Below are 143,683 nucleotides of genomic sequence, written 5' to 3'. Positions count from 1 at the left end.
CTAACTACTCGCTGGATAATGAAGGTTCTCCTGAATTCCCTACTGGGTTTATTAGTGACTTGTCTTATGTTTGTGGCTTCCCCTACAAGTGTGGGACCATCCTCTCCATGTTGACCCCCTTCAATAGCAGGTGAGGATTGATAAAGGACAGAAAACAGAGTCGGAATAGAGAGGTCAGCAGGCTGGTACTGGCGGGCGCCGAAGGGTCCATTGCTGGAGCCGCGGCTCTTTATAATTTACGTCAATAACGTAGATGAAGGGCTCGGTGTGTTACATGCAGGTTAGATACCAAGTGAAAGCCAGCACGACCCGATGGGCCGAATAGCCTCCTCCTCTGCTGTACTCTTCTCCGATCGCAAGGCCTCTATCAGGTTGCCCACCATCTTCTCTGTCCTGGAGAAATGGGGCCCAACCCATGCAGCCTTTGCTGATTGTTGTAGCCCAGCGCTTCCCAAACTTTTCCCCGGTGTGACCCCACCCCCCACCTCCCCCATTTTGACTTGTGTGACCCCCAGAGTGAAAACTGGGGCTCGGTTGGGGGGGTTGGGCAGGGCAGTGGGGGAGGTGGTGGTGGAGGTTAGAAAGCTGCTGAGCGGTGGGGTGTTGGGTGTGGATTGGGGAGTGGAGAGTTGTTCGGGGTGGGGGGTTGGGGGTGAGAAATGGAGGGGCGGAGTGGGGGGAGGTTAAAAACTGTTGGGTGTGCCCTGAAAAGGAGGAAGGCCCACCTATTTTGTTTTAAATGGGCTGTGGTTGTAGTGGCAATCGGGCCTCAGACGATTGAGCCACACCCACCGACAGAAAGAAAACACGAGCATTTGAAGGCGCCCTCGCAGCTATCAAACTTGGCCTCAGCTCCACAGCCACCATTGCTGCCTCATCGGAGCTCGTGACCCCAAAATCACACCCTGCAAATCACGCCCTGCGACCCCACCGGGGGTCACGACCCCCAGTTGGGAAACCCCCTTGTTGTAAGCTCTCGGTTCTGGTTTCATCTTTTTTTTGCACCTTCACCAATGCCTCCATGACCTTTTTTTTTTATAATGCGGAGACCAACATGGGAACAATAGTTGGAAGATTATCTTTATGTATTGCTGCTGCCTGTAGCTACACCTACCAGGGGATCTCCTGCCTTGGTATGTCGTGCTCTCCTGTCTTGTGCCCTCCTCTCACGTTGACTGTAGTTTGTCTTGAACGACTCTGTGATGCCCATCGTCCAACTACGCCTAGGTTGACCCCTCTTTCTGCTGCCCTCCACTTTGCCCTCGAGAAGAGAGCTTTGTAGCTTTTCAGCTCCCATCAAATAGACCAAAATGCTGACATTTTGGGCGGGATTTTCCGATCCCTCCCGTCGCAGGACTGGAAATTCCTGCCCTGAGTCAACGGACCTTTAGCTGGTCTGTCCAATTGTTCGTCCTGCTCGTGCCGATTCCCACGGTGGGCAACCTGGAAAATTCAAGCCTTAATTTTCTGGATGTCGCCTTTTCGAGTTGTTTTTGTTGTTATGATCCCAGGGGCTGAAGTTAGCCCTGGACAAACCGGATCCCAGAGTGGAATCCTTGATGGATCCCAACTTTTTTATGTTTGTTTAGATACTTGGAGAGTAGCTACTGACCAGAGTCACAGGAGTCAGCTGATAGGTTTTTAACAAAAGAATGAAATATTTATTCAACAACAAAAGATGAACTATATTACAATGCTCCTTCACCCACGACTACACCTTTACAAATATATACAGATTTGTAAGGATAACACAAGTTACAAAAGCTATCTTATACTCTAATGCCAACAGCAAATACTGAGTCCATGTAAACCAATAGGCGACACCACACTCTGAAACCAAGTGACAGATGCCACCTCAACCTGATGCTATGGATCTCTCCTCAACTTCCCCCCCAGACACTTGTCACACCGTGAGCCAACTGGCCTGACTGACTCAGTCTTTCACACGAGGGTTTCCAATCTCCACTCTCCAAGAACTCGCCTTGAGCTCTTCTCCAAACTGATGCTTTCTCTCAGATGCCCTCCGCGAGGGTTCACCTCCAGGGTTTCGAACTCTCCTGATGTTCCTCTTCCCTGGGTCACCACATGCATTCAAGCTGTCTTCCACGCACTCTCTCTCACCGACTCAGTGTTAACCGTACACCACTGCTTCACATGCCAATAGCAAAGAGTAATAGATCTTCAGTTGTCTCTTTGAACCTTCATGCCTCTTGCAAGCTGTTCTCACTTTAAATCTGAAGCTTGGGGCCTTTCTCTCTGCCCCTTACTCTTAACTTCACCTAACAGGATCTTTTCCAGGTTCCTGTCCTTCCTTTGACTAGAAGATCTGCTTGGGACTTCCCCCTGTTCTACTCCTCTGTATTTTGGGGTCTTTTATTTAGCTTGCGACTGGTTATCCGTCCCCTTTTAGGTTGCTTCTGCTTCACAGCTGTTTTCAAACCAATTGAGCTCCAACAGCTTCCAAAACAAACTGCTGTTTTTATTCTTCTGTGTGTCTGTGGGAGGGACCTGCGTCTCTGGCTCCCTCTTGCTAGGCAACAGCCCAATTCTTCTACTCTTATTTGCTTAACTTAGCTTACGGTCGTAAAACTCTTATTAGAAATGCAAGCACTTTTAAAATGAAACTAAAACTCAATTTGATCTTTCTTAACACGCAGACACAGAAATACAAATCAAACATAAACTTTAAAGCTAAAACTCATGCCTAACACTCAGAAGTGCAAATATAACTTACTTAAACTATCTCTATCTCCTAACATTGTTCTTACAATTTCAAGGACCTCTTCATTTACTCTTATGGACTGTATATGGAATTTTGAGCATACATCTTAGCATTCACATTTCAAAGGCCTCTATTTTCTTCTACAGGTCTTTATTTATTGTACAGGTGTCCGAGGCAGGTGGAAAAATGGATAGAATATAGCATCTTGTGAGTTTCTTTCTTGTTACAAGCTTGAGTCTTCTTCTTGTTAACACATCCTTCACCTTGACAAGGTTATTTCTGGCTATCTCTATCCTTGTTCTGACTTTGGTGTTGCATCCCCCATTTTGTGAAGAGAGGTTACCAAGAATGGCACTGGGACCGAGGAATGTCAGTTATGTGGGGACATTGAAGAAACTACTGTAGATGATAATGTGGTGATGATGCTCCTACCTGGTGGGACGTTCCGGAGCTCTGTCAGGCTGCCGAGGCATGTGCTGATCCCTGTTCCAGGACATAGCCAGAGAGTAGGCCATTCGGCCCCCCGAGCCTATCCCGCTATTCAGTTAGATCGTGGCTGACCTGTGCCTTAACTCCAACCAACTGCCTTGGAACCATGTCCCTTAATGCCCTTACCCAACAAAAATCAATCGCTCTCGGTTTTGAAATTTTCAATTGACACCTCCGCCACCCCCCTCCCCACCCCCACAACCCCTCCAGCCTCAACAGCTTTTTGGGGGAGAGAGTTCCAGGTTTCCACTCCCCATTGCGTGAAAGAGCGCTCCCTGACATCACCCCAAAATGGTTTTGCACTAATTTTAGGCGACATAGGAAATAGGAGCAGGAGAAGGCCATTTGGCCCCTCGAGCCCGATCTGCCATGTAACGAGATCACAACTGATTTTCTACCTCAACATCATTTTCCTGCACTATCCCCATATCCTTTGATACCTAGAAATCTATTGATTGATCTCGGCCTTGACTCAATGACTGAGCCTCTCTCCATCCCTCAGGGGTGGAGAATTTCAGGAGGTGGGGGTGGGGGCTGTCTTCACCTTGATTCTGTACCAGAGGAAATTTTTTTTTTAATAACTACCCTATCAACTCGTTCAATTATCTTAGTCACCTCCATTAGATCACCTCTCAATCTTCTATACTCAAAGGAATGTGAAGCCTGTCTTCATATTTGAAGATGTGATAATTGAGCAGATGACCCTGTTTGTTTGATAGCCATGTGTTCTTCAGGCAGATTTTCTATTCGTCCAACATGGAGTGGACACTGCTTCCCAGTAAGGTCACACTAAAGCCCCAGGGTCATGGGTCCGCGTGAGGCAGGTAGGGTCAGAGGTTCGTGTGAGGCAGGTAGGGTCACGGGTCCACATGAGGCAGGTAGGGTCAGATATCCGCGTGCGTCAGGTAGGCTCAGAGGTCCACATGAGGCAGGTAGGGTCAGAGGTTCACATGAGGCAGGTAGGGTCAGATATCCGCGTGAGTCAGGTAGGCTCAGATGTCCACATGAGGCAGGTAGGTTCAGAGGTCCGTGTGAGGCAGGTAGGGTCAGAGGTCCGTGTGAGGCAGGTAGGGTCAGAGGTCCGTGTGAGGCAGATAGGGTCAGAGGTCCGTGTGAGGAAAGTAGGGTCAGAGGGCCGTGTGAGGCAGGTAGGGTCAGAGGTCCACGTGAGACAGGTAGGGTCAGAGGTCCATGTGAGGAAGGTAGGGTCAGAGGTCCGTGTGAGGAAGGTAGGGTCAGAGGTCCGCGCAAGGCAGGGTCACCCTGACTCAGCAACAATGAGGCCTGGGCCATTTTAATTCCAACCCTACTCCTGGCAAGACTGGGACCCGTCCGCAAAAATGCAACTGAGAGATCAGAATGGCATTGGGGGGCTTGAATGGACCTCATCATGACGCTCGCGTTTTATTGAGGCCTGAGCAAGTGGAAAATCTAGGCTTGTTTCGCAAGTAAAAACCGAAAATGCTGGAAATGCTCAGCAGGCCAGGGAGCATCTGTGACAGGAGAAACAGAGCTAACGTTTCAGCTCAGTGACCTTTCATCAGAACTGGGCAGATGTTGGATATGAACAGTTTTTATCCAGACAGGGAGGCAGAGAAAGGGAGTGGGAAAATGACAAAAGGGAGAGGTCCTGAGAGAGTGTGGAAGGCAGGAGAGATTAAATGCCAATTAGGATGATGTTGCAAGGCCAAAGGAGATGGCGATGGGACAATAAAGAAAAGAAAGTTGGGTCTAGAGGAACCATTGTCATTACTTACTGTCAGAGAAAATGAAAGCAGTGATTATGATCAGAAATTGTTGAACTGAATAACCTGGATTTTGTGATTAAAAATAACGATGAAGCTAATGGATACTCTCTGTTCAACTTCTGGTGACTAGTTAAACATGATAATCTGGAAGATAAAGCCTTGAAGAAGTTTTGTTCTACTCTCCGTCAGGATTTTTGAATCTCTCTCTTGCCTTGTTCACCTTCATTGCTTTCCATTTCTCTCCTGGTGTTTGACAAGGTGTTTACTAAAACCCGCTTTCTTAATTAGCACATTCTTTTAGATAATATCACCACCTTCAACACCTCTTTGTTCTTTTGTCTGTGACATCTTTTGGTTATCTGCTCCTATCACAGCTTGCCACCCCACCCCTTCTACCCCCACACCCCCCCCACTTCCCTCCTTAAACCAGCTTATATTTCACCCCTCTCCTATTTTTACTTAGTTCTGTTGAAGGGTCATGAGGACTCGAAACGTCAACTGTACTCTTCTCCGCCGATGCTGCCAGACCTGCTGAGTTTTTCCAGGTAATTCTGTTTTTGTTTTGATAATCTGGAAGGCTTGCCCTGGTCTGTCCTGAGTTGCTCTGCTCCTCCAGAAACTGTGCTAAACTAGCATGCTGCCAAGAGATTCTACATTGAAAAACTTGAACAGCGTGAAGTTACAGTACTTACTTGATAAATGCCAAATAAATTTGCCAGAAAATGTTAGCGTTTATGTATTCCAGTGTAAGTAAATTTTTGACAGCATGCTAAGTCTTAATTGTAGCCAAACACCCTCCCTGGCACTGAAAGTCATCTTTTAAAGTGTGGTGTCTCATTCCTTTAGATTTTAATTATTGATGGAGATTTAAAATAATTTAATGCCTTTTAAAAAAAATTCTTTCTATCTCTCATCTCTCTCTCCCCCTCACCCCCCTTCCCCTCTCAATATTTTCCTTTCTATACATAATTTTATGTTGAATCAACTATTTTAACTGACTATTTTTAAAAAAGGACAAGGATGGGCTAAAAATTAAGAGTTTTAAATTGGGGGAAGGCCAATTTTAATAAGATCAGATATGATTTGGCCAGAATGGACTGGAAGCAGCTACTTTTAGGTAAATCTGTGTCAGAGCACTGGAACTCATTCAAGAAGGAAATAGGGAGAGTACAGGGCCAACATATTCCAGCATAGACAAAGGGTGGGACCAATAAATCCAGGGAACCCTGGATGTCGAGGGATATACAGCATTGGATAAAGAGAGAAAGGGAGACTTAAGGCAGATAACGAGGGATCGAAACAGCAGAAACCCTCGAGGAATATAGAATGTGTAGGGGAAACCTAAAAAGGAAATTAGGAGAGCAAAAAGGGGCTTGAAAAAACATTGGCAGGTAAAATAAAGGAAAATCCAAAGTTATTTTACAAGTACATTAAGAGTAAGAGGATAACTAGAGAAAGAGTAGGGCCCATTAAGGACCAAAGAGGTAATTTGCGTGTGGAGCCAGAAGACATAGGTAGGGTTCTAAATGAATACTTTGTGTCGGTGTTCACAAGTGAGAAGGATGACGTGGGAATGGAAATCAGGCAGAAGGACTGTGATATAATTAAAGAAATTAGCATAGAGAGGGAGGAGGCTCTAAGTGGGCTGGCAGGCTTAAATGTAGATAAATCTCCAGGCCTGGGTGAAATGTATCCCAGGCTGTTGAGTTAGGCAAGGGAGGAGATAGCAGGGGCGCTGGCAATAATTTTCAATACCTCTCTGGCCACAGGAGAGGTACCAGAGGACTGGAGGACAGCCAATGTGGTACCGTTATTCAAGGAAGGAAGGGATAAACCAGGAAACTACAGACCAGTCAGCCTAACATCAGTGGTGGGGAAACTATTGGAAGCAATTCTGAGGGGCAGAATTAATCTACACTTGGAGAGGCAGGGGTTAATCAAGGACAGTCAGCATGGTTTTGTTAAGGGGAAGTCATGTCTGACCAATTTGATTGAATTTTTCAAAGAGGTGACCAGGTGTGTAGATGAGGGCAATGCATTTGACGTAGTCTACTTGGACTTCAGCAAGGCTTTTGATAAGGTCCTGCATGGGAGTCAGATAACAAAGGTAAGAGCCCATGGGATCCAAGGCAATTTGGCAAATTAAATCCAGAATTGACTGAGTGGCAGCAAGTAGAGGGTGATGGTTGAGGGGTGTTTTTGTGATTGGATGCCTGTGTCCAGTGGGGCTCCACAGGGATCGGTGTTGGGTCCCTTGCTGTTTGTGATATATATAAACGATTTAGACTTGAATGTAGGAGAGTTGATCAGTAAGTTCGCGGATGACACGAGAATTGGTGGGGTGGTAAATAGTGAGGAGGATAGCCTTAGATTACAGGAGGTTACAGATGGGCTGGTCAGATGGGCTGATCAGTGGTAAATGGAATTTAATCCGGATAAGTGTGAGGTGATGCACTTGGGCAGGACAAACAAAGCACGGGAATACACAATGAATGGTAGGACCCTGGGAAGTACCAAGGGTCAGAGGTGTGCATGTCCACCGGTCCCTTAAGGTAGATAAGGTGGATAAAAAGGCATATGGGATACTTGCCTTTATTAGCTGAGGCATAGAATATAAGAGCAAGGAGGTTATGCTGGAACTGTATAAAACGCTGGTTAGGCCACAGCTAGAGTATTGCGTGCAGTTCTGGAATATGCATTATAGGAAGGATGTGATTGCACTCGAGAGAGAGTGCAGAGGAGATTTACCAGGATGTTTCCTGGACTGGAGAGTTTGTTATGAGGAGAGATTGGATAGACTGGGGTTATTTTCCTTGGAGCAGAGGAGATTGAGGGGGGACATGATTGAGGTGTATAAAATTATGAGGGGCGTTGATAGGGTAGACAGGAAGGAGCTTTTCCCCTTGGCGGAGGGATCAATAACCAGGGGGCATAGATTTAAGGTAAGGGGCAGGAGGTTTAGAGGGGATGTGAGGAAGAATTTTTTCACCCAGAGGGTGGTGGGAATCTGGAACTCACTGCCTGAAAGGGTGGTAGAGGCAGAAACCCTCATAACATTTAAGAAGTATTTGGATGTGCACTTGCGATGCCATGGCATACAAGGCTGTGGGCCTAGTGCTGGAAAATGGGATTAGAATAGTTGGGTACTTGTTGGACCGGTGCAGACTCGATGGGCCGAAGGGCCTTTTTCTGTGCTGTAGGCCTCTATGACTCTATGGCATTTCCTGTTCCAGATTCTGTGCCCCAGTAAGGACTCTTCAGTCTGATTGGGTTAAGATGATACATGCTCGCTTGTTTTGTTGACTTTTCTCTCAGATCCCCAGTGCGCTGAAATGAGTCTCTAATTGTAGCAAGCTCCAGTGAAAACGCCCATAGAAACTTAGTGGGCGAGTGCAAGGAAAATGGACGGTTAATGCCATCCATTCACCACTGCTGGCAAAATCTGAGCCAATATTGAGGCCGGAAGGCTGTAAGTGCCAAAGTGAAAGGTGCGGTGCTCGTTATTGAGTGTCACTGGAACAGAGTTGGAAGCTGAGGACAGAGATATCAGAATGGGAACGGGGTGGAGAATTAAAATGCTAACTGAAATGTGTTTCCCAAAGTGGATTTAGACTGGTTGCACTTGGCAAAAACCTGTGTATAAACAGGCAACTTGCATTTATATAACACCTTTAACGTAATAAATTGTCCCAAGGTGCTTTGCGGCTGGGTTGACGGACAGAATTTGACACTGGGCCACATAAGGAGATACTAGGGCAAACACTTGGTCGAAGAGGTAGGGTTTTGAGGAGCATCTTGGAAGGGAGGTAAATGTATGACAGAGCATAGCCCATTGTACCAATAGACAGCGCATAATCACCCTCGAAAGATGGTAGATCCTCCATGTATTATACAATTGTGGAGATCTATTGAGTGTCCTCACTGCATGTCGTCATCATCCTCCACAAATCTAGCAGCTATGAGGGCCTCCCGAGCACGCCTGCTTCTTCTGGCCAGCGTGAGGGCCTCATCCTCGTCATCTCCCCCTTTGAGGGCCTCCTCACCATCAACCCCGTCGGCATCCTCCTCATTGGAGGGGACGTCCAGCCCCTCCATCTCCTCCTCAGCCAGCTCCTCTCCCCGATGCAGCGCCAGGTTGTAAAGGGTGCAGCAGACGATGACAATGCGTGACACCCTCCGCGGACTGTATTGCAGGGCTCCACCAGACCGGTCCAGGCACTGGAACCGCATCTTCAGCATCCCGATGGTTTGCTCCACCAAGTTGCGAGTTGCAGCATGAGCCTCATGATACCGTCGCTCTGCTGCAGTCTGAGGCCGCCACATGTGTGTCATCAGCCCTGGCCTCTGTGGGTAGCCCTTGTCCCCGAGGAGCCAACCCTGCAGCCTCTGTGGACCCTGGAATACGTCAGGGATCTGTGACTGACTGAGGATGTAGGAGTTGTGCACACTCCCTGGAAACCATGCACAGACCTGCAGGATGTGTTTGTGGTGGTCGCACACCAGCTGCACGTTCAGCGAGTGGAATCCCTTGTGGTTGATGTAGTTCACCGTGTGTTGTGATGGAGATCTGAGCGCCAGGTGAGTGCAGTCGATCTCACCCTGACCCTGTGGGGAACCCGAGATCTGGCGGAATCCAATCGCTCTGGCATCCTGGCAGCACTGGCCCCGGGTGAAATGCACAAAGTTTTGTGCCCTCGTGAAGATGGCATCGGTGACCTCATGGATGCATTTGTGGGTGGAGGCTTGTGATATCCCACAGAGGTCGCCTGTGGAGCCCTGAAAGGAGCCACTGATGTAGAAATTGAGCGCTGCTGTCACTTTCACGGCCACTGGCAGCAGATACCCACCGTGTCCCCGTGGTGCCAAATCCTGCAGCAGGTGGCAGATGTGAGCGACCAGTTCCCTAGACATGCGCTGTCTTCAGCGACACTGGTTCTCAGTCTTCTACAGGAATGAAAGGCGGCGTCTATAGACCCTGGGTGTCACTCGGCACTGACCAGCAAGGGCTCACTGTGGCTCTTCAGCAGCGTTTACAGGAGCCCCGACTGCCCCTTCTTCCTGAGGTTGCTGCTCCTGCCTCTGTGCAGCCAGGATCCTCAGTCACTCTTCACCAAGAGGCATACAGCTAGATCACCAGGCTCCATATTCCTGATGTACTCCTCCTGCAGGATGATAGAGAGAGACACGTGTGTTAACATGGGTGTACTATGGGCCTGCCCTGGTTAAGTGTGAAGGGCCCTTAACGCTTCCTGGAGAGTGTTGGCCAACACTTTGATGGCCAGAGGTTAGTGCGCTGCATGGCTGCCCGAGACCCCACCTACCTCCACCTGACCAATTGGCAGCAGCTTTGCCCATTGGACTGCACGCTGTGCTCTCAGCTCAGGCACAGGCATTCTCCTAACCCGCACTGCAAGGCTGCCCTGTTAGCTTGATGCTCATCACTTTGCAGTCTGTGCCCGAGGGGTGAAAAGCTCTGGAGCGCTTGGTGGCACTTTCATGCCTCTGTGTTGCTTGAGTGGGCAGAGAAGCTAGAGGCCCAACTCGAATCATATCAATGTGGCTGCGTCTGAACTGTCTCAGCTGCAGAGGAATGGTCACTTTATACAAGATGTCCCTAATGTGTGGCTGCTTCCCTTGCCCATCCTACCCGCCCCCCCCCCCAACCCTGGGTGCTTGTGCGCCACATTCAACCGCAGGGCTGCCCTTGCCCCCACCCCCACCCCCACCCCCACCCCCACCCAACACGTCTCAACCTTGAAGTCCAACAGGCGACCCTGGTGAGCTCTGCACAAGGTTACTGTGCACTCACCTCCGACTTCCCTCAAAATGCAGCCCGCCAAGTGCACGCCTTTTACATGCTGTTGTGAAACACGTCAGCGCGCTTTCCCGCCAACATGGACAGGCGATCCAGCGGTGGGGGGATGATTCCAGCGGGCTGGCCTAATAATGATATGCAGATGTATTACAATGAGGTTCCCGACGTCCGATGGTGGGAAACACATCCTGCCATCAGCGGGCTGACCGGACGATCGCAAACTGGTCTCACCCCCTGGTGAAACCGATCGCGCCATACTGTCCGCTCACGCCACCGAACACGCCCAACGTCGGCGGGCACGGAAAATTCCGGCCATAGCCACTGTTGTAATGTAGAAAGCATGGAAGCCAATTTGTGCACAGCAAGCTCCCGCAAACAGCAACGTGTTAATGACCAGATAGAACATAGAACACTTCTGCCCATGAGCTTTTGGGATAAACACCAACACCCCCAACCCCGGTCCTTCACGAGATCCAATCCTGGCAGTGTTGATGTGTAGCGTCCTCTGGCACGTCCCACAGCTCGCTTTGGGATTGGTCAGTAGCTAACTCTCCTTACTGCCTGAATTTCCTCATTATTGAGCAATGCCATATTTCTGTCACATCTCACCTACCACCGCAAAGAGTTAGAAACGGCCAGTTCCAAGACGGAATATGCTTGAACAGTGCACTTTTTGATTGTAAAGGGGTCACGATGGCTCTCTTACGAAGGGTGAAGGAAGCAAGTAATGATGGCAAGGGTTAACCAATAAAGCCCCAACCTCTTACCAATGGCAAAACCAACATCCAAAATGGCAGCTGAGTTGTTCCTCTCACTCAAAATGCTGCATAAATAACGCTTAACTCGGGTTGCCAACTGTGATTAAATGGATTCCTGGAGGTTTCCTCACATGACTTAATGACATAATGGCTCCAGCCATTAGTCGGCCAACACACCCGTCCTCGTGACGCACGGCCTTCCTACGCCAATCGGGAAGCACAAAGACTCATTACCCCATTGGGTGATGCTTGACTGTCAGCCAAATAGCCTTTTCTCCCTCATTTTCAATAGTTTTATATCTGGTAAAGAGAAATGTTCAAATAAAATGACAAAAAAGAAACCCCAATCTTTTTTAATACCCATACGATTTTCTCCCAGGTTGCACACAGCGGTGTCCTGGAGATTGACATTCAGTTCAGTTCCTGGGGACTCCAGGCCAATCCTGGAGGGTTGGCAACCCCAAGCATATCCTTTTTTCTCAGTGCAGTCAATATTTTTTTTCAAAACGTGGGCAAGTGGGGTGGTTGTGCTGAGCATTTATAAGTTAAAGAGCTTGAAATTATGAAGGCTTTTGATTGAGGTATATAAGGGGAAATTGTTCAGGCTGAGGAACCAGAGAACACAGGTTTAGCCTCATTGCCAAAAAGAACGAGAGGAGCAGAAGTCCCTATTTTAACACAGCAAGTTGTTGTGATCCGGAACGCACTGCCCAAAAGGGTGGTGGAAGCAGATTCAGTAGTAACTTCCCTCAGAGGACTGGGTAAGTACTTGAAAAGGAAGGAATTTGGAGGGGAGTGGGACTAATTGGATAGCTCCTTCAAAGAGCCAGCACAGACATGATGGACCAAATGGCCTCCTTCTGTGCTGTGAGATTCCATGAAAGGTTGATGTGCTGCTAAGTGTTTGACAGCACAAAGACATCCGGTTCCTCCCTTGGCCTGTGCCATGTTGGCCGATTGCTGGTTGGGCCGAGAGGGAAGGGTTTATTGGAATTGGTCTTGTCGAGCTGGTGGTAAAGAGGGAGAGCAGTATCACCTGGGGTTCCTTGTCCTGGCCAGTGTCTCCTGGATCCGGCTGGGAAGTGCGGGTGTGTGGACAACGGGTGAAGATTGGTCCAGGCGTATGTGTGACGCACCTCACAGCGGAATAGTCAAGGTTTCGGCCATCGACCATCACAGGAGGAGTGGGACTTCACAGACTGCACTAAGGCAAGGGTTGGCATTGGGAGATGGAGACACTTTGGAAGTAGGGCAACAGAGGGCTATTTGGGGATGGTGTGTGTGTGTCTTTGTGGGGTGGGGGAAGGTGTTGGCAATGGTGGGGTTGTGTAAACTTTGGTGCCTCACACAGGTTCCGGCAGAGGGGTGGGGGAGAATTTTCTGTATGTCGGACGGGCCGGTCGGGAGCGAGTGCGGAGCCGATTGCTGCCCGCGATTGGCTGCGCGCTGCGAAAGAGCGCAGAAATCTCCCTGAGGCACGGAGCTGCCTCAGGGACATTCAACACATCATAAAAGGTCAGAAATAATAAAGCTAAAAATTATTTAGACATTTCCCCTCGTGTGACAGTGTCACATGAGCTGGGACGTGTTAACAAATTGTGCAAATAAAACGTATTTATTTAATAAAACCTTCGGGGAAACCTCATCCCGCCCGTGGATGAGGTTTCCTGAAAAACGTGAAGGCCGCTTGGGTTCTCCGCCTGCCCCCCCCCCCGACCTTAAGGCTGGACGGCCAGTGTTGATGAGCACTTTAGTTGGTTTCTTTCAATGGCCTTAACAGTCCTTTAACAGTTCAGCCAGCGCGCGCCCACCGAACGGAAGATCTGAATGACGCGCGGTGACGTGGGGACGCGCGCCTGACATCACTGCGCGTCATCGTACGCGTCGGCAAAACGTGCCCTGCCCCCGCTCACCGACGCCAAAATCCTGTCCCTTGTGAACCCGTGCGGCTTCGCTGGGCAGGAGTTCCTGTGCAATAATTGGCAGGGTTGGTGTGAAGATCAGGGAGATTATTAACCAGCTGATGCGCTGTGAAAACCACGGAATGAGAATTGCCAAGCCTGAGTCAGCTTAGAGATAAAACCCATCGAAATAGGGTCAGGATCAAAGGTCCTATTCTTGACCTATCCTCCACTTTGGATAGAATGGATGTTATTCTACTTCTAAACAAACAGTAGCCTCTGTGTGACTGCCTCAAGTCATTCAAACAATCGCCACCCATTCTACATTCACCAGCAAACCGAAAAGCTCATCCAAACATCTTGTCTGATGTTTATTCTTCCTCTTTCTCTCTGCTCTGTAAGCCCTTCGTCACTGAACGTGCTGCCTCAGAGTCAGCTGTCAGTGGGCTGGACTCTCAGCTCGGAATCAGTAGATGATAAGCTCAAGGTCCTATACCAGAAGCTGGAACACATAACCTGGGCCCTCCCAGGAAGGTTACAGCTGCAAGGCAAAGATCCACACTAAAGGGACGTCTCCTGACTGTACCCGTGTTGCACTACCCTTCCTTGACCTGTTAGCTGCCTTTGATAGAGTTAACCACACCATTCTCCAGCCACACTCTCTCTCTTGTGACGCATAATAGCCCTCGTCCGATTCCACTCTTTTTATCCAGCCGTCTCCAGAAATGGCTTTGCGATTCCTTTCTCCCCTACATCGTAGCCTCAGTGGGGGAAAGTGGCGGGGGGGGCGGTGGTGGGAGGGGTCCAACAGTAGCCCTCCCTCTTCCTCAGAATTGGAGATCAGCTTCACCATCCACGTGAACAACACCCAGGATGACCTCTCCGACGCTTCTCTCAATCCACTGGTATTGTCAGACTGCCTCCCCCAACACCCAGGGCTGGATTCTCGCTACCGAGGCGGGTAGCTCAAGTCAGGAAATTTCTCTCTCTCTCGCGATTTTCGCTTCGGGTCTGGGACAGAGTCGGGCCCGTTGACCCTGGAGGCAGGCCCTAGGCGGCCGTGGGGGCAAGTGCCAAGGTGGGCTGGTTAGAAGATCCTTCTCGCTTCTCTGGGATTTTGTCCCAGATGTAATAAAAGCAGTTAGGCCCTCTACCCCTCATGCCACCTCACCCCTCACACCGCCTCACCCCTCCCCCCTACCCACTCCCCATGGCCCCTCATACTCTCCATGGCAATTCCTACTCCTCCATGTCCATTCACCCAATATGCACCGTCTACATAACCATGTGATAACAATGGCAAGTGTGGAACTGCTAAGGAAAAAAGAAACCCATTCAGCAATTTTCTTCAGAAAAAAAATTGCTGTTCCTACAACCCTACAAAAGTGTCAATGAGACAGACCATTAAAGTGTCAACGACAGAGGCTTCAAACACTTCAAATTTGGACAAGGTTAAGGCATGTGACATTCCGTGAGATTTGGGTGTGCTGGTACAAGGAACGCAGAAAGTTAGCCTGTAGGTGCAGCGACCAATTAGGAAGGCAAATGGCATGTTGGCCTTTCGTCTTGTACTCCAATCCCCTTGAATAAAGAAGTCTTGCTGGAGTTGTACAGGGTTTTGGTGAGACTACAGCGGGGGTACTGTGTACAGTTTTGGTCTCCACATTTAAGAAAGGTGTTGGAGGCAGTACAGCGAAGGTTCACTAAATTGGTCCCTGGGATGAGGGGGTTGTCCTATGATGAGAGGCTGGGCAAATTGAGTCCATTTTTCTCTGGAGTTTAGGAGAATGAGAAGCGATCTCATTGGAAGGTACGAGATTCTGAGTGCGCTGGATGGGGTGGACGCTGAGAGATTGTTTCTGCTGGTCAGGGAGTCTAAAACACGGGGACTCAGTCTCAGGGTAAGGTGCCGATCATTTAGGACTGAGATGAGGGGAAATTACTTCACTCAAAGGGTTGTGAATGTTTGGAATTTTCTTCTCCAGAGGGGCGTGGATTCTCCATCATTGAATACATTTAAGGTTGGGATAGACAGATTATTGGCCTTTCGGGGAATCAAGGGATATGGGGAGTGGGCGGGAAAGTGGAGTTGAAGCCCAAGATCAGCCGGGATTGTATTGAACAGCGGAGCAGGCTCGATGGGCTGTGTGGTTGTCTCCTGCTCCTATTTTTTGTGGTCAAATAAACATTGTGACATTGATAAAAGAGATCACAGAAAAACGCAGCTTATTATAACCACGTAAAGATGTCAATCATGCAAAGTCAACAATTCACTTCACTTGGCAAAACCGATTCCCCGCTGAGCTAATGTTTTAGTTCACAAAATCACAGGGTCGTTACAGTACAGAGGGAGGCCATGTGGCCCATCGAGTCTTACTGGTCTGGCCTATCAGCCCTGCATGTATAATGAGGACAGGTAGAATCCCAGATGTCCCTGCCCTCACTGACACTTGCATGGAAGGGCATGAGTTGGCATGAAGCGTACGAAAGCCCATGGGGAGCGGGTGGGAGCATGGGCAGGCTGTTTGAATTTACCTACCAAAGGGTTCCCAAATCGAGACTATGCTTCCCAATATCACTGAGAGGCCATGAATCGTGAGTCACAGAGAAGGAGGCCCAACTCCATGAAAATTGCGGGGGGGCTGGAAGATACCTACACCCGCAATAGGGCCGTCCAGGTCGGCGGGGGTGCTATTTGTTTTAGCGAAATTAGCTGGAGCTGGGAATGGGGGCGGGAATCCCGGAATCTGGATCCCACCCGCCATTTTTAAATGGCTCTGGAATGGTCCTTACTCTGCGAAAATCCGGCCGCTTGCCTCGCTTGAAGGACGATTCCCTCCGGTGAAGCATTGCCAGGACTGACGTTGTTGCCTTTAGCCCCCACATCATAAATGCCCCCATCCATGACCTCCGACTCCATCCCCACCATCTCGAGCTGAAGCAGGCTGTTCAGAACCTCAGCGCCCTATCTGACCAAGGGCCAGCTTCCAACCACAAACACCCTCCACCACACGGACTGTCGTCCGCCCCTGTAACGTTGCCCTTCTCTACCCCCGCCCCCCCGCCTCAACTCGACTGCTGCTAAAACCCTCCTCCACCCTCTCATCACCTGTGGGCCAACGTCCTTCCGGCTGGCTTCCCCCATCCATACGCTGGAGCTCATCCAACACTCTGTGTGTACCTAGACCCCCGCCTCTGCAGTCCCGTTCACCCAACCCCCTTCCTGTCCTCACTGACCCCCCACTGGCTCCTGTACGTCCCAGTTATATAATCCCAGTTGAAAATACTCCTCCTCCACTGCTGTGTTCATCCCCTCCTATCTCTACAACCTCCTTCAGCCCGACACACGAACTCCCGAGTTACCTTCCCACCTGACGTCCCGTCGTGCCTTCAGCAGACTAGTCCCTGAGCTCTGGAAACCCATCCCCAATGCCCTCTGCCTCTCTCCCTTTAACAGCCCCCTCAAAAACCCGCCTCTTTGACAAAGCTTTTTTTCCCCCCTCACCCAGTCTAACAGCTCCTCCCACATCCGGGTTCTCCCTTTGGGGCTTTGTGAATCACCTTGGGACTAGTTTTTATGCTGCTGGGCTATATCAATGCAGGCCGGGGTTTTGAAAGCACTATCCAGAGAGAGTACAGCAGGGAAACTGTTGAGTCAGAAAATTGTTAAGTCGCGAGCGGTGATTTAGGGAAGTGCGTTTGAGTTCACAGTTTCAAATCAATGAGATAAAGGACTGGTGTAACCTTCACAGCTGCTAAAAGGCCAATTATAAAAGTCCAAAGAGTGAAACGTGATTGTAGATGCACAAACACAGTAGCGAGCCGGTGAGGTTTGAGAGAGGTGCAGGGGGGGGTGCTGCCTTATTTAACATTGCAAGTTCACGTCCTTGCGTTCGAATCCCTCCAGGGGCTGCCCACCTCCCAGTCTCTGTAACCTGCCCCGAGATCTCTGTGCCCCTCCAACTCTAGCCTCTTGGCGCGTCTCCAGCTGCCTTCGCTGGCAGCCGTGTCCTCATGGGCCAAGGCCTGGAGCTCTGGGACTCCCTTCCTGACCCTCACTGCCTCCCTCTCTCTCTCTCTCTCTCCGACCCCCCCAACTAAGAACCTAGGTCACCTCCGGTCACCATGTTGGGCACCTGCCCCGATTGCCTCCTTGTGTACATCGGTGTCAGGGGCCCCCCTCGCTGCAAAAACGCCCCAAAATGCAGAGCCCCGGGAGGCTGTTGTTGCGCCAAAAGGCGCTATACAAATGCGAGTTGTTGTGGCGGATCCTTCTAAACTCTTTTTTTTTTTCCCTCCCTCCCGGCATCCCTCTGCCCAGGTCACCAACGAGATCACGCCGGTCCTGTCCTACTCCTACATGTCGGTGCTGGTGCCCGTCTTCCTGCTGACAGACTACCTCTGCTACAAGCCGGTCCTCATCCTGCAGAGCCTCAGCCACGTCGCCATCTGGCTCCTGCTGCTCTTCGGGACCACCGTGCTCCAGATGCAGTTCATGGAGTTCTTCTACGGGATCACCATGGCCGCCCGAGTGGCCTATTCTTCCTACATCTTCACCCTGGTCAGCCCCCAGTCGTACCAGAAGGTGGCCAGCTACTCCCGCTCCTCGGTGCTCATGGGGGTCTTTGTTAGCTCGGTGCTGGGCCAGCTCTTCGTCACCCTGGGCGACGTGCCCTTCTGCACCTTGAACTACATCTCCCTGGGCTTCGTGACCTTTGCCTTCACCCTGACCCTCTTCCTCAAGTGGCCCAAGCGGACCATGTTTTTCAACAGGCAGGCCCTGGCTGCCAACGGGGTGCTGCGGGATGGGGCGGGCACCACCCTCGTCACCTCTGCCAAGCAACTGAACGAGAAGCAGAGGGCACCTCGTGGCTGGCGCTGGAGGGAGACGGCGTTGGTGAAGATGATCCTGGAGCTCAAAAGTTAGTGCGCCCACCCCCCCCACCACCCCCCCACCCCCCCCAGCCTTGTTTCGCGTTCGCCCGCGCTCGCCCCACCCGGCCTGAAGGAGGCGGGCTTGAGTTCCACCCCCCCCCCCACAAAGAGCTTCGCACACCATCTAATCCAGCGCTCCCCCTGTGCCGTGCCCTGGGAGTGCCGCACTGCCGGAGGCGCTGTCTTTTTGGATGAGACCTGTCTGCCCTCAGTCCGAGCAGATGTTAAAGATCCCGTGGCAGTTGTTTTGAAGGAGAGCAGGGGCGCTCTCCCCGGAGTCCCGGCCAATAGTTATCCCTCAGCCAACATCACAAAAAACAGGTTATCTGGTCCATTAGCTCATTGCTGTTTGTGGGAGCTTGCTGTGCACAAATTGGTTGCCATGTTTCCCACATTACAACAGTAGCTCCACTTAAAGAGTGCTTCATTGGCTATAAAGTACTTTGGGACATCCTGAGGTCATGAAAGGCGCTATATAAATGCAAGCTTGTCCTCTCCTTTCTTTGTATGCCCATCACTCGGAGCCGGTGTTGATGTCGAGGGTCCCTTGGGTTAGCGATAGCTCGGGGAGGGCAGAGATGGCTTGTCCGCTGCTGAAGTTGCAGTTGCTGTAAAAGTCAAGTGGGAGGAAACTGTTAGTGTGTGTCCCGACTCCCCCCGCGTCCCCCTCCATTTCGAACCAGATCGAGACTGCATCGACTTCTCACGTTGGGTCCTACAGCTTGCCTCTACTGTACTGTAATAATGGCACATGACACTTTCTCACAGCACACCATAGGAACCAGGGAACTGGAGAAGGCCATTCAGTCCCTCCAGCCTCCTCTGCAATCCAGTTAGGTCAGCACCAATCTGTATCTTAGCTTCTTCTATCCACCATGGCTCCATATCCCTTGATATCCTTAACCAACTAAAAAACCCTATTGATCTGAATTTTGATTTGACTTTCAGCATCCAGATTTCCCCACCCCACTGTGTGTGAAGGAGCCCCTCTTGACATCACCCCTGGACAGCCTGGCTCGAATTTTAAGGTTCTGCCCCCTTGTTACTCTCTCTATTCTATCGAATCCTTTAATCATTTCAATTAAATCACCCATTAATCTTCTACGCTCGAGGGAATACAAGCCTAGACTATGCAACCTTTCCTTGTAATTTAACCCTTTCAGTCCTGGTAACATTCGGGGGACTCTATGCTGCACCCCCTCAAAGGCCAATATATCCTTCTTGAGGTGTTGTGTTTGAAGTTGAAATATTACATTTAACTACCAACATCCTGGGGTTACCATTGACCAGAACCTGAACTGGACTAGCCATATAAATACTGTGGCTACAAGAGCAGGTCAGAGGCTGGGAATCCTGCAGCGAGTAACTCACCCCCTGATGCCCCGAAACCTGTCCACCATCTACAAGGCACAAGTCAGGAGTGTGATGGAATACTCCCCACTTGCCTGGATGAGTGTAGCTCCAACAACACTCAAGAAGCTTGACACTGTCCAGGACAAAGCAGCCCCGCTTGATCGGCACCCCGTCCATAAACATTCACTCCCTCCACCACCAATGTACAGTAGCGGCAGTGTGTACCATCTACAAGATGCACTGCAGGAATTCACCAAGGCTCCTTCGACAGCATCTTCCAAACCCACAACCTCTACCATCTAGAAGGACAAGGGCAGCAGATACATGGGAATACCACCACCTGGAAGTTCCCCTCCAAGCCACTCAACATCCTGACTTGGAAATATATCACTGTTCTTTCACTGTCACTGGGTCAAAATCCTGGGACTCCCTCCCTAACAGCACGGTGGGTGTACCTACACCACAGAGACTGCAGCGGTTCAAGAAGGCAGCTCACCACCACCTTCTCAAGGGGCAATTAGGGATGGGCAATAAATGCTGGCCTAGTCAGCCCACATCCCATGAATGAATAAAAAAATCACTATTGATGATCGGATTTCGAGGTCGGGCTGTCCTTCTCTCCTCATTGCCAGTAGTTCTCAAGACCATGGCCGAACCTGATATACTCACTCACACTTCCCTCTGTGGGCTTTCTCCCTGACTGACTCTGTCCTAAGAGGCTCTTCCTCCCACTCCACACCCTGAGACCCCAGTCACCTCGGCTCATAACTCGTTCTCCCAGGGTTCTCCGGTCCCATCGCAAGACCACCAACCGCCCCGCCATCGGGCGTCCGGCACCTACACCCTGGCCAGCTCACCAGCTGCTTCCAACCATTTGGAAAGCGAGTGAACTCTTGGATACCCGCGATTGGATGATTCTCACCATCTGCCTTTCTCCCTGCCCCTCCCGCCAATATTTTGTCAACAAATCGATAGAAGTGCTCAAAACAAACGAAGAAGAGAATTTAAAAAAAATTTCCCTTTGATTTCACTCCAGGAATAGCGGGGAGCAGTGTCCCGGGGGGGTTAATTACTGGAGGGTTGGCAATCCTAATTCTTTCCCAGGTGGGTCTCCTCATCTCCCTCAGTCTTTCCCTTCTTTTAGCACTCCGGGTCCTGCGCCTCCGAATCGCTGACCGATTTACCTCGCCCTCCCCCCTCTCCTACCCTTTGCATGTTGGCAGCGCCCTTCACCCCGAACTTTGACCCTTCACCTTGGCACCTCGAACTGGGGAAAAGGGGGAGCTGCCGCTCCTAGGGTCGCACTGCAGGTGGCGCCCGTGAGCTGCCGGGGCTTAGAAGAGCGGGAGCTGTTGCTATGGCGTTTGTGGCCTAGAGGAGAGAGAAACACGGAGTTCGAGAGGTCACGGGCCTGAGACGTAAACTCTGTTTTTCTCTCTCTCTCTCTCTCCGCAGATGCTGCCAGGCCTGCTGAGCCATTCCAGCATTTTGCTGTTTTATTTCGGGACTGGCCGGATTTTGCTTTTGTGTCGGTCTTCAGTGATGTCGGCTGAGGGGTAAATATTGGCCAGGGCGTTGGGCAGAGCCGCCCTGCTCCTCTTCAACACAGGGACCGCTTACATCCACCGGAGAGGCCAGACGGGGCCCTGGTTAAAGGCTTCACCTGAGAGGTGACATCTCCGGCAGTGCAGCCCTCCCTCAGCGGTGCACTCCGAATGTCAGCCTGGATTACGGGCTGCAGTCCCTGGAAAAGGGATTTGAACCAACAGCCCTTCCGGCTCAAGAGGCACGAATGCTACCAACTGGGCTGACCCGATGTCCGATGAATAGTGATTAACTTTTTTTTTTAAAAACGAAGGCGAATTTTCTGAAGTTGATTTTACTCTTTCCCCCCAGATACGGTCCGATCACCGCGGCTGAAGTTGTGGTCTCTGTGGTGGGTTTTTAACTCCACCGGTTATTACCTGGTGGTCTACTATGTGCAGATCCTGTGGGACAACATCCGCCCGTCCAGGGAAAACAAGGGCGTCTACAATGGAGGCGTGGATGCAGCCGCCACACTGCTAGGTATGGAAAAGAAAATGTCCTTCTCAGCCCTTGGGAAGGAGATGTGAGGCGGGAGGGCTTACCGTCCGGGGTGACCTTCAGTTCCAAGATGGAACAACGCAACACAACATCATGGCAAGAATGTCAAGGGGCGATCAGAGTCTACGGTTCCGATATAGAATCGTACAGCACAGAAGGAGGCCATTTTGGCCTTCCTGCCTGTGCTGGCTCTTTGAACAAGATATCCAATTAGCCCCGATCCCCTGCTCCTTACCCCGTAGCCTTGCAAGTTTCCCCTTTTAAAGTACTTATCCGATTCCCTTTTACAAGTGACCATTGAGTTTACTGAGAGCTCTTGTGGCGCAGAGGGTAGTATCCCTGCCTCTGAGCCAGAAGCTCTCTGGGTTCAAGTCTCACTCCAGGACTTGATGGCCAAGAAATGTGTGTTTATAATGCAGCCAAACAGGTTGAGTATTAACCTGTAAATGCTCCCAACGCATTCCACTGGGAGATGGTAAGAGTGGGCGAGGTTCCTGGTCAGCCATGTGATGGGGAGAACATTGGAGCCTCTGTCATCGTTATCCATAACTCCAGGCCACAACATGTATGGAAAAGTGTACATTACCATAGCCACTTGGACTGCCTTAGTGAACTGTACCACACCCACTGCCACCATTGAATCTGCTTCCACCAGTGCATTTCAGATCGTACCAATATTTTTTTTTTAAATCCCCCTCGTCTTTTGCCAATGATCTTAAAGCTGGGCCCTCTGCTTACTGACCCTCCTGCCAGTGGAAACGGTTTCTCTTTCTCTACTCTATCAAAACCTCATATAAGTTTGAACATCTCTAATAAATCTCCCCTAGCCTTCTCTGCTCCAAAGTAATTGTCCAAGGAATATAGCAGGGAAGTTCGGGTTGTGTCCCAATTTGTATGTGGTTGTGGTCAGACAGTAGCTAACAAGTAATAGACTGAGTCCCTTATGATCTATACCGGTCATGAATTGGTTAGGGAACCCTGATCTGATGACTTATTTCAAGTCATGGTTGATCATTTATTGGACCTGTCGTCACCTCAAAGGTGGAAAATACAGCCTCACCATACTGATCCATACAGGCTAAGCCACTCAGTAAGATTTATTTACAGATAAAATAATATACAGGGGATGTGAAAGATCCCAGCACTATTTCGAGGAAGAGGATTGTGCGGTTGAGCAGGGGGCGGGGGGGTTGATCCTCATTCCCCATCACTGAAAAATAGATTATCTGATCGCTATCTCATTTCTGTTTGCGGTCAAATTGGTTACCATATTTCCTACATTACAGCAATGACTGCACTTCATAAAGTACTTCATTGGCTGTAAAAGTGCTTTGGGATGTGCAGAAGCTGTGAAAGGTGCTACAGAAATGCAAGTCTTGCCATCTCCCTCGCACACCTCACCCTTTTGCGAGCTTATCGAATATCCTGGGGTTGTAAACTCATGCACCAAGTCCATATCCTTGCCATCAAAGCCCGCTGTGTTGACAGCCGTGTGAGAAAAGTCCTTGAGATCTTTGTATTTGGGAAACGTCAATGTTTTTCCAGAGTTCTACCTCAGGAGTGAGTGGAGCGAGATTATTTACTCCAAAGTTTGACTCTGGCTGTGTTGCAACTCTTGAGGTTGACACAGGTCCAGATGAATGGCCTTGCCAAAGTAAGTTGTTTACACCACGGATACTGCCAGTTCAAGCATGACGTTTAAGGCCATAAAACCCAATTCTTAGACAAACACGTTCACCCAAACCATCAATCGACTGAGAACAACATGCTCATTACTGGCGGAGAATAATGCGATGTTCACAGACTGGTAGGTACCAAGAAACATGTCACGGCATGTTGCTACGAACCAGGCTGCCCAGGTTTGAGAGCAAGAGATGTAAACAGATCCCTCCACACCCCTAAAGCAAATTCAACAAGCTGCACTTGGCACCATGGCACTGAATTTTGGCATCTCGGGTTCGCAAGTGGTAAAGAAGCTCAAATCCTAAAGCATTCAGTTTGACCCCATTCTACCTACGTGCCCGAGTTTAAAGAGTTTCATTTACATAGCGCCTTTGACAACCTCAGCATGCCCGTTAGTTTTTTATAATCAATGAAGCACTTTTGAAGTGTAGTCACTGGTGTAGTGCAGGAAACTGGGTCATCAATGTATACGAAGCAAGCTCCCACACACACACACACACACACACACACACACAGCAAAGTGATAAAGGACCAGATCATCTGTTTCTCGTGATGTTGATTGAGGCTTACACGTTGGCCAGGACACCAGGCAGAACTCCCCTGTTCTTCTTCGAAATAACGCAGTGGGATATTTTAGGCCCGTTCCGAAAGGGCAGGCAGGGGGCCCTCGGTTTGTGGTCTCCTCAGATTGACGAGACCACCGACAGCTCAGCACTCCCCCGGTCCTGCAATGGGGGTGTCAGTCCGGATTTGACTCTTGGGATGGGGCTCGAACCCACAACCTTCTGACCCTGAGTTGTGAGCGCCACCCCTTGTGAGCCACTGCCAGTTACGAATGCGAAGCAGCTACATCACCCAATGCACTCTCTAGAGTTTCGCCTTCCTTTCAGAGAAATGATGGCGATCAAATAGGCCATTCAGCCCACCTGCCATGTTCCACGTGAACCTCCTCCTACCCCCTTGTGAACTGATCCCATCAGCAAGTCCTTCTGTAACCAGTTGGTTCCCGTCACCTGCTTACAATATCCTAACTTTATTATCTGAGACCCCAAAGCCTTTAATCAGACAAAGAAGTAAAACCAAAAAGTGGTGTTTCCTTTCCCTGGGCTGAGACAGTTCTGATCTTCCCTACAAAGTAACGAAGAAAAGCCCTCGATCATATTCTCATCAAACGCCATCATTGACTGATTATCCTGTGACAAGTGTTATGGTGACATCTTTCATCCATAAAATTGTATCCTGACACATCAGATTCGAAAGTACCCCGAGAATAAGCAACTTTAACTTTTCCAGTATCTCTAGCTACAGCACAAATGCACAAGCAAAAGGGCCTAAAACCTTTCCAAGCAAACACAGGCGATGTAAGGCCTTCCCTTTTACCTCCTTTCTCCTCACCGTCCAAGGCCCCAAACACTCCTTCCAAATGAAGCAATGATTTACGGGCACTTTCAATCTAGTTGACTGTATTTGCTGCTCTCGATGTGGCGGTATCTACATTGGGGAGACCAAATGCAGAATGGGTGACTATTCTGCAGATTCCCCCTGTTCAGTCCAGAAGCATGACCCTGAGCTTCTGGTGTCCAGTCGTTTTAATCCTCCATCTTGCTCTCACGCTGACATCTCTGTCCTTGGCCTGCTGCACTGTTCGAATAGAACTCAGTGCAAGCTTGAACAGAACCTCATCTTCCGATTAGACACTTTACAGCCTTCTGGACTCAACATTGAGGTCAACAATTTCAGGCTATAATCTCTACCCCACTCGGTTTCATTTCCTTTGGTTTGTTTTTTTTTTCTTTCAGACAGCACACCTGCTGTAGGCTTATCTTTTTGTTTCTTTGTTTTGTTTCTTGCCGCATCATCATTCCCTTCGGCCCCGGAACACTGAGTCTTCTGTCGTTCAATCTCCTGTCATTCAATCTCTCCTGACTTTTGCCCTATCACACACCTACCATTTTGTCCTTGTCCCACCCACTCCTTGCCCGAAACCTATTACATCTCAAACTTTTCTCAGTTCTGACGAAAGGTCAAAAACCCAAAATGTTAACTCTGTTTCTCTCTCCACAGATACTGCCTTAACCTGCTGAGTGTTTCCAGCATTTTCCGTTTTAAAACCAAAAGCTTTAATCATTGAAGATTAAACCTAATCTCAAATACTTAGCATTCCTATCCTTTTCTCCCTCATGGGTTTATCTAGCTCTCCCTTAAATACATCTGACCATGTTAGTGTGGCTCAGTTGGTTGCACACTCTCCTCTGAATCGCGAGGTTTTTTTTATATCTAATCCCACTCCTGGACTTGAACATGACGATCAAAGCTGACCCTCCAATGCAGTACCGGGGGCCCTCGACCGTGTCCGGCCCATCTCCCGCACATCCGCTCTCACGCCTTCTCCTCCCTCCCAGAAACATGATAGGGTCCCCCTTGTCCTCACTTATCCCCCAACCAGCCTCTGTATTCAAAGGATCATCCTCCGCCATTTCCGACAACTCCAGCATGATGCCACCACCAAACACATCTTCTCCTCATCTCCCCAGCGGCATTCAGTAGGGATCGTTCCCTCTGTGACACCCTGGTCCACTCCTCCATCACCCCCTACTCCTCAACCCCCACCTATGGCACCTCCCCATGCCCACGCAAAAGATGCAACACCTGCCCCTTCACTTCCCCTCTCCTCACCGTCCAAGGGCCCAAACACTCATTTCAAGTGAAGCAGCATTTCCCCCAACTTAGTCTACTGCATTCGTTGCTCCCAATGCGGTTTCCTCTACATTGGAGAGACCAAACGCAGAGTGGGTGACCGCTTTGCAGAACACCTGCGGTCTGTCCGCAAGCATTACCCAAACCTCCCTGTCGCTTGCCATTTTAACACTCCACCCTGCTCTCTTGCCCACAAGTCTGTCCTTGGCTTGCTGCATTGTTCCAGTGAAGCTCAACGCAAACTGGAGGAACAGCACCTCACCTTCCGACTAGGCACTTTACAGCCTTCCAGACTGAATATTGAGTTCAACAACTTTAGATCTTAAACTCCCTCCTCCATCCCCACCCCCTTTCCGTTTCTTCCCCCTCCCTTTTGTTTTTTCCTATAATTTATATAGATTTTTCTTTTCCCACCTATTTCCATTATTTTTAAATGTATTCCACCCACCGTTTATTTCACCCCACCCCCACTAGAGCTACCTTGCTTGTCCTGCTATCCACTCTTAATTAGCACATTCTTTTAGATAATATCACCACCTTCAACACCTCTTTGTTCTTTTGTCTGTGACATCTTTTAGTTATCTCCTCCTATCACTGCTTGCTTGTCCCAACAACCCCCCCACCTTCTTCCCCCCCCTACTTAAACCAGCTTATATTTCACCCCTTTCCTATTTCTACTTAGTTCTGTTGAAGGGTCATGAGGACTCGAAACATCAACTGTTTTCCTCTCCGCAGATGCTGCCAGACCTGCTGAGTTTTTCCAGGTATTTCTGTTTTTGTTTTGGATTTCCGGCATCTGCAGTTTTTTGTTTTTATATCAGTACCGGGGGAGTGCTGCTGCATCAGGGGCATGTCAACAGCTGAAGTGTTAAACCGAGGCCCCACTTGTCTGCTCAGGTGCATGTAAAAGATCCAATGGCACTGTTTCGGAGAATAGTAGGGGGAGCTCTCCCCGGTGTCCTGGTCAATATTTGTCCCACAATCACCATCACAAGCACAGATTACCTGGCCATATCACATTGCTGTTTGTGGGAGCTTGCTGTGCACAAATTGGCTGCTACATCACAACAGTGACTACACTTCAGAAGTACTCCATTGGATGTCTCAAGGCGCTTTACGGCCGGTGGTTGTGAAAGCGTGATATAAACACAAGTCTTTCTTTTGTTTGCCCCCGTGACTCCACGTTTGAACAAGTTCCACATTCTCATCACTCTTTGGACAAAGACATTTCTCCTGACTTCCTTTATTGGGTTTACCGTGAATCAAGAGATACAAGACGACCCCATTTTACCGGCCCCAAAAACCGTGGGCAGGATTTTATGTCCCGCGGGCAGGCGCGTGCCTGACCCGATCAGGCATAAAAGAGCGCGCGATGACATCGGGCGGGCGTGCTAGAGGCTAGGAATCCTGTGGTGAGTAACTCACCTCCTGACTCCCTAAAGCCTGTCCACCATCTACAAGGCACAAGTCAGGAGTGTGATGGGATACTCTCCACTTACCTGGATGAGTGCAGCTCCCACAACACTCAAGAAGCTTGACGCCATCCAGGACAAAGCAACCAAATTGATTGGCACCATATCCACAAACATTCACTCCCTCCACCACCAACACACAGTGACAGCAGTGTGTGTACCATCTACAAGATGCACTGCAGCAACTCACCAAGGCTCCTTCAACAGCACCTTTCAAACCCATGACCACTACCATCTAGAAGGACAAGGGCAGCAGATACATGGGAACACCACCACCTGGAAGTTCCCTTTCAAGCCACATACCATCCTGACTTGGAAATATATCGCCGTTCCTTCACTGTCACTGGGTCAAAATCCTGGAACTCCCTCCCTAACAGCACTGTGGGTGTGCCTACACCACATGGACTGCAGCGGTTCAAGAGGGCAGCTCCCCACCACCTTCTCAAGGGGTAATTAGGGATGGGCAATAAATGCTGGACCAGCCAGCGACGCCCAAAACGAATGAAAAAAAAACACCGACACCTTCGAACCCATTCATGATTTTGAAGACCTCTACCAGGTCTCCCCTCCGCCGTTTTTTCTTCCCAGTGGAAGAGAAGCCGGGACTTGGGGAAAATAAAAGCCAATGATGATTGTGTGCGATTCCCACCACGCCCCGGTGTTGCTGCCTGATCCCCCGTCCGGTTCCGTGGCCCCCCTCAGGTTTTCAGCTGGCTTTCTCCTTCCTCTCGTTGGCAGGTGCCATTGCGTCTTTCTCGGCCGGGCACGTCACCATGCAGTGGTCGCTGTGGGCGGAGCTGATCATTTTTGTTGTTACGGCGCTGCAGGCCGGACTCCTCTTCCTCATGAACACCACCACCAACATCTGGGTCTGCTACGTTGGCTTCGTCCTGTTCCGGAGTAGCCACCAGCTCCTGGTTCCCATAGCGATGTGAGTATTACTCGTGGCTCCCCCTCCCCCTCCCCCTCCCCAACCCACCGACCACCCCCCCACCCCCCACCCCCCACCCCCCTCCCCCCACCCCCCACCAGGCGTCGTCTGAAAGGGCGGAGGAAAATCAGATTCAATTGCAACTCCAAGCCAGGAATTCCATACAGGTTCAAAAAGTTAGGAAAAACGTTGGGAATTTGGGAAAGATGCAGGTCGCTGGGGGGGGGCGATGCCCCCCCCAGCGGGCATTCTCGGAACTGCCGCCTCGAGCAAGAACGGACCAAATTGGAGAAAAAAGTAGAACCACAGAGCACAGAAGGAGGCCATTCGGCCCATTGTGCCTGTGCCAGCTCTTTTGACGCAGTTCGACTCTCCTGCAGCTCCCCCCCTGCCCCATGTTTCTCCTCTTCAGGTGTTAATCCTTATGAAAGTAGCTGAAAAGAGAGACATGTTGCCGAATCTTTTCGTCTTGCACTCAGCAGGACAAACACCAGAATGCCAAATTTCCACCGATCGCAACAATTTATACTCCAGGAGAAAAGAGTGCTGATTGGTTGGCAAGTCCACTATGGCTCGCTGAGACGTTGCCATGGAGAACATGATTGGGATCTGTAGGCTCCTCTAGCTCCTGGGTAATTTAAAAAAAAGCTGGAGGCTTGAACATATTCCTTTTGTTTCCAGAGAATGGGTCCCTGTGTATGAATGTATGTCACTTCTAACAAGCGTAAATGAACCACATTAAGAGCTTGAATGATTAACTTAAATTGTTTGTTAGTGTAGCTATTCCACAATTGGTCTCGCTGGATTAGCGCACTCCTCTTTTTCTGTCTTTTTTTTTGTCTCTCTCTTTCTGTCTGTCTCTCTCTGTCTGTCTCACTCTTTCAGTCTCCCTCTCTTTCTTTCTCCCTTTCTTTCTCTCTCTCTCTTCCTCTCTCTCTTTCTCTCTCTCGCTCTCTCTCTCTCCCTTTCTTTCTCTCTCCTTCTTTCTCTCTCTCTCACTCTCTTTCCCGCTCTCTCTTTCTTTCTCCCTTTCTTTCTCTCTCTCTCTTCCTCTCTCTCTTTCTCTCTCTCGCTCTCTCTCTCTCCCTTTCTTTCTCTCTCTTTCTTTCTCTCTCTCTCACTCACTCTCTTTCCCGCTCTCTCTTTCTCTCTCTCTTTCTTCTTTCTCTCTCACTCTCTCTCTTTCTTCTTTCTCTCTATCTTCTTTCTCTCCCTCTCTCTTTCTCTCTCTCTTTCTTTAACCCCTGCAGGAAGCGTCGATAGTATACATGTGGAGTTTGAGAACAGGGTCAGGTGAAACCCAGACGACGAGACCGTCTGTTCAGGCTCACACTTGGGCCTGGTACGGGAGGGACAATGGGCCTTGTGCTCTAGACAAGAGTCAGTGTCTTCAGCTGGGATGGGAGTGGGGGGTTGGGGGGAGCAGATAGTGGGGGGAACACATGAAGCAATGACTTTCATGCTCTGGTCCAATCGAAAACCCTCTGAGCCACTCACTTGTTAAAGGCCAGAACAAGGCTGGTGCACTGGAGACAACTTCCTGTTGAGAGTAGAATTTAGGCCAATAAATGTGGATCAGAAATAAACACATAGAAAATGTTGGAAATGCTCAACAGGCCAGGAGAGAGAGAGAGAGGGAGACAGAATCAACGTCTCAGATTGATAACTTTTCATCGGAGCTGGGAAAAATGAGAGTTGTAGCAGGTTTCAAGCAAGTATGCGGGGGGTGGGGGGTGGGGGGTGGGGTAAAAAAGGGAAGGTCTGTGATAAGCCAGGAGAGATTGAAAGACAAAAAGGGGTGATGGTGTAAGGCCAAAGAAGATGGTAATGAGACAAGGAAAGAAACAAAGCATGGGTCGAGAGGTGTGAATGTAAATAGAAGAATAATTATCAGTAGCGCCTGTCTGAACGAATGGGGAGTGGTCATTGTGGCCTGGAGTTGTGGAATTCAACACCGGGGTCCGGAAGGCCGTAGGGAGCCTCACCGAAAGATGAGGTGCTGCTCTTTCAGCTTACGGTGAGTTTAATTGAGACGGTGCAGGAGACCGAGGACAGGGAGGTGAACGTGGGAGCGCGGCCGGAGAATTAAAGCGACAGGCGGCCGGACGCTCGGGGTCACGCTTGCGGACTGAACGGTGGCGGCGTTCTGGAAAGCAACCGCCCCGCCCTCCACCCCCACCCCCACCCGTCTGTGTTCGGTCTCCCCAAAGCGTTGATCAGACTTTGTGGTGAAGGGTTGTCAGCCGTGAAGGATGTCACCGCTGCTGAGTGCGTTTGTCCTGACTGGGTGTCCACTGTCATTAGTTTTCAGATTGCTGCGTCACTGTCTAAGGAACTCTGTGCCCTGGTGTTTGGTATCAACACCTTCCTGGCCACCATCTTAAAAACCATCATCACCCTGATCATTGCTGACAAGCGGGGCCTAGGGCTGCATGTGAACAACCAGGTAAGCGGAAGATTAAAAATCTGTCGAGCTTCCCCTCTGTCATACGCCGGGCCAGGAGGACATTGATTTTGGGGTGGGTGGGAGAGGGACTTTATAAACCACTAGCTAGGCCTCGGCTGGAGTCCCGTGCCCAATCCTGGGCACCGCACATCAGGAAGGATGTCAGATTCTCGGAGAGAGTACGGAGAGGATTTACTAGAATGGTACCGGGGGTGAGGGAGAGACTGGAGGAGCTGGGAATGATTAGGATGAGGAAAAGATGAGGGGGAAATGTCCTCTCGGAGGGTCTGTTAGTCTGTGGGATTCTCTTCCCCAGAGACCAGTGGAGGCTGCGTCACTGAATTTATTCAAGGCCGAATAAGGACGGATTTTTGATTGACGAGGGATCCAAAGGTTATGGGCGAGGAGGGGAGGTGAGTGGGGGCAGACGGCAAAGTGGAGTTTGGATCGCAGCCAGATCGTCCGTGATCTTATTGAATGGCGGAGCAGGCTCCGAAGTCCTGTGTTCCTGTAAACTGGGACTGTTCTCCTTAGAGCAGAGAAGGTTAAGGGTAGATTTAATGGAGGCGTTCAAAACTCATGAGGGGTTTTGATAGGATTAATGAGGGGGAACTGTTTCCACTGGCAAGAGGGAGAGCAGAGGGGGTTAACAGATTTAACATAACTGGCAAAAGCAGCGGGCTGGAGATGAAGAATTGTTCAGCCAGCTGTTCTGGTTTGGAACTCGCTATCTGAAAAGGTGACAGAGGCAGGTTCAATAATTATAACGTCCAAAAAAGGGGCTTGAGCAAATACCTGAAGGGGAAAAGTACATAGGGCCATGGGGAAAGAGCAGGTGAGTGGGACTAATCGGCTCTCTCAGAGAGCTGGCATAGACCCTGTGGGCTGAATGGCCTCATTGCGTGCTGCCGGATTCTATAAAGCTCCCCTCTGCAGCACCCTGGGACTCTGGGCAGGTCAGTCCAGGCAGCTGTGCAACCTCACACCCCTGAGTATACCGTCTGCTGCGCACTGCAGTTGCTGGGCCTTGCGCATAGGCCGTTAAACTCAGGCTCTGCCTGCCCTCTCGGGTGAATGCGAAGGATGCCTAAGGGGGAGGGTGGGGGGGTGGTGGGGGAGGATGGTGTTTGCTCCCAGGGTCCTGTGGCCAACAGCGATCCCTCGATCAACCGCACGGGAAACAGATTACCTGGCCTTTCCCACATCGGTGCTTGTGGGATCCTGCTGTGCACAAAATCAGATACCCGGCTGCACTCCAAGAGTGACTGCGCCTCAAAAAGCATTTCATTGGCTGTGAGGGGGGTCATGAAGTGCGGTCTATACTCTAGGTACATATTTACATAGGTACGTGTGAAAGTTCTTTCTATCCCTGGGTCTCGCTCTGAGGCTTTGGTGGTGACATGGTGGAGGGGAGAGGGGGAAATGTAAATAAACATTTTGCTGCCCTTTTGCCGTGGGAGGAGGGGGCAGCCAAGCCAAAGGCAGCCATGCCGATCGTTTGGCCATGCGCTGTTGGAGCAGCGGACCTGCCAGCTCTCAGTTCCTGTTTTTTGGTGAGAAAGAGTGGGCAAGGGAGGGGCCCCACACACTGCAGGGGCTGGTGGAACACTGGAGGTGTCAGGCCTCGCTATCACAGTCCTCAAAGAAAGCTGACAATCAGCAGCCTAGGCTGAATAAGATCCGGGCGAACCCCGCACTAGAGTCGCGGAGTCATTGTGGGATATATGGAGGCCATTCGGCCCATCGAGTTCATGCCTGCTCTCTGTGGAGCAGCCCAGTCAGTCCCATTCCCCCACTCTCTCTCTCTCTCTCTCTCTCCATAGCTCTGCACATTTTTTCCCCTCAAGTCCTCATCCAATTTGCTTTTGAAATCCTTGATCGTCTCCCCCCCCCTTTCCCCTACCCGGGTGGGCAGCGAGTTCCAGGTCATTACCGCTCACTGAGTTAAAAAAAAAAGCTCTTCCTCACATCCCCCACGCCACTTGCCCAAAACCTTAAATCTGTGTCTCTTAGCCCTTGCACCGTCAGCCAATGGGAACAGTTTTTCTTAGCCTGCCTTGTCTAAACCTGTCAGAAACTTGTACCCCTCTATCAAATCTCCCCTCAACCTCCTTTGCTCCAAGGAGAACGACCCCAGCTTCTCCAACCTAACTTTGTAGATAAAATCCCTCATCCCTGGAACTGTTCTGGTAAATCTCCCTCCGCACCCTCACAAAGACCCACACATCCTTCCTAAAGCGTGGTGACCAGAACTGGAAGCAATACTCTAGTTGGGATCTAACCAGAGCTTTATAAAGGTTTAGCGTAACTTCCCTGCTTTTGTACTCAATACCTCTACTTATACGAATATATGAGCAAACAAAATAGGAGCAGAAGTAGGCTATTCAGCCCCTCAAGCCTGCTCTGCTATTCAGTAAGATCATGGCTGATCTGTTTGTGTTTCGAGTTCTACATTCCCATCTACCCCCGATAACCTTAGACTCTTGTTAGGCAAGGGAATCAGTCTACCTCTGCCTTAAAAATATTCAGGGACCCCACTCCCACTGCCTTCCAAAGTCGCATAACCCTCTGACCCTCATAACGCCCAATAAGGACGACCCCTAATTTTATAACAGTGCCCCCTAGTTCTGGACTCACTGACAAGAGGAAACATCCTTTCCATGTCCACTTTGTCAATACCGTTCAGGATCTTGTACACTTCAATCAAGTCACCCCTCACTCTTCTAAACTCCAGTGGAAACAAGCCCCGTCAGTCCGACCTTTCCTCATAAGACAACCCACTCATTTCAGCTATGAATCCAGTAAACCTCCTCTGTACTGTCTCCAACGCGTTTACATCCTTCCTTAAATAAGGAGACCAAAACTACACAGTATTCGAGGTGCGGTCTCACCAATGCCCTGTATAACTGAAGCATAACACCCTTACTTTTATGTTCAATTCCTCTCACAATAGAAGATATGAAGCCAACGATCCCATTAGCTTTGCTAATTACTCTCTTAATATGTCCTGTCACCTTCAATGATGGGTGCACATGAACCCCAGGTCTACCTCCAACTGAAATTTCCAACACCCCGATGTTGTCCCTTCCTTGGTGCAGACTCTTTCCCATGATTCCCTGGGTACTGGCAGCCCAGGCCCTATGAATTGGCTATTCTTCATGGTCGACCCGAGGCAGTGACTGCATTAGTGTAGCACCATTAACGTCCCAAGGAACCGTGCACCCTGCTGCTCAGTCTGAACAGCTTGTGGGGTCAATAGCAAGGCCAAGTGGTGGCTCTCAGCCAGCCTCCCCACTTCCCACCCAGCCGGAGAGATGGGGAAGGGGTTGGGTGACTGCAGTGGTGGGTTTCAAGGGGGGAGTCTTGTGGGGAAGGGTGGGAGTGTTTGCCCACATACGGTGGGGCACGCACGCCCAGCTCTTGACTCGGCTGACCTTCAGACCCATCCGCTGGATAGCCAATGGACACAGGGGTCGTGGTGCGACAGGGTCAAGGGTGAGAAAATTAACTGAGGTCAGCGGCGGCCCCTCCCACCTCCACTGCCCCAGCCGATCTACCCGGCGATGGATGTGGCTTGAAGATTTTCCGTGGGCCTCTGTTGATGCATTGGGGTCAACAATACCAAGCTTGATTGAGCTTGGGGTTGGATCCTTCTGGAGTTAATCTGGGTAAATACAGTAAGCGCTAATGTGGATAGCTGTCTCCATGATAAATAACAAAATGAACAAATACTTAATTTGTTTGCCGGAGTTATAATTCTGCAGCTGAAGGTTGGTCACCTGTTTCCACAGAAGGGTTATGAATGGCCTTTCAGTGCTGTAAATATCCCCCTTTAGGCCAGGTGTCGATGTTGTTCATCAGATTTTTGGCTTTAAAAGTAGAATCATAGAGTACAAAAGCAAAGAAGTTATTCTGAACGTTTATAAATGACCGGTTTGGCCCCAGCCTGAGTATTGTGTCCAACTCTGGGCACCAGCCTTTAGGAAGGAGGGTCAAGGCCTTGGATAGGGTGCAGAGGAGATTGACCAGGAAGGTACCAACAATGAAGGACTTCAGTCATGCAGAGAGGCTGGAGAGGGTAGGGTTCTCCTTAGAGCTGGGAGGCTAAGGGGAGTTTGACCTGAAGCGTTTGAAACCCTGAGGGCTTCTGATTGTGTAAATAAGGGGGGACTTGTTTCCAGTGGTCAGGGGGGGGGGGGTCCATTCCCGGGGTGACTCAGATTGAAGATAATTGGCGAAAGAACCAGAGGGGGAGATGAGGAGAATATTTCTTTACTTAGCAAGTTGTTGTTATGCGCTGCCTGAAAGGGAGGTGAAAGCAGATTTGTTGGTAACTTTCAAAAGGGGGATGGTTGAAGAGAAGAAAAATTGTAGGGCTGTGTGGAATGAGTGGGAATAATTGGATAGCTTCCAAAGGAGCCAGCACAGGCTCGATGGACCAAATGGCCTACGTCTGTGTCATGGGGCGGAAATTGATGTGCCCCCTGGAGGCAGAGGAGGGGTGGGGTGTACAATAGGTGGGAAGGTGAGCCCCTCACCTTCCCGACTCCCCCCAGTCAAATCCGGGGCAGGAAGGGTCAAGAAGAGCCAATTGCGGCTCTTACATGGCAACTTAAGGTCTTCGACCCACCGCCACAGGTATTCAACACAACGGTAAACACTGGCAGACATGCCTGCCCCCTGGTTGGGTGGGAGGGGAGGGCGTGGTCCATCCTTCTTGGACATCCTGTGCCCAATGGAGGGGCCTGCTGGTGGCAAGAGAGGGACCCGCAGGAAGCCACACCCTGCCCTTTATTGCAAACCCCGTGCCCCCCTCTCACCAAGGCCCCCTATCTGGCTCTGGCAATCCTGTGCCACTCGCCTGCACTCCGGGACCTCCAGTGACGACCTTTATCCTCGAGGCTGCTGCTATACCAGCAGTGTCCATCACTCCTGGGGGGGGCGGCGCTGTCGGTACTAGAGAGCTGTCAGCCTCTGATTGGCCAGTAGCTCTCGGAGGCCAGACATTTACCCTTCTAGGAAAGTCCGGGGTGGGTTGCGGTGGGGGGGCGGTGGGATGCCCCTAGTTGAGGCGGGAACCATGTTAGCAATCAGTGGAAGGGCTAATTGGGACTTATCCTGAAGGGGCTCCTGGAAATGGCATTGATGGGATTGTCACTGGCTCCCCAGCCGATAGGTGGATCCAACACCCTGACCATTAACTTCTGCCCATAGCACTCATCTTCACTCTCCCCCACCTCCACTATCCACATCTACAGGGCAACCTGAATCTGAACAAAGACAAGAGAGAATACCTCATATTGCCCCAGTGGCCTGAAGCAAAGATGCTAACAGGGGACTATGCCAAGCTCCTAGTTAATTTGCAGAAGACACAAGCATGTTCAAGCCTATAGTTTCCCCTGTTGCTTTCTCCATGGCAATGCCTCAGCCAATCAGAGCCGACTTGCCAACCAATCCGAACCCCTTTCCCCTGCGGTATAAATTATTGTGAGCGTTTGAAATTTGGCATTCTTGCATTTGTCCTGATGAGTGCAAGACGAAAAACTTTGGCAAAATGGACTCTCTTTGCAGCAAAAGATCCAATAGGGTTAACTGAGAGAAACTATTTTCTCGTGTTGCGGGCTTGGGGAGTCCAGATCAAGGGGGGGCACAATCTTAAAATTTGAGCCAGGCCTTTCAGGGGCGATGTCAGGAAGCACTTCCTCACACCAAGGGTAGTGGAAATCTGGAACTCTCTCCCCACCCCTACCCCCCCAACCCCCCACCCCCACACATAAAAACTGGCCTTGGCTGATGGCCAATTATAACTTCAGACCCGAGATGGATAGATTTTTGTTGAGTAAGGGCATTAAGGGTTACGGAATCAAGGCAGTTAAGATACAGGTCAGCCGCGGTCTAGTTGAATGGCGGAACAGGCTCGATGAGGCTGAATGGCCTACTCCGCGCGGAGGAGAGCCACGATAGCCGCTCGCAAACGCGTGGCTGACGGTCAGAAGCGAGCGGGAGGGAATGCGGGCAAAACGGAGGAGATTACACCACCAGGGTTGACGGGAACCAGGGCAGTCGCCATTAGCACCCTGTTCATGGACTAAACGTGCTCGTAAGTAATGATTGAGGCTTTCGGCCTAGTGGTTGGCCGTTATTGAAAAGCATTGTGCAGGTCGAGGCTGATGAGCAGGGCTTAAATTGTAGCGACAAACCGTGTTGTTATTTTTAAACATTGTTTTCTTGACAGCACAGGAAGCTGAGCAACCTCCTCGTTATAATAGCCACATTCTGTATGTACACTTAAAGCTGACAGGAAACTGAATTAGGCCCAGGTACCCGTGGTTTAATGTGGTCTTGAAAACACAGGACATTACATAATTCTGATATTCATAATAGCGACCGCTATTTCAACCTCTTCATGGAGCAGGAATGGTGCCCTGAGGAAGGCCAAAACCACAGTGTCAGAAGGAACTGCCAAATGGAGAATTCCAGAACTTCAGGCTTTCCAGCCAGGGATCTGCTTGCAGTTGACTTAATTGAGAAACAGCGTATTAATGACAGCTGTTAAAGCAGGCCTTGTTTTGTGGATTTTGTTTTCGCAACAAGCCACAAAGAGCAAAAACATTTTTTTTAATATTATATATATATATTTTTTTAATTAATTATTGTTAAGCTGAAAGCAGAGCTTGCTTGACAACGTATAATATAGCACTGGGTGTGACTGGCAGACCTTTGCAACACTCACTGGTGCTGACTCCATGTTCATTCCCAGCGGGATTCTGCTAGTCCCTGCATTATCCCAAGAGGATGGTTCAATAGGACCCTGCGCTCCTCTAGCGCCTCAGAGCAAGAGTAAGGGGGTCGCCCATTTAAGACAGAGTTGAGGAGGAATTTCTTCTCTCAGAGGGCGGTCAATCTGTGGAATTCTTTACCGCAGAGGTGCTGTAGAGGCTGCGTCGATAAGTAATATTCGAGGCTGATGTGGACAGATTTTTAATCAGTAAGGGGACCAAAGGTGATGGGGGAAAAGGCAGGAAAGCGGAGTTGAGGATTATCAGATCAGCCATGATCTCATTGAATGGCGGAGCAGACTTGATGGGCCGAATGGCCTGCTCCTGCTCCTATGGTCTTAGGAGGTCCCAAAGCACTTTGCAGCCAATGACGTTTTTTTTTTGACGTGTAGCCCCTGTTGTAATGTAGGAAAAGTGGCAGTCAATTTGTGCACAGCAAGCTCCCACACAGAGCACCGTGATAATGACCAGACAATCTGTTTTTGCGATGTCAGTTGAGGGGTAACTATTGGCTGGGGCGGAACCCCTTTGAAGTAGTGCCAGGGGATCTTTTACCCTGGCCTGAGAGGGCAGACAAGAGGGCCTCGGTTTGACATCTCATCTGAAAGTTGGCACCTCTGACAGTGCAGCGCTCCCTCAGTACGGCAGTGGGAGCGTCTGCCTAGGTTATCGGTCGTGGGTCGTGGGACTTGAACACTCGACATTCTGCCTCAGAAGCGAGAGTGCTACCCGCCCAGCCATGCCTGGCACATGGTGGGGGGTGGGGGGGGGTCACCAATTGGTAACAGCCCAACCCTGAACTCAAAGCTTCCTGGTCTATTATATGGGGCATGTGGAGGCAGCAGAATGGACAGCTCTCCCTGTCTAATGGGCACTTGGGTTTTCCACTGTGTTGGCAACAAGCTCTTCCAAAGTAGGACGAGAAGCCACAAAGGGAAATGATTAAGGCTAACTGTTATTAATTATACGATGTCCTGGAAATTTAGCTCATGGTTTTGGGTGCGATTCTACCTGATTTTCCACTGGCTTAAAAAAAATATCTAGGCCTGTTTGTAATCTAGCGTGGGCCTGTTAGTCCCTATAATCTTGTCGCTGACTGACCTCTGCTCATCTTGCCGTTGTAGACAGTAACTAACTCTTCCTCTCTTTACCTCTCGCACCTCCCTCACCCCCCTTCCCCCCACCCCCTCAACCCCCCTCACCTCCCACCCCATTGCCCCCGGCTGCAGTTCTACTTCTACATTGGCTACTTCTCCCTGCTGGCAACCACATACCTGGGGAGAGGGCTGTACGTCTTTGCCAGGCACCACCAGGAAAAGAAGGCCCGGGGGCCACGGAAGAAGGAGGAGGAGGCCGCCTGCTCGGTGTCGGAGATGGACAGGGCCGGCGGTCATGCCCACACGACCTGCCCAAAGGCGTGAGGCGGAGATGGACATCGGCGAGGGGTTGTTGAGGGAGGGTGGGGGTGGGTGGGTTGGGTGGGTGGGGGAGGGGGGGGGGGTGGGGAGGGGAGGGGAGGGGCAGGGTTGGGGGGGGAGGGGAAGCTGCCTCTCGTGCCTTAAGGTAACAATCTCACGGGAGGGCGAGAGTGAGAACATTTTGGGTGTTTTATTTAAAGTGGAAAGCGTGAAAGCCTTGTTTGCGGCCAGGCGACAGATTGGCCACATTTCTGGCGTTGCGGGACCTTCTCGCTGAGTGCCGGTCGGTGCCGATCCCTTTTTGAGGTGCACAGAATGATCCCAAAGACAGAGTGTCCCTGTGACTGCGTGACTGCCACAGTTATACAGCCGATTGCCAAGGTAGATTATACAGATCCACCAAGTCAGTCAGCACTTCTTCAGTGACAGGACACTTAGCAGGACACACCAAGCCGAGGCCGCCCATCCTCCTTGGCAGCGCAGGTTTCGGGCGGGCGGGCTCAGGAAAGGAGCTAAGCAGCGAGCTTGGCCTATCTGCACGGAGCTGCTCACCAGCCTCGGAGACCGTATGACTTGCTGGCGCGACAGCATGGGGGCCAAAAGAAATGGGCATGGGGCTTTTGCAACTTCTGCCCTTGCCCCTACCCCCCCACTCCCAGCATGCCCAGGTTGGCCAAGCATTGTTCCCTGCGTTGTGTGCAATGGCCAGAACCAGCCAGCTGCCCATTTAGCTCCAAGTTGGCCGCTAACGGGCGGTGCCAAAGGCAAAGAGATATACCATGACGGCAGAAACTGAGATGAGGTAGGGAATACTCAGTATTGGATTGCGGTTAAGCATAATGTGCCTTCGCTGCCAACTTGAATACCTAGGAATTAGGGGGGAGACGTAGAGTCTACACGACCACCCACTTGACTATGAAGTAAGATGTCAATCATTTCAAAATTACGCACTTTAACTTGGAAAACAGGATGGTTTATCCTTGTATTTAACTCACAGTATCACCAGCATGCCTTCTCAACGCGAGCCCCTCTGCGTGATCATTCGATTGCCATTGACTTGACTGAGCGGTACATGCGTTTTGGGTGGCAGACGATATTGCCCTCAGCACAGTGATCACAAAGGCACTGGCCATCAGTCACGGGCCTAATGTTTTTCAGCACAATTAAAGGACACTACCTGCCTTACCCCAAGACACACTAGGCTGTGGTGCACAGAACCTACATCAGAGGGTTCCAAAGAGGCCTGGTAAAGATGGTGATGGACCAATTTTCCAAACGGCCGCGATTATGATGGGAGAGGGAAGCAGATGGAAAGGAGAATCAGCTGTAACATAGGACAACGTTATTAACGAAAAGAGAGACAGGCTGGCGAAGCATTTCGTCTGGCACTCATCAGGAAAGACACAAGAGTGTCAAATTTCAGAGGGAGCAACAATTTACACTGCATGAGTAAAGGGCGTTGATTGGTTGGCAAGATGACTCTGATTGATTGAGGCATTGCCATGGAGAATGCACCAGGGAGCTCTTGTCCCTAACGCTTTTGTTTCATTTGAAAAAGGCACAATGCCTGGGCATGTTCCTTTTGGCTGCAGAGGACAGGTCCTTGCATATGAATATATGTAGCTTCGAGCATACATAAGTGAGCTACATTGTGAGCCCGGCTCAATCTTAAATGGGCTGTTAGTGTAATTCTTGGCACAGTTGGGATTGTTCAGCAAGTGCTGTCCAATATCTAATGTTAGACATTATGTTCTGAGTTTTGCAAGCAGGGGCTGAGTATGGTCAGTTCTCTGCCTGTTGCGAACATCTGAAGGGACGTGCAGATGTTGGGGGGGTATGCCCTATGTAACTGGCATCACACCAGAATTGACTTGACAACCAATCAGCACCCTTTCTTCATGCAGTATAAATTGTTGCTCCCTCTGAAATTTGGTATTCTTGCATCCGCCCTGATGAGTGGAAGACGAAAAGCTTCAACAAGCGCGTCTATTTTTTTCAGCAATACTCAACTTCTACACTACCAGACGACTAACTCTATTACTGCACCACCCATTAACCAGCTCAATTTACATGGCTGATAAGGATGAAGATCAAATTGATTGACTGTAGCTTGATCATATTTTAGTGGTTTATACTTAGCGACTAACAATAATAATGTTAAAAAAGATTTTTTTTCAACATATATTTAACGGATAGCATTGGAGGTTTGATCGATAGTTGTGAGGGGTTCCAATTTCAGTCACGAGGACTGGTTAGCAATGATGCGAGCGCCTCAAGATCATGTCTCTGCTTTCTAAATTAGGGTAACTCTTTCAAGTTATCAACAGTCACAGATTGCAACTCTTTCGAGTACAATCACGGTTCTTGGTTTCCGGGAGTGGGACATAAACCCACAACCCTCTGATTCAAAGGCGAGGGTGCTTCTTCAGCAGCTTTGATGATTAAGCGCCTCTTCGCGACCCCAGTCAGGGAGCCATCATTGTAAATTGGGAATCAAACTCAGAAATCGGGGATTATTGTGAAGAGGAGGGAGCATCGAAACGTGGCAATGTTTATTTTTTGTTTGCCAACCGAAACCGGGTTGCACGGGGGATTTGCGTCTGGCTCTGGGGCACCTTTTATGTTCCTGAGGGTCAGATTGGCCCTCGCTAAGCTTTGCAGTAATCGTACAGTCCATAATCACACAAGGACAATCTTCTTCATCATAAGATCCGGCTGAGTCTCAGGACCCAGTAGGCGATACTTTGCTATGACGGTGTCGCCGTGACATATGGGTTGCCGGCTCCTGTTGGACCTATTCCGGGAGGTTCGGTCACATGACCTCTTACGCCTGACCCGTCCTACCCGGTCGGGCTGCCTTTCCTTCCCTTCCCCCACATTTCCCAGGCTTCAATGGCTTATTGGGCGAAAGAAATTTTATGGTTAAAAAAAAAAATACCCATTGTTTCCCAGTTTTCCTTCTCAATTGCTTGTGGCGGTGTCTAACCGATTAAACGTCAATTCTTGGAGAGCCCAGGGCAACCCTGGAAGAGGTTGCAGCCCGCTGATGACAGTTTAACCACGTGCCACCCTCATGGGTACGGGTCTGCTGTTCAGGGACGGATCTCCCCAGGAGCTGATTTAGAAGGAATTATTTAAACTTGATTACAAGGCCCCATTTTCTCACGCTCAGTTTAAGAGCAGGGGTTGAACAACAGAGACCCACCAAGCTGATCTCCACGTGCTCTGTAGGTAAACCCATTCCAAAGGCCTTCAGTTCACGATACTTCTTCGCCATTCCTGGTCATGTCAAACCTGTTCTGCAAATATTGCCACTGGACTGATCAGTACCAAGATTTGTTGATAGTCCGGCCTAGCTGGACACTAGAGGCAGGCCAGGTGCCTGCAGCACACCCTGGCAGATGCCGCGGGTGATGATTAGTTGACAGAAGAACGTCCAGGTTGTGTGTTAGGCCGGAATGATTGCCTCCTGAAGCCATGCTACAAGAGCAGCTTTATAATTCAGTCCCAGGCTTCATTGAGGCCTCACTTAGGGCTCCCAACTCTGATTGGGCTGTCCCCGGAGGCTTCATGGGGGAACAAGTTGGGGTAGCGGTACTGTTGCTGGGCGAGTAATCCCGAAGCCCAGGCTCTGGGGGTATTCGAATCCCACTGGTGAATTTAAATGTAATTAATTTAAACAAAATCTGGAATCGAAAGCTCGTCTCAGTGACGGTGACCATGGAACTATCGTCGATTGTCGTAAAAACCCATCTGGTTCACTAATGTCCCTTTAGGGAAGGAAATCTGCCGTCCTTACCCGGTCTGACCTACATGTGACTCCAGACCCACAACAATGCCCTCTGAAATGGCCTAGCGAGCCACTCAGTTCAAGGGCAATTAGAGATGGGCAACAAATGCTGGCCTTGCCAGCGACGCCCACATCCCGTGAAAGAATAAATAAAAAATATCGCACCTCTCACCCTTCACAGTGCCTACCTCCAGCTCCGAAACTAAAATATTCAGAAGCATTGAAAGGAAAACACTTTCTTAAAAAAATTGTCCCTATTATTTTTCTTCACTTAGTTTGTTCGCAGCGATTCACCTTGAAGTACGGGAGAGCCCAGGACAGTCCCGAGGGGTTGGAAACCCTCCACTCACTGCACGTTGAATGCAAAGGCTCAGCCCTACCTAGCAGCCTTCTTTTGCTCAATTTGCCAGTGAAGCAGTGAAATGATTCCCTCTTCAAATTTATTCTTCGGTTGTGCATTGCCTCCTGCAAGCAAAGAGGTAATGGAGCCTTGCCAAGGTCCTAATGTAAAGGTTGCCGGACCGAGAGATTATTTCCAGTGCTTACTTAGAATATATACATAGGAACATAATATATATATACATATATCGATATAGATATATGTTTGTTTGAATGAAATATGTGTACAGTTTTAAGGTTTTAGTGTACAGGTACCAAAATGGTGCATGGCTACGATTTAATGACTAGATATATTATTTAGAGAGTTGGAATTCTTTCTCATTGTGACATGATGGGGCAGAGCGAAGGATGCACAAGGTCAGCTTAGAACACGGCACATAATTCAGGTCTCCAGATTATCAGAAGGACAGAGTGGCATTGGAGAAGTTGCCATGCAGATTTGCAAGAATGATACCAGAACTGAGGGAGCACAGCTACCAGGATGACAGGGCTGGGGTTTTCTACCCTAGAAAAGAGAAGGCTGTGAGAGTTCTTTTAAGAAAACATTACGAAGCAACCTGACAGAGCAGACAAAGAAAAGATATTTTTAAGCTGGTCCCTGGGATGAGGGGGTTGTCCTGTGATGAGAGGCTGAGTGAATTGGGTCTATATTCTCTGGCATTTAGAAGAATGAGAGGCGATCCCATTGAAAGGTAGAAGATTCTGAAGGGGCTTGATAGGGTGGATACTGAGAGATTGTTTCCGCTGGTCGGGGAGTCTAAAACACAGGGACACAGTCTCAGGATAAGGGGCTGATCATTTAGGACTGGGATGAGGGGAAAATTACTTCACTCAAAGGGTTGTGAATATTTGGAATTGTCTACCCCCAGAGGGTTTGTGGATGCCCCAGCATTGAATACGTTTAAGGCTGGGGTAGACAAGTTTTTGGTCTGTCAGGAAATTAAGGGATACGGGGAGCAGGAAGGAAATGGAGTTGAAGCCCTAGATCAGCCATGATCGTATTGAATGGTGGAGCAGGCTCGATGGGTCTTCTCCTGCTCCTGCTTCTTGTGTTCACCTCGTGCGGGAATCCGAAACTAGGAATCACAAATATAAGTTAGTCACTAATACTAGCTCTGATTTTTAACTAAATTCTGTCGGTGGTTGGGTGGGTGTGGGTGCTGGGGTCTAGAAAGTGGCCTAACATTGAACTCAGAGCTAGGGCATTCAGGGGTGATGTCAGGAAGCATACTTCATAGAAAGGGTAGTGAAATCTAGTCAAAGGGAAATCTGAAACACAGTACCCCACCCTCCAAAAGGGCAGATGAGACAATTGAACATTTCAAAAACTGAGATTGATAGATTTTTGTTGGTAAGGTTTTAAGGATTATAGAGTCAAAGCAGTTGGATGAAGTTGAAATACTGATCAGCCACGATCTAATTGAATGGTGGGACTGCCTCCACGCTAGGCCTCGCCCTGGTCCTATCAGGCCTCAGCTCGCTACCCGTGACGACTTGTGACATTATTTTGGGCAGGACCTGGGATTTTTCAACAAAAAAAACGTCAGAAACTGATTTCTTTATTTAAAGCGTGCAGCAGGAAAACCTCGAGTCTGTTTTTGTAATGGATACACCAGAATAGAGCAGTGTTGGGGGTGGGTTTTTATTTTGGATTGAGGTTGGCGTGTGGGAGTGAGTGAGTTACTGGGCTGTGTCCTGCTGAGGTCTGAAGTTCCTTCGTGGGTGTTTGAGGCTGATGGCATCACTGCTCAGGATATGCATCACTTTCCAGACCACCGCCTTCTAGCATGTGTTCTATTCCTGCCACAGGCACGTGCTATAAACAGCAAACCTCGGTGCCAAGACCAGCGAGCATCTGGTCTGTTTTAGGTTGTTGCCCAGAATCTCCTGTCTTCAAACCTCCCCCACTTCTGCATGTGGCAGCGGATCCCATTCGCAATCCTGGAGCGTTGGACTTGGGCTAGCACGTAGCCCCTGAGCCAGCATTAAACATCAGCCGGAGCTCAGTGGACAGCACTCAAGCCAGAGGGTTGTGGGCTCAAGTCCCACTCTGGAGACCACCGCCACAAAAGCTAGACTGCTGTGCCCAGCGCAGCACTGAGGGAATGCTGCACTGCTGTTTGGCGGAGTGGGTGGCATAGTCATTGGGCTTAGTATTCCAGAGACCCAGGGTAATGCTTTAGGAGAGACCTGTGTCTGAATCCCATCACAGCAGATAGTGGAATTTGAATTCCATTAAGAATCTGATGATGACCACGAATGCTAATTGTTGTAAAACCCCATCTGGCTCACTAAAGCCCTACGCCTACATGTGACTCCAGACCCACAGCCATGTGGGTGACTCTTAAGTGCCCTCTGAATGAGGGCAATTAAGGATGGGCAATAAATGCTGGCCTAGCCAGCGACGCTCATTTTGAAAAAGGTTAAACTGAGGCCCTTTCAGGTGGACCAACGAAAGACATACATTTCTCGAGAGCTTTTCGTGACCTCGGGATGTCCCAAGTGCTTTACTTTTTGAAGTGTAGTCACTGTTGTAATGTAGCAGATGGGTCAAAATCCTGGAACTCCCTCCCTAACAGCACTGTGGGGGTACCTACACCACAGGGACTGCAGCGGTTCCAGAAGGCAGCTTCTCAAGGGCAAGTAGGGATGAGCAATAAATGCTGGCCTAGCCAGTGACACCCACATCCCACGAGCGAATAAACAAAATGCGGCAGTCAATTGGCGCACAGCAAGCTCCCACAAACAGCAATGAGATAATGACCAGATAATCGATTTCAGCGATGTTGGTTGAGGGATAAATATTGGCCAAGGCACTGGGGAGAACTCCCCTACTCTTCTTTGAAAGCATGCAATTGAATTTTTTTTTATATATCCACCTGCAGGGCCTCAGTCAAAATGTTTCATCTGTAAGGGCAGCACCTCTGACAGGGCAGCACTCCCTCAGCGCTGCACTGAAGCGTCTGCCTCAAGCTTTACACTCAAGCCCGGGAGAGGGACTTGAACCCGTTACTTATGACTCAGAGGCAAGGGTGTTACCTGCTGATGCGCTGCTGAGCAATGCATGGAAAGATCCCATGTGTGATGCTACCTCAAAGAAGAGCAGGAGAGCTCCCCCAGTGTTCTGACCAATGATTACGGAGACAGATTATCTGCTTATTGTCGCATTGTTATTTGTGGGAGCTTGCTGTGTGTAAATTGGCTGCCACATTGTCTACATTACAGCAATGGCTAGGTGTGAAAGAGGGCCTCCTTGGCCATAAAGTGTTATTTGGGACATCCTGAAGTTGGGAAGAGTGTTGTGTAAATACAAGAGTGTTTTTTTTTCAATGGGGGGAGCTGAATTACAGCTTAAAGCAGCAACTGTCCATCCCCTTCCCTGCACGGACCACACCTCTGTCTTTACACAGAGCAATATCCCATCGTGGCCCCCCACCTTGTCCTCCCAGCGGCTAGCACAGGGTCAGGGATGTGGCAGGCAATCCCAGTTAACGTCTGCTTTGCAAGCGTCAGACAGCTTGTGTTTATGTCGCGCCTTTCACAACTTCAGGACACCCCTGACTGTTTTACAACCAATTAAGCGACTTTTTTTGAAGCTCTATTACTGCTGCAATGTAGGAAACGCGGCAGCCATATTGCGCACAGCAAGCCCCCACAAACAGCAACATGATAGTGACGTTGGTTGAGGGATAAATATAGGCCAGGGCACCAGGGGAGAACTCCCCATGCTCTTCTCCGAAATAATGGGATCATTTATGTCCACCAGAGGGAGCTGATGGGGCCTCAGTTTAACGTCTCCCCCAGCGAGTGCAGCACCTCCAACTGTGCAGCACTCCCTCAGTACCGCACTGGAGCATCCGCCTAGATTGTGTGTCCGGAGTGGGGCTTGGCTCCACAATCTTCTAACTCCGAGGCATTAAGAGCCTCAACACTGCCAAAATTTGCACATTTTAGGTTTCCCCACAATCACTCCCTTCTAGTTTGATACTGAAACTGTACAGAACCATTGACCATTTTGGGCATCACAATATATAAGCTGACATTGTCCATCTTTCTAAATGATTATAGTGTTGTGTTACATGCAGCAGTAAGTGATTCAAATAGCTGTCTATATTAATCATGCAAGCTGACCTGCAATGGAGTGGCTAGGGAAATTGAGCAGTCTCTCCCTTGCCAGCATTTCGGGGTCTGGCTTAAACTTAATACAGTTGTGTGCTATTAGAGTACAGCTAACCATGATGAAAATGTGGGTCTCGCTGCCACAAGAAGTAGTTGAGACAAATAGCATGGATGCATTTAAGGGGAAGCTAATGAAGGACATGAGAATAACAGGAACGGGAGGATAGGGTGAGATGGAATTGTGCAGGAAGAGGCTTGTGTGCAACATAGCACTGATACTGACCAATCGAATGGCCTGTTTCTGTGCTGTAGATTCTATGTTAAATATGTAATTCTCCAACAGCTGGGAACAGCTCAGTTGCTGCATCTCAAGTTCTTTAAAGTTGCCTTGTGCCTCCTCCACTCTGGAGATCCGTTTTCTGGTTTAAGTGAATAATGTAGCGACAGATACGCTCTACTTGAACAGAAGAGTGAAGCTGGTTTACAATCCCTGCACTGGTTTCTACAGCATTCCTCTTCTGGTGTGGAATTGTGACACGCAGTTAGTGAACTGGCCTCCAATGCATTCTGTTGCCTGCTTACTCTTAAAGAAATCATTCTTTCACTTCCAGTAGCTTGTGATCTGGAGCCCATTCTATTGCCTGGTCACTGGACCAGTGCCCATTCTGTTGCAATGTCACTGGCGCAGTGCCCATTCTGTTGCAATGTCACTGGCGCAGTGCCCATTCTGTTGCAAGGTCACTGTCCCAGTGCCCATTCTATTTGCAAGGTCAGTGGTCCGGTGCCCTTTCTATATCGGTCAGTGGTCCAGTGCCCATTCTATTATCTGGTGGGCGAATAGTTTCCTGCTCTGTAACAATATCAGTGGGTAGCAGTAAGCAAATCCATGACAACCACAGTCATTTGTAAGGCGTTATGGTGACATGATGCTCATTCTATTACATGGGCAGCGTCTCAATCATCTTTCTATTATGCACAGTCACAGTTCGACCCGTCAAGTATTAGACAGCCAGCATCGTGAGATTATCTATTCCTATCCATCCTGGTACTGTAGTTGTACAGTTTTTAAAGCTTGGTTTTATAACTTAGAAAAAAAAAATAACACACAAGTGCAATTACTTTATACAGTATTGTGTAAATAAATCTCTTTGCCATTTGTATCATAATAAATCTGTAAAGTTCAATGTATGTTATGGGATTTGCTGGAATTGTTGAGAAGATTTTGGATCAAACTGCACAGCGTTGAGGTACACAGCCCAGTCCTCTCTGTACCGATGAAAAACATTGTTGGATTTTGAGTACACGACTGCTTTGAAGGTTCATGAGGCTGCTCACGTTTGCAAGCAATGTCACGAAATTCCTTTTCCTCTTCTCCGCTCACTCTCCCTTCCCCTCCTCCCTGCCCAAAATGATCTGCAAGCCACTCATAAATGGGTATTTGTGAGAAAAAAGACTTGCATTTATATAGTGCCTTTTCTGAGCTCGGGGGGGTAGGGAGGGGAGGTCCCCGGCGGGGGGGGGGGGGGGGGTCCCCCAATTTCCTTTCCACTCAGTGAAGCGCCTTTGCAGTGTAGTCACTGTTGTAGGAAACACCGCACCCAATTTGCACACAGCAAGCTCCCACAAATGACAATGCGGTAACAGCCAGGTAATCTGCTTTGGTGATTCGAGCTGCGGGATAAATATTGGCCAGGGTACCAGGGAGAATGGCCCTGCTCTCCTACGTCCATGTCAGGGAGAAGGCAAGGGCCTTGGTTTAACTGCTGAGCCAAAAGACAACAGCTCTGACACTGCAGCATTCCCTCAGTTACTGCACTGGAGTGTCCGCCTGGATTAGGCTGTTCCAGCCTCTGGAGCAGGACGTGAACCCATTACCTCCCAACCCAGAAGTGAGAGGGATAGGCACTGAGTCACCGGAGTGAGCGCAGTCAGCTCCAATCCAGTCCTCATGGGGGACAAAGGTCCAAATTTCTACCCTCAATGTGCTTTCAGTGGAACCACGAACGGGAAAGATAGAAAAGCCTCCGCTGATTCGCTGGCACCCATTTTGCACACTCGCGCGGAACCAGAATGATCCCGTTAGGTACCTGAACAGTAAGTATGGCGCGCAGCTTAGCACCCTCCCTTAAAATCTCCCTGCACTTTCCTCGCAATGCTGTAGTTACCCCCCCACCCCCCACTCCCCCAGGTTAATGAGAGCATGGAGGAAAGATGCAGAAATAAAGTTGACCTGAAAGTGTTCAGCCAAGCTGTCCCCAGCAACCCTCTTGCCTGCTTTCCCTGCGGATGACTGTTAAAGATAGGCAAGTCCTGCATATCGCACACTACCACAGGCCAGTTTTGCAGTATTACATTTTGTGTACACACTACCTTTTTTTTTTAAAGTTAAGCCAAACCACAATTCCAAAATGGTTTGGGAAATTTTAAAACTTTCTTGCTCTCTTCACATTCACTTTACACGATGTTACATTTTGCTTTGTAATTAATGATTTATATTGAAATAAAGTATGAAAGATTTCAACCTTGATAAGTTTGGTGGGGTTTATTGTAGGTTTTTTTTCCCCTTAATGAACAATCTTAGAGGCCCTCAGGACCATCAGGAATCTAGGCCTGAATTGCTGGTCTCTCTCTCTCTCTCTCGCTCTCTCTCTGTCGGCTGCAAGGACTCTTGCATGACCATATGTTTTAAGAATTTCAGATTCGGCCTCATTGTTGTGTCAAATTCTGGGCATTGCACTTTAGGAAACCCCATCAAAGCCTTAGAGGGGGCGCAGAAGAGATTCACTAGAATGGGACCAGGGATGAGAAACTTCAGCTGTGCGGAGAGGCTGAGGCTGGGGATGTTCACCTTGGAGCGGGGAAGGCTGAGAGGGGGCTCAGTGCTCAGACTGGGTGCAAAGTGGAGTTGGGGGTGGTGGGTGGGGAGACAGTGGTATCGTGGTAGTGTCACTGGGCTAGCATCCCTAAGGCTCTGGGGGCGGGGTTTCAGAATCTCACCGTGGCAACAGGGGGAATTTAAATTCAGTTAATAAAATCTGGAATATGAAGCTAGTCTCAGTAATAGTGACCATGAAACTCATCGATTGTTGTAAAAACCCATTTGGTTCACTAATGCCCTTTAGGGAAGGAAATCTGCCATCCTTACCTGGTCTGGCCTACATGTGACTCCAGGCCCACAGCAATGTGGTTGACTCTTAACTGCCCCTCTGAAATGAACTAGCGAGCCAGTCAGTTCAAGGGCAATTAGGGATGGTCAACAAGCTGCTGACCTTGTCAACGATGCCCACATCCTATTAAAGAATGAAGCAAAAAAATGGAGGAGTGAAAGAAATTGGTCCATTCTCCAGCGCCTGACATCCTGCACTTCACACTCATTTCTAGTTATTCTTTTCAAAAGTAATTGTTAACGCATTGGATTTGTGAAATTACAAACGGATCAGCCAAGACCTTATTGAATGGCGGAGCAGGCTCGAGGGGCCGAATGGCCTACCTCCTGCTCCTACTTCATGTGTTCGTGTGGGATCGTCACCGTAGAACTGCACCGTTGGTGCTGTAAGGAACCGGGAATTGTCAAACGTCTGTCACATGGACAAAGGATTGAGAGGCAGGAATTCAACTTTTTTGGGGCTTTCTTGACCCCCCACCATTTCCACAGCTTGTTTTTTTCTTGCTTGTTTGACATTGAGTAACAGGCGAACAGAAATTCCCTTTAACCAAAGATTGGGAAGGCTGAAGCCATTGTCTTCGGAAATTGCCACAATCTCCATTCCCTAGCCTCCAGCTTCATCCCTCTGCCTGTACTGAACTGGAAAGTTTGCAACCTTGAAGCCTTTGTGTACACAAAGCCGGAATATTGTGCACAGTTCTGGGCACCATATTATAGGAAGGATGTGGACACATTGGAGAGAGTGCAGAAGAGGTTTACAAGAATGGTTCCAGGGATGAGAAACTTCAGCTATGAGGATAGTTGGAGAGGTTGGGACTGTTCCCCTTGGAGAGAAGAAGGCAAAGAGGAGATCTGATAGAGATGTTCAAAACCATGAGGGGGCTGGATAGAGTAGATAGGGAGAAGCTGTTCATCCTGCGTAAAAGGATCAAGAACGAGAGGGCACAGATTTAAAGTGATTTGCAAAAGAAGCAAGTCTGACGTGAGAAAAAACTTTTTCACACAACGAATGGTTTGGGTCTGGAATGCACTGCCTGGAAGTGTGGTGGAGGCGGGTTCAATCGAGGCATTCAAGAGGGCATTAGATGATTATTTAAATAGAAACAATGAGCAGGGGTACAGGGGGAAAGGCAGGGCAATGGCACTAGGTCATAATGCTCTTTGGGAGAGCCGGTACAGACATGGTGGGCCGAATGGCCTCCTTCTGTGCCATTAAAATTCTGTGATTCTGAGATGAGCTCCAGACTCTATATCCTCCCCTTCGCCAAGATCGGCTACTTCCACCTCAGTAATGTCGCCCACCCTTCACCCGTGACTCAGCTCATCCGCTGCTGAAGCCTTCATCCATGCATTCATTATCTCTAGACCTGACAAGCCTATCCTCTCTGACCTCTCCAGCTCATCCCTCCGTAAACTTGAGCTCATCCAAGTCTCCGCCGCCTGTATCCAGCACCGAGTCCTGTTCATCCATCGCCCTGTGTTCGCTGATCTACATTGGCTCTGTTTCCGGCAACACCTCCAATTTGAAATTCGCATCCCCGGCCTGGGTTTTCGCTGAGTCGGAATGACCCAGGGGGTCTTTATAAATGGTGGCCGAGTTCCGATCCCGGAATTCCTGACCCCCATTCCCGGACTGTCTGATTTTCAGGTGTGCCTCTGATAGGTGTAGGCTGGTTCAGGTCAAAACCCAGCACCCCACTGACCAGGGTAGGCATGCCCCAGTCTTCCACACTTTTCATGGACTCAGGTTAACTTTCCAAAGAGCCCTGGTTCACAGCTCCTCAGAGGAGTCGTCAACCATAGGCTACACGAGGGGATCTTTTAAAAGGTAAGCTCAAAATGTCCTCCTCATGCCCCCCCCAACCCACCCCATGTCAAGCTATGGTCCTCCACCCGCCCCTCATGCCCCCTATGCCAAGCAATGACCGCCCCACCCACCCTCCATTGAACCCCCTTATGCCTCCTGCCCCATGCAAAGCTTTTGCACTTCCATTCCCATTGATCCACTATACATTGTGTAGAACTAACGAACCCTACAGTGACTGTAGGGTGTGTAAAAAACTTTTTAAAAAGTCATTCATTCGTAACTTTCCTCAATGTTAAAAATGTCCTTTTGCTACAGGGCAATAAAAGTGCCAATCATCCAGACCCTTTAAAGTGTCAATAGCTGAAACTGCAGACATGTGAAACCACTTAATCTTGTGTAAATAAATGTCGTGAAATTGACAGCAGAGATCAGAGAGCCAGAGCTGTCAATCAAGCAATGTTTTCACTGGGGCTCAGCTGTTTCAACAGGCTAATTGATGTCTGGCTCTCAGCCAAGCCTAGTTTTTTTATTCATTTATGGGATGTGGGTGTCACTGGCATTTAGTGCCAATCCATAATTGCCCTTGAGAAGGTGGCGGTGAGCTTCCTCCTTGAACTGCTGCAATCCCTGTGGCATAGGCACATCCACAGTGCTGTTAGGGAGGGAGTTCCAGGATTTTGACCCAGCGACAGTGACGGAATAGCAGTATATTTCCAGTCAAGATGGTGAGTCGCTTGGAGGGGAGCTTGCAGGTGGTGGTGTTCTCATGTATCTGCTGCCCTTGTCCTTCCAGATGGTAGAGCTGATGGGTTTGGAAGGTGCTGCCTAAGGAGCCTTGGTGAGTTCCTGCAGTGCATCTTGTAGATGGTACACACTGCTGCTACTGTGTGTCGGTGGTGGAGGAAGTGAATGTTTCTGGATGGGGTGCCAATCAAGCGGGCTGCTTTGTCCTGGATGGTGTTGAGGTCCTTGAGTGTGGTTGGAGCTGCACGCATCCAGGCAAGTGGGGAGTATTCCATCGCCTCACTTGTGCCTTGTAGATGGTGGACAGGCTTTGGGGAGTCAAGAGGTGAGTTACTCACCACAGGAATCCTAGCCTCTGGCCTGATCTTGTAGCCACAGTATTTACATGGCTAGTCCAGTTCAGTTTCTGGTCAATGGTAACCCGCAAGATATTGAAAGGGGATTCAGCGATGGTAATGCCACTGAATGTCAAGGGGCAATGGCTGGATTCTCTCTTGTTGGAGCTAGTCATTGCCTGGCACTTGTGTGGTGCAAATGTTACTTGTCACTTGTTAGCCCAAGCCTGGATATTGTTCAGATCTTGTTGCATTTGGACATGGACTGCTTCAGTGTTTGAGACGTTGCGAATGGTGCTGAACATTGTGCAATCATCAGCGAACATCCCCACTTCTGACTTTATGATGGAAGGAAGGTCATTGATGAAGCAACTGAAGATAGTTGGGCCTAGGACACTACCCTGAGGAACTCCTGCAGTGATGTCCTGGAGCTGAGATGACTGATCTCCAACAACCACAACCATTTTCCTTTGTGCTAGGTATGACTCCAACCAGCAGAGAGTTTTCCCCCTGATTCCCATTGTCTCCAGTTTTGCTAGGGCTCCTTGATGCCACGCTCAGTCAAATGCTGCCTTGATGTCAAGGGCAGTCACTTTCACCTCACCTTGGGAGTTCAGCTCTTTTGTCCATGTTTGAACCAAGACTAAAATGAGATCAGGAGCTGAGTGACCCTGGCAGAACCTAAACAGAGCATCAGTGAGCAGGTTATTGCTAAGCAAGTGCCGTTTGATAGCACTGTTGATGACCCCTTCCATCACTTTACTGACTGATGGGGTGGTAATTGGCCAGGTTGGAATTATCCTGCTTTTTGTGTACAGGACATACCTGGGCAATTTTCCACATAGCCGGGTAGATGCCAGTGTTGTACCTGTGGTGAGAATTTTCCTGATGAAAATCCAGGCCTTTGTGCTTAAATGTGACCTCACCCCTCTCCTCCTACCTCTGTCACCCCCTCCAGCACATACAATATCCCGGCACTCTCCAACCCTCTCACTCTGGCCTCCTGTGCACCTGCTGTTTCTGTCATCACATCACTGGGGCTGTGCCTTCAACTATCTCAGCGCTGTTCTCCAGAACTCCCTTCGTAAATCTCTCTGCCTCACTCCCTCACAAGAGCATAAGGATTTAGGAGCTGGAGGGGGCCAGTCAGCCCCTCGAGCCTGCTCCACCACTCGATAAGACCATGGTTGATCCAATCGTAGCCACAACTCCACTTTCCTGTCTGACACCCCCCCCAATAACCCTCGACTTCCCCTGTCGATCAAAAAAGCTGCCTAACTCGGCCTTGAATATATTCAGTGGCCCAGCCTCCGCTGCGCTCTGGGTAGAGATTACCGCCCTCTGAGAGAAAAGAATTTCTCCTCATCGCTTGCCGTCAATGGGAGACACCTAATTTTTCAACTGTCCCACCCCCCCCCACCCCCCCCCAACCAGGTTCTCGCGTCCCCCGCAGGAGAAACGTCCTTTCAACATCCGTCCGGTCAAAGCTCCCTCAGGATCTTCCATGTCAAGGTCGCCTCTAAACCCCAGTGAGCGCAGGCCCAAACCTGCTCAGCCTTTCCTCATAAGGGCCACCCCCTTCCATCGGAGGAATCAGCCCCGTCAACCTTCTTCCCTGTATTTCGATCCCACCCGAGACGCTCCTTAAAACTCACACCTTTCACCCAGCCTTTTGGTCAGCCCAGCTGATGCGGCGGGGCCGGACTGCCCGTGCCCGCTGGCGTCGGGCGCGTCCGGCGGCCTGAGCGGGCAGTGCGGCCAGGAGGCTGGCGTCACGGCCTGGTGAAAGGGGTTGGCAATCGCCTGCGCAGCCCGTCGATGGCGGGGCCCGTGTTTCCCCGCCGTTGGGTGTCAGGAACCTCGTTCGTTACACCCGGACATCATTATAAACCCATCCCGCCGGAATCATCCCCCCACGGCGGATCATCCCGACCATGTCGGCGTCGATCGCACGGTGGGGGGTGGGGGGGCTGCAGTCTTCTTGCCTTTCGGGGGGCCCATGTATTCCGTGCAGCAGCTCTGATCTGGCTCACAGTGCCACCTGCAGGTACTTAGAGCTTTCAACAGGCACCGATATTGAGCCAAACACAATACATTCTTATCTCCCCGGTGTTCTCACCCACCGCCAGCGCGGTCTCTTCTTGTGGCTCAGTTCTAGAGGTGTCTGCAGCCCTCTTTCTGTGCATGGCCTATCTTCAGCAATGAGCCTGGCCTTGGGTGCTAACAGCATATCAAACATGGTGTCAGCAATAGCTCAGTGGCTGGCGCTCTTACCTCTTTTTGACTTCCTCGGGTTCAGTGCTCGAGCGCACGATCGAGGCTGGGGCTCCCAATGTGTGGTGCTGCGCAAGTGCCACACAGTCGGAGGTGCCACTTTTGAAATGAGGCGTCAAACTAAGGTGGACGTGAGAGATCCCTCAGCTGCATTTGAAAAAGAGCAGTGGGCACTCTCTGGTGTCCTGGCTGATACTTATCCCTTAACATCCGTACAGATTATCACATTGCTGTTAGTGGGTCACTACATCTCAAACTGTATCTGTCTATCCTTCCCTCGCTCTCTTGCACTATTACTGTTGTGTGAGGACAGTATTGGGGGAAGAGCTTTGAACCATCTCAAACTCCCTCCCTACTTCCTTCCTCTATCCTGCAATGCTTTTAGGTCTTCAAAGGTTTCCATTAAACATACCTCTTTGACCATGCATTTGATGAAGTTGGGTTTCAGATCACCAGGATTGAATCACTGAATGGTGGAACAGGCTCGAGGGGCTGAACAGCCTCCTCCTGTTCCTATATACCAACGTACTGAGAAAGAAAATATTGATGGATAAGAAATAAGGAAATAAGCTAAGAAAATAGCCAGGTTGTCTCACAGCCTGCCTCTACCCAACAGCAGACAAACAGGAGCAAGTCATAAATATTAACATCCCGAAAGTGTTTAACTTGTACCTTATGTACGAGTAGGTAAAGGTTGAATTGAACAATGAAGTGTTTCTCCCTGTCACTAAGTAATAAATCGTAAAATTTGTGCGAAAACCAAGAAAGTCTTCTTGGTTTGGAGCCAAAATCAAATGAACTTTGTGCACGATTAGTTGTATAAGTATGGTGGCCAGTTTGTATTTAATTGCCGTACTGTTTTTTGTAACTTCCCTAATCTATGTCTTGTAGACTATTGATTGTGGTCTAATTGGAGGTAACATGTCTTTGTAAAACAACATGTCTTTGTAAAACAGTCTGTCTTGTACTTGATGTAATTGCTTAAGCTTGTCAAGTACTTAACCCATTGTGAAATGTGATGGCCTTCAACAATATGTAACTGACCGATTGTCACATGATTGTTGCTACTCTGACGTCATCTCGTACACTTGGTTCTTTCACTGTATAAAGGAAGCTTCTAACTGCAGATCAGCGGACAGATCTTTCTGGACCTGCTCCCAATGATCATTGTAAATATAAAGCGCTAAATTAAAGTGTGGCCTTTTCCTCTAGTAACCTGGCGCACTGACCTCTACCTCGCAGAGGCTGAGCGTCAACTCGCAGACACTTCCTCCTACACCTCCCTGGACCATGACCCCACCACGGAACATCAAGCCATTGTTTCCAGGACTGTTACTGACCTCATCTCCTCTGGAGATCTTCCGTCCACAGTTTCCAACCTCATAGTCTCCCAACCTCGGACGGCCCGCTTCTACCTCCTACCCAAAATCCACAAACAGGACTGTCCCGGCTGACCGATCGTGTCAGCCTGTTCCTGCCCCACGGAACTCATTTCTTGCTATCTTGACTCCCTTCTCTCTCCCCTTGTCCAGTCCCTTCCCACCTACATACGTGATTCCTCTGACACCCTACATCATATCAACAATTTCCAGTTCCCTGGCCCCAACCACCTCCTCTTCACCAGGGACGTCCAATCCCTCTACATCTCCATCCCCCACCAGGATGGTCTGAGGGCCCTTAGCTTCTTCCTCGAACAGAGGCCCGAACAATCCCCATCCACCACCACTCTCCTCCGTCTGGCTGAACTTGTTCTCACACTGAACAATTTCTCCTTTAACTCCACTCACTTCCTCCAAATAAAAGGTGTGGCTATGGGTACCCGCATGGGCCCCAGCTATGCCTGTCTCTTTATGGGGTATGTGGAACATTCCTTGTTCCAGTCCTACTCCGGCCCCCTCCCACAACTCTTTCTCCGGTACATCGATGATTACTTCGGTGCTGCTTCATGCTCTCGTCTGGACCTGGAAAAATTTATTAATTTTGCTTCCAATTTCCACCCCTCCATCATTTTCACATGGTCCATCTCTGACACTTCCCTTCCCTTCCTTGACCTCTCTGTCTCAATTTCTGGTGATAGACTGTCCACCAATATCCATTACAAGCCTACCGACTCCCACAGCTACCTCGACTACAGCTCCTCACACCCCGCTTCCTGTAAGGACTCCATCCCATTCTCTCAGTTCCTTCGCCTCCGTCGCATCTGTTCTGATGATGCCACTTTCAAAAACAGTTCCTCTGACATGTCCTCCTTCTTCCTTAACCGAGGTTTTCCACCCACGGTGGTTGACAGGGCCCTCAACCGTGTCCGGCCCATCTCCCGCGCATCCGCCCTCACACCTTGTCCTCCCTCCCAGAAACATGATTGGGTCCCCCTCGTCCTCACTTATCACCCCACCAGCCTCCGCATTCAAAGGATCATCCTCCGCCATTTCCGCCAACTCCAGTATGATGCCACCACCAAACACATCTTCCCTTCACCCACCCTGGCAGCATTCCGCAGGGATCATTCCCCCCGGGACACCCTGGTCCACTCCTCCATCACCCCCTACACCTCAACCCCCTCCCACGGCACCTTCCCATGCAACCGCAGAAGGTGCAACACCTGCCCCTTCACTTCCCCTCTCCTCACTGTCCAAGGGCCCAAACACTCCTTTCAAGTGAAGCAGCATTTCACTTGCACTTCCCTCAACTTAGTCTACTGCATACGTTGCTCCCAATGCGGTTTCCTCTACATTGGAGAGACCAAACACAGACTGGGTGACCACTTTGCAGAACACCTTCGGTCTGTCCTCTAGCATTACCCAGACCTCCTTGTCGCTTGCCATTTTAACACACCACCCTGCTCTCTTGCCCACATGTCTGTCCTTGGCTTGCTGCATTGTTCCAGTGAAGCTCAATGCAAACTGGAGGAACAGCACCTCATCTTCCGACTAGGCACTTTACAGCTTTCCGGACTGAATATTGAGTTCAACAATTTTAGATCATGAACTCTCTCTTCCATTCCCACCCCCTTTCTGATTTTCCCCCTCCTTTTTGTTTTTTCCAATAATTTATATAGATTTTTCTTTTTCCACCTACTTCCATTATTTTAAAATGTATTTCCATCCATTGTTTTATCTCTACCTTTTAGCCTATTTCGATCCCTTCCCCCCACCCCACCCCCACTAGGGCTATCTGTACCTTGCTCGTCCTGCTTTCTACCCTTAATTAGCACATTCCTTAGATAATATCACCACCTTCAACACCTCTTTGTCCTTTTGTCTATGACATCTTTTGGTTATCTCCACCTATCACTGGCCCTCTATCCAGCTCTACTTGTCCCACCCCCCCTTAAACCAGTTTATATTTCACCTCTTTTCTATTTTTCCTTAGTTCTGTTGAAGGGTCATACGGACTCGAAACGTTAACTGTGTTCCCCTCCGCAGATGCTGCCAGACCTGCTGAGTTTTTCCAGGTATTTTTGTTTTTGTTGTGGATTTCCAGCATCTGCAGTTTTTTGCTTTTATCCTCTAGTAACCTGCTGTGCTGTGGATTAATTACGTTTTTCTCTAACGGTACCGACTGCCGTATGGTGCTTACTATTCCATCCCGGCATAGAAATCTACATTATAGGGCTGGGGGACAAAATAACTGAATCTACCCTATCTTCAGCTATAGGCCACATTCAGTTACCACTGGGATCTGGGTAGTGACATTACTGCAGGAGTTCCTCAGGGTAGTGTCCTGGCCCAACCACCTTCAGCTGCTTCATCAATGGTCTTCCCTCCATCATCAAGTCAGGGTGGGGATGTTCACAGATGATTGCACAATGTTCAGCATTAATCATGACTCCTTAGATACTCAAGCAGTCCATGTCCATATGCAGCAAGACCTGGACAACATTCAGGCTTGAGCTGACAAATGGCAAGTAACATTCATGCCACACAAGTGCCAGGCAATGACCATCTCCACTTGACATTCAATGGCATTACTACTGCTGAATCCCCGCTATCAACAGCCTGGGGGGTTACTATTAACCAGAAACTGAACTGGGCTAGCCATATAAATACTGTGGCTAAAAGAGGCTGGGAATTCTGGAAGTAATTCACCTCTTGACTCCCCAAAGCCTGTCCACCATCTACAAGGCACAAGTCAGGAGTGTGATGGAATACTCTCCACTTGCCTGGATGAGTGCAGCTCCAACAACACTCAAGAAGCTCGACACCATCCAGGACAAAACAGCCCACTTGATTGGCACCCCATCCACCAACTTAACCATTCACTCCCTCCACAACTAACCCATAGTGGCAGCAGTGTGTACCATCTACAAGATGCACGGCAGGAACTCACCAAGGCTCCTTTGACAGCCCCTTCCAAACCCATGACCTCTACCACCTAGAAGGACAAGGGCAACAGATGCATGGGAACACCACCACCTGGAAGTTCCCCTCCAAGCCACACACAATCCTGACTTGGAAGTATATCGTTGTCCCTTCACTGTCACTGGGTCAAAATCCTGGAACTCCCTTCCTAACATCACATGGACTGCAGCAGTTCAAAAAAGAAGTTCAACACCACCTCCTCATGGGGCAATTAGGGATGGGCAATGAATGCCCACATCCCATGAACGAATAAAAAAAGTGACCAGAAATGAGACCCCCCTCTCCTATGTCAGGAAACTGTCAATTGTTAAATTCTGGCATAACATTATCTTCCTGTCTACAGTTTACCTCCCTTCTGTATCATGACCCATTCAAAAAAAAGTGGGGAGATCTCCTGGCCAACAGCACACTCCCTCAACCAACTGTACTAAAACAGACGACCCTCGTGGCTGTGAGTAAAACAACATTGTGTGAAAATGGGAATTGTCTTAGCAACAGTGGCTGCCCTTCAGAAACATACTTTTGCCGAGTGCCGGCTCTGTGGGGAGATACTGTGTGAGGGAAAATTCTTTTAAGTGACTTCCCACATTGGTTTTCCTTTGCAACACATTTGTAAAATAGTGATTGCTGCACCCGCTAACAGTGCAGTGAAGGGGCTGCCCTGTGAAGACAGCAGTGTTTGTTTTGATGCATGTTGAAGTTAGTGTAAAATGAGTGCGGTGACAGGAGGGTTTTGCGTGATATAATACTACAAAGAGCTGGCTTGTGAATCATGCTTGGGGCAGATGTTTTGAGTTGGATGTCCCATTTGTCAAAGGGCCTTTCTCTGCAAATGCTAAACTGGCTTCAGCTGTCAGGACTAATAATTTCCCTTAGAGAAAGGGAACTGTCTCCCAGCTCTCTGGCGAATATTTATCCCTTGGGGAATATTACTCACAGCAGATTATCTGCTGCTTTTCGGCACTTGGCTGTATGTTAACTAACTGGCTTTCGTGTTTCCCCATAGGAGTGGCTATGAAAAGAAAATGCATTATTTAGAGTCTTAATGGCACAGTAGGAGGCCATTTGGCCCATTGACTCCACGCCAGCTCCCCCTGGGCCAATCCAGTCAGCCCCATTCCCCCGCTCTATCCCCCTGGCCCTGCAAGTTTATTTCCCTCAAGTCCCCATCCGATTTCCTTTTGAAATCATCGATCGCCTCTGCTTCCCCCACCCTCCTGGGCAGCGAGTTCCAGGTCAATACCACTCACTGTGTAAAAATGTTCTTCCCCACATCCCCCTCCCTTGCATCTCTGGCCCAAAACCTTAAATCTGTGACCCCCCCAGTTCTTGTACCATCAGCCAATGGGAACAGCTTTTCTCAGTCTGCCTTATCCAAACCTGTCAGAATCTTGTACCCCTTTATCAAATCTCCCCTCAACCTCCTTTACTCCAAGGAGAACAATCCCAGTTTCTCCGACCTCATCTTACAGCTAAAATCCCTCATCCCTGGGGCCATTCTGGTAAATCCTGTCCACATTCTCTCAAGGACCCTCACATCCTTCTTAAAGTGTGGGGATCAGAACTGGACGCAATTATATATATTTTTAATAGAATCTGCTTTGGGGAAGTTGGTTGCGGGGTAAACACTGGAGCCAGTCCCTGGCTTTCTCCGAAATATTACCACTGGATCTCTCACATCTACCCGAGAAAGGAACTGGGGCTGTGTGTCTCATCGGAAAGAGGGTGCCCCCGACAGTGCAGCACTCCCTCAGCGCTGCACCGGGAGTATCAGTGGGAATGCCAAATGATAGGATACTGAGGGGGATAAAATATTCTTTTAAAGAAACGCACACGTCATTATCACAAACACAGATATTCAATTGAAGTTTGCAAAGAAAGGCATTTGTTTGCCAAAGCAACAGTAATCACAAACAAAAAAAGAGAATCAAGCGGGCCAAGTCGCTGGTATCAAATGCTTCCTCCCAAAATAAAACAAGCGAGAGATAAGATTTAAAAGAGGGCTTTTATAATCTTTATTCAGTACTTTGTAAGAAGTGTTTACAGAGCAGCAAGGTTACAGAAAGCTACAGAATATGCTTGCTCTCATTCACAGGTTTTAATCGCAGCATCTTTGTGACGAGTAAAAGGATTGGTTTTTGACACAGAATACAGTGCATACACTCGAGAGATTAAATGTTGCCTCCAGTGCAGACATGAACAGTGGCACCTTTCACTTTGCCAAATCAGCTAGAAGACTAACCATGCACCCCTCCTCCCCCCCAATGACCTTTGGTGAATAGTTAGCGTGTTTATGGTTACAGGGCTTTAAGAGGGATCGGTACCAAGTGGACGGAGGCAGGACACTGGGGCACTTTTGAAAAAATTGCTTAAATTGCAAGGAACAAGCTCCAAATTTGTCAATTTTCTGCTGGGAGTTTTTACTTGCCTTTGTGCCAAAATGTAATTCATTCACCTAACACATACACACACACACAAACGCACGCATAAGCGAACATTCAATGATTTAACTGTTACTGTTTTGTACACATTGGAACAGAAACGTAACCAGACTCTGTTAGAGACGGAGTTGAGCAAACACACCCACCCGACCATCTGGTTGACTGCCTCACGCTCCTATTGGATAGGACGGTTGCCGTGGAGTCTCCAGGAGCTAAAGGCATTGCTGTGGGCAACCCAGGGGGAACATTATCGAAATTTTTTTAATTCCGTGAATGCATTTGTTTTAAAATTATCGTCTATGGGGGGAGGTGGGGGGATAAAAAAAGAGCTGTTGACCAACAGTAAAGAATCATCCAATTGGATGTTGAAGACTCTACACGCTTTTTGATTGGTCTAGGAGGGCAGGGAGCTATGACAATAGACATGTCGGGTGGTCAATGGCAGGAGTGTGGGGGTCAGAGCGGTTGGAGGCAATATGTCATGTGGCAAAACCTCTAGGAATGGGCCCAATGAAGAGTTGGCAAGCCAACGATTGACCCAAGGCATCAGCGAGCATGGGGGGGACTTCAAATTTCGGACCCTGCTGATTAATTGGCTGGCAGCCAATCGGACTCTCCACGTGCAGAAGTCACCTGACATGTCGGGAGCAACCTGGCCAGGACTGGCAAAACCAAACTGAGGAAGACTCCACCTTGTTCCCCGAGTGGTTTAAACCTTTCTGGGGGAAAATATTTGATCATGCACTCCTTTTTTGAAAAAAAAATGGATTAGCTTTGTACTTCCAGATTCCAGATTTTTTTTATTTTTAAGACTGGTTTCAAATTCTCACACTGCCACGGTTGGATATGAACTACTGTTCTCTGGGTTATTAGGTCAGGCATCTGGATTGCTAGTCGAGTAACAATCGCTACACTACTGTACCCTCGCTGTCTCACGACTGTATTCTGGCTTTCAGAAGTTGCGGCCTCTTAATTAACCCAGTCAGAATGAAAAGTAGTTCGCCCGCCAGGGTCAGCACCAGCAACAGTCCCCAGCTTAAACATCTTTAGACTCTACGGGGCGATTCCTCAAAGCCATAAACTTCGACAAGCCTCCCGAGAGTTCTGCTGTTTCAGTGCGGTGCTGGCCGACTAGTTTGGCAGTAGGAAAAATGTTTTCACCCAGAGGGTGGTTGGAACCTGGAACACACTGCCTGAGGGGGTGGTAGAGGCAGGAACATTCACAACATTTAAGAAGCATTTTGATGAGCACTTGAAATGCCTTAGCATACAGGGCTACGGGCCAAGTGCTGGAAAATGGGATTAGAATGGATAGGTGCTTGATGGCCGGCACGGACACGATGGGCTGAAGGCCCTGTTTCTGTGCTGCACAACTCTGTGACTATGACCCTGTGTTCCTGTTTTGGCAAAACTTTGACTGGGAATTATTTCCGGGTGACGTGTTTAAAACTCTCAAACATCATCCATCCATTCATGAAAAACGCACACAGAAAATGGACTAAACAGAGGCTAATTGAAGTGTTCTAGGTGTTGAGGATAATAAAATTAGAATATTCCTTCACAAATCTTTCACCTTTACAAAAGGATCATAAATTCAAATTCATTGGAAAAATGTCTAGAGGAGAGATGCAGAGAAATGCGGGGCGGGGGAGGGGGAGAGTTGTCAGGATTTGGGCAATCAAAGACACAGTGGGGCCGAAAGGTCTCTCTCTGTGCTGTAACTTTCTATGAATTAATTGTCTCTTCAGCCCAGCCTCCTCTCAGGAATTTAGCCTTTTCCTCGCACACACCGCGCCTCTTACCACAATCACCTGGAATCGATCGATCTCGTAAAAGGTGGTCATTGAGAAACCCCAGGGGCCGTTCCGAGCGGGGATGTCGGTCCCAGGTGCGACTCCCGGCAACCCATCCCTTAAAATCTAGAAAAATGAGTCCTATTCGGGCACTTTGCTTCAAAAGCCGTGCTTTGCGGGGCCTGGGAGTTATTTTTAAAGAAGGGTCATTACGCCCTTAGTGGACGAGCCCAACATCGTAACAGCGAGATCTACCTGTAACGGTAACTTAAAACATACATCTATGCGTTTGCAACATAGATTTAAGCCTTTAGATGTAGCCGCCAAGGCTTCGTTGCATGCAAGTATGTGCTGTGATGATTAGGTCTCAAATTTCCTTGATTTAAGGTCTAATTTCCTGGTGGGTGGTGTCTGGAGACTCTTTGCACCTTTCTGAATGGACAAGCTGAGCAAGTCTGAATGAACTTCCTCCTCTGTCTTTTTATGATCATTGTCCTGTCCCTCTCCTCTGGTAATTCTTCAGCATTGGGCCACATTGATTTCATCTCCTTTCCACCCCAGACACAATTAACTGCAGCATCCCTAATCCCTAACATCTCCCGCAATGCCAGAGGCTGAGGGGGACTGATCGAGCTCAGTCGGAGCCTTCAATCCTGGCCCCTGCTACCGGGCCTGTCCAAGGACTGGCAAAGCTCCTCCAAACGCGTGAGCTCCTCCAATTCCTCGGAGGCGGATGACTTTTCAAAATGGGGTATGGGGACGGGAGGGGTGGGGGGTGGGGGCTAGGCACTTGACGGCTTTCAGCCCACAAAAACACCGCCTTCAAGGCATTTTCGCCTCTCTCTTTCTCTCTGGACATCGGTAGAGGGAACAAACCATCTCCGGCAAAAGGCCGCACAGATGCATCGTGCCCCTTCCCCCCTCGACAACGGGGCAGCTTCAGGGCGCGTGGGAACAGATGACAAGCAGCTAGGCCCAAACGGGAAAGCGAGCCCCACCCCACCCCCACCTCCACCCCCACCCCTCTCAAGTCATCTGTCTGTGTGTGTGTGTGCGGGTATGAAGCAAAAAAGCGGGGACGTGACCATTTGTGATTGCGATTTTCGACCAATTATTCTTTTTTTTTTGAAAAAGAGAAGTATCCTGAATCAGCCCATGGGGGACGGACTTGCAATTTTGGGAGGGAAAAAGAAAGCACATTTTGTATTTGGTAAAAAAATACTTTTGGACGACACTACCGGGAAAATCAGGAGTAAATTACACAGGTTGAAACGAGGTTAATTTCCAGAAGTAGAAAATACAAAAAAATACATTTGCGCGCACAAACATTCCATATACAAATATTAATCGTTTACATGTACACAACGGAGATTTCTGTGCTATCCGAGGAGCTTCCGAGGACCCTCCCAGTGGCTGCTGGGACATCGCCGCGATCGCCCGATCTCTTTGGCCTTTCTTCACTTCCATTTACTCTTCTTAAAATTGTTTCGGAAAAAAATTACAACTGTACAGAAAATTCGCTTCCGTCGCCGGCCCGGACGAGGGGAGCCTCGCTCTCCAGGGAAGGGAGGCTCCGGGCGAGAGCGGGCGCTTACTTCCGAGCGTGGGGCAGGTAGCTGTTCTCGATGCAAAGGATGACGAAGGATCTGGAGCACCGGCTAGGCCTCTGCTCCAGGAGCTGGCCGCTCAGCAGGGAGGAGGCCATGCCTGTCATGTCGGACCGAGCTTCCCTCCAGGCCTCGCAGTAGTTCTCCGACAGACGGCGTCCTTTGGAGTCCGACCCGTGCCAGATGAACTTCTCGGGCCTAGGGGGATTTGGGGTGGGAGGGAGAGGGGGGAACGGGGAAAGCAAGGCAGAAGAGTCAGTCGATCGAACGGCCTCAAGGGGAGGTTGTGGCGCAGTGGTACTGCCACTGGACTAGTAATCCAAAGACCCAGGGTAATCCTCCGGGGACCAGGGTTCGAATCCCACCACGGCAGATGGTGGAATTTGAATCCAATAAAAACCTGGAATTAAAGGTCCAGCGATGACCATGAAACCATTGCCGATTATTATTAAAAACCCATCTGGTTCACTAATGTCCTTTAGGGAGGGAAATCTGCTGTCCTTACCTGGTCTGGCCTTCTTAATCCTCCTCTGAAATTACCTCCTCAAGGGCAATTAGGGACAGGTGATAAATGCTGGCCTAGCCAGCGACACCCACGTCCCACGAAAGAATAAAAAAAGAGTGAGAATCTTTGGTGTACCATGGCTCACTGGGTAGCACGCCCGCCTCTGTCAGGACGTTGTGGGTTCAAGTCCCACGACAGAAGCTTGGGCGTAAAATCTAGGCTGACGTTCCCCCAGTGCAGTACTGATGGAGTGCTGCACTGTCGGAGGTGCCATCTTTCAGTTGAGACGCCAAACTGAGCCTTCTCCCCCAGGTGGACGTATACGATGCTTGGGGGATAGGATGCAGTGCCATAGAAACTACGGCACTCTTTCCGAAGAGCATGGGGCTTCCTGCCCCAGTGTCCTGAGGCCAATCCTGTGTTGAAGAAGAGCCTCGCTTGGTTTTCGTACTCAAGTCTCTGGCTTGGGACCTGAACCGGAACCTTCCGACCCAAAGGCAAGAGTGCTACCACAGTGGCTACACCGCAAGGTGTACTTCATTGCAAGTAAGGCACTTTGGGATGTCCCCAGGGCATGAAAGATGCTATATAAATACAAGGCTTTGCTTTTGCGAGCTAAACCATTCACCACTGCACTGTTGCTGTAACCTTCCCCAGCAAGGATAACCTGTCCTTCTTTGGTCTCTGACCTCACTGTAACCCCATTCGCTGCCGCCCATCATTGTTGTCATGGTTTCAGCCTCCAAGATGTCTCTGGAATGCCCTCATTCAACCCCCTCCCTCCTTAAAGCCCAAGTTTCTGGTCACCCTCCCCCCACCCCCACCTAATATATCTCCCCCTTTGGTTCGGTATTCCTTGTCCTTTCCTTACGCCACTATGTAGCCCCTCGAGCCATTTTACCACTTAACAGTGATACATAACCAAAGGCTCTGTCCACATACCAGGCATGGTCTTGAAGCACATCTCGTCCGTCAAAGGAATAGATGGGAGCGTTGGGTTTGAAACGAGCTTGAGATCCAGAGAAGAGCGAGCTCCAGCTATCGAACAGTACCTGTCCCTGAAAGTGAAGAGCAAGATCTCAGCGCATATTTTCACTCACTTCCACCCCCGATGTTCTACCGTTCACTCCCAGCTTGACCATCTCGTTATGTCAAGTTGCTCAGTGATTCCGTGCGCCCGGTTTGGCAAAACTCAAGTCATTTCATTCCCTCTGCCCCTCTCCCTGAGGATTATGGGTTAGCATTTGACCCCACTCGGGGTAAGTTGGCGCACAGAAAGATTCCAAAGCACACCGATTTTAAAATTCTCTTGCTTCCAAATCGCTGAATGGTCCTGTTCGTTCCCTATCTCTGTAATCTCCACCAGCACCCCGCCCCCTCCATTTCTCCAAGATCTCTGCATTCCTCTAGTTCATACCTCCAGCACGCCAACGATTTCCATTAATCCATCACCAGCAGCCACATCTGTCAGTTGCCCTAGCCCCGAGCTCTGTAATTCTCTTTCTGAACCTCCCCGCCTCTCATTTCTACTTTAAGGCACTCTTTAAAACCCCATCGCTTTGACCGAGCATTTAGTCACCTCTCCTCTTTACTCCACATGTGGCTCAATGTCAAATTTTCTTTGATAATGCTCTCATGGGGCAATTTATTACATTAAGGGTGCTACGTAAATGCAATTTGTTGTTGCAAGTTAATGCAGTAGCAGATCTAACCGTTGACTTTTACAGCATCGTTGATCCCAATGCATCTCAACTTGCAGTAAACAAATTGTACAGGCAGTCCAGGAAGAATAATTCAATTTTAAAGTGCAGGAGGAGGCCGTTCAGCCCATCATAACTGGGAAAGTCTGAGCAGCGTTTCAGTTGCTAAGCACTCACTAGCAAAGGGCATTGGAGTGGAGACTACTTGCACAAGCAAGTCAGTCCCTGCCTATCCCCACCTCTGTAACATCGCCCGCCTTCGCCCCCCTCCCCCGCCTCAGCTCATCGGCTGCTGAAGCCCTCATCCATGCCTTCGCTACCTCTAGGCTCGACTATGCCAACCCCTGGCTGCTCTCCCACATTCTACCCTCTAGCTGAGGTCATCCAAAATTCTGCTGCCCGTGTCTTAACTTGCAGCAAGTTCCATTTCCCCTCTCACTCCTGTGCTCTGTGACTTACACTGGCTCCCGGTCAAGCAACACCTTGACTTTAAAGTCCTCATTCTGATTTACAAATCCCTCCTTGGCCTCGCTCCCTCTGTAATCTCCTCCAGCCCCACCAGTTGTTCCAGATCTCCGCGCTCCTCTAATTCCCTCCCTACGCCTCTCCGTCTCTCTACCTCACCCAGCGCCTTTTTAGGCGCTCCTTAGAACCCACCTCTTTGGCCAAGCTTACCATGCTGTTTACGATGGGGACGGAGTGCCTGTCAGCACGGCGCACGACACTGTACAGGTCCTGGAGCCTGGACGACAGGAAGCCCCTGAATGTCCCCATCAGGCCCACCCCACGGGCTTGCTGGAAACACTGGAAATCGACCCCCCGGATCCCCTGCATGTTGCCCGTGAGGGGGTTGTTGAGAGCCATGAGGTGGAGCTGCAGAGAGAGAGAGAGAAAGAAGCAGTGAGTATCAGCTGCTGCACAAACATTCACAAACATACACAATATTAACTCTCGGTGTGTGGACGAGGTCGGCAATTGTTGCCCACTCCTAGCTGCCCAGGAAGGGGGTGGGGGGGGAATAGTTGTGGGCTCCCTACTTTAACTCAATGGCTTGCCCACTTCAGAGGGCAGCTAAGAGTCAACCACACTGGTATGGGACTGATCCTGGCCAATATATATCCCTCAGCCAACAACACCATAGGGCGGATTACCCAGTCATTATCACCTGGGAGATCCTGGGATCTTGCTATGCAGAAACCGGCTGCAGCTTTCCCTACATACAGCAGTGGCTGCACTTTGTTGGCTAGAAAGCGCTCCGGGGTTCGGGTGGGGGGTGGGTGGGGGGGGTATTGAAAGGGCGCTATACTAATGCAAGTTGTTTCTTTACGAGCTTGGAAGTTTAGAGGGAATGGCGTTGAGAGAGACAAGGGCGTACGCTGTAGCTCTTCCCTACACGATGGCTCCAGCCAGCGATACGTTGGCAGGGATGCTGGATTATAACTGGGGCAAACTCGGGAGCCCCCTTTTTCCCCAGTGCCACCGCTTCAGGGACCCATTTACCATTGGCACTCCATGTAGGTGCTCCGCGTGGCCAGGGGGGACGATGTGGGGTCGATGGGGGGAGCCGTGGTGGTTGATCCTCGGAGGGGCTGCCGAGCGGGGGGGTGCGGCGGTGGTCAGCCATCTTGCGGCGGGCCGGTGATGATGCGGGTGGCTTTGCTTCGGCGGCTCTGAGCGCTCCGGCTCGGGGAAGCGGGGCTCAGGGTGCAGCCTCGCTGTAACGGTCTCCTCTGCACGCTGGGTGGACCCGTCGTGCGTCGCGTACTGGACCACTGGCGGCGATCCCACTGCCTCCACTTTGTTTTCCTGTCAACAGACCAACACGTTAGGAAGAAGAAAGGAACAACCCGGGACTAGATTCTCGACGCAGCATCGGGACAGTGTTTGCAGCTGCGGCTCAGGGGTGAGCACGCTTACCCTCTCAGTCAGAAGGGTGTGGGTTCAGGCCCCATGCCACAGTACTTGAGCTCACACTCCAGCGCAGCGCTGAGGGAGTGCTGCACCCTCCCAGATGGGGAAAACTGAGGTCTCCACTACTTTGGAGAAGCGCCGCGAGAGTTTCTAATGATAGTTATCATTACCAGTTCTAGATTTACTCATCGAGTTTAAATTCCACCAGCTGCCCTGGTGGGATGTGAACCCAATAGCCTCTGGATTACTAGACCAGTGACATTACCATTACCCCACCCAACATCTGTCCCATGCCAATGCTGATCTGGCTGATTGCCTGAGTTCAACGAGGTTATTTGGTTTTTGAGAATAAATAGAGTAACAGGGATATATATTTTAAAAAATCACAATGCATATTAATAGAAATTGTTTCTATAAATAATATCTTGACAAGTACATAAAAGATCTGGGACGTAAACTGCACTCACATGTACTCCAGCACCAGGGTAAGGAATGTATTCTCCAAGCTGCAATCAAAAATAAAACAGGTCAAAATGTAAACAGTTTCACGCTGGTTCTGCAAAGACCTTCCTATGTGCACACGTGTGTTCACGTGCACGTGTGTGTGTGTGTGTGCATGTGTCTGTGTGTGTGTGCGCATGTGTGTCTGTGCGTCTGTGTGTGTGTGTGTGTGTCTGTGCATATATGTCTGTGTCTGTGTGTGTGTATGTGTCTGTGTGTGTGTGTGTCTCTGTGTGTGTGTCTGTGTGTGTGTCTGTGTTTGTGCGTGTGTGTCTGTGTGTGTGTGTCTGTGTGTGTGTGTGTGTCTGTGTTTGTGTCTGTGTGTGTGCGTATATGTCTGTGTCTGTGTGTCTGTGTGTGTCTGTGTATGTGTCTGTGTCTGTGTGTGTCTGTGTGTGTGTCTGTGTTTGTGTGTGTCTGTGTTTGTGTCTGTGTGTGTGCGTATATGTCTGTGTGTGTGTGTATGTCTGTGTGTGTGTCTGTGTGTGTGCATGCGTGTGTGTGTCTGTGTGTGTGTACGTGTGTATATGTGTCTTTGTGAAAACGGACACAAACTCAACTAAGATGGCTGCAGCTAAACATGTGACCTATGGACATTTTTTTAAAATATATTCATTCACAGGATGTAGGCTTCACTGGCTGGGCCAGCATTTATTGCCCATCCCTAATTGCCCTTGAGAAGGTGGTGGTGAGCTGCCTTCTTGAACCGCTGCAGTCCATGTGGTGTAGGTACACCCACTGTGCTGTTAGGGAGGGAGTTCCAGGATTTTGACCCAGCGACAGTGAAGGAACGGTGATATATTTCCAAGTCAGGATGGTGAGTGCCTTGGAGGGGAACTTCCAGGTGGTGGTGTTCCCAGATGTCTGCTGTCCTTGTCCTTCTAGATGGTAGTGGTCATGGGTTTGGAAGGTGCTGTTGAAGGAGCCTTGGTGAATTCCTGCAGTGCATCTTGTAGATGGTACACACACTGCTGCTACTGTGCATTGGTGGTGGAGGGAGTGAATGTTTGTGGATGGGGTGCCAATCAAGTGGGCTGCTTTGTCCTGGATGGTGTTAAGCTTCTTGAGTGTTGTGGGAGCTGCACTCGTCCAGGCAAGTGGGGAGTATCCCATCACACTCCTGACTTGTGCCTGGTAGGTGGTGGACAGGCTTTGGGGGAGTCAGGAGGTGAGTTACTCGCCGCAGGATCCCCAGCCTCTGACCTGCTCTTGTAGCCGCAGTATTTATATGGCTGGTCCAGTTCAGTTTCTAATGAATGGTGAGCCTCCCCCAGGATGTTGGTGGTGGAAGATTCTGTGAGGGTAATGCCAGTGAACGTTGAGGGGAGATGGCTAAGATTCGCTCCCGCTGGAGATGGTCATTGCCTGGCACTGGTGTGGCGCGAACACGAGAACAGAGAAAGCTGAAAATGCTAAAGGCACACTTACATAAACCTGTCGCCAACCATCTCGCACTCGGATATACAGATCTCCGCGTTCCATGACATAAGCTAGTGTTCCCTCATGCAGGCTGCGAGAAATACTCAGCATTGTCTGGTAGGTCTGGAGCACGGTAACCTGGGTGAGTGACATCAATAAGTGATTTTACGGAACTGCAGAGGACCAACTACACAGCTCAAGGATTACTGCTTTTAATCTGATATCGTGGCACGTTGGCATCACCAATAGACAATGTGGTCATCGTGGCCGAGATCTATCCACGCTCTGTCACCTCAGCTGGAACAACCTGGCCCAATGACTTCTCCGTGGTGACCAACGTGCCTGTCAGCCAATGGGAAGGACGCACTTCTTCAATGGTGCTTCCTTCCTGCTTTTGCTCCCCTCCCCCACCAAACAGCTGGATCTTTCGTGGCTGCCCCACACCGCCCCAGCCCCCGATTCCCCGGAGTTAGATACGAACATACGAACAAGGAGCAGGAGTAGGCCATTCAGCCCCTCGAGCCTGCTCCGCCATTTAATAAGATCATGGCTGACCTGATATAACCAGAACTCTGCATCCCACCCACCCCCGATAACCTATCACCCCCTTGCTTACCAAGACTCTATCCACCTCTGCCTTAAGACTCTGTTTCCACCACCTTTTCAGGAAGAGAATTCCAAAGACTCACGACCCTCTGAGAGGAAAAAATTCACCTCATCCCTGTTTTAAATGGGTGACCCCTTATTTTTAAACAGTGACCCCTAGTTCTAGATTCTCCCACAAGAGGAAACGCCCTCTCCACATCCACCCTGTCAAGACCCCTCAGGATCTTAAAGGTTTCAATCAAGTCGCCTTTAACTCTTCTAAACTCCAGTAGATATAAGCCTAGTCTGTCCAACCTTTCCTCATAAGACAACCCACCCATTCCTGGTGTTAGTCTAGTAAACCTTCTCTGAACTACTTCCAACACATTTATATCCTTCCTGAAATACGGTGACCAATACTGTACACAGTACTCCAAATGCAATCTCACTAGTGCCCTATATAACTGAAGGATAACCTCCCTACTTATGTAATCAATTCCCCTCACATTAAATGATAACATTCTATTAGATTTCCTAATTACTTGCTGTACCTGCATACTTTTGTGATCCATGCACTATGACACCTAGATCCCTCTGCATCTCAGAGCTCTGCAATCTCTCACCTTTTAGATAATATGCTTCTCTTTTATTCTTCCTGCCAAAATGGACAATTTCACATTTCCCCACATGATAATCCATCTGCCAGATCTTTGCCCACTCACTTAACCTATCTATATCTGTTTGTAACCCGCTTATGTCCTCTTCAAAACTTACTTTCCTCCCTATCTTTTTAGCTATCAGCAAATTTGGCAACCTTCCCATCCATCCCATTTATATAAATTGTAAACAGTTCAGGGCCCAACACCGATCCCTGTGGCACACCACCCGTTACATCTTGCCAACCAATGGGCTTGCCTGGCCATGCCATTTTATAGAATCGAACTATCAAAATCCCCACTTCTGCCTGCTTGTCATGTGAAGCCTTGCTTTAAAGAGGGAGGTTGAAGAGCACACACTTACTGCTGTTGATGAGGCTGCGGAGCCTGGAGGACCAGGAGGGCCAGGAGGTCCTACGATGCCTATGATGGATAGAGAGAGAGAGAGAGAGAGAGTGTGTGTGAGAGGGAGAAAGGGGTTTAATTCCGCATCAAACTAAATGGATCAGCCCTCAGCATTGACTTGACTTGTCCAAGTCATTGGTCAGAAATCCAGTTCACTGTTTCAACTCATTTCGGAGTCATTCATTAACTCCCAAGCCCCACCCCCTCCACCCCAACCCCCTCCACCCCAACCTCGTCCACCCCACCCCCAACCCCCTCCACTCCAACCCCGTCCACCCCACCCCCAAAACCCCAACCTCGTCCACCCCACCCCCAACCCCCTCCACCCCAACCTCGTCCACCCCATCTCCAACCTCGTCCACCCCAACCTCGTCCACCCTCCCCCAACCTCGTCCACCGCACCCCCAACCCCATCCACCCCCAACCCCCTCCACCCCAACCCTGTTCACCTCAAACCACTCCACCCCAACCTCGTCCACTCCACCCCCAACCCCCTCCACCCCAACCTCATCCACCCCACTCCCAACCCCCTCCACCCCAAACTCGTCCACCCCACCCCCAACCTTGTCCGCCCCACCCCCAACCTCCTCCATCCCAACCTCGTCCACCCCATCCCCAACCTCGTCCACCCCAACCCCCTCCACCCCAACACTGTCCACACCAACCCTCTCCACACCGACCCCAACCCCATCCACCCCACCCCAACCCCATCCACCCCACCCCCAACCCTGTCCGCCCCATCCCCAAACCCCCCGCCCCAATCTCGTCCACCTCAACCCCATCCACCCTACCCCCAACCCTGTCCGCCCCACCCCCAAACCCCCCCACCCCAATCTCGTCCACCCCAACCCCATCCACCCCACACCCAACCTCGTCTACCCAAACCCCGACCCCCTCCACCCTACACCCAACCCCACCCACCCCAACCCCAAACCCATCTACCCCATCCCCAACCTTGTCCACCCCGACGCCGACCCTCTCCACCCCGACCCCAACCTCGTCCACCCCGACCCCCTCCACCCCGACCCCAACCTCGTCCACCCCGACCCCAACCTCGTCCACTCCGACCCCGACCCCGACCCTCTCCACCCCGACCCCAACCTCGTCCACCCCGACACCCTTCACCCCAACCCTGTCCACCCCAAACCCGACCCCCCAACCCTGACCCTCTTCGCCCTGACCCCAACCTCGTCCACCCCAACTCCGACCCCGTCCACCCCGAACCCAACTCCCCCAACACCGACCTTCTTCGCCCTGACCCCAACCTCGTCCACCCCAACCCCAACCCCGTCCGCTCCGAACCCAATCCCCCCAACCCCGACCCCCTCCAACCCAACCCCGACCCTGTCCTCCACGAACCCGACCCCTTCCACCCCAACCCTGACCCCATCCACCTCGAACCCGACCCCCTCCACCCCAACCCCGTCCATCCCATTCCCAACCCTGTCCGTCCCACCCCCAACCCCCTCTACCCCAACCTCGTCCACCCCACCCCCAACCCCCTCCACCCCAACCTCGTCCACACCAACCCTCTCCACCCCGACCCCAACCTCATCCACCCCACCCCCAACCCTGTCCACCCCAACCCCAACGCCATCCACCCCACCCCCAAACCCCTCCACCCCAACCTCGTCCACCCAAACCCCAACCTCATCCACCCCACACCCAACCTCGTCTACCCCAACCCCAACCCCATCCACCCCACACCCAACCTCATCTACCCCAACCCCGACCCCCTCCACACCAACCCTGACCCTCTCCACCTCAACCTAAACCCGTTCCAATCCAAACAAACGCTTTGCATCCCAACCAAATCCTCTCCACCGCAACTGCTTAACTTTACCTAAACTCCCTCCATACCTGCACCCCATTTCTTTCAAATATCTTGCACTTCACAAAATGAGCAAAACAAGAACGGAAAGGTACCCACTTGTTCTATGGTGTCCTGAGGCTGACAGTCCAGGTGGGCCAGGAGGCCCCGGGGGTCCTGGCGATCCAGGGTAGCCATATCCGGGGGGCCCTGGGTTGCCTGGTAATCCTCTGGGCCCAAGAATGCTGTCTCCTTTCGGACCCTGGTTGAGCGAGATGATAATGTTCAGTTGACAAATGGGAGTCGGGTGCAGACCCGGGGTTTAGCCACGATCGGGGCACAGCTTCAGAAAGAATCTGTGCCGTACACTCCACCATACTTGGAGAGAGGCACAGCGAGGGTTATACAGAGCTACATAGGCATCACCCACAGTTTAATGAGTAACAGTCTTGCCTCTGCGTCAGAAAGATGTGGCTTCAGGTCCCACTCCAGAAACTTGAGTGCCTAATCTAAACTGACACGCTGAGGGAGTGCTGCCCTGCCAGATGAGGCATTGAGAGCCCATCTGCCCTCTCGGGTAGGCATAAAACAACCCAGGGCACTATTTTGAAGAAGTGCAGGTGTGTTATCTCAGGGGTCCTGGTCAATATTCACCTTCAATAAACATCACAAAAACAGATTGCCTGGTCATTATCGCGTTGCTGCATGTGGGATCTTGCTGTGTGCAAATTGACTGCAGTGTTCCAAAAGGTCAGAAGAAATAGCAGCAGGAATAGGCCATTCAGCCCATCAAGCCTGCTCTGCCATTCAATAGGAGCATAGGACTTAGGAGCAGCAGTAAGGCCATTTGGCCCTTCGAGCCTGCTCCGAAATTCGATAAGATTGTGGCTGATCTGATTTGTTGCCTCAACTTCAACTTCCTGTCTGCCCCCCATAACCCTTGACTCCCTTATCTATCAAAAATCTATCGAACTCAGCCCTGGATATATTCAATGACCCAGCCTCCACTACTCTCTGGGGTAGAGAATTCCAAAGCCTAACGACCCCTTGGGAGAAGAAATTTCTCCTCATCTCTGTCCTAAAAGGGAGACGTCACATTCTTAAACTGTGTTCTCTAGTTCTAGTCTCCTCCACAAGAGGAAACATCCACCCGACATTCACCCTTGAATCCCAGATGAGATCACCTCCCATTCTTCTAAACTCCAATGGGTATAGGCCCAACCTGTTCAACCTTTCTTCATAAGAGAAGCCCTTCATCCCAGGAGTGAGTTGAGTGAACCTTTTCTGAGCTGCTTCTAAGATCCAGGCTGATCTGATTGTGGCCTTAACTCCTGTCCGCGCCATCCCCTGCCATAACCCTTGACTCCCTGGCCAATCAAAAATCTCACTATCTCGGCCTTGAATATATTCAGTGACCCAGCCTCCACTGCTCTCTGTGGAAGAGAATTTCAACAACTAATGACCCTCTGAGAGAAGAATTTCCTCGTCATCTCCGTCTTGTTCTGAAACTGTGTTTCTAATCCTAGATTCCCTCACAAGGGGAAACAGCCTCTCAGCATCTTCCCTGTCAAGCCCCCTCAGAATCTTTTATGTTTCAATAATATTACATAAAAGCATGCAAATTAGGAGCAGGAGTAGGCCATTCGGCCCCTCGAGCCTGCTCCGCCATTCGTTAAGACCATGGTTGATTTGGTTGTGGTCTCATCTCCACTTCACCCCACCCCCCCATAATCTTTGACTCCCTTGTCAATCAAAAATCTGTCTAACTCAGCCTTAAATATATTCAATGACTCTTCCTCCACCGGTCTCCAGGGAGGAGAGTTCCAAAGATTCACGAACCTCAGAGAAAAGAATTCTTCTCATCTCCGTTTTAGAAGGGAGACCCCCCTTATTCTGAAACTGTGCGCCCTACTTCTAGTCTCTCCCATGAGGGGAAACATCCTTTCAGCATCCACTCTGTCAAGTCCCCTCAGGAACTTTGAGACAAAATTGGCCAATCAGAATTCTGAATCTGTTAATACCCTGACCTAACAAAAATCTATCAGCTTTGCAATTTTCCAATTAAAATTGAGATGGTGTGAAATCTGGTGGGGTTTAAACCTCTCATTCTTTTAGGCTCCAATGAGTGCAGGCCCAACCTGCTCAACCTTTCCTCATAAGACAATCCCTTCATCGCAGGACCCCAACTTTACGACAGTGACTACATTTCAAAAAGTACTTCATCGGCTACAGAGTGCTTTGGGGCTTTCAGAGGTCGTGAAAAGTGCTATATTAATGCAGATCTTTCTGATTGTGGTCCTTGTTAAGGGTATTTCTTACCTCCTTTCCTACAACAGCCGTCCCTCCAACCATCCATGACAAAAACACACCATCAAAGGCCACATTTTTTCTTCATCCTTTCATGGGATGTGGGCATCACTAGCAAGGCCAGCATGTGTTGCCCACCCCTAATTGCCCCTTGAACTTTCAGAGGGCAATTAAGAGTCAACTACATTCCTGTGGGTCTGGAGTCACATGTAGGCCAGACTGGGTAAGTTTGGTGGATTTCCTTCCCTAAAGGACATTAGTGAACCAGATGGGTTTTTATGACAATCGATGATAGTTTCATGGTCACCATTACTGAGATTAGCTTTCAATTCCAGATTTATTAATTGAATTTAAATTCCACCAGCCACGGTGGGATTTGAACCCATGACCCCAGAGCATTAGCCCAGGCCTCTGGGTTGCTAGTCGAGTGACATTACCACTACGCCACCATCTTGCCCTCATCAATGCCGGGGTGAACTGGGAAGGAAGGTGCAAATGTCTGAGATGAAACTTGGCCAATCAGAATCCTGGAAATTAGGGAACATTCTGGAAGTTCAGGTAAAAGAAAGTAAGTTTTCTTTTTTCTGGCACTTGTTTGTGACCTCAAGCGATTCTTACCTGAAGTCCTGGTCGACCAGGAGACCCAGGTGGTCCCTGGGGGCCTGCTATACCCGAGCCATAGCCATCTCCTGATGCCCCCTTCTCACCTTTCTGCCCCACATCGCCCGGGTCTCCTTTCTCACTCTGTCAGGGAGGGAGGAAAGAGAAAGCAGAAAACCATGAGAAGTAAAAATCTGAGCGTGACATCCTTTACAAGGAGCATGCAGTACCACTCTGCGCCTGATGGCAGCAATGCTGAGTGGGTAGCGCTTCGGGTTGCCAACTCTGCGCGGACATATTTTGGGCAGTGATGTCACATGACTGCTCTCCACCAACCACCCCATCCCCTTACTCTGTCGCCACTGGTTACTTAGCACGGCTATCCACACTGTGCACTGCCTTCCTCAGCCAATTGGAAAGCGGGCAGACTCTCTGTTGGCCGATTGGATGGTTCAATCTTACCCCTTCTCCGATTTTTAAAAAACTCTCCCATGGTTTTTCTCCTGGGTTGTGTCCGGGAGATTAATCTTTAATTACTGAAGACTCCGGGACAACTCGGGAGGGTTAGCAACCTTAATAACTCCACTGGGAAATAACTGCAGTTGTTGACTTTGTAAACACACCACTTCAATAAACTTGGGTTAATGCAGAGAAATTGCCAGAGAGATGAAAAGGCCATTGCTCACAGGAGCTCCTTATAAACAAGATGGAGCTGGTTGGGGGATTAAAATGGGTGACCAGTTACATGCCAGAGTTCCTACCACTCCTGGCAATCATCCCAAACAAGGCAGCTAGTTAAGGAGGTTGCTGCACTTACTCTGATTGAGGAGGTGAAGTCATACAAATCATATGGGATGGTTCCTGAAACAAAACAGCAGAGAGACATGTCAGCGCTAGTTAAGGTACAAAACTCCAGGCACAGTATCTTCTGGAATCGCAGACTGAGCGCTCCTAATGCAGCAGGGTTAACACTGGCGGAACTATTGATAGCACTGTCGCAACTTCACTGCTAAGAGGCAGAGGCAAGTCCCATCAAGCAGAAGACTCACTATCTCCCCACAAGGATCATCATGCATTGAGGGCTCTAGAACTGTCTCCAGGTCTTCCGGTCCTTTTTTTTAGTCTTCTGCTAGCACCTTCAACATTCACTCCCTCCACCATCGATGCACAGTAGCTGCAGTATGTATCATCTACAAGATGCACTGCAGGAATTCAACAAGGCTCTTTAGACAGCACCTTCCAAACCCACAGGAGGACAGGGGCAGCAGATGCTGGGAACACCACCATTGCAAGTTCCCCTCCAATCCATAGACCATCCTGACTTGGAAATATATCTCTGTTCCTTCGCTGTCACTGGGTCAAAATCCTGGAACTCCCTCCCTAACAGCACTGTGGGTGTACCTACACCCCAGGGACTGCAGCGGTTCAAGAAGGCAGCTCACCACCACCTTCTCAAGGGCGATTAGGGATGGGCAATAAATGCTGGCCCAGCCAGTGACACTCACATCCCGTGGATAAATAAGAAAAAGTATTCACTGCAATAGGGATCACATCATACAGAAGACATTTTGCAAGTTGCACTTGATCTGTGAGATCTGGACTAGCTTTGATTGCCTGAGGTGGGTCAAAGGGGCATTTCGCAGGTTATTTATTTCCCCTTAATAAGCCTGAGTTTTCTCTCTCTTTGGTTGTCCCAGGAGGTCCATGGCTGCTGGGTTGGGAAGCCATGGAGGAAATGTCTAGTCATGGTGTGACAGCCTTTCTCATCGTACCTGTCAGGCTCTCATGCCCGTGAAGGTGAACACAAAGGGGAGCAGGACTCCAGGGGCAGATTACAGGTTGAAGTTGTTAAGAGCTGGTTGCAGAGCGAGTTTCTCGCACGCTACAAAATCTCAGACCTGAAGGCTCACCCACCGCCTGCCACACTGGGGCCAATTTGCTCTCGAGCGAGCTTTTCCCCCAGGCGGAAACTGAGGCTTCACTCGATACTCGAGTGGCTTTATTTCAAAACTGTGTACTGTAGTCACCGTTACTACCTCCCAGGCATCAAAAGTAACCTTCGTTCCCCACCCACAAACCCTGCACTCTACTTACCTGGGGGGCCGGGGGACCCAGGGCTACCTACGTCCCCTTTCTCTCCTGGAGAACCTGGATATCCTGGACTGCCACGGTCTCCCTTAGGACCTACATGAAGGAACAGGAAAAAATAGCTATAGTCGTGGCTAATGGCTGCAATGATTTATCAGTCTGAGTTGTAGAATTCAGGGACATTTCCTTAACACAAGAGGCCTATTCAAAGTCCATTTAGAACTAATCTGGAGTCAATCAGTCTGAAGTGAGGCTAGTATCTTACGAAAATGCCTAATTTCAATTTTCATGTGTTGTAGGAATATAACTTCTAGGTTGGGGAGTAAGTGTTAAATCTAAGGTAAGCGGTAAAACCCGGGTTTGAGAAATTGGTAAGCACCCCTAAGATAATCACCGTTCAAAGGATAGTCCATGTTTACACAAAGGAGTCAGAGTTGGAAGTGTGAAAACACTGGGCTGTTTTTCCTGAGTTTCCTGGTGAAGATGAGATGTCCATAGTTACCTTTATAAGGGGCTTAAATTATCCATGTGGGTCGCAGGTCAAAGAAAGGTTCAAAAGTAAAGGGTAAAGAAGGGGAGATCTTAAAGTGTCCGTATATTTTTCAGATCAAAGGACTAGCTTAAAACTGAATTAATTTACATTTCTATTGGGAACATTGGGGAGTTGGTGGCGTAGTGACATTGTCACTGGATTCGACAGAGACCCAGGGTAATGCTCTGGGGATCGGACTGGGTTTGGATCCCACCACGGCAGGTGGTGAAATTTGAATTCAATAAAAATCCAGAATTAAGAGTCTAATGATGGCCATGAAACCATTGCTGATTGTTGTAAAAACCCATCTGGTTCACTAATGCCCTTTAGGGAAGGAAATCTGCTGTCCTTACCTGGTCTGGCCTACATGTGACTCCAGACCCACAGCAGTGTGGTTGACTCTGAAAAATGCCCTCTCAAATGAGGGCAATTAGGGATGGGCAATAAATGCTGGCCTAGCCAGTGATGCCCACATCCCATGAGCAAATAAAAAAAAAATTCCAGGTATGCCACATTGCTATGGTGATAGGCTATCCAGGGAGGTACCCTTTTGTGTTAGGTTTATCCATGCGCTTTCTCCCTGACACAAGCGAATTTACTTCTGGAACTAGGACAGCTGGGAAACAGACAGAGAGGGAGAGAGAGAGTTTTGCCAGGAGCTGTAGACCACTAAGCAAGATGGCAGAGAAGCCCATCCTCAAGTTGGTCGAATGCCAGTGGAAGAGCCCCAAGAAATCTCATATCTCAAAGGATAGCAGAAATACTGAGGAGAATTAAAGTGAATTCCTGAGAGCTGTGGCACAGCTTGATTTGATCACAGGAGAATTCAAAGAACCCCCAAGAGCCTGGAAATTATTGACGGTGAGGGGGAGAGGAGGTCTTGGGTGGAATGGAAAACAGAATGGGACGTGGTCAGTTCATATTTTCAGCTTTAAAACCTAAGGGTTTATGAAATATATATATAGTGTTAAATTAGTAGTACTTGCTTTGTTTAAATCTTGTACAGTAAAAGTTTTTAATTAAACTGTGAAACCTTGTGGCATTATTTCTTTCACTTAATAACTGGGACTTTGAATTTCTTTTTAAAAATTAATGGTCACCCTCGAGATCACAGCAAGTAGCAGAGATTGGGCAGCTGCAGGCTCAGCAAGATGGATCAAAATAGACTTCTACATTCCTGAAGTAAAATAGCTAGGCTCCACAAGTGACATTTTTAGCTCAGTGCGGGATTATCGGGAACCCTAATGCCCTAAGTTAAGTTCGCAATGAGCTGAATCCATCACAATCTCTTTTCCTAAAGGAAAAATCTGCAAAGCTTGGGAAATGACTCTCACTGGTCTGAACTGGTCTTGTATACCTTAAAATAGAACTCCAGTCACTTCCAAGTCTTACTGGTTTTAACTTCTTTTAATCGCACTTGATTAGAAGTATTTGAATAGTCTTCAAGCAGAATCTTAGATTCAAGATTCCTGCGATTAAACAAACCGATTAAATGTCACCGACAGAACATCAGGTGCCCCGCCTTGGCAGCCATCTTAGAATATGGAGATGCGGCCATTTTGTTTCGAGTTGGAGGTCGTGTCAGTCCTGTCCAATAGGAGCCCAGACGCTTCACCTTTAACCTCACATAAGGTCAAGGATCAAGGGGTCTCCTGCATCTCCAGCAGGAGTTAAGCATCCGAGTGGCGCAAGATCTTTCAAGGAATAAGCTGCAATATTTACTGGAGAAGCACAAGGGCAAAACAAATTAGCACGAATGCCTACCTGATGACCCATGAATCCCAGGATAGCCAGCAGCTGTGTCCCCGAACACCTGGAGAGAAGGCAGGCAAAATGTGAGTCAAGGTGTGCAACGAGGCTAAAATCTCCACCCTCATTTTCCTAGTGTGAGCCTTGGCCCTTGATTCGGAAGGTTGTGGGTACATGTCCCCACCCCAGAGATGCGAGCACAAGATACAGGCTGGTGCTACCAATGCAGTACCGAGGGAGTGCCGTACTGTTGGATGTGCTGCCTTTCAGATGAACCATTAAACAGAGGACCCATCTGCCCCGTCAAAGATCCCCCAGCTGGTGCCGCTCATAGAGCTGGGCGGTTCTCCCCACAGCCCTGGTCAAGGTTTATTCTTCAAGGAACGGGTTATCTGATCATTATCTCACTGCTATTTGTGGGAGCTTGCTGTGCGCCAATTGGCTGCCATGCTTCCTGCATTACAGCAGTGATTACACTAAGCACTTCACTGGCTGTAAAGTGCTTTGAGCTGTCCGGTGGTCATGAAAGGCGCCATATAAATGCAAGTCTTTCTTTTTATTGGCTATAAAGTGCTTTGGGGTGTCCTGAGATCATGAAAGGTGTTACACAAATGAAACAAAGTTGGGACCTGAAAGCAACACTACCAGAGAAAATCATTCTTAATTCAAATTATCCTCATAAAAAGATGCAATGCCATGTGCGCTAAATAGTGTTTGGTGAAGAAGTCCAGTTTCAACTCTTCCATATCCTTTCAAAATACCCAGGAGGCACCACCCCTTCTCCTGCTTCACAGCATCATATAGCACAAAAGGAGACCATTCAGCCCATCATGCCTGTGCTGGGCCTTTGCAAGAGCTACCCAAATGTATCCCATCCCTCCACTTATGCCCCAAAGCCCTGCTTTTGCAAGTATGTGTCTGGCTGGTCTTTGAAAGTTCCTATTGAATCTGCTTCCATTGCCCTTTCCGGCAGCACTTTCCAGGTCACAGCAACTCGCTACGTCAAAAAGAAATCTCTCCACATCTTGCCCAAGGTTCCCAGGCCAATCATGTTAATTTTGTGACCTCTGGTTAATGACCCTCCTGCCAGTGGAAACAACTTCTATTTATTCTATCAAAACCTTCCATCGTGTTTGTAATCTGCGATGTTGACGGTATGTTAGTTATATTGTTAAGATACACAGGCGAATGGCATTGTTTAATTAAGTACCTAGAGTACTTACAAAGCGAAACTGCTGGAGTGCATCATCGCGCCCCCCCCATCCCAAAACACCATTTTGATTTAATTTGGAAAAGTTCCTTTAAATGTTTCCCTTGGTTACCGTGCCCCTTTAAGGAGCTGTCAATTTGTTTAAATTAGTTCATTTGATTCATTGTTCTCAGTTCATAGGTGCTCAAAGGGATATAAAGCTGGGACACAGGGGCACAAGGTAGAAAGCAGACAGACGCTATACTGCGTTCTGTAAATAGACCTATTATCAGGAAAAGTGTCCAGTTTTATGCTTTGCCAACTGGCTTGGGATCGACTCAAAAAGGGTTGGGCGATATTTCCGCAGTTCTCTGCTTCCCACTGACCGGCAGCCATCTTGAACATACTTGACCTCAGTATGTGACAGGTTTGGCAAAATAGGGAGGGCTGGAAATTTGGGTGGGGGAGGGTGGGGGGGGGAGTGGGGGAGGGGTTGCCTGTCAGCTGAGATGGGAGGGAGCAGCACAGTAGCAGTATTGCTAAGGAAGGGTCGTAAGGCAGTGACACCTGAACCAATCCAGATGTGTTTTGTTAGGCGACACCCGCTCCACATTTCATTTTCTCCCCTCCGTCTCAAGCACGTTGCACACTTACGTTACCGTTAAATGTTGGTATACCAGGCGGTCCGGGGGGTCCTGGGGGGCCAGGTGGGCCCGGAATATTCTAATAAACAGAAGAAGAAGAAAATGAAGCAGAGCTCACGTGAAGCTTAAATAGCGTTTTGGCCAAAATAAAACGGGTCTGGCGCCAGCGCAGGCGAGACTCACCCGGAACCCGAAGCTGCTGCTGAAATCTCCTGGCTCACCCTTTTCACCTTTCAGTCCATTTATGCCAGGCCGACCCTACAAGCGAGAGAAATGGGATGAGACATTGGGCGGGAAAAGGGAGTACAGCCCCTAATCCCTTGTCGCTAGGCCGAGGAGACAAAGACCTCGAGGCAAACGATATTCCCTGAACTGAACAAGGACCCTCAGCCCGCGAGCGTGATCCCAAGCTTCCAGCTGCCAGTAGCTTCAATTCTCCGCCTGGCTCTCATGCTGACCTCGCTATCCTCGGCCTGCTTTGTCGTGTTCCAGTGAAGCTCAGCATAAGCTCGAGGGGCACCACCTCATCTTTCGGTTTGGGGACTGTTCCAGAGTGAAGGTGGAGTTCAACAATTTCTGAGTGTAATCTCTGCCCCCATTTTGTTCCCCCCCCTTTCTTTGCAGGTTTTGTTTTACTCTCATTTTTCTCTCGTTTTCGCTTTTGGGCGACAGCTGTTTATCACTCTGCCATTCGCACCACCTCTAGACGCATCCTCTGTGTCTTTATTAGTCCCGACCCCATTCCCTTTGGCCCTGCCCCATCAAATCCTTCGTCATTTAATCTCTCCTGCCTTCCACCCTATCACAAACCTTCCCTTTGTTCTTTATTCCGCCCTCCCCCCGTTATCATCGGCTTAAGACCTATTATATTTCCGACTTCCCCACGGCTTTGTTGACAGGGCATCGACGGGTAACGTTAGCTCTGTTTCTCCCTCCGCAGATTCTCTCCCACCTGCTGAGTATTTCCGGAACGCCCGGTTTCTATTTCATTTAAGAGCATTCTATCGGCGAGCTTTATCAGCCGCAGGTCTGTGAAAGGCCATGAGAAGGTCCCGTGGTCCGGTCCAGCCAACTCTCTTCTCTCTTTTGAGTTGCTGCAATGTAGCAGAAAACAAAAATACCAAAAGCGAAAGAGAGGTATCGCTGGAAGGCTCCAGTGGGTCAGGAGAATAACTGCTGAGAGCGAAAAGCAGGGTTAACGAGCGATATTTTATGCTCTCCCCCCGTGGAGAGTTTGGAGGCAGGGAGGGTATTTAATCAGGTGGGAGAGTGACAAGTGACTACCCCACCGCTTTCTAGCCTTCACCCCGATTAAGACTGTGCTGGGAAGCCCTGTGGACAGACTTACCGCCTCGCCCTGCATTTAATGCCCACTTAAGGGCTTCTTTTGCTGTTGCTGATATCAGCCCAATAGTGGATGGGGCGAGAGGGTGGGTGGGGGAGCAGGGAGCACAACACACACGTGTGTTCCTTGTGGTCTCCCTTGTTCAAAGGCGCTCAGTGCCTGATCGAGGAACCCGGTATCGGGACGTTTTGAGGCTGGGAGTGGGTGGCACCCAGTGAGAGCCACATCCCTGCTCTTGCTGCTGACTCCCCAACCCCACCCACCCCATTTCCCCCTCTCCCACGACCCGCAAAACCCCTCCCACCGTCAATTGCCTCTGGCCTGGGTCGCTCTGCAGTCCCGGGGCCTTTGGCGGGTGTCATTCCGGAAACAGCCACCATCTCCCCAGTGGTGCTGCTGAGCAAGAGAGCTGCAGGGCTCTGATTGGCCAGCAGCTCTCAGTGGGCAGGGCATTCCCCCCCATCTCTCCCCCCACCCAACCCCCCGCCAGGCCTGTCCGCCCACCGCACCCCATCCTTCAGGGTCCAGATCTTGTGGCAGGCCCGCCGGTGACATCTCAACTGCCTGACTGGCACATAAGACTGGCAGGCCTACCCAGAATGAGGCAGCTCGGGTCTCCTGCATCTCTCCAGCCAGCCATGGAGACCCCGGTCAACCCCACAAAACTCTCCCCGCCAGTGTTTCGGAGGCCGACTATCAGTCCGAACACGTCCGTTCTTCTCACAGGTTCTGGCTGACCTGCTGAGAGCTTCCTTTTCATTTTAATTTAATGCCTCTTCACCTGAGCAACCCAAGTGGTGACCTCCTCGTGGGCTCTGGCTATAGAGGGTTGTAGAGGCCAAAAAGGACCGGGGCTTCCATTTTCAGCTCAACGGGCCCAACTGGTTGACCCTCAGTGAAGGGGGCTACCAGCACCTTCCAACTGAGTCAGGCTCAACTTTAAGGCCCTGTTTCTCAAGACTGGGGGTGGATCTAGAAAATGGGGGGCACGGCCTCAGGGTAAGGGCCCGATCGCTTAGGATCGAGAGGAGGAGAAATTTCTTCACTCGCAGGGTTGTGAATCTTTGGAATCCTCTACCCCCAGATGTGGGTGCTCCATCGTTGGACACATTTAAAGCTGGGATTGGACAGATTTTTGGTCTCTCAGGGGATCCAAGGGATTGGATGGGAAAGCGGAATGGAGGCTGAAGACTTGCCGTGGTCTTATTGAATGGCGGGGCAGGCTCGAGGGGCTGAACGCTGGGCTCCTGCGCTTATTTCTGAGGTTATGTACCAGGGTGCCCAACGCGTTGGCGATCAGTGCACTTAAAGCAGCCCCAGCGTGTGCGAGTTCAGCCCTGACATTCAGGTAACTTTGAACTTAGTACCCAAAGAGGTGAAAGGACAATGTCTCAACGAGGCTATATCAGCCTGGGAGGTAGGGGGGCAGGTGCCGTGTAGGTTCACCAGAATGATACCAGGGACAAAGGGGTTAAATTATGACGGCAGGTTGCACATAGTCAGCTTGTACTCCTTCCCCGAAGTATAGAAGATTCAGGGCGATCTGTTTGAGGTGTCTGAGATTAAAGGATTTGATGGGGTAGATAGTTCTGGTGGGGAAAGGGGGCGGGGGGTTGCGGGAGGGGAGTCCACAAAAAGGGGCAGAACCTTATAATAATGCCAGGCCGTTCAGTGAAAGCTCTTCCTCGCACAAAAAGGGAGTGAAAATCTGGAACTCGCCCTCTCTAAAAAGCTATGGAGGCTGGGTGTGGTCAAGTGAAAACTTCAAAACAGGGTTTGATAGGTTTTCGTTGGGTAAGGGGATTAAGGGTTATGGAACCAAGGTGGGTAGATGGAGTTAAGGTACAGGTCAGCCATGATCTAATTGAATGGCAGAACAGGTTTGAGGGGCTGAATGGCCTCCTCCCTGTTCCTATGCCAAACACTGGTTCAATTACGCTAGGCTTAACGCTGAGACGCTGCGCTCCTTTCCAAAGCCTGTTCGCTGCCCAAAACCCCTCGATGCTGCTGATTTTATACGCAAAAGAACTTTTCCGGAAAAACAAAAACTCCTCACCGGTCGTCCGGGCAACCCGATTTCACCTTTGTGACCAGGATAGCCCGGCAGGCCCTGTGGAAAAAGAAGCAGAGGCATTGAATGGTTAAGTCGCAATTCCAGAGCTTGTTACAACCGTGGACGCTGGGTTCAGATAAGGCTCTCGGTTTGAAACAGCGTTTGAGCGTTGAGCCTGGTCCTTGTGCGGTGGACTCTGTTCAGTCAGGGCGTCTCCTCGAGGATGGCAATGTTGCAAACGCTCTGACAATCGCGCGCCTGCTCTGGTTGTGATTAAGAGCAGCTGATGCTAACTGGGGGAAGGTTAGGGCACATATTATACACATGTAAGGGGCCGCTCCTCAAATACTGGCTGTACTTCAGTCCCACGCTCCTGACCTTTGGTCGCCTAGTGCAGAGGTGGGGGTGGGCAGGGTGGAGGACCTCCTTGTGGGTCTGCTCCTAGGCCTGGTCAAGGTGGCCATTAACAGGTCCAGGCAGTGGGCCGCGGAGGGGCTTGTTAGACCCGACTGTCTGCCCCTATTGTGTTCGCGGCTGGGTGCCCCTGGAGAAGGAGCACGCGGTGTGTGCCAACACGCTTTAGGCCCTCTGCGACCCGTGGGCACCGCAGGGACTGGAGTGCATCGGGAATGACATTCTAATCTAATTAGATAAGTTTTCCTTTGAGGGTCTGTCCTGTGCTCCGCTGGCCCCTTTAAGGCGCTATCACTTTGTTAATTAGTTTACTGTTTTATTGTTTATTTAAAAGAGCATATAAGAACCAGTTCCCACCTGTGCTGGGAGAGGGAAACTGTGTGGAAGGGGGAAGTAGTCTGCACTTACGTTATACTGGGTTTTGTGAATAAACCTGTGCTGAAGACAGACTGGCTCCAGCTTCTTCCTTTGCCAGATAGATGTTTACCGGATTAACACAGGGAGCAGGCCCGACCCCCTTTCATTTACAACCACGTGGAATATACAGCTAACCCAAAGGACTAAGCACAGCCATCTTCAGCTGCTTCATCAATGAGTTGCCTGCCAATATAAGGTCAGAAGTGGGGATGTTCGCTGATGATCGCACAATGTTCAGCACCATTCGCGACTCCTCAGATACTGACGCAGTCCATGTCCAAATGCAGCAAGAGCTGGACAATATCCAGGCTAGAGCTGACAACATTCGCACCACAAGGGCTGAATGGCCTTCTACCGTAATTTCTATGGCATGAGGGGCTGGGTAAATTGGGTCTTTATTTATGAGAGGTGAATCAGTGAAACACACGGGATTCTGAAGGGGTTTGACAGGGTATACCCTGAGAGGTTGTTACCACCCACTGGGGAGTCTGAAACACGGGGGCACAGTCTCAGGATAAGGGGCCAGTCATTTAGGACTGGGATGAGGAGAAATGACTTCACTCAAAGGGATGTGAATCCTTGGAATTCTCTACCTCAGAGGGTTGTGAATGCTCCATCGCCGAATACGTTTAAGGCTGGGATAGACAGGAGAGTTCTGCTCTCTCGGGGAACCAAGGGAGATGGGGAGCGGGCGGGGAAGCGGAGTTGAGGTTGGAGATCAGCCATGATTGCATCAAATGACGGAGTGGGCTCGAGGGATGGAATGGTCTACTCCTGCTCCTTTTCCTTATGTCCTTATGTGTGATTCTACAAGAGGAGGAGGTCCCTTCATCCAGTTCGAGCTGGGTTTGAACAAGCTGGGAGCTCCTTTTAGTATTCGCCGCTGAGCTCTCAGTCAGGTAGAGTAAACATTCACCTACACAGCCGCCAATGCATCAACACTGCACTATGTCTAGAATTATGACCCAGCGTTTACAATTGGCTTGCCAAGTGTTTCCTCCCCAGTACAGGGCTACGGGCCAAGTGCTGGAAAATGGGATTAGAATAGATAGGTGCTTGATGGCCGGCACGGAACAAAGGGCCGAAGGGCCTGTTTCTGTGCTGTATAACTCTACGACTCGATGTACTGCGATGTCAGCTCACTGTGCCTCTGGATTCAAAAAGGTTTAACAGTATTTTAACCAAGTCTGGCACAACATATTGTCCTAAAGTCCGTAGACGACAGTTCAGTGATGGGAGGTAAGGCAAAGTCACCTCAGGCTATTAGAGAGAGACGGACATCTTAACCCATCAAGATGCAGCCGTTTCAAACTAGTGTAGGGTAGACGCAACATGGTGTCAAATGTTAGTAGGACTCTGCTAATGAGAATTAGGAGATGCCATTATTCCTGACAGCAGTGACCTTACCTGTGGGCCCATGAATCCCGGAATGCCAGGGTCACCCTGCAGCAAAAAAATTCAACAAAGCTTTAGATTCAAGGAAAGGTCAAGTGCAAAGGCAATTTTTTAGCGTGACTGCTATTGTTTCACTCCACAGAGCTATGTGAGACAAAAGCCCCCGGACTAATGATAAATTTTAGCTGGGGGGAATGGGGCTGTGCTAAGCCACTGCTCTTCCTTCAACCAATCACGGATGGGCAACAAACGCTGGGCGAGCCAGCGATGCCCACATCGCATGAAAGGGTAAAGGAGGAGGCTGCAACACAACTTTTACACATCGTCCGAAGGACAGGTCAACCGGCAGAGAGTTTAACGAATTCAACAGCAGATAATCATCCCCTTGGAGACACAACTGTGGTTGCTACATCATGGTGGCCTATCAGAAAGCATTCCACTGCCTTAGAAGGACGAACCTGATTGGCTAAGGTGGACGCTTGTTTCTCATTGGACAACCGACTTAATAAGTGATCGTCAAGGAACCAAGCGACTGGACTTGCCTGTACTGTTCCCAATTCCTGTCAGAACAAGAGTTCGGGAACTGGATAGCACTTCTAGGAACTCTCAGTTACCCCTCTCATGAAACAGCTTCATATCTTAACTAGGTGAAGAAACAACGTAGCCCATTGATACACCACTGCTGTTTAGTGAGCAGACTGGGCTTAGAGGCAGTGGAGAGGTGAATAATCAGGTTCAACATTACATGTTCATATTTAAGGTCAAAAATGACAGACATGAGGCTGGGGTTTCTCAGCTTTTTTGTGTAATGTTATGTGAGTTTTCAACAGGAGGTTAAAAATGTTGAGGATGGTGAATCACTCACTGCAATACAATAAATGGAATTAATCTAATTACTGACTGTCCTAAACTTAGAGTTAGTCCCCTTTTTGTACAGAATCTTGGATCCAAGATGTTAACCCTTGGGATCTGACTAGGATATTGATCCTTCACCATTGGAATCGGACTAGGATATTGATCCATCACCATTGGCGTGTAGGGAGGCTCTCCTGCTCTGACAATGGATGCTGTACACCAGACAAAGGAAACCGTTCTAGTCTCAAAAGATGCATGTCACCCAACTACAATAGAAACACTGAACCTCTGCAGCCCATGTGGCGTAGGTTCCCCCACAGTACTTTGTTTCTGTTTGGTACAACCGAGTGGCTTGCCACACCGTTTCAGAGGGCAGCTAAGAGTCAACCACATTGCTGTGGATTGGGAGTCACATGTAGGCCAGACCAGGTAAGGATGGCAGATTTCCTTCCCTAAAGAACCAGATGGGTTTTTACAATAATCTAGCAGTTTCATGGTTATTATTAACAAGACTAACATTTTAATTAACAGATTTATTGATTAATTGAATTAAATCCCTCAGTTGACGTGTTGAGATTTGAAATCTGGAGCATTAGTCCAGGCTTTGGAACTACCAGGCCAGTCACATCAGCCTTTCTGCTGAAGTTCCTCTTGCATGGGGGAAGGTAAGTTTAAAGAAAATAGCCAGAATTAAACCAAACTTGACCATATGAGTTGTGGCCAGCACCACCAACCACTCAAGGGCAATTAGGGATGGGCAACAAATGTTGACCTGACCAGTGACACCCACATCCCATGAAAGAATGAAAAAAAAAACCCTACCTGATGGATCACCTAATGGAAACATTTTAGTCACACGAAGCTCCTGTACCATTCAGTCAGCACTTGAACCCTCTTCCCCAACTCCTGTACCATTCAGTCACCACTTGAACCCTCTTCCCCGACTCCTGTACCATTCAGTCACCACTTGAACCCTCTTCCCCGACTCCTGTACCATTCAGGCACCACTTGAACCCTCTTCCCCGAGGCTAACCGAGTTGGCCAGCTCCTGCCTTCCAAGGAGTTCGATGACACAGAGTTAGCGGCTTTATCCGGACGTCCGTTCCACGACCCCATTCCTTGGTCTGGAGAAGGGGATGACTTCGCTCTTTGCTTGGAGTTTGCGGGCGGTCGCATTGGACGGGACCTGGGGACCCACTGAGCGGTCGGCTGCCTTTAACTGGGGGGAGCTTCGGAGTGGGGGGGGGTTGCCAACCCTCCGGGATTGTCCTGGACTCCCCAGGAACTGAAGGCCGATCTTCCCGACAAACCCAAAAATCAGAGGGGGCATGAAAAATAATTGTGCTTTTTTCATTTTCTCCGAAAACCCTCAGAAAGTGGCTATAAAAATGGAAATGAGGGGGGGAAAGACTGCTTGACTAGGCGGCGTAACGAAACCTCCAGGAATGGGTCCAGGGTTGGTAACCCAAGGACACCTCGGAGCCATAACCCTTTTACATGCACCTCCAGCTAGTGTAAAGTGTCTACATACATACTAACACACGAATTAGGAGCAGGAGTAGGCCACTCGGCCCCTCGAGCCTGCACCGCCATTCAATAAGACCATGGCTGATCTGAATGTAACCTCAACCCCCCACATTCCCACCTACCCCCCGATAACCTTTCACCCCCCTTGTCAATGGCTGTGTTACCTTCAACCCTCAATGCAGCCATCTTCATCTCATGGTTTACTGATCAGCTGCTGCTCTTCGGAACGCTCAACCCCAGGATAGCTGAGCCATCTTTCAGTGACGTAGGACATACAGTTAACATTGTTTCCTTTACTCCTTTTCCCTTTGATTTGGCTGTTCATAGCTGTTGAATCTCAGTTCCCTCCATTTGCAGTTAACATGACAATTGCTGAGTTTATGAGTGCCTTTCCTTAGGTACACATTTTCTTTCAAATCTAGCTCTGCCTCAAACATATTTAAAGACTCTGCTTCCCACTGCCAATTCAGGAAGACAGTTCCAAAGGCTCACTACCCTCTGAGAGAAAAAAATATCTCCTCATCTCTGTTAGACAGTAACCCCCCAGTTCTAGATTCACCCACAAGAGGAAAAACCCTTTCCACATCCAACCTGTCATGAGCCCTCAGGATCTTAAAGGTTTCAGTCAAGTCACCTCTTACTCTTCTAAACTCCAGCGGTTACAAGCCTGGCCTGCCCAACCTTTCCTCATAGGACAACCCGCCCACACCTGGTATTAGTTTAGTAAACCTTCTCTGAACTGCTTCCAACGCATTTACATCCTTCCTTAAACAAGGAGACCAGTACTGTAAACACTACTCCAGATGTGGCCTCACCAGTGCCCTGTGGTCTCATCAGTGTCCCAAAGCATAACTTCCCTACTTGTATATTCAATTCCCCTATTATTTTTTCCTTTTTTATTTACCTTCGTTCAGTGCTGGCTTACAGACCAAATACTTCCCCCGCCTCCCCCTTTTACCGATGAATCCCAAACGGAGGGATTTTACCTATCGGGAAAGGCTGAACAGGCTGGGGGCTCGCTTGGAAAAGAGAGCGCCTACTGATAAAAGAGCTCTTATTTAAGGAAGCATGAAGGGGTTACATGCTACATTGGGGTCCAACAGAGTAGCTGCAGAGAATATGTTTCCACTTGCGGGGGGAGATCTAAACCAGCGGACGTAAATACCAGACAGTCACGAACAGATCCAATAGGGAATTCAGGAGAAACTCCTTTCCTCGGAGAGTGGGGAGAAGGTGGAACTCGTTGGCACAGGGGGTGGCTGCAGCGCAGCTACCAGACACTGACTAGTGTAGATGCATTTAAAGGGGAGCTAGAGAAGTACGCGAGGAGGGAAGGGATAGAAAGATACGTTTCTCGGGTAGATGAAGAGGGGTGGGAAGACGTTCGGGTGGAGCATGAGATGGTGGTGTAATGTTACTGGACTACTAATCCGGGGCCTGGGGACATGGGTTCAAATCCCACTACCACAGCTGGTGGAATTGAAATTCCATTAATAAATCTGGAATATAAAGATAGCCTTAGCAATGGCGGCCATGACAACTACCATCATGCCCTTTAGGGAAGGAAATCTGCCGTCCTTACCCGGTCTGGCCTACATGTGATTCCAGACCCACAGCAAATGTGTGGTTGACTCTTAACTGCCCTCTGAAAGTGGCCGAGCAAGCCACTCAGTTCAAGGGGCAATTAGGGAGGGGCAGCAAAGGCTAAACCTTGCCCACGTCCCCTGAAAGAATTTTTAAAAAAAGATCATCAGCATGGACTGGTTCTGGTTCTGGGCTGCAAAGCGTATGCATTTCAAGGGCAGGGCCTTGCCTGCTGCTGTCCCTCATGAGGGAAGATATTGAGGTTTGGCATTGCCCGGCTAGGCCACAGTTACTGCTCAGGATCGGCAACATCTTACCTTCGATCCGGCGCTATTGGCAAGCAGGGTGTTCAATATGGTTCCATCAGGGCCAATAATATGGCCAGGCTCTCCCCTATCACCCTGAAAAGGAAGGATAATAAGACTATTTTTATTAACAGGGCAGACAGTTAAAATATCTTGGAAAAAACGTTGCAGTGAAGCACTAGGGAAAATAACGATCCTGACTCCTATTCTTCCTTCAGGAGACTGAGTAGGGAGGCTGATTCAATCGCTCTGGAGAGAGGCAGCATGAACTCAATGGGCCGAATGGCCTTCCCCCTTCTGTGTTGTAATGGCTCCATGACCTGCAGAGGAGCTGTTTCAGATCAGCAGCTTTAGCATAACGTTCGCAAGCCTGAAGGGTTTTAAGTTGAGGATATCCCAGCAATATTGGCCGATCTCTGCTTTGGGTACCAGCCCCAAAAAGGAGAATAAAAAGGAAAATACTGCGGATGCTGGAAATCTGAAATAAAAACCGTAAAAGCTGGAAAAACTCAGCAGGGCTGACAGCATCCGTGGAGTGAGAAACAGAGTTAACATTCGAGTCCGTGTGACTCTTATTCAGAGCTAAAGAAAACTAGAAATGCGATGGATTTTATACTGTTTAAGAGCGAGTGGAGCAGCTGGAGCGAGATAGAAGGTCAGGAATAGGTGGAAGCTAAGGAGAGACTGATAAAGATGTCATGGGCACAAGACAGAGGGAGTGTTAATGGTGGTGTTAAAGACTAAAGAAGGTGCCGACAGTGGCGTAAAGGTAAGATAATGCGGATGCTGGTAATCCAAAATAAAAACAGAAAATGCTGGAAAAGCTCAGCAGGTCTGGGCAGCCGTTGTGGAGAGAGAAACAGAGTTAACGTTTCATGTCGATGACCTTCTATCAGAACAGAAAAGGGCTGAGAGATGTAACAGGTTTTAGGCAAGTAGAGAAGCGGGGAAAGAAGAAGGGGAGGTGGGTAAGGAACAAAAGGGGAGGTCTGTGACAGGGTAGGGAGGAGGAGAGATTAAATGACAAAAGGGATGACAGTGAAAGGCAAAAGGGGGTGTTAATGGGGCAAAATTGGATCTAGAGGAGGTGTAAATGGCAGCAGAGGATTCATCACCAATGGCTGCTGTCTAAAAGCAATAAATAATAAAAAAAGACAAGAAAAATAATTGGGAACTGAGGATATGATTTGAAATTGTTGAACTTCATGTTGAGCCCAGAAAGTTGTAAAGTGCCTCATTGAAAGATGAAGTCCTGTTCTATGAGCTCATGCTGAGGTTCATGCAGCAGGCCGAGGACAGTGAGGTCAGAGTGAGAGCGGGCCTGAGAATTCAAATGACAGGCGGTCAGAAGCTCCGAGTCACACTTGTGGAGTGGACCGGACAGAGGTGCTCAGCAAAGGGGTCACCCAATCTGTGCTTGGTCTCCCCAGCTCAGGGGAGACTGCATCTAGAAGGAACAAATACAATAGACGAAGAAGTACAAGTAAATCACAGTTTCACCTGGAATGAGTATTCGGGGCCTTGGGTAAGTGGGAAGGGAGGAGGCCAAAGGGGAGGTCTTGCACCCCCAGCACTTGCATAGGAAGTGGGCAGGCTGCTGGTGGTGATGGAGGGATGGACCAGGGAGCAGCGGGGGAAATGTTCCCTTCGGAATGCTGACAGGGGAAGTGGGGTGGGAAGATGTGTTTGGCGGTGGCATCACACTGGAGGTAGCAGAGATGGCAGAGGATGATCCGCTGGTGGGGTGGAAGGGTGTGGACAAAGAGAGACCTACCTGTGGTTCCGGGAGGGAGAGAGAGGAGTGAGAGCAGGAGTGTGGGAGATGTGGCAGACACGGTCAAGTGCCCCGAAACCCACAGAGGGGTCGGGGGAAAAAAGGGCAGACCTGTCAGAAGCACTGGCGAAGGCTATTTCCTTTCATCTCTCCTGCCCTTCACTCTATCACAGACCTCTCCTGTCGTCCTTTCCTTTCTTTTGCCCCTTTCACTGCCCCTGTTCTCGTTTCAAACTTGTTGCAATCTCTCCTGTGCATCTGGGGCATCTCCCGGCTCCTACAAAAGGTCATCAACCCGAAATGCTAACCCTGTTTCTCTCTCCGCAGATGCTGCCTGGCCGTCCTGCTGAGCGTTTCCAGCATTTCCTGGTTTGACCCCGCTTTGGATGCTGTTAGAACCTGGATAGTCCACTCAGCCCATTCAAATGATCTTCAGGTTCTCGATCAGCATCGCAGGAGAACACCTTTATTTAGCTTTTCCCCCCCACCCCACCTCCCCTCAATAGATAATGACCCCCATTGGGCAATGGGGTGTTAGTGGTAATTGAGGAGTGAACCAGGGAGTCATGGAGGGAATGTGGAAAGGGGAGGGCTGGGGGAGGTGTGTTACACAGGATTCGATTCTCCAGATCCTCTCTCAAGTTGGAGTTGAGAGGCAACCACTCAACCATCAGAGAGTAGGAACTAGATTCAAACCTGACATCGCAGCACCTCCCAAATCTACAACATCCACCATTTTGAATGGCAAAAGCAACAGGCGCACGGGAACACCACCAGCTCCAGGTCCCCTCCGCGCCACACGCCATCCTGACTTGGAAATGTATCGCTGTTCCTTCATCGCCGCTGGATCCCGACCCTGGGACTCCCACTCAATGGGGGGCTTGGGACCACCTCCGCCATGCAGGTGGCTCATCACCACCTTCCCAAGGGCGATCGGGGATGGGGCAATAAACGCTGGCCCGGCCAGAGGCTGAGAAAGAACGAGAAACGAAACTCTCCCAACTAGGCCCAGGAACGAGACGCAGCAAATGTTGGTGCTGGGTCGGGCACACAGCCAAGAAGGCGGAGATCGGCAAACTCGACACAGAGCAGGGGTCCGCACAGCTCAGTCCCACACAAAACATTTGATGGAGCGAACGGGGGGGGGTGGGGAACTGTTGCTGCAAGGCAGGAGGGTCGGTAAACATTCGACGCAGATTTAAGAGCCCAGAGGGGAGAGGAGGAGAATTATTTTTACGCAGCGAGTTGCTCTGATCGGAAATGCTCTGGCTGAGGCAATGGTGGAAGCAGATTGAAAGGGAATTGGATAATACCTGGAATACGTGGCATTTGAATACCGGTTTATTGAAAGCTCTGGGGTTTCCACCCTGAGCCTTTCCACCTCTCTTTCCTGCTTTAAAACTCTCCTTAATAAACCTACCTCTTTGACTGAGCTTTGGGACATCTCTCCTTAGGTGCCAAATCTTGTTTGATCACACTCCCGTGAAGTACCTTGAGACATTTTACCATGTTAATTAAGGGCGCTATATAAACGCTGAAGAGCCTACCTTTGGCCCTGCTGGTCCGGGGACACCCGCGAATCCTTGTTCACCTTTCAGTCCTCCGGGGCCCTGGGGGAGTGGGGAGAATGAAATCAAAATATTAAAACTGAGCGTAGCCACAAGAATGAAGTACTGAGTGACAGTGAGTGAGAGTCATTTCCCTCAGCCCTATTCTCATCTCATTACTCACATCCAGCCTTTGGAAGAGAAGCAGATGATGAAAATAGTGGCACCGCGCCACCCCTGCATTACTCAATTCGACTTTGACAGATAAAATACCCAGGACGACCAGTCGATTGCCGGGCCAGCGTACACCACAGATGAGTACGACCCTGATTTGCAACTGCAACAGTCAGCCTTGGCTCACCAGTAACACTTTCGCCTCTGAGCCAGAAGGTTGCAGGTTCAAATCGCCCCGTCCCTAGAGACTTAAGCTACAATAATGCAGACTGACACTACACGGCAGCACTGAGGGAGTGCTGCACTGTCAGAGGTGCTGATTTTCAGGTGAGACGTTAAACCCCTAATGGCCATGGGTGGATGTAAAGAGGGCTTGACAGGATAGATGCCGAGAGGTTGCTTCCCCTTGTGGGAGAGTCTAGGGCCAGAGGGTATAATCTCAGAGTAAGGGGTCACCCATTTAAAACAGAGATGAGGAAGAATTTCTTCCCTCAGAGGGTAGTCAATCTGTGGAATTCTTTACCATAGAGGTTGGGTCGTTAAGTATATTCAAGGCTGAGATAGATAGATTTTTAATCAGTAAGGGAATCAAGGGTTATGGGGAAAAGGCAGGAAAGTGGAGTTGAGGATTATCAGATCAGCCATGATCTCATTGAATGGCGGAGCAGACTCGATGGGCTGAATGGCCTACTTCTGCTCCTACGTCTTATGGTTTTATGGGAGTTCTGCCCGTGTCTTGACCCGATCCCTCAACCAGCATCGCGATAAACAGATTCACTGGCCGTGATCACATTTCTGCTTGTGGGATCTCGCTGTGCGTGTATTTGCAGTTTCCCACATGACAATAGTGACAGTAGGTTTTTTAAAAAAAAGTTCCCTGCAGCAATGGAGGGACAACTCGCGCTAGGCTTGTTCGTCCCTTCACCGCCTCCTGGTGGAGATACAGAGTTAGAGACCTGGAAGAGGGTCACCCATCTGCACCCTCAGCCAGTCTGGCCTAGCAGCACTCATCGAATTGAACCCCTTGCAGTGATGAACGCCTAACTGATGATGACAGTGAATGCACTGTCTTAGCTCAATGTGTTTTTGGCCGTTACCCACTCCAAGACGGTGTAGATGAAGCAACAGTGCAGTCCGAGAAAAAGATGTAAAAACGCACATCCCCTTAAACTGATTTCACTGGCATTCTGGTAAACTCCATCACTGTTCATTTTATCCCTAAGTTTGGTCATGTGGAGGGGTGAGGAAGAAGGGGATTGTTCAGACAGGGAGTACGGGGAGATTAACAGAGGTGTCCAAAATGATGAGGGGTTTCGATAGTGCGGAGGGAGAAACTGTTTCCACTGTTCCTCTCCAAGCCACTCACCATCCTGACTTGGAAATATATCGGCCGCTGGGTCAAAACCCTGGAACTCCCTCCCTAACAGCACTGTGGGTGTACCTACACCACAGGGACTGCAGCGGTTCAAGAAGGCAGCTCACCACCACCTTCTCAAGGGGCAATTAGGGATGGGCAATAAATGCTGGCCCAGCCAGCGACGCCCACACCCCAAGAAGAAATAGTCAGCAGCAATATAAGCCCCCCCAAAACGGAGTTTGAATATTCAGGGTTTTTTTTCCATTAGAATTATCTAGCGATGGTGAATGTGAGGCAAGGTTGATCAATCAGCTGACCTTCCACTGTCCATCAATTTTATACCACCTGATAGGTAATGGAATGCTACCTACCTCTGAACCAGGCACAACTGTAAGGCCATCGACCGCCTGAAGAGAGACAAGAGTTAATAATTATATTGCACTGAATATTAATTTAAACTCTAATTTTCATGCAGTGAAACATTTCCCCTATTTTCCCCCGACAAGGCACATCAACACGGGCCTCAGAGGAGCTCCCGACTCCGCAGTTTTCTACTTCCTTGCAGAGGTGGCTCTTGTCACCTCCCCCGAGCTTGTCGATATCTGGCCAGGTGCACCTTCCCCTGCGCTTGTCTCCCCCCCGACCCCTCCGCACAAATTGTTGACCAGGTCATTTCCCCAGCGACCCTGTGCAGCAGGAGGACTCGATAAACCGGCACGGTTTTCACTCCCGTATGACGGGTGGGTGCGAAAATTTGTGTCACCGGCCGGACTCCCGGCGCCATCCAGTCCCCTCGGTCATTTTCCCCGAGGCGGTACCCATGTCGGAAGACCCCGTCCGCAAGCGGCAGGTATCGAATTGAGGGGATTTAACTTGCCTCAATTGCCTATTTAGATAGGCCTGCCAAGGTGTCGGGAACTAGGCCCAGCTGCCTGGCGGCAGGTTGGGGTGCCAGCACTGTAGTAGGCCTTGAGGCCTTCCCCCTCCACAATGGTTGCTAGGCTGCTGAAGACAACTTGTGGAAATTTAAGATTAAGCTGGGGTCAAGATGAAGGTGCCCCCCCCCCCTCTCTCTCCCTCTCTCTCTCTTACCCAAACGGCAGGCTGTAGCTTCTTTCATGTTGGAGGGCCTCCTATTGGCCTTCCAGCTTCGAGAGACAGCCCACCACCCTCAATTGGACGGCGACACCGTCAGCTGTGGGCGGAATTTTGTGGAGGCGACGGGGGTTTTGGTTGCCGGCTGGAGAGCCAGCGAGAGCCCCTCCTCACCTCCTTTGCGAAGGCCCGCCGCCTCTTGGTTCCCCATGACAGGCCAGCAGCCTCCCTTCCCCCCACCCCCGGATTAAGTTAACCCTTCTTATACCACCTCTGCGTTTGGGCCACATCGAAGTCAGGAATATAGGAACAGGAGAAGGCCATTCAGCCCCTCCAGTCTGCTGTGCCATTCAATTAGATCATGGCTGACCTGTATCAGAAGGTTCCACTCCCCTTACTTAACCAAAATCTGTCAAACTCAGACTTTGAAATTTTCAATCCACTCTCATCCTCCACATCATTTTGGGGACAGACAGTTCCAGATTTCCACTCCCCCTTTGTGTGAAGAAGGGCTTCTTGATATCACCCCTTAACGGCTTAGCTATAATTTTAAGGTTATGACCCCTTCTTCTGGACATGCACCACCCCCCACCAAAACCCAAAGAAATAGTTTCTCTCTATCTACCCTAACAAACCATTTAATCATCTTAAACCCCCTCAATGAGAAAGGTTGGGCCTATACCCATTGGGGTTTCGAAGAATGAGAGTTGATATCATTGAAACACTTAAGGTCCTGAGGGGACTTGACAGGGTGGATACTGAGAGAATGTTTCCTCTTGTTGGGGGGGGGACTAGAACTAAGGGACCCAGTTTAAAAATAAGAGTTCTCCCTTTCAAGACTGAGGTGAGAAGAAGTGTTTTTTTTTCCCTCAGAGGGTCCTGAGCCTGTGGAATTCTCTTCCCCAGAGACCAGTGGAGGCTGGGTCATTGAATTTATTCGAGGCCGAGTTCGACAGATTTTTGATTGAGAGGGGAGTCAATTGGGGGGGCTAGACAGGAAAGTGGAGTTGGGACCACAACCAGGTCAGCCATGATCTTATCGAATGGCGGAGCAGGCTCGAGGGGCCGAATGGCCTACTCCTGCTCCTAAGTCCAATGTTCCACCTCCTAATCTTCTACCCTCAAGGCAGTACAAGCCTCGTCCCTGCAACCTGCCCTCCCAATTTAACCGTTGCAGTCCCAATGTCATTCTGGTGAATCTACACCGCATCCCTACGCGGTGTCTGCCGGCAATGCCGAGGCCTTCCGTGGGCACCACGGGGACTGGGGTGTTTTACTGACCCTGTTAATCACATTTTGGTTTAACGTTTGCAAGTTCCCTTTAAATGTTGTCTTTGTTTTTGCAGTTTCCCTTTAAGGGGCTGCTCTTTACTTTGTCCCTGATTCAGTGAATGTAGTTTATTTGGTTGGCTCAAAAGAGTTACACTGCATCCCTCCCTCCACGGCCAGCATGTACTTTCTGAGGTACGGCACCAGGACAGAACTCCAGATGCTTTCTAACCAGGACCTTTAGGGAGCCGTGGCATTCATTCCCAACCCTTTGGATTTCAGCTTCAGGTTTTGCAAACTGACTCTCGCAAAACCTCTCCCAGTTAGTACACGCGATGGAGCGCGGGCTTGTGCTAAAAGAAACGGAAGGCCTTACTCTGCCACCGCCGTAGGTGATTCCGGGGGGTCCAGGTGGACCCGGCAATCCAACACCGTCTCGACCTGGCTCACCCTGAAAAGGAAAGCAGCCAGAAAACACGATTAGTATCCATCGCGGTCAGAGAAGGTAATAAGCAATTCTTCACAAAACAACGGAGAGGCAGCGCCGAGGGTGGATCTTCATTCTCGCCAGTACGGTTTTGGGCTGGGGCATGGTGAGGGACTGTAGGTACGGAGTGCCCCTCCTCCCCCACCCCCCTTTTCCCCCCAATTCTGGAAACTAGTTGACATTGCCAAAGGGTCAAAGGTGGTCAAATCTGGGTCAGCTACCAACATGGCCGGAATAAGGGCCAGAGGGTATTGGTGCCCGGCTACTAAATGTCATTCTATCTGGCGTTGCGGGGCAGGACATGTGGGGTTGCCAACCCTCCAGGATTGTCTCGGACTGTCCGGCAATTAAAGGTCAATCTCCTGGGCACGACTGTGAGCGACACCCAGGGGAAAACATTTTCCTCGAACTTCCTTTGAATGTTTTCTTTATCAGTTTCACCAGTATTGGAGACAGGGGAAATGGCTGTTTGACTGGGTGAGGCAGTAGGAGATGGAGGGGGAGGGGGAGGGGGGGTGTCCACGAATGGCCGGAACTGCCTATCCTACCAGCCGGAGACTGGTCACAAACACATCGACTCAGCTCTTCACTTTGCGTCAACGGGCTCCAGGAACCGAGGGCTGAATTTTTTAGGCTGGCGTGGGGGTACGTGCCCGACACTCCAGCGTAGAACAGCGAGTGATGACATCAGGCGAGCTTCCCAACATCATCCCGCGCTGGCGCGAAATTCCGGTTGGCGGGCGCGCGCTAAAGTCAGAAGTGTGCCCGCCGACAATTAAGAGGGCAAATGAAGCCCATTAATGTTCCAATTGTCCCCGAATTTTTCGTGGTCCGAACAACCTTCCGGTCGGCGGACGGGTGAATCTGCCGGGCGGGCTTTGCATTTTCGATGAAACCTCACCCAAGGGCGGGATGAGGTTATTAAATAACAAACGTTAAAACGAAGGGACAGGATTTTCACCGTGTATATGTTCACGTGACTGATTCTGACACGTGGACATTTTTTTTCCCCGGATTTTAAAATTGTTATCGCTTGCTTTTAAATTCTTCAGCTCCCTGAGGCAGCTCTCTGCCTTCAGGGGGCTTTCATTCCACGCTCTCCCCCACTGCGTCCGTGTGTCCATCAGCGCCCGCCCTCCTTCCGCCCCAGCAGCGCGAGCTTCACAGCGCTGTTAACTGGCCGGCCAGCGTGAAATCGCGGCCGGGGGCCGATCGCGGGTGATGGTCAGTTCCCCGGCCTGCAAGCCAACCTAAAAACCCTGCCCCAAGTGATGGGGGACACTGAATAGATCCCTCGCTCAAATCATTGGTGTTAAGGACTATGATGGAGTCCAACGCTCCTGTACTAGAAATAGGAGATGCTGTGAGGGAGTTCCCCTTGCTCAGGGTGAAAGGCTGATATCAGGACTGAAACGCCCACACACCCCAGCGACGGGACAGTGCACTGGGAGCTTGACCTTCAGTCAAGAAAGTACAGCGCAGGCTGACACCTGAGACCTAGGCGCTCCCAAGGGGTTTTGACAGGATACGTAGGGAGAAACGGTTTCCAACTGTCAGGAGGGTCAGCAACCAGATTTAAGATGATCAGCAAAAGAGCTAGAGAGAGGGGGGGAGATGAGGAGAATTTGTTTTTATGCAGCAAGTTATGATGATCTGCAATGCACTGCCTGGAGGTGAAAGCAGATTTCATAGCTTCAAAAAGGGAATTAGATACTTCCTCAAAGGGGGAAAAAATTGCTGGGTTGAGGCAGAAAGAGTATGGTTGTGGGACTAACTGGATTGCTCTTCCAAAGAGCCAGCACAGACACAATGGGCCAAATGGCCTCCTTCTGTGCTGTAAGATTCTATTGCTTCTGTAGTGTATAATTTTATGGTGCCTCGGATGGGAATGTGTGGTTCCAAATTGAGGGAAAGCTTCAAGCGGAGAAAGGTGCTTGCCCACATGAAAGGGCAGAATGTCACACACCTAAACGGCGGCTCTACTGAGAGAGGCGTGGACACGGATTCATCTTCCCAGATCCCAACCACCAGCTATTCAGGGGTTCCTAATAAAGCAGCGAGTCTCTGTGTCGCTCACCACAGGTTCATGGAATATCTAGATGACAGCGGGGTAAAAATGTGTAAGGCCCAGCTTTGTAAACAAGCGAGGAACAACAGTTGGAGTTTGTTCCTCTTCGTGCACAATAAATGTGCTGTCTTTTCCCACATGGTGGGTTAAAAACTTGCACCTTTTATTCTACCATCAGTTCTGGTTTACGATTAAATTTTAACAAAGGAGGAGAAACGAAGCATATCATTATAAAATGGCTGCTTGAGTTAGACGCAACACCCTACTGGTGTCCGCTCAGAATTTCAATAGAGCTCTCTCCAATGAAAGGAAAGTGATATTGCAGGAACATCTACTCTTCTTTAGGACTTAAACCCTCTGGAAACACTCTTCAGTCAGGAGGACATGGAGACTACCCACAATGGCATTGTTTCAATCGATTGCAACGCAAGAACGCCTCGTCGGCCGTTCCGGCTCAGTGGGTAGCACTCACGCCCCAGAGTCAGGAGGTCGCGGGTTCAAATGCCACTCTGGAGATGTCAGCACAAAATCCAGGCCGACACTCCTGTGCAGTACTGAGGGAGTGCTGCACTGCCAGAGGTGCCATCGCCCAGGTGAAACGTTAAACTGAGGCCCCGTCTGCCCTCTCAGGTAGGCTATCTCGAAGAAGAGCAGGGGGGGGGAGAGAGAGGCGGGTGTCCTGGGCCAATATTTATCCCTCAATCAACATCACTAAAACAAGTCATCTGCTATTTGTGGGAGCTTGCTGTGCGCAAGCTAGCTGACACATTTCCTACATTATAACAGTGACTACACTCCAAAAAAAAAGTACTTAATCGGCTGTGAAGGACTTTGGAGGGTCCGGAGGCTGTGAAAGGCGCTACATAAATTCAAGTCTTTCTTTAAGTGTTGAAACCCCTCAATGCAGTGCTGGTCATTGGCCCTTTGAGCTGCCTCCATTCTACATTACAGCTGTGAGGAACATTCGAATATCCTTACCTTCATGCCTGAATCTCCCCGGGAACCTTTTGGACCCTAAGACAGAAAACACAAGGGTTAGAATAGATGAAAAGCCACATCTGCAGCTCTGATAAGACAAACCAGTGGCTCTGGCATCGGCCATTGATCAGTGGGGAGCTCTCTAGACCAGAAGCCTCTCAGCCACCATCTCGGCTGAAACTCCCCACTCAGTGCTGGGGAAAGTGCCGTACTGTTGGGAGGTAACGTCTTTTAGCTGAGACGGACAGCGCTAGAGCAGTGCTACACTGCCGGGGGTCTTTTAGATGAGACATTTAACTGAGGCCCCTTTTGCCCTCTCAGGTGGATACGAAGGACGCCCATGGAACTATTTCGGAGAACAGGAGGTGGGTTGTCCACCATATCCTGGCTAGCATGCATCCCTCAACCAACACCTTTAGAACAGATTATCTGATCATTACCACAATCCTGTTTGTGGGAGCTTGCTGTGCACAAATTGGCTGCCGCGAATCCTACGTTACAACAGTGACTGCACTTTGAAAAGTACGCCATTGGCTGTAAAGCGATTTGCGATGTCCTGAGATCGTGAAAGGTGCTATAGAAATGCAAGTCTTTCTTCCTTTTCATTGTATATTGCTTAATCTGTGCTGTAGACTGATAGGGTTCCATCTGGACACTTAAGCAAAAGGAGTTATAAAACATAATCAAAACTCCACCTTGGACTAGCCAAGGTCCAACTATAAGAATTACTAAATAGTTACCAACCATCGCCAAGGGGTTTAAATCCTAATCGTCAGACTGAGCCCTGCAAGTCCTCCATTCAGATATATGTCCCCTTGATCAATGACTTGCAATTTCTCCTCTGCTGTCTCACAATTTCTTAAAAATAGTGATCCCACCATCACGGCAAAAATATAAACCATCCTCCAGCCTTAAACATTACAATGACATCAAGGGATATAGGGATAGCGGGGGAAAATGGAGGAGAGGTGGATGATCAGTTCGAATTGCAGAGCAGGATCGATGGGCCGAATGGCCTACTCCTGCTCCCATGTTCCTAATTCCATGTACTTAGGCCAGCTCCTGCCCACCAGTCTCTCCTCTACCTGATCCTTCTGGGTAACCTTATCACTTGCTTATTCCCTGGAGGCTCAAAGCACTAATTTTGGGCAGATGCACCAGTCATTTCCACCCATGAGGATCCCTCTGACCAGTTGCAGGGGGGTCGTTCATGGTAGAGAAAAACTCCTTGTCCATCAGAAGATTTAACCTGTCCTCCGACCGGGCCAGGAGCAATGGTACATTTTGTGGAGTTGTCGGTAAGCACACAAGGCTCTGCGGGTTAGTAAGGGGGTGCGGAGAGCACTCAACACGATAGCACCAAGGACGAGCGGCTTAAGTTAATGCGGACAGACTGGAGAAGCAGGGGGTGTTCTTGTTGGAGCAGAGACAGCTAAAGGGAGATTTGACCAACGTCTTCAAAATGATGTGATCGGCAATGCACTGCCTGAAAAGGCAGTTCGATTGTGACTTGCAAAAGGGAACATATGCTCGAAAGAGAAACAGAGGCAGGGGTGTGAGGGAAGAACAGCAAGGCGGGACTAAGTGCCGGCACAGGCACGATGGGCCAAATGGCCTACATTTGTGCTGCTGGGCTCTAATGCTTGAAAAATAAGATTGACTGGAGAATGTGGCTTCTCGTAGGCTTAAGTGGCCTTATACCAACTCCAGCTAACACAGGAACGCGCAGGTTAGTCAGCTGCATCTCTGACCATCAGTTTCTCTGGAGGTTATAAAATCCGATGATAAACCTTATGACTCATTTGGTTTTAACACATCCTGACGGGAGCCCAGGATTGTAACTGCACCTCCACACACACACACACACACACACACACACAGAGAAAAATATAGAGAAACCACAGCAACCATTCCTCAGAAGCGGTGTGAGGTCAACATCCTAGCTTGGAAACCTTGAAAGAATTTTCTTTTGAGAAAGGCTTCTTCCACTTGCATCATTCTTGTTTCAACAGCTGGAAGATATTATAACGACAGCTGGAACAGGTTGTCAGAGGAAGGATGACTGGGGCCCGGGCACTGCCAAGCTGCAGTAACAGGAAGACAGCAGGGTCAGTGTCCTGGTTCATCGGGCCCAAAGACCTTCTTTGTCCAGAGTCTATTCTGCGATCGCATCAACATCCTCACTTGGTCAACTTGAGTCAGGCAGTTGTTAAAGGGGTCTCACATCTTTACCAATATATATACATATATATATATATATATATATTAAAAAAAAGAGGGATTTGGCAAATTTTCCCGAAACCTGGAAGAGCTGTGAAGCACTTCTCACCCTGAACATTAAGTCCAAGTGACGTGATGTTGACATTTAATTTTTCCGGCCCGTCGCCATGGTTGCGAGTAAAAATGGTGAACCCAAACGCCTCTTCGCGGAAGTGACACCCCTCACGAAATGAATGGAAAATGGGCAAGATTGCAGAATGAAAGGCAATGGTACGAACGCACGGATTAGGGGCAGGAGTAGGCCATTCAGCCCCTCAAGCCTGCCCCCCCCCAAGATCTGATTGGCTGATCTGAATGTGGCCTCAGCTCCACACTCATACCCACCCCCCCCACTGATAACCTTTGAATCCCTTGTTAGTCAAGAATTTATCTACCTCAGCCTTAAAAATATTCAATGCCTCTGTCTCAACTGCCCTCTGGGGAAGAGAGCTCCAAAGACTCATGACCCTCAGAGAAAAAAATTCCTCCTCATCTTAAATGAGGGGTCCCTTATTTTTAAACTGTGTCACCTAGTTCTAGTCTCTCCCATGAGGGGAAACATCCTTTCAGCATCCACCCTATCAAGTCCCCTCTGAATCTTATATGTTTCAATAAGATCACCTCTCATTCTCCTAAACTCCAATGGATACAGGCCCAGCCTGTCCTACCTCTCTTCATAACAAAACACTCCCATCCCAGGTACCAAACAAGTAAACCTCATCTGAACTGCCTCCAATGCATTTATATCCTTTCTTAAATAAGGAGACTAAAACTGTACACAATGCTCCAGATGTGGTCTCACCAATGCCCTGTACAACTGAAGCATAACCTCCCTGCTTTTATATTCCATTCCCCCTTTGCAATAAACGGTAACATTCCATTTGCCTTCCTAACTACTTGCTGCATCTGCATACCAACTTTCTGTGATTCATGTACCAGGACACCCAGGTCCCTCTGTACCACAGAGTTCTGCAGTCTCTTTCTATTTAAATAACATGCTGCTTTTCTATTCTTCCGGTCAAAGAGGACAAGTTCACATTTTCCCACATTATGCTCCATCTGTCAAATTTCTGCCCACTCACTTAACCTGTCTATACCCCTTTGCAGACTCCTTATGTCCTCTTCACAACTTACTTTCCTACCTATCTTTGTGTCATCAGCAATTTTGGCTACCATGCTATGGGTATCTAGTTGAAGTCCCAGCAATGGCCCCTGTGGCACTCCAGTCCTCACATTTTGCCAACCTGAAAATGACGTAAGAAGATCCTAAACTAGATCTAACAAGTGCCCATGCCTTGTTTTAGTGCGTGCTTTAGGTGCCAGCTGTAGCTCAGTGAGTGACACTCTTACCTTACAGCTAGAAGCTCCACTCCAGGTTTGAGGTCAACATCTAGCCTGTCGCTCCAGTGTCAGTACTGAGGGAGTGCTGCAGTGTCAGAGGTGCCGTCTTTCAGCTGAGACATTAAACCAAGGCCTCATCTGCCCACTTGGGTGGACATTAAAGATCCCAGTGCCCTATTTGAAGAGGGGGAGGGGAGTTCTCCCTGGTGTCCTGGCCAATATTTATCCCTCCATCAGCATGACAAACATAGATTATCTGATCGTTGTCACATTGCTGCTTGTGGGATCTTGCTGTGCGCGAATTGGCTGCCGCGTTCCTGACATTACAACAGTGACTACATTTCAAAAGCCCTTCATTTGCTGAAACGTGCTTTGGGATTCTGTGGTCATGACAGCCATTGTATAAATGCAAGTCTTTGGGTTTTTTTTGACCTCCGCCTATTCGTTGGGAGTAGTACAATAAACCCTGTGTAAAATTTCACACTGCAGTCAGACTAAACTATCACCGCTGAAGGGTCCATTGGAAACAGATGGGTTGAAAATGGAGTGCATTCTGTAAAGTGCAGGGAACCCGTCACACCAGACTGCTGCAGATCAAAGACTTTGACAAACTTCTCCATCCCAAGCAGCTCAGACTGACCAAAGTGGGAATGCGCAAATTAAAATCCATATCCATCTACAAGGTGCACTGCAGGAATTCACCAAGGCTCCTTCGACAGCACCTTCCAAACCCACAACCTCTACCATCTAGAAGGACAAGGGCAGCAGACACATGGGAACACCACCACCTGGAAGTTCCCCCTCAAGTCACTCACCATCCTGACTTGGGAATATATCGCTGTTCCTTCACTGTCGCTGGGTCAAAATCCTGGGACTCCCTCCCTAACAGCACTGTGGGTGTACCTACACCACAGGGACTGCAGCGGTTCAAGGAGGCAGCTCACCACCACCTTCTCAAGGGCAATTAGGAATGGGCAATAAATGCTGGCCCAGCCAGTGACACCCACATCCTGTGAATGAATAAAAAATCCTAAGAGGTGTCATCAACTTCGCAAACTCCACCACCAATTCTCCAGAGGATAGCTACATGCACACTCAAGTAAGGGTTCATTTGGACTCATTTTTTCTCCCACCAACCCACCAGACCCTCCAACTGACTGGGAGTCCAAATGAACTCAACTATCTGAGGCAAGTTTATACATGCAACTACGGGAGTGGAGATGATTCAGAAACGTGGTGGGCATATGCTTTCGTATTGCCAGCGCTGTTTTGTTGCTCAGCTGTGACTCCATTCTCTCACCTGTGGACCAGGGGGTCCTATTAACCCAGATTCTCCTGGATATCCTTGAGGTCCCTGAAATCCCTGAAAAAAAAATATAGGAAATTGAAGTTACAAATGTACATGACTGTAAATGGATATACAAACACGTGAATTAGGAGCAGGAGTAGGCCACTCGGCCCCTCAAACCTGCTCCGCCATTCAACAAGGTCGTGGCTGATCTGATTGTAACCTCAACCCCGCATTCCTGCCGACCCCCAATTCACCTTCCACCTCCTTGTTAATCCAGAATCTATCCACCTTTGCCTTAGAAATATTCAAAGGCTCTGCCTCAACCACCTTTTGAGGAAGAGAGGTCCAAAGTCTCACAACCGGTCCAAAGTCTCACAACCCCGGAGAGGAAAAATTTTCCTCATCTCCGTCTTAAATGGGTGACCCTTTACTTTCAAACAGTGACCCACAGCTCTAGTCTCTATCACAAGTCCCTTGAGCCTGTTCTATCATTCTATTCATTCATGGCTGTTGTGCATCTCAACCCCACTGACCTGTCTTGGTTCCATATCCCTTTATTCACTTAGCTAACAAAAATCTACCGATGTCAGTCTTGAAAAGTGCAAAGTTCTCTCTAAATGCCCTTTGTAATCATTTTAAACACCTCAACTGGATCACCAATCAACCTTCTAAATGCGAGAGGATACAAACCGAGTTTATACAACCTTTTTAATGAGTAATTTAACTCTTTTAAGCTCTGGTATCACCCTGGTCAATCTGCAGTGTGCACCAGCCAATGGCAATATACCGGTCCTGCAACTGAACCTCACTGAAAGGGAGACATCTTGTCAAAGTTTTTCATCTTGCACTCGTCAGGCCAAACAGAAGAATGGCAAATTTCAAACAGTCACAACAATTTATACCACAGGAGGGAAAAATATAAATTATTGTGACTGTCTGAAATTTGCCATTCCTGAGTTTGTCCTTTGACAAAACGTCTGCCCTTCAGCAAGATTCAAGAACTCTGAAAGTAGCCTGACCAAGGCTCGGTACAACGGAAACATCGCTTCCTTTCTCGTGTACCCCAGCTCCCTCCAGGTGAAGGCCAATCTTCCATTCACTTATGCGCCCATCCACTAGCCGTTGGTGATGTGTACGCGTGCACACTCAATTCCTAGTCTCTCACCATGAGAGAAACATTCCTGTTCGTCCCTCTCACATCCAAAGTGGAGGACTTCGCATTTCCCCGCAGAGAACTCCATCTGCCACACTTTTGCCCACTCGCTTAATCTGTCTATGTCTCTTTGTCACCTATACAAGCCTTTAGTTTCAGTGTCTCCCCATGAGCAGCATTGCACAGTTAATAGACAGCGACGGGGAGATGCCTGAAGGAGCTCAGCCACGTAGGTGTAATGCAATCAGCTGAAGAGCCTTGCTCATTATGCTAATGCTCAGCTGATGACAGAGACCCAAGCAGGCTGACGGGTCAAAATAGCAGCCGCCACCTCAACTTGATATATGTCCCCCCCACCCCTCCATCACCATGGGGGTGATGGGCAGTGAGGAGGAGAGGCAGCAGACCCAATGACATGGCCGGATCGAAGACGCCTCCGCTTTATCAGTGGGAGCCCCTGTGAATGACCAGCAGGATAATGCAGGGAGACAACACTTTGCTGCCAAACACAGACGGAGATCTCAGTCAGCACTCACTTGTTCTCCTCGGACTCCAGGGTCACCCTATTGAGGAAGGAAAAAAAAAAAGGGCATTAGATACAAGAGCAGCTCATTCAACCCCTTAAACTGGTTCCGCCATTCAGTTTGAAGTTGCCTTGTTTTAAAGTCGTTCTGCTTTAATGTCGGTCACTTACCGGGACCTGTATTCATGTATGGCTTTGGCAGTTTCATTTTAACCGTGTTTCGCGTCTGGCATAGGGTCACATGGCCCAATTGATGCCCTAACTCTAACCCTGACCCGCTCCCTGTCCCTCCCTCTCACCAACCTTCCAGGTCACTGTCAACCCTCCCTCTCATCGACCCTCCCTTTCACCGCCGATCTTCCCTCTCTTCCTCCCTGCTGGTCATCCCCGTTGCTGCCTCTCTCGCCAACCCTCATTGTTACTGCCTCTCAGCACCATTTTAGAGTGGCCTGTCCTGCTTGCTAACCCTCCCTCTTCCAGCCCTCCCTCTCGTTGCCTTTCCAGATTGTGGAGAGCCGCCACAACCCTACAACTCGCAGCTGCTCTCACTCTAACGCTGCTCCCGCTGCCTCTCGCCGCTCATCTCCTGAAGCCCTGCTCATGGCGAGGGTTCAGGAGAGGGAAGCAGCACACAGGAAAGTTGGGGGTGGGTGGAGATTTGGCTAGAGAAGGGTCAGGGAGCAGGATGTGTGGCAACTGGGAGGGTCAGAGAGCGAGAGAGGCAGCGAGTGAGAGAGCCGCTGGGCGGGAGAGGCGGCCAGTGGGAGAGGCGGAGAGAGGGAGGGACGGGGAGAGGGAGAGGCGGGAGCAGGAGAGGCGGGGAGCAGGAGAGGCGGGGAGCGGGAGAGGAGGGAGCGGGAGCAGCGGGAGCAGGAGAGGTGGGAGCAGGAGAGGTGGGAGCGGGAGAGGAGGGAGCGGGAGAGGAGGGAGCGGGAGAGGCGGGAGCGGGAGAGGCGGGAGTGGGAGAGGAGGGAGCGGGAGAGGCGGGGAGCAGGAGAGGTGGGGAGCGGGAGTGGGAGAGGCAGGGAGCGGGAGAGGCAGGGAGCGGGAGAGGCGGGAGCGGGAGAGGTGGGGAGGGGGAGAGGCGGGAGCGGGAGAGGCAAGGAGCGGGAGAAGCGGGGATCGGGAGAGGCGGGGAGCGGGAGCGGGAGAGGCGGGAGAGGCGGGGAGCGGGAGAGGCGGGGAGCGGGAGCGGGAGAGGCGGGGAGCGGGAGAGGCGGGGAGCGGGAGAGGCGGGGAGCGGGAGAGGAGGGAGCGGGAGAGGCGGGGAGCGGGAGAGGCAGGAGTGGGAGAGGCGGGAGCGGGAGAGGCGGGAGCGGGAGAGGTGGGAGCGGGAGAGGCGGGAGCGGGAGAGGCGGGAGCGGGAGAGGAGGGAGCGGGAGAGGCGGGGAGCGGGAGAGGCGGGAGCAGGAGAGGCGGGAGCGGGAGAGGAGGGAGCGGGAGAGGCGGGAGCGGGAGAGGTGGGGAGCGGGAGAGGCGGGAGAGGAGGGAGCGGGAGAGGCGGGAGCGGGACAGGCGGGAGCGGGAGAGAGCGGGAGAGAGCGGGAGCGGGAGGGAGTGGGAGAGGCGGGAGAGGGAGAGGCGGGAGAGACGGGAGCGGGAGGGAGCGGGAAGGCGGGAGCAGGAGAGGCGGGAGCGGGAGGGAGTGGGAGAGGCGGGAGAGGGAGAGGCGGGAGAGGCGGGAGTGGGAGAGGTGGGGAGCGGGAGAGGCGGGAGTGGGAGAGGCGGGAGTGGGAGAGGCGGGAGCGGGAGAGACGGGGAGTGGGAGAGGTGGGGAGCTGGAGAGACGGGGAGAGGGAGAGGCGGGAGTGGGAGAGCCGGGAGTGGGAGAGGCGGGAGCGGGAGAGACAGGGAGTGGGAGAGGTGGGAGTGGGAGAGCGGGAGTGGGAGAGGTGGGGAGCGGGAGAGACGGGGAGAGGGAGAGGCGGGAGTGGGAGAGCCGGGAGTGGGAGAGGCGGGAGCGGGAGAGATGGGGAGTGGGAGAGGCGGGAGTGGGAGAGGCGGGAGCGGGAGAGACGGGGAGCGGGAGAGGTGGGGAGCGGGAGAGGTGGGGAGCGGGAGAGGCGGGAGTGGGAGAGGCGGGAGCGGGAGAGGCGGGAGTGGGGGAGGTGGGAGCGGGTGAGGCGGGAGCGGGAGAGACGGGGAGCGGGAGAGGCGGGGAGCGGGAGAGGCGGGAGCGGGAGAGGCGGGAGCGGGAGAGTCGGGAGCGGGAGAGGCGGGAGTGGGAGAGGCGGGAGCGGGAGAGGCGGGAGAGGCGGGAGCGGGAGAGGTGGGGAGAGGGAGAGGCGGGAGCGGGAGAGGCGGGGAGCGGGAGCGGGAGAGGCGGGAGTGGGAGAGTCGGGAGCGGGAGAGGCGGGAGCGGGAGAGGCGGGAGCGGGAGAGGCGGGGAGTGGGAGAGGCGGGAGTGGGAGAGGCGGGAGTGGGAGAGGCGGGAGCGGGAGAGGTGGGGAGGGGGAGAGGCGGGAGCGGGAGAGGTGGGGAGGGGGAGTGGCGGGAGTGGGAGAGGTGGGGAGGGGGAGTGGCGGGAGTGGGAGAGGCGGGAGTGGGAGAGGCGGGAGTGGGAGAGGCGGGAGTGGGAGAGGCGGGATGGGGGAGAGGCGGGAGCGGGAGAGGTGGGGAGGGGGAGAGGCGGGAGCGGGAGAGGTGGGGAGGGGCAGTGGCGGGAGTGGGAGAGGCGGGAGCGGAGAGGCGGGAGCGGGAGTGGGAGAGGCGGGAGCGGGAGAGGCGGGAGCGGTGGGGAGCGGGAGAGGCGGGAGCGGTGGGGAGCGGGAGAGGCGGGAGCGGGAGCGGGAGAGGCGGGAGCGGTGGGGAGCGGGAGAGGCGGGAGCGGTGGGGAGCGGGAGAGGCGGGAGCGGGAGCGGGAGAGGCGGGAGCGGGAGAGGCGGGAGAGGCGGGAGCGGGAGAGGCGGGGAGAGGGAGAGGCGGGAGTGGGAGAGGCAGGAGAGGGAGCGGGAGAGGCGGGAGCGGGAGAGGCGGGAGCGGGAGGGTTGGTGGACGAGAGGCAGGTCAATAGATGAGCATAATTCTTTAATATTATCAAAGTTCTTTTCTTTCATGTGAGGTATGAATATGGGAACGTGAAGTATTTCAACGTACAGGAGATAATGTTATCATGTTTTGTTGTGATGAGGAAGATCCTGCAAAATCAATCCACGGTTTTACACTGGATTTGATGGGAAAACCGGATTCACTTCACGTTGCTTCACTTGAAGTTGCACTTTCCAGGAAGGTAACTGCATCGGTAAGTGAGGGATTGCCACAGACTATGTCTGATCTGTATCTCAAACCCTCTCCCTGCTTCAGTTCCGTACCCTTCAAAACCTTGGCCGAGCAGATATCTGGCAATCCCAGTGCTAAAATTTGGACCCGGCCGCCAGCAGAACAGCTTTCCCGGAGGAGAGAATCCCAGGTTCCTCGCTGTGTGAAGACGGGCTTCCTGACCCCAGTCCTGGGCAGCCTGGCTCGAGTTTCATTGTTATGCCCCTTGTTCCAGACACTCCCTTTAACAAACACTGAACAGTTGACCGGGATAAATTTTGTTCTGTTTAGCGCTGGGGTTAAGGTGTGGCCGCTCTCATCAGTTCTGTATTAACTACTTACGCAAGCAGTTGGCAACTATTAAAAATGGTTTTGATTTTGGAGGCCAAGTTTCTTAAAGGCTGCCGGGTGCCGCTGATGTGGAACATCCCTTCCCAGGACTGGGTGGATAATCACTGGCTGTCCACACGTCAAATTCGAGGCAGAGGGACAGGTTTTACCCGTTAGTTTCTTGGGCAGGGCCCTCGATCAAGAAAGGCGGGCAGATCAGCGCGGGGAACTGAGAGATTAGTGTGCCCGACTCTGTGGCTCCCCCCAGCTTTTCGGTCTCAAACCACTGGTTGGGGCGGGCGGCAGATTGCGTAATACTGAACCCACGCCTAACTGTCCGGTGGGACGAGGGATAAATCACTAAAAACCCACCCTCAGGACCCTCAGCTCCATCTTGGTCCGGTCCCAGTAATGCAGGTGACCCCTTCTAGTTGGTAGATGTAGGTGAGGGGGAGGATATGTTCCTGGCCAATCTAACTAAACCAAACTCCCCCTTAGTGATAGTATTCCCATCTCCAAGCCGTGGGCTCAAGTTCCACTTGGATCTACACTGTTATTCGGGTGAGATGTTAAACCAAGTCCTGTCAGGTGGATGTAAAGATCCCACAGCTCTACTTGCAAGAGGTACAGGGGTGCCCTGGCCAACATTAATCCCACAGCCATCACTAAATACAGACTATCTGGTCATTCATCTCATTGCAGCTTGCACAACCCTCACGGTTTCAAATTAGCTGCTACTTTCCTACATTACAACAGCGGACAGCAACTCAAAAGTACGTCATTGGCTGTAAGATGCTTTGGAGCATCCTGAGGTTGTGAAAGGCGTTGTATCAATGCATGTTCTAGCCTACCCAGCTTCCTTTTTCACCAAGCACTGCAGCTGGGGGCCCTGACCGCCAGAGTTCAGGTCCCCTCCCCAGTTGATGCTCAGTCACCCCGACGGGGCACATGGACCTTAATGGGGCAAAAGTAGATCAGGAGGCATTAACCAAAGCCCCGATTCAGGAAGCCGAGCCACGCAGCCCTGTGACTGGATGGGCGATCCCCCTTACCTTCAGCCCAGGAACTCCAGGTAGACCGGGTACTCCTGGGATCCCCTGTAGAAAAGAAGTACAGGAAACACCAGCGTTACAAACCACTTAAAGGCCATTTGTCTTTCTTCAAAAACAGCTGAAATTCTTTCCGTCCCATCATCATCCATGTCTGGAAATGAATTGCCCATTTGCAGGGGATGTCGGTTTAATCCTCGCCACAGCTTTTAACGGAAAGCAGCAGGATTAAATCCAGCGACGAGCGGCGTAGGCCTCAAGCCTTCATCTGAAAGCCAATCTATTTAACGTCACAGAACAAAGCTCATCTTCCCTGTCGATAACCCCGTGGGGTATGATTCTTTTACTCGTTTATTTCCCCCCCGCCCCCCTTTCCCCCTCCTTTTCTTCAGCGAGCAGGGCTGAGTTCCACCCCTCGAGGCCTACCCCGGGGGGTCCGGTGGGGTGGCGAGCCTGGGCGAGTAACCTTCGGGCTCAAGCTCCACCGAGGTAAGTTGTGAAAAGGGAGGGAAGAGACCGGGCCCAGGCGCAGCTTCTTAGGTGGGTGGCCACATTCAGTCCTTCACAGCCTCAGGCCTTAACCTCGGGCCCAACAGCCTTGGGTTAGTTGGCAGCCTTCTTTTCTCAAGCTCCTGTCCCATTACCACCCTCCCCCTTCAGGAAAGACATCTGCGTCCTCGCAGCAATGTGGTTGACTCTTGTAAGGCCGAGCGAGCCACTCAGTTCGAGGGCAATTCAGGATGGGCTACAAATGCTGGACATGCCAGTGAAGCCCACCACCACCCCCCCGCCATGAAAGACTTAAAGAGGGACAGAAGAATTACAGTTGGACCTGACAAATGATACGACTGGAAGAGGAGCAGGGGGTGGGATTCTCCCAGGTGACATGCAACCGCGATTCATTCTTTAACCAACATCGGTAAATCTGCTCACCGTCACCTCGTTGCTTGTGGGAGCTTGCTGTGCGCAAATTGGCTGCACGCGTTTCCGACGCGACCTCGCCGAGTGCACTTCTTTGCCTGCGACATTCTTTGGGAATGAGCCGATGCAGGGAAAGGCGCTATAGGAACACAAGTCTCCTCCCCTTCCCCACCCAGCTGGTGGCAGCACCGCCTCCCCCCCCCGCACCCCCCAGGGCAACGTCAGCGCTCTGCGGTGCAAAGAAGTTTCTGCAGCTCCGGCGAAAGCAGAAAGGACCTGCATTTATGTAGCGCCTTTCACGATCGCAGGGCTCCCCCCCCCAAAAGCTCTTTGCGGCCAACGAAGCATTTTTTTTTTGCAGCGCGGCCGCTTTCGCCGTGCAGAAAATGCAATCGGCGCACAGCAAGATCCCACAAACACCAGTGCGGTGTGGAGGGGGCCAGGAGCTCTGTTTTCGTGATGACAAGTGGAGGGAGCGATTTTTTTTGGTCCGGAACACTTGGGCATAACTACCTCCGCCAACAATGTACCCTCCCCCCTCCCCCGCCCCGCCGACCTCCGCTCTTCTTCAAAATGGTGCCAGGGGAGGGGGGGATCTTTGACATCCCCCTGAGAGGGCAGCCAGGGGCTAGGGGTCTTTAGGAAGGTGGGGTTTCCCTTCCCACTATACAAGGAGCTGGCGGAGAGCACATCCCAGCCGTCACTGTCCGCCGCGCGGCCATTCAACACTCCGCCATGTTAACTGGCTGGGGGCGGGGCTACTGCCCCTCACTCGGGAGGAAGTCCTGCCTCAGAAAGCAGCTGGGCAATCCGATTGGCCGGAAGCCCCCCCAAGTCCCCTGCAGCGCCAGGAGCTACAGCGGACAGGGCTGGCGGGCTGGTGGGGGAGGGAGGGGGGCGTTGTGGTGAAAGCAAATCCCCCGGAGCCTAAATCCCGGGATTCCAGGACCGGGTACTTTTTGGGTGTCTGAGGGCGGGGAGGGGAGGCGAGGCCCAGGCGGGGTGGGTGGACAGGAGTCGGGGTGTTGGCGGAGAGGCCGGGGGAGGAGGGAAGAGTTTCTGGGGCTAGACCTTCTGGGGTGGGTGGGGCGTTGGGGGAAGGGGTGAGGGCCAATGTTAAAAGGAGGCCCTGGATGGAGGTGCCCCCCCACTTCACCAAGAGCTGAACACAGTTACATTTGGGGCTTGCACCCTGCCCCCAAACACCCCACCACCCCCCACCCCCCCATCCCCCACCCCCCACCAGCTTGAAAATTGAGGCTGGGCGGGAAATGGCCCTTCAGTTGTCAATAATTGGCCACTAAAGGGCTTCAGCTGAGGCAAAGGCCTAAGCTTCAATCACTTCCAGCCCTGCAAACCCGCTGGCCGGGGGAGGGGGGGAGTGTAAAATCCTGCCCAGGGGTCTCGGCGTAGCTTCCTCATCCGGAAGGTGGCACCGCCGACAGTGCGGCACTCCCTCGGTACTTCACTCGAGCGTCAGCGTGCGTCTACCCGAGAGGGCGGGCAGCGACGAACGCAATTGGACGGCTTTTTGCGAAATGAACCAATCTGCCGTGAAGCCTTATCCTCCCCACTGCAGGTTAACTAGTGATTTACACTAATTACTCCGAGGACCGTAAACCCCTCCGCCTTGAACCTTGGATATGGCGTCAGTGTATCTGGAGCTCTGGAAAAAAAAAACCCCCCCACTAATTTCTTCCATTATTTCAAAGCCCGGCGGTGAGATTTCAGTGGGGTGTAGGTCTGGAGGAGGTTACAGAGATAGGGGAGGGATGGCGCACGGGAGGGATTTGAAAAGTAAGGGTAATAACCTCAAAATGGAGGGTTTACAGACCGAGCGCAGCCTGGCTGGAGGCTGATGGAAAAGTTTAAAAATCTGATGAGCCGACGGAGTTTGGGCACGGATTAATTGTACACATCAGGGCACACCATACTGGGGTCGCATCCAGGTCTCCCAAATTAATGCAGAGTGTTCAGGATGTGGAGATTAGCGAGCTCAGAGTTAAACCCTGGAAATGAGCTTTCGAACGTCCGCATCCAAAAATAGAAAACCACAAACTGTGTCAGCAGCGGTTCAGTGGGTAGCACTCTCACCTCTGAGTCAGGATCAGCTGTGGGTTTTTGAGTCCCACTCCAAAAGGCTTAAACCGCAAAATCCAGGCTGACGCTCGAGTGACGTACTGAGGGAGCGCCGCCCCGTCAGTCGGGCGGTGGGGCGGCGGCGGGAGTTACGCCCAAGCGTTCTTAACCGAGATCTCTCCCTCGGCCCGCCGTCACGGAAACAGATCCCCCCCCCCCCCACCCCCCCGCCGGCCCTCCACCGCGTTGCTGTTTGCGGGATCTTGCTGTGCGCCAATTGCCTATTCCGCGCGGCTGCACTTCGGAAAAAAAAACGACGCTTCGTCGGCTGCAAAGGAAACTTTAGGGGAGCCCCGCCATCGTGAAAGGCGCTACGTAAATGCAGGCTCTTTCCGTTTTTGCTGGAGTTGCGGAAGCCTCTTTGCAGACACTGCAGAGCGGTGACGAGGTGAAATGGAGAGACGCTGGCGGGGGTGATGGGGGGATCGGCGTCCCAGTAAAGGTTGCCCTAGGGGGTGCTGCGACCAGCTGGGTAGGTAAAGGGGAAGGAGACTTGCATTTCTATAGCGCCTTTCCCTGCAGCAGCTCATTCCCAAAGTGCTTTACAGCCAATGAAGTGCATTCAGTGGTGTCATGTAGGAAACGTGGCAGCCAATTTGCACACAGCAAGCTCCCACAAATCCCTGTTTTCGTGTTGCTGCCTGGGTTTTTTACCTCCTCTCCTAGGAGAGCAGATGGCTGCGGAGACGTGGGGTCACGGGGCGTGGATGGGGTGGAATGGGTTTAGCCAGATTTCTAGCTCCAGGCATCAAGGCGCCGAGGGCCGGCTCAATGCGCCAAGTTGACCTCTTCCGACCCGTCGTTTTCTTACGCTCATAACACTTACCTTCATCGATCATTGAAGGCAGCAGCACATATTGAGAAAGTAATTGGCAAAGCATATGGGATCTTGGGCTTCATAAACAGAGGTATTGAGTACAGAAGCAAGGAGCAGTCGTTTAATAGTGCAGAACTTGAGCATTGCTGAGAAAAGAGACTTTTTTGTTGAAGCTTTTCGTCTTGCACTCATCAGATCAATTCGCAAGAAAATACCAGCGTCGGGGGAAACAACATATTTATATACTGTATGAGAAGAGAGTGCTGATTGGTTGGCAAGTGGACTCTGACTGGTAGAGGTGGCTGCCATGGAGAATGCACCAGTCTATGGTGACTGACAGTTAACTGCCAAGCATTGTTTGAAATTTAAACCAGGCAGCTTGCCTTGGATTGGTCAAGACATTGCCCGGGGGAATGAACCAACGAATGGCTGTCACTTATTTTGTTTGGCTGAAACAGGCGCGATGTGTGTACATGTTCTGTCTGTCTGCAAAGAACAGGGCCCTGTGTGTTAGTATATGTAGCTTCCAGTACACCCAAATGCTCATACAGTATAAATATGTTGTTCCCCCCACCCCCCGACGCAGGTATTTTCTTGCGAATTGTCCTGATGAGTGCAAAATGAAAAGCTTCAACAAAAAATGCCTCTTTTTTTCAGCAATGCAGGAGTTATGCTGAACTTTTATAAAGCTCTGGTTAGCCAACAACTAGAGTATTGAGTTCTGTTGCGGTCGCCAGTCCTTACAGGAAGGAATCGAGAGTCCGTGTGAGGGTGCGGAGGGAGATTTACCAGAACGGTTCCAGAGGTGAGGGATTTTAGTTACAAGGTGAGGTCGGAGAAGCTGGAGTTGTTCTCCTTGGGGCAAAGGAGATTGAGGGGAGATTTGATAGAGGGGTACAAAATTCTGACAGGTTTAGACAAGGCAGACTAAGAAAAGCTGTTCCCATTGGCTGATGGTGGGACACAAGTTTAAGGCTTGGGGGATGTGGGGAAGAGCATTTTTAGGCAGCGAGTGGTAATAACCTGGAACTCGCTGCCCACGAGGGTGGTGGAAGCAGAGACAATCAATGGGGACTTGAGGGAAATAAACTTGCAGGGCTAGGGGGATACTGGGGATTGACCGGATGGGACTAGAGAGAGCAGGCATGGACTCAATGGGCCGAATGGCCTCCTTCTGTGCTATAATGACTCTATGACTTGCTGCCTGGGCTCTAAAATTGGGGATGATCATTTGGGTGAATTATACTTGTGCCATGAGAGGGCACTGCTATTGAGTTGGGCAAGAAACATAGAACAGAACAGATTAAAATAGGAACATGTAGAATGAAGCACAATACAAGGCTGATGACTGATGGCTTTATTTTGGGGCGGGGCAGGGTTAATAGAGCCAAAGGAGGCCATGTGCTAATGCCGAAATAAGTCAAGCCCAGCGGGTCAGAGTGGCACTGCGAGTTCTCGGTCTTACCTGAACACCTTCTAGCCCTCGTTCCCCAGGCAGTCCCGTGATTACTGGGTAGGCAGATCCTTCCGTGTCCTCCTGCAAAGAGAATTTCAACACGTCACAACAGCCTGGGACAAACCCTCGCTTCTAACGATCGCGCCAGCCTCACGTGGGCCTCAGGCCCAGCTCGGGACGTTGTCGGCCCTGGCACAGCGGGTAGCGCTCTTGTTTATTAAATCAAAAGGTTGTGGGCTCAAGCCCCACTCCAGAAATGTTCACACCCCCTCCAGGCTGACAATCTCAGTGCAGTGCAGTACTGAGGGAGTGCTGCACTGTCCAAGGTGCTTCTTTTGACTGAGACATTAACTCCGCCCCCCACCACCCAAGCACTATTTGACGAAGAGCAGGGATATTTTCCATGGCGTTCCAACCAATATTTTTCCTCTCAACCAATCAATATATCGGCCATTCCTTCACTGTCGCTGTGTCAAAATCCTGGAACTCCCTCCCTAACAGCACTGTGGGTGTACTTACACCACAGGGGCTGCAGCGGTTCAAGAAGGCAGCTCACCACCACCTTCTCAAGGGGCAATTAGGGATGGGGCAATGAATGCTGGCCTAGCCAGCGATGCCCAGGTCCTATAAACAAAAAAAATTACTGAAACAGTCTACCCATGGTCACATTGCGGCTTGTGGGATCTTGCTGTGCACAAATTGGCTGCCACGTTTCCTACATTACAGTGGTGACTGTACTTCAAAAGCATTTCATTGAAAGTAAAGCACTCTGAGACACCCTGAGGCTGTGAAATGTGAGAGTCTTCCTGACTAAGGGTCCTAGGAGCGCAAACTAGGTAAGTACGGAAACCTAGCTTCTGGCTCAAAGAGTGGCATTAATACACCCACCGCCCCCCCAACCTCTCTGCCAGCAAGAACACATTCGTTTCAATGCCAAATCCGCCTTCAAATATTTTCTCCCACCCGCCTCCTCATCACTGCCCCACCCCTGGATGGGTTTCTGATTTTCGGAGCAAGCCACCACAACATTCCCCCCTGTCGGTTAGGCAGCCCTGATATTATGTGGTTACCTCGGTTGTTGCCATGCAACCCTTTGGCCGGCCCTATCAGAGAGGCTGCCCACATGTTTGAGTCCCCCGATGTATCCCTCTGCACACATCCAATCTTCAAGTCGTTGCTGTTTTCAGCAGTAATTAGGGCTGCGAACGCGAGACTTCAGGCTAGCGGGTTCTTCGTGGTTGTAGTGGTCCATACGAACATATAAAGTGATAGCAGGAGTAGGCCATTCGGCCCATCAAGCCTGCTCCGCCATTCGATAAGATCATGGCTGATCTGACTGTGGCCTCAACTCCACTTTCCTGCCTCCCCACCCCTCTCCCCCGCCCCCATAACCCTTGACTCCCCTGTCAATCAAAAATTTATCTAACTCAGCCTTAAAAATATTCAATGACCCGGCCTCCACCGCTCTCCGAGGAAGGGAGTTCTACAGATTCACCATCCCCTGAGAGAAAAAAAATTCTCGTCCTCTTAAACGGGAGAGCTCTTATTTTTGAACTGTGTCCCCTAATTCTAGATTCTAGAAAAGTCCTCTCAGCATCCACCCTGTCAACTCTTTCGAGTTACCAACAGTCACAGATTGCAACTCTTTCGAGTACAATCACAGTTCTTGGTTTCCGGGAGTGGGACATGAACCCACAACCTTCTGATTCAAAGGCGAGGGTGCTATGAACTGAACCACAGCTGACACCTCACATCCACCCTGTCAAGCCCCCTCAGGATCTTATACGTTTCAATAGGATCACCTCTCATTCTTCTAAACTCCAATGAGTACAGGCCCCACCTGACCAATCTTTCCTCATAAGGTAATCCCACATCAATTACTCTCAGGAATTTGAAGGCACAGCCATGATTGGAGTCACCCCCACTTTGAAGGGCAAGGACAGCAGGGAGATGGGAACGCTACCTCCGGGTCACACTCCTTCCTGACTTGGGACTATATCACCATTCGCTCAGAATCACTGAGTCAAATCCTGGAACCCACAACCTAGTTTTTGTTTTTATTCTTCCATGGGATGTGGGCGTCACTGGCTAGGCCAGCGTTTATTGCCCATCTCTAATCGCCCTTGAGCAGGTGGTGGTGAGCTGCCTTCTTGAACCGCTGCAGTCTAGGTAGGGTAGGTACACCCACAGTGCTGTTAGGGAGGGAGTTCCAGGATTTTGATCCAGCGACAGTGAAGGAACGGCCAATATATTTCCAAGTCAGGATGGTGAGTGACTTGGAGGGGAACTTCCAGGTGGTGGTGTTTCCATGTATCCGCTGCCCTTGTCTTTCTTGGTGGTAAAGGTTGTGGGTTTGGACGGTGCTGTCTAAGGAGCCTTGGCGAATTGTTGCAGTGCATCTTGTAGATGGTGCACACTGCTGCTACTGTGCGTCGGTGGTGGAGGGAGTGAATGTTGAAGGTGGCGGATGGGGTGCCAATCAGGCAGGCTGCTTTGTCCGGGACAAGGTCAAAACTCTTGAGTGTTGTTTGAGCTGCAGTCTAACAGCATGGTGGGAATAACTTCACCACATAGACAGCAACGGTTCAAGGTGGTGGCTCACTGCCACCTTCTGTCAGGCAATTAGGGGTGGGTGATTAAAACTGGCCTTGCCAGCAACATTCACATCCTGAGAGTGATCGGATTATTGTTTTCACCAGCCACCAAATCCCAGGGAGCTTGAAGTTGGCGAAAATCTTGGTCACAAAATGGCGTAAGTTGGCCATGCACAGTTCAGAGACAGAGAGCAGGTCAGGTTATGCAGTATCAAAACATAGGTGACAAGAACTTACAAAGCCAGCCCGGAGACTCGCTGACGGTGGTCCAGGGGGGCCTGGGGGTCCTCGGGGTCCTATTGGCCCTGGCAAGCCAGCTAAACCAGGCTGACCTGGAGACCCAGTCTGTCCTGGGGAACCCTGCAAACAGAAGGTAAGATGATACAAAATGATTCTGCTTGAGTGTGAAACAACATCCAATCAAAGCCAGCACAGCCCCTCTTGATTTTTTTTTAAAAATCTCTTCAAATTTTGGCAATTCTTTTTCTATTTCATTCGAAAACCGTATCAAACGTGGCTCAGTGGGTGGCACTCTCGCCTCAGAGGCAGACTCTCCTGGATCCAAGCCGCACTCCAGACACTCCACAGAATTGTTAGAGTGCTGAAGGAGGCCATTCGGCCCATCTGCGCCCGCTCTCCGGATGAGCAGTTCACCTGGTGCCCTTCTCTTGCCTTCTCCCCGTAACCCTGCACATTCTCCCTTTTCAGATAATGACCCAATTCCCTCTCGAATACCTCGACTGAACCTGCCTCCACCCACACCCTCAGGCAGCGCATTCCAGATCCTAAACACTCACCGTGTAGAAAAGCCTTTCCTTATGTCGCCGTTGCTTCTTTTGATGATTATTTTCAACTTGTGCCCTCTCGTTCTCAATCCTTTCACAAGTGGGAACATTTTCTCCCCTATCTACACAGCCCAAATCCCTCATGATTTTGAGCAACTCTACCAAATCTCCCCTCAGCCTTCTCTTCTCCAAAGAAAACAGTCCCAACATCGCCAACCCATCCACGGAACTGAAGTTCCTCATCCCTGGAATCATTCTCGTGAATCTTTTCTGGTACCTTCCCTGAAGCCTTCACATTCTCCCTAAAGTGCGGCACCCAGAACTGGATCCAAAACTCCAGCTAAGGCTGAACTAGTGTCTTGTACAAGTTTAACATAACCTCCTTGCTCTTGTATTCTATGCCCCTATTAAAGAAGCCTAGGGTACTGTATGCTTTATGAACTGCACTCCCAACCCATCCTGCCACCTTCAATGACTTATGCACATATACACCCAGGTCCCTTGGCTAGCTACACTGCCTTTAGAATTGTACGCTTTATATTATATCGTCTCTCCGTGCTCTTCCTGCCAAATTGAATGCCTTCACATTTCTCTGCATTGAACTTCATCTGCCACCTGTCTGCCCACTCCACCAACTTGTCTATGTCCTTCAGCACAACAATCCAGGCTGACACAACAATGCAGAGCTAAGGGAGTGCTGCACTGCCAGAGATGTTGTCTTTGGACGTGACTTTAAACAGAGCCCCCCCCTCTGCTCTCTCAGGTGAATGTAAAGGATCCCTTGACACTATTTTGAAGAGCATGAGGGTGAAACTGACCACAAGTGAAGATTAAAAATTTCTTCAGTACCGAATTGTAACTGACACAAAAATATTCAGCACACTTCACGGAATAGAACACTGCAATAGCAAACACTCAGCCCTGCCTAGAAGAGCAGAACATGCATCTACTTATAACAGTACATGTAGAGGAGAGAGAGGGAGAGATAGAGAGGGAGAGATAGAGAGGGAGAGATAGAGAGGGAGAGGTAGAGAGGGAGAGGTAGAGAGGGAGAGGTAGAGAGGGAGAGGTAGAGAGGGAGAGGTAGAGAGGGAGAGGTAGAGATGGAGAGATAGAGAGGGAGAGGTAGAGAGGGAGAGGTAGAGAGGGAGAGATAGAGAGGGAGAGGTAGAGAGGGAGAGGTAGAGAGGGAGAGATAGAGAGGGAGAGGTAGAGAGGGAGAGGTAGAGAGGGAGAGGTAGAGAGGGAGAGGTAGAGAGGGAGAGATAGAGAGGGAGAGATAGACAGGGGGAGATAGACAGAGGGAGATAGACAGAGGGAGATAAAGAGAAAGAGAGAAAGAGCTAGAGAGGTAGAGAGAAGAGTAGAGATAGAGAGAGGGAGAGATAGCAAGGGAGAGATAGCGAGGGGAGGGGCTAAAAGTTTATAGAGGGATTTTGATAGAGTTAATCAGGAGAAACTGTTTCCTTGGCAGGAGGGTCGGTAACCATGGGACAAAGAGAGGTGACGAGGAGAATGTTTTTTGACATAGTGCATTGTGATCTGCAAAAGCGATAGAATAAATTCAACAATAAATTTCAAAAGGGAATTGGATATATACTTAAAAAGGAAAAATAATGGAACATAGGAACAGGAGTAGGCCATTCAGCCCATCGAGCCTGCTCCACTATTCAATACCAACATGGCTGATCATCCACTTCAATGCCTTTTCTCCACACTATCCCCATATCCCATTATGTCAATGGTATTTAGAAACCTGTCAACCTCTGATTTAAACATACCCAATAACAGAGCTTCCACAGCCCTCTGGGGTGGAGAATTCCAAAGTTTCACAACCCTCTGAGTAAAAAAAAATTCTCCTCATCTCAGTCCTAAGTGGCTTCCCCCTTATTTTGAAATTGTGTCCACTGGTCCTAGACTCCCCAACCAGGGAGTCTTACCTGCATCTACTCTGTCTATCCTTTTAAGTATTTTGTAGGCTTCAATGCGATCACCTCTCATTCTTCGAAACTCTAGAGAATACAGGCCCAGTTTGCCCAATATCTCTTCATAGGACAGTCCTGCCATCATTGTGGGGGAGTGGGACTAATTGGATAGCTCTTTCAAAGAGCCAGCACAGACACAATGGGCTGAATGGTATTCTATTGTGCTAAAGGCTCTGTCTTTATATTAAGAAAACTTGAACTTTGCAATAACTGAGAAGAAAGAGACCCATACTGAAATAAAACCCGCAGAGAGCAGTGGAGGCTGGGTCAGTGGGTATTTTTAAGGCTGAGTTAAATAGATTCCTGACTGACAAAGGAGTTAAAGGTTATCAGGGGTGGGCAGCAAAGCAGAGCTGAGGCCACAATCAGATCAGCCATGAGCTTATCAAATGGTGGAGCAGATTCGAGGAGCTGAATGGCCTACTCCTGCTCCTAATTCATATGTGTGTACATATGAACATAAGAAATAGGAGCAGAAGTAGGCCATTCGGCCCCTCGAGCCTGCTACGCCATTCAATAAGATCATTGCTGATCTGTTTGGGTTTCAAATTCCCGTCTACCCCTGATAGCCTTTGATTCCCTTGTCTAACAAGAATCTATCTCCCTCTGCCTTAAAATATTCAGTGACCCCAGCCTCCACCATCTTCTGAGGCAGAGTTCTAAAGTCGCACAGCCCTCTGAGAGAAAAATCTCTCCTCATCTCTGTCCTAAAAGGGCAACCCCTAATTTTAAAACAGTGCCCCCTAGTTCTGGACTCACCCACAAGAGGAAACATCCTTTCCACATCCACCTTGTCAAGGCCGTTCAGGATCTTGTATACTTCAATCAAATCACCCCTCACTCTTCTAAACTCCAGTGGAAACAAGCCCAGTCTGGCCAACCTTTCCTCATAAGACAACCCACTCATTCCAGGTGTCAATCTAGTAAACCTCCTCTGAACCGCCTCCAATGCATTTACATCCTTCCTTAAATATGGAGACCAAAATTGCACATAGTATCCGAGATGTGGTCTCACCGATGCCCTGTATAACTGAAGCATAACATCCTTACTTTTATGTTCAATCCCTCTCATAATAAAGGATAGCATTCCATTCGCCTTCTTAATTACTTGCTGTATCTGCATACTAACTTTTTGTGACTCATTTACTAGAACACCCAGATCCCTCTGTACTTCGGAATTCTGCAGCTGTTCTCCATTTAAGTAATGCTCTGCTTTTTTGTTCTTCCTGTCAAATTGAACAACTTCACATTTTCTTACTTTATACGCTATTTGCCCACTCACTCAACCTATCCATATCCATCCGTAACCTCCTTATGTCCTCTTCACAACACACTTTCCTACCTATCTTTGTGGCATGTACACATGTGAGAATAATGTAGGGAAGTGTGAAGTTATTCACTTTGCTCACTGACATAGAAAAGCAGAATATTTCTTGAAAGGTGTGAAATTGTAAGTGTTGATGTTCAAAAAGACTTGGCTAGACTTGTACAGGGAACACACAAAGTTAGCATGCAGGTGCAGCATGCAATTAGGAAGGCAAATGGCATGTTGGTCTTTATTGCAAGAGGATTGGAATACAAGAATAATGAAGTCTTGCTACAATTTGTACAGGGTTTTGGCGAGACCACATCTGGAATAGTGTGTGCAGTTTCAGTCTCCATATTTAAGAAAGGGTATACTTGCATTGGAGGTGGTACAGTGAATATTCACTAGATTGGTCCCTGGGATTAGGGGGTTGTCCTATGACGAGAGGCTGAGTGAACTGGGTCTATATTCTCTGAAGTTTAGAAGAATGAGAGGCGATCTCACTGAAACCTACAAGATTCTGAAAGGGTTTGATAGGGTGGATAGTAAGATTGTTTCCGCTGGTCGGGGAGTCTAAAACACAGGGGCACAGCCTCAGGATAAGGGGCTAATCATTTAGGACTGGGATGAGGGGGAATTATTTCACTCAAAGGGTTGTGAATCTATGGAACTCTCTACCCCCAGGGGGTTGTGGAATACATTTAAGGCTGGGATAGAAACAGGTTTTCGGTCTCTCAGGGAATTAAGGGATATGGGGAGTGGGTGGGAAAATGGAGTTGAAGCCTAAGATCAGCCATGATCGTATTGAATGGGGGAGCAGCTCGATGGGCTGTGTGGTCTACTCCTGCTCCTGTTTTGTGTGCTCTCGGTCAAGGTTATCCTCAATTTTCACCATTTCATAAATAACAGCAAAGTTCAGCTCGTTCTCCCTTCTAATAGACAATGAGCTAATGACTGGAGGCACACCACCAGACCTATCGCTCTTGTACATTTGATTTCCAATTGAGGGAACAGAGAAGAAATGTGAGAACTTGGAGCTGGTGACCCTTCCTGGTACACTTGTTCCTTGAGGTGGCCAAGGGTACAACATCTGGGTAGTGGGGAGCAATCCACGGAACTCAACTCAAGCTGAGAATTCCTGTTACTGAATGAGGTAAGCAAGTCCCGCTGCACTAAGTTTGTACATCATGGGTTGGACCGTTCTTTGTGCTTTGATTTGGAAAGCCCGATATGATTTATGAACGGAAATTTATTGGCCAGCGCCAACTTTCCTCGCCCCAGCGGCAAACCACTTCAATTCTGCTTAGCAGTTAAACCAGAGCAACATAACCAAGATCCGGGGTTAGTCCACATGCAACACCGCCACAGGGAAACATCCATTCTAATACATACAAGGATCCAAACGGGGAAGGAGTGCTGGAAAACTTCAATTACTGAGGAGGAAGAGAACAGAGTGAGCTCTGAGTGGAAGAGAAAGAAGTAAGTGAAGAGGAAAAACAGGTCAACGGCAGCGCGTGATTGGTCCGTAACTGGAGTCACACTCTTATTAAGACACCATTTCCCAGGGCTCGGGAGAGGAAAATGTGTAACAATGGTTAAAATCCAGCTACTGTTCCATTTTTATACTGCGCTACCCTCTTGGCTGATTGACCATTGCACAGTTATCTTTATTCATTTAACTTCCTCGTGTGACTTGTTGGCAGCACCTCAGAGTCTGAAGGTGCTGGGTACATGTTCCACCCTCAGGCACGAGATCTAGGTTGACACTCCAGTGCGGTGCGGTCGGAGTGCCGCACTGTCAGAGGTGCCACCTTTCAGGGTGAGGCGTTAAACCGAAGCCCTGTCTGCCCTCTCAGGGGGGTGTAAAAGGTTCTATTGCACTATTTGTAGAAGAGCAGGGGGAGTTCTCCCCAGAGCTCCGGCCAACAAACATGACGAAAACCAGGTCATCTGTTCATGGTTCTTTGTGGGAGCTGGCTGTCCACAAATTGGTTGTTGCGTTTACCCTACATCATAAGACCAGCAACATTTCTAAAGTATTTCTGTTGGCTGTAAAGCACTTCGGGACGTCTTGAGGTTGGGAAAGGTGCTATGTAAATGAAAGTTTGAAATATTTAACAGGCTGGAGCACTTTTCTCAAGAAAAGAGAGGGCTGAGGGGGTGAGCAATAGAGGTCTTTAAAATTATGGAGGTGTTTGATAGGATAGCTTGAGTGGGAAGCCCTAACAAGGGGCTACAAATATAAGATAGTCATGAATAAATCCAACCGGGCATTCAGGAAAATCTTCTTTACTCAGAGAGTGGTGAGAATGTGGAGCACACTACCACAGAGAGTGGTGAGAATGTGGAGCACACTGCCACAGAGAGTGGTGAGAATGTGGAGCACACTACCACAGAGAGTGGTGAGAATGTGCAGCACACTACCACAGAGAGTGGTGAGAATGTGGAGCACACTACCACAGAGAATGGTGAGAATGTGGAGCACACTACCACAGAGAGTGGTGAGAATGTGGAGCACACTACCACAGAGAGTGGTGAGAATGTGGAGCACACTACCACAGAGAGTGGTGAGAATGTGGAACACACTACCACAGAGAGTGGTGAGAATGTGGAGCACACTACCACAGAGAGTGGTGAGAATGTGGAACACACTACCACAGAGAGTGGTGAGAATGTGGAGCACACTACCACAGAGAGTGGTGAGAATGTGGAGCACACTACCACAGAGAGTGGTGAGAATGTGGAGCACACTACCACAGAGAGTGGTGAGAATGTGGAGCACACTACCACAGAGAGTGGTGAGAATGTGGAGCACACTACCACAGAGAGTGGTGAGAATGTGGAGCACACTACCACAGAGTGGTGAGAATGTGGAGCACACTACCACAGAGAGTGGTGAGAATGTGGAGCACACTACCACAGAGAGTGGTTGAGGTGAATGGGGTAGATACCTTTAAGGGGAAGCTGGATAAACACACGATGGAGAAAGGAATAGAAGGATCTCCTGATAGGCTGGGGTTGCGTGAGGTTGGGGGGAGACTCATGCGGGTCGACCTGTGCCACACAGGCCATGTGATTCGATGCAAGTCTTTCTTATTAACGAGAAAGCAGACAACCGACTTCTTCCCTCAGTGGCCGTCAGGCTTGTTCTATCGTGAGGTGGCTGCCCAGCTTTGGAGATGGTGGAATAGTGCTGATGTCACTGAACTGGTAACCCAGAGGCCAGGCTAATGCCCTGGGGCACATGAGTTCAAATCCCATGTTGGCAGCGGAACTCAATTAATAAAATTTGAAATATATAAAAAAAAATAGCTAGGCCAGTATCTTATGGCCCCGCCATGGTGTGTCTCCACCCCCACCAACCCCGGCGGATGTGGTGAGCCATTTAAATCTCCACATTCGGTTCGGCGGGACTGTAATATCCTGACGGGCGGGAGTAGGCCATAAAATCCTGGCCCTAGTCTCAGTAATGGTGGCCATTAAATGATCATCGGTAGAAAATCTCGGATCTCTTGTTGCCCAAGCCTACAGCCACTAGCCCTCCATCGAACGAGCTGGGGTCGCGAACCACGGCCTAGTAGTAAGGAGGTGTTGGCCTTACCTTCGGCCCCTGAGCTCCCGGGAGACCCAAGTCACCAGGCTCGCCCTGAAAGTGCAAGACACGCTTCATCAGCAAACAGAACAGGAGCAAATCCTAACCATGCTTCATGTTGCTACTGGAGCGGGGTGACATACCTGCGTTCCTTTCTCCCCCGACACTCCCGGTCGGCCATCTTGTCCTGGTGGGCCGCTAGGCCCCTGAAAGGAGGGGAGAAAAGAAAAAGCATCACCGTGACAATCCAGTCAGGCATCAGGAAAAAAAATAAATCAGCGTCACAAGAGAAAAAGATTCTTTTAATGAGCATGGGGGCGGGGTCGGAGTGGAGGAAGGGTCTGCTCGGGGATGTTGGAAGAACAGAGGCAAATGTCCAGATGACACAGGGTGGTGAGGTTTTAAGGAGCCCCACGTATGTCAAAGCGGAAAAGGCAAACCCTGCGTAAGCGGAGGGCCTGGCCGGGCGAGAACGTTCAGAGCGGGTGGTCAGAATGAGGGCGCACTGTAACTTTCCTGAACTTTAAAACTGTAGTTGAGCTGACGATTTTAATTGCTTTTATCAAAGCTGGTGAGGATGTAGGGGCAGACCCCTGTTCCAACGCTCTCCAGCCCCGCCTCTCATTTACCACCCTCCAGAAACGTCAGCTCACCCCAAAACTTCATCCATCCCTGTCCTAAACTGCGCCCTGGCCCCTTCACCCACCACCCCTGTGCTCGCTGACCCACACTGGTTCACGGTTCCTTAATGCCTTCAATTTAAAAGTGATATCCTTGTGTCCAAATCCCTCCATGACCTCCTCGCACCCTCCTCCATCTCTCTGACCTCTATCAGCTCCACATCCCTATCTGCACCCCACTAATTCTGGCCTCATTCTTTATATTCATTCATGGGATGTGGGCATCGCTGGCTAAGCCAGCATTTATTGCCCGCCACTAATTGCCCCTTGAGAAGGTAGTGGTGAGCTGCCTTCTTAGACCACTGCAATCCCTGTGGTGTAGGTACACCCACAGTGCTGTTAGGGAGGGAGTTCCAGGATTTTGACCCAGTGACAGTGAAGGAACGGCTGATATATTTCCAAGTCAGGATGCTGAGTGACTTGGAGGGGAACTTCCATGTGGTGATGTTCCCATCTATCTGCTGCCCTTGTCCTTCTAGTTGGTAATGGTCGTGGGTTTGGAAGGTGCTGTTGAAGGAGCCTTGGTGAATTTATGCAGTGCATCTTGTAGATGGTACACACTGCTGCCACTGTGCGTCGGTGGTGGAGGGAGTGAATGTTTGTGGATGTGGTGCCAATCAAGCGGGCTGCTTTGTCCTGGATGCTGTCAAGCTTCTTGAGTGTTGTGGGAGCTGCACTCATCCAGGCAAGCGGAAAGTATCCCATCACACTCCTGACTTGTGCCTTGTAGATGGTGGACAGGCTTTGGGGGAGTCAGGAGGTGAGTTACTCGCCGCAGCATTCCCAGCCTCTGACCTGCTTTTGTAGCCACAGTATTTATGTGGCTAGTCCAGTTCAGTTTCTGGTCAATGGTAACCCCCAGGATGTTCATAGTGGGGGATTCAGTGATGGTAATGCCATTGAATGGTTAGATTCTCTGTTGTTGGAGATGGTCATTGCCTGACACTTGTGTGGCGTGAATGTTACTTGCCACTTATCAGCCCAAGCCTGGATGTTGTCCAGGTCTTGCTGCATTTGGACATAGGCTGCTTCAGTAATCCACTGAGCTTCTCCCATTTCCTTTGCCCCACCATTGGTGGCTGGGCCTTAGCTGCCTAGGTCCTAAACTCTGGAATCCCCTCCTTAAACCTCTTCACCTCTCAACCTCTGTCTCCTCTTTTAAGATGCTCCCTTAAACCTAATTCATTGACCAAGCTTTCATTCATCTGCCCTAATATCTCTTGATGTGGAACAGTTGTCAAGCTTCATTTTGTTAGCGCTCCTGTGAAGCACCTGGGGACGTTTCACTGCACCAGAGGTGCTATATAAATGCAAACCGCTTTTGTTGTACCGGAGTTTTCAGTTTGCAAGTCAGAAATGTTTATTAATGTCCCTCTTTTAAATAAGTCGGGAGTGAAGCGAGGCTCTGGATTCAGAATGCCGGTCGGGTGAACTAACACGGAAAGTGCTATAGAATTGCTGTCATTAGCTTTCCACTTACCGGAGGTCCCATCGGTCCAGGGATACCAGGCCTTCCATCTGCTCCTGGGGGTCCGGGTACGACCGTACTGTTCATACCAAACACTCCAGGGAGACCAGGAAGACCAGGGAGTCCGGGTGGTCCAGGGAGCCCAGGCAATCCCTGAAGGAGAAATAGAATTAAATCATTCCATCTTCACACACTGTCGCTCACTGAGCTAAAACGGGGAGGGTGGGGGGGAGAAGGGGAAAGGCCAGTTTAGACAAGACCCCGGACTCCCTGACCAGTGGCATCTGCCCAGCATCGCCACCAAATCTACCCGAGGGTCGCTTACATCACGGCTGCTTGTGGGATCTTGCTGTGCGTCAATGGGCTGCTGCTGCTGCGTTACCACAGTCTCCAAACTTTCAAAGGCAGCCCGTAGCTGTGGCTTGGGGGGAATAGCGGAGGACACAAAAGGCCTGGATTTTCCCACGGTGGGGGTCAGGGGTCAGGGAGCCAGCTCCAGGGTCTATTCCGGTCTCCCGCAAGCCCGGCCATTTCCATAGCGCCTGCAGGCTTAATCTTACCCGAGTCAGCCAACTGGCAAGCAGGGCACAGACACAGGAGGCCCAATGGGAGGGGGCGGAGGGAGACCCAATGGGAGGGGCCGGAGGGAGGCCCAATGGGAGGGGGCGGAGGGAGGCCCAATGGGAGGGGCTGGAGGGAGGCCCAATGGGAGGGGGTGGAGGGAGGCCCAACGGGAGGGGGTGGAGGGAGGCCCAATGGGAGAGGGTGGAGGGAGGCCCAACGGGAGAGGGTGAAGGGAGGCCCAATGGGACGGACCGGAGGGAGGGCCAATGGGCGGGGCCGGAGGAAGGCCCAATGGGAGGGGCCAGAGGCAGGCCGGAAGGGAGGGGCCAGAGGGAGGCCCAATCGGTGGGGCCGGAGGGAGGGCCAGTTGGAAGGGTTGAAGGAATTCGGCTAACAGCCTACTGGGAAAGGAGCGCTGCTTGGGTAAACGGTGAGCAAGAGGGCACCACAAAATGAAGGTCCAAACAGCCTCCTATGAATAGCAGCCAGTGCCACCTTGGGGATCAGAGTGCAGGGGAAACAGTTCCAAATGCCTGCGGATGTGCTGCATACAACCTTTCTTCTTCATTATACACCGCTCTGCAAGACCAAACAATGAAGCTCTGCCCTCTCGCCAGGAAGCTGCCCACGGTGCCTTCCCAAGCACTTGACACAGCGGGGGACCCGTGTCTTCCTGCCAAACCCGCCCTCCTATCAGGAAGTGGCCGGTAGTTGAGGATTTGGCCGGATGGACGGACACTGCCACTGGGAGCTCCTGCCACTGGGAAAAGCGTATGGGGGGCGGGAACATGTTGGGGAGCCAACACGCCAGTGTCATTCCATGCCCTGTCCCGCCCTCACAGGGCTGGGAAAATTCCAGGCAAAAGTTGCTATATAAATGCAAATACTTTATATCTCTTTCTTAGAAGCCAGCTGCTGGGTGATACCGGACATCTGGCATTCCTTTCTGTTACAATTATCCCTTTTGGTTGTTGTGTGTGGGGTGGGGGTGGGGGGGGGGGCGCGGTTACCTGCCTCAGACACAAGAAATTTCATTTCTGCTGCTTCGAGTACCACTTGCACGTTAATGGACCTCAGTCAAACCCTTTCTGCTCGGCCTCGGGGGCTGCCGCCTCTTAAGGCCGGCACAACGCGATCCTAAACTGCCGTTCTAACCCCTGGCCCGATCGCGCAAACCTCCCTCGGCAGAGTGCACCTACCCGAAAGTTTTCTAGGTTTCCGTCATATCCGGAACCTTCCATATCGAGAAAGGTCTGGGGAAGAAGAATAGGCAGTGAAAAGACACGTTCTTACTTGGAATATACTCTGTCCCGGAAGTTTGATATCCATGGGTCGGGAGGGGGAGCGGCACAGGGCTACTCAGCAGAGCTAAGTCTGCACGTGTTGAAGGGGATGTGTCAGGGGAACCGACAGGAGGGCTTTTGCTCCAGAAATACTGGGAATGGTTGTTGTTACCCGGCTGGCAGTTCACCCCCTTGAGCGAACGTACACAAATGCTTGGCAAAGTCTGTGCGCGCCAGAGGGAGTTAAAAGGACACAGGGCACAGGCTGTGGTGAGCCGACTTGCTTTAACATCCCCTCGCTCCCAAATGATATCTCCCTGCACAATGTGCGGTGCAAGAGCTCAGTAAATCGGAGTGTCGTGGGAGAGGACATGCCCCTCACGACAGGGGTTTCACAGCTTGGCCGTGTATAACAGCTGTGGCTCAGTGGGTAACACCCTTGCCTCCGAGATCAGCAGGTTATGGGTTCGAGTCCCGCTCCGGAGAATGGTAGCACATTATCTAGACTGACGCTCCCAGTGAAGGACTGAAGGAGTGCTATGCAGTTGGAGGTACCGTTTTTTTTTTGTGAAATCGAGGCCCTGCCCACTCTCTCTGGCGGACGTAAAATATCCCAGCATACTATTTCAAAGAATAGCAGGGAAGCGAATAGCAGGGAGGTTCCGGCCAATATTCGTGTTGCAGCCAACAGCGCTAAAACCAGATTATCTGGCCATTAACGCATTGTGGGAGCTTGCTGTACACAAACCAGCTGCTGTCTCTCCAAAGCGGCTACGTTTCAAAAAGCCCTTCATTGGCTGTGAAGTGTTTTGGGGTGTCCTGAGGTTGTGAAGGGCGCTATATAAATCCAATGCTTCTACGGCATTCAGTCTTCCCTCCACTTTAACCAAGTGGCAAGATTAACTCACCAGTTTGTCTGTCTTGGCGACCACCGCTGGCGGACCTGGTAGGCAAGGTGGTCCGGGCGGTCCAGGAGGTCCTTTTGGTCCTGGGGCTCCAACCCCCAGGTCACCCTGCAAGAGATATGAAAACCAATGGTTTAGGCCTGCACACAATCCGACAGGGACCGGTCCGATTTAAGTGTACAGCAGAGGTTCAGAAGCCAAGAGAACCAGCTGGATTAACAACGTATCGCAACCACGCAACATCGTCCTGCCTTAATCTGAATCGAAGGGCTGCCTCTCGAGCAAACGGCAAAGGGCAGGCCCTCTGAACTCCTGCACCTCAAGCTCAAAATCCTCATTTGTCTCCAGTGGACAGCCTTTATTGAGAGGAGGGAGTATGCAGCACAGTGCTAGGCTCCTGTAGTCTACTGGAGAGTTAAGGCACGTGGGGGATGGTTGCATAGTTGTAACGTTACTGGTGTAGTAGCCCAGAGGCCTGGCTAATTCTCCTGAGACACGAGTTCAAATCCCACCACAGCAGTTGGGAGAACTTAAATTCAATCAATTAATAAATCTGGAATAAAAAGCTAGACCCATTAATAGTGATCAAGAAACTAACATATTGTAGTTAGGACCCATCTGGTTCATGAATGTCCCTTTAGGGAAGGGAAATCTGCTGTCCTTACCCGGTCTGGCCTACATGTGGCCCCAGGCCCACAGCAATGTGGTTGACTCTTAAAAGCGCTCTGAAATGGCCGAGCAAGCCACTCTCAGTTCAAGGGCAATTAGGGATGGGCAACAAATGCTGGCCTTGCCAGTGAGGCCCACAACGCAAGAACGGACACAAAAATAAACCCTACCAAGGCAGACATTTTCTCTATTTTGGAACAGGCCTTTCAGCCCCTCGGGCCTGCTCCACTATTCACTTAGATCGTGGCTGATCTGTATCTTAACCTTGGTTCCATATCCCTTCATACCCTTACCCAACAAAAGTCTATCAATCTCTAGTGTTGACATTTTCAATTAACCACCGCCCCCCCGCCACTGTCCTCCAGCCTCAGCAGTCAGTATTTTGGGGGAGAGAGTTCCAGATTTCCACTCCCCTTTTGTGTGAAGAAGCCCTTCCTGACATCACCCCTGAACGGGCCTGGCTCGAATTTTAAGGTTATGTCCCCTTATTCTAGACTCCCCCCCCACCACTAGAGGAAATAGTTTCCCTCTATCTACCCTACCAAGTCCTTTAACCATCCGAAATGCCTCAATTAAATCACCCCTACTGCCTCATTACTCGAGGGAATCTTGTATTGAAAGTTACTCCTTAAAAAATTGATCCCTTCAAATTTATCCAAATCGCCCACATCACAAAACAATGGACAGCTGGGATGAAAAATCAAAAAAATGGCAGTAGAAAACAGCGAGAACTCAACTTATTGGAGGCTGACCTTATCTCCTTTGGACCCATGATCACCGGGAGTTCCTGGGAAGCCTTGAGGACCAATCTCACCCTAGGCAAAGGAAGGAAAATAAAGACTTGTTCACGTTGAACGCCCGTTACTTGTCTTCGCACACAATCCAGTTCCCGGGGCGTTTGTAGGGGAGTACATTCTTTAAAACAGATAAGATAAAACCATGGCTGACATCCCGGGCGGTGCCGGAGCACAGGGATAAGAGAAGGCCTCTCAGCCTCTCGAGCCTATTCTGCCGCTCGGTTGAACTGAGGCTGGTCTGTATTTTACTTCCATTTCACCCTTGAACAGTAAACGCGGAGGGAGTGCTGCACTCTCCGAGGTGCTGTCCTTCAGAATAGACATTAAACCGAAGCCCTGTCTGCCCACTCGGGTGGGGATGAAAGCTCCCGTGCCATTATTTAGAAGGAGAGGAGGTGGGTTCTCCCCAGTGTTTATCCCGTGACCAACATCACTGGAAAAGCAGCACTGGTCATTATCACACTGCTGCTTGTGGGAGATTGCTGTTCACAAATTGACTGTGTTTACTACATTACAACAGTGACTACACTTCAAAAGGACTTAATTGGTTATCAAGAGCTTTGGGATGCCCTGTGGTCATGAAAGGCACTACATAAATGCAAGTCCTTCTTTTAAAGGTACCAGTGCAAGTAGATGTCAATAGAAAAACCCTCAGCTGTGTAGCTGGAGATGTAGAGTATAACAGCAAGGAGGTAATGTTGAACTTGTGCTAGGCATTAGCCAGCTGCTCTTGGAGTATTGCTGCAGTTATTGGGTAATCTGTACTAGGAAGGATATAAAATGCAGGACCTAATGAGGGTATTAACAAGCTGAAGAGTTATATTCGGCCAAACATGATGGAACTCTTTTCCCTATAGTAGGGGGTGACCTGAGGGAGACTTTTAAAGTTATGAAATGGTCCAACAGCGGAGACATAGGGGAAGATGTTTCCACTTGTGGGCAGACGAAAATTGGAGCCATGAGTATAAAATATGTGCTAATAAATTCAATAAGATATGCAAGAGAAACATCTTTGCTGGAGAATGATTACAATATGACTCTTGCACTCAACAGGAGGAAGGACATCCAACAGAGGGCGCTGGTGAGAAGTGACTGAAGATTTCTGGGAGAAGTCAGCGCAGTCACCACGACTCAGGAGGGAATCGAGGAGAAGGACTCTTGCACTCAACATTTGAAAAAGAGCGCGGATCTTGAAGGCAGGTCAGTTGAAAAAGAGCGCGGAGAGCGTGGGGGAGGTCATTTGAAAAAGAGCGCGGAGATTGAAAATAAAAGGAGGGGAAGCTGAAGAGGAGTGGCCAGCCTGTGAGTGGCCAGTGGGCGAGTAGCCCAGTGAAAGAGTGGAGCTTTGAGGCTTTGGCTCGAGAGGCTTCGGCGAGCAGAGGCTGAGTACGAGCTTGCTCCCAGTGAGGTAAGGCCGGGTAAGTTCCTTTAATTAAATTAGGAGTAGGTAATGGAGGCAGCAGTTAGGGCAGTCGAGTGCTCCGAATGCAGCATGTGGGAAGTCAGGGGCAGCACAATTGTCCCTGGTGACTACACCTGCAAAAGATGCATCCAGCTGCAGCTCCTGAGAAGCCGAGTTAGGGAACTGGAGCTGGAGCTGGATGAACTTCGGATCATACGGGAGGCAGAGGCAGTAATAGACAGGAGTTTCAGGGAGACAGTCACCCCTAAAAGTCAAGAGGCAGGCAGCTGGGTGACTGTCAGGAGAGGGAAGGGGAATAGACAGAAAGAGCAGAGCACCCCTGTGGCCGTTCCCATCAACAATAGGTATACCGTTTTGGATACTGTTGGTGGGGACAACCTACCAGGGACAAGTTGTAGTGGTCGCGTCTCTGGCACCGAGGCTGGACCCTCAGCTCAGAAAGGAGGGAGGGAAAAAAGGAGAGCAGTAGTGATAGGGGATTCGATAGTTAGGGGGACAGATAAGAGGTTCTGTGGGAGAGATCGAGAATCCCGGATGGTCTGTTGCCTCCCTGGTGCCAGGGTCCGCGATATCTCGGATCGAGTTCTCAGTATTCTCAGGAGGGAGGGTGAGCAGCCAGATGTCGTGGTCCATGTAGGGACCAATGACGTGGATAGGAAGGAGGAGGAGGTCCTGCAAAGAGAGTTTCGGGAGTTAGGTGCAAAGTTGAAGGACAGGACCTCCAGGGTTACGATCTCAGGAGTGATACCCGTGCCACGTGCTAGTGAGGCTAGAAATAGGAGGATAATGCAGCTAAATATGTGGCTAAGGAGATGGTGCAGGAGGGAGGGCTTCATGTTTCTGGACAATTGGGCTCTGTTCCAGGGAAGGTGGGACCTGTTCCGATGGGACGGTTTGCACCTGAACTGGAGGGGGACTAACATCCTTGTGGGTAGGTTTGCTAGTGCTGCTCCGGGGCGTTTAAACTAGATTTGCAGGGGGAGGGGAACCAGAGTGTTAGAGCAGATAGTGAGGTGGAGGAGGATAAAGGTCAAGCGAGGAATGCATGTATAGACAGAAATCAAAGGTTTGTACGTGATAGAAATGTTCTCAGGTGCATCTATTTCAATGCAAGGAGTATTGTCGGAAAGGCAGATGAGCTTAGGGCGTGGATTGGCACGTGGGATTACGACATTATTGCTATTAGTGAGACTTGGTTGCAGGAGGGGCAGGACTGGCAGCTCAATGTTGCGGGGTTCCGTTGTTTCAGACGTGATAGAGGGGGAGGGATGAAAGGGGGAGGAGTGGCATTACTAGTCAGGGAAAATATCACAGCTGTGCACAAGCAGGACAGCCCGGAGGGCTCGTCTACAGAGGCCATATGGGTGGAGCTGAGGAACGGGAAAGGTGTGACCACACTAATAGGGTTGTATAATAGACCGCCCAATAGTCAAAGAGAATTGGAGGAGCAAATCTGTAGAGAGATAGCAGACCGATGTAAGAAACAGAAAGTTGTGATAGTAGGAGATTTTAACTTTCCACATATTGACTGGGACTCCCATACTGTAAAAGGGCTGGATGGCTTGGAGTTTGTCAAATGTGTTCAGGAAAGTTTTCTAAATCAATATATAGAGGTACCAACAAGAGAGGATGCAATACTTGATCTCCTATTAGGGAACCAGATAGGTCAGGTGACAGAAGTATGTGTAGGCGAACATTTTGGGTCCAGTGACCACAATGTCATTAGTTTTAAGCTAATTATGGATAAGGATATGTCTGGTCCTCGAGTTGAGATTCTAAATTGGAGAAAGGCCAATTTTGTGGAAATGAGAAAGGATCTAGGAAGAGTGGATTGGCATAAGTTGTTTTCTGGCAAGGATGTGTTCAGTAAGTGGAAGGCATTCAAAGGCGAAATTTTGAGAGTGCAGAGTTTGCATGTTCCTGTCAGGATTAAAGGCAAAGTTAACAGGCATAGGGAACCTTGGTTTTCAAGGGATATTGGTGATCTGGTTAAGAAGAAGAGAGAGGTGTATAGCAGGTATAGGCAACAAGAAACAAATGAGGTACTTGTAGAGTATAGAAAATGTAAGAAAATACTAAAAAAGGAAATCAGGAAGGCAAAAAGAAGACATGAGGTTGCTTTGGCAGATAATTTGAAGGTAAACCCGAAGGGTTTCTACAAGTATATTAAGAGTAAAAGGATAGTAAGGGACACAATTGGTCCCCTTGAAGATCAGAGTGGTCGTCTATGTGTGGAGCCTCACGAGATGGGGGAGATCTTAAACAGTTTTTTTGCATCAGTATTTACTCAGGAAACTGGCATAGTGTATAAGGAAGGAAGGGAAACAAGCAGTAGTTTCATGGAACATATAGAGATTAAAGAGGAGGAGGTGCTTGCTGCCTTACAGCGAATAAAGGTAGATAAATCCCCCGGGCCTGACATGATATTCCCTCGGACCTTGAGGGAGACTAGTGTAGAAATTGCAGGGGCCCTGGCAGAAATATTTAAAATGTCCTTAGCCATGGGTGAGGTGCCGGAGGATTGGAGGGTAGCTCATGTTGTTCCGTTGTTTAAAAAAGGCTCCAAAAGTAAACCAGCTAATTACAGGCCAGTGAGCCTGACGTCAGTAGTAGGTAAATTATTGGAAGGTGTTCTGAGAGATCGGATATATAATTATTTGGAGAGCCAAGGGCTGATTAAGGATAGTCAGCATGGCTTTGTGCGTGGTAGGTCGTGTTTAACGAACCTTGTAGAGTTTTTCAAGGAGGTTACCAAGAAAGTCGATGAAGGAAAGGCTGTGGATGTTGTCTACATGGACTTTAGTAAGGCCTTTGACAAGGTCCCACATGGGAGGTTAGTTCAGAAGGTTCAGACACTTGGTATCCATGGAGAGGTTGTAAACTGGATTCGAAATTGGCTGTGTGGGAGAAGACAGAGAGTGGTAGTGGATGATTGCTTCTCAGACTGGAGGCCTGTGGCTAGTGGTGTGCCTCAGGGATCTGTACTGGGACTATTGTTGTTTGTTGTCTATATCAATGATCTGGATGATAATGTGGTGAATTGGATCAGCAAGTTTGCTGATGACACTAAGATTGGAGGCGTTGTGGACAGCGAGGAAGGCTTTCAAAGCTTGCAGAGAGATCTGGACCAACTGGAAAAATGAGCCAGAAATTGGCAGATGGAATTTAAAGCGGAAAAGTGTGAGGTGTTACATTTTGGAAGGTCAAACCAAGGTAGGACATACACAGTAAATGGTAGGGCACTGAGGAGTGCGGAGGAACAAAGGGATCTGGGAGTTCAGATACATAATTCCCTGAAAGTGGCGTCACAGGTAGACAAGGTTGTAAAGAAAGCTTTTGGCATACTGGTCTTCATAAATCAAAGTATTGAGTATAGGAGTTGGGATGTTATGGTGAGGTTGTATAAGACATTGGTGAGGCCAAGTTTGGAGTATTGTGTGCAGTTCTGGTCGCCTAACTACAGGAAGGATATCAGTAAGATTGAGAGAGTGCAGAGAAGATTTACTAGGATGTTGCCGGGTCTTAAGGAGTTGAGTTACAGGGAAAGATTAAACAGGTTAGGACTTTATTCCTTGGAGCGTAGAAGAATGAGGGGAGATTTGATAGAAGTTTACAAAATTGTGAGGGGTATAGACAGAGTAAATGCGAGTAGGCTCTTTCCACTTAGAATAGGAGAGATAAACACGAGAGGACATGGCTTTAGGGTGAAAGGGGAAAGGTTGAGGGGGTACATTAGGGGGAACATCTTCACTCAGAAAGTGGTGAGAGAGTGGAACGAGCTA

General features: G+C 50.1%; 2 protein-coding genes across 2 annotated transcripts in view; one reads left to right on the top strand and one right to left on the bottom strand.

The window, feature by feature from the left end:
* Positions 1–39,254, top strand: part of slc19a1 (solute carrier family 19 member 1) — a 45,556-nt gene extending 6,302 nt beyond the window's left edge. Inside the window, exons 2-6 of the mRNA XM_078535055.1 lie at positions 17,755–18,355; positions 21,618–21,788; positions 28,397–28,589; positions 30,894–31,035; positions 39,044–39,254. Coding sequence (XP_078391181.1) covers positions 17,755–18,355; positions 21,618–21,788; positions 28,397–28,589; positions 30,894–31,035; positions 39,044–39,235 — 1,299 coding nt within the window. The 3' untranslated portion in view covers positions 39,236–39,254. The remainder of the gene's footprint in view (positions 1–17,754; positions 18,356–21,617; positions 21,789–28,396; positions 28,590–30,893; positions 31,036–39,043) is intronic.
* Positions 39,255–65,588: 26,334 nt separating this feature from the next.
* LOC144673056 (uncharacterized) lies at positions 65,589–138,496 on the bottom strand (the record flags this gene model as incomplete). Its single annotated transcript, XM_078535053.1, has 32 exons — positions 65,589–66,266; positions 67,516–67,631; positions 68,949–69,146; positions 69,774–70,079; positions 70,652–70,690; positions 72,114–72,242; positions 73,710–73,768; positions 75,681–75,822; positions 78,486–78,611; positions 79,285–79,328; positions 80,562–80,651; positions 82,852–82,900; positions 84,680–84,748; positions 84,853–84,927; positions 88,071–88,124; positions 90,306–90,341; positions 94,577–94,660; positions 97,886–97,948; positions 99,788–99,823; positions 102,157–102,231; positions 105,314–105,349; positions 110,214–110,276; positions 111,894–111,920; positions 116,521–116,565; positions 121,860–121,931; positions 124,682–124,804; positions 132,122–132,166; positions 132,256–132,318; positions 134,273–134,413; positions 136,024–136,077; positions 137,016–137,120; positions 138,434–138,496. Coding segments are annotated over 32 exons (2,841 nt in total), but the record flags the coding sequence as incomplete, so codon positions are not given.
* Between the last annotated feature and the right edge of the window lie 5,187 nt (positions 138,497–143,683).

The sequence above is a fragment of the Cetorhinus maximus genome, unplaced genomic scaffold, assembly GCF_964194155.1.
Source record: "Cetorhinus maximus unplaced genomic scaffold, sCetMax3.hap1.1 HAP1_SCAFFOLD_225, whole genome shotgun sequence".
Taxonomy (NCBI): domain Eukaryota; kingdom Metazoa; phylum Chordata; class Chondrichthyes; order Lamniformes; family Cetorhinidae; genus Cetorhinus; species Cetorhinus maximus.
The sequence above is the reverse complement of the archived record's forward strand: the minus strand, read 5'-3'. Positions and strand labels throughout refer to the sequence as shown.